The sequence below is a fragment of the Balaenoptera acutorostrata genome, chromosome 3 (genome assembly GCF_949987535.1).
Source record: "Balaenoptera acutorostrata chromosome 3, mBalAcu1.1, whole genome shotgun sequence".
Classification (NCBI taxonomy): Eukaryota; Metazoa; Chordata; class Mammalia; order Artiodactyla; family Balaenopteridae; genus Balaenoptera; species Balaenoptera acutorostrata.
The window spans coordinates 26078413-26211627 of NC_080066.1; the positions used below are offsets into that span (position 1 = coordinate 26078413).

The 133215-nt window shown below is 38.9% G+C and overlaps 2 protein-coding genes across 7 annotated transcripts; one reads left to right on the top strand and one right to left on the bottom strand.

Annotated features, from left to right (window-relative positions):
* Positions 1-2143: 2143 nt before the first annotated feature.
* Positions 2144-48186, top strand: GDI2 (GDP dissociation inhibitor 2). Its single transcript, XM_007167444.2, has 11 exons — positions 2144-2455; positions 13528-13635; positions 17354-17453; positions 22718-22852; positions 28463-28661; positions 28924-29055; positions 43533-43632; positions 45061-45232; positions 46760-46904; positions 47089-47143; positions 47232-48186. The coding sequence occupies exons 1-11, from the start codon at positions 2411-2413 to the stop codon at positions 47376-47378; spliced, it is 1338 nt and encodes a 445-aa protein (XP_007167506.1). The 5' UTR covers positions 2144-2410; the 3' UTR covers positions 47379-48186.
* A 1783-nt stretch (positions 48187-49969) lies between these two features.
* On the bottom strand, positions 49970-119326 carry TASOR2 (transcription activation suppressor family member 2). Of its 6 annotated transcripts, none has more exons than XM_057544125.1 (26): positions 119192-119326; positions 109760-109936; positions 100344-100477; positions 96251-96396; positions 95863-95958; positions 94702-94774; positions 91551-91642; positions 89289-89426; positions 89012-89142; positions 88911-88930; positions 88712-88811; positions 86764-86864; positions 82774-82877; positions 79585-79657; positions 79424-79486; positions 75122-75841; positions 71943-72185; positions 67784-68657; positions 65765-66194; positions 59144-62968; positions 55923-56048; positions 54964-55117; positions 53890-53995; positions 51658-51839; positions 51092-51206; positions 49970-50722 (listed from the first exon to the last, which is right to left on the bottom strand). In XM_057544125.1, exons 2-26 carry the CDS (start codon positions 109780-109782, stop codon positions 50719-50721), a joined length of 8073 nt encoding a protein of 2690 aa, XP_057400108.1. In that variant the 5' UTR covers positions 109783-109936; positions 119192-119326; the 3' UTR covers positions 49970-50718. The 6 variants fall into 6 exon arrangements, with proteins under 6 accessions (XP_057400108.1, XP_057400107.1, XP_007167507.2 ...); XM_057544124.1 differs by adding an exon at positions 117096-117223 and having other exon boundaries at positions 49970-51206; positions 119192-119302; XM_007167445.2 differs by having other exon boundaries at positions 49970-51206.
* Between the last annotated feature and the right edge of the window lie 13889 nt (positions 119327-133215).

A 133215-nucleotide genomic window follows, 5' to 3' on the forward strand; every position in this document is an offset into this window, starting at 1 on the left:
TGTCCTTCTGCAGGGCCATAGGACTTATCTGCCAGCAAAACTAAACTTGAGTGTAAGGGATCAGACTGAGGAGCCTTATTAACCTTAAATTCTGTTCTCTTATCTAATACCTTTAAGTTTTTCAGTAACTCCATGTGAGTATTGATGAACTATCCTTCACTTAAGACATGGCAACATAATTCAGCTGATATGCTTAAAAGCTTCTTCAACATTCAGAGGCTGATGGCAATATGTGAAAAAGGTTCTAGTGTAAAAAAAAAGAGTCAACATTTTCAGTCAGTTCAAAAACATAGGTGACATTATAAAAGCAGCCCCAGAGAGATCCCTTGTCCCTTCCGCCACGTAAGGACACAGTGAAAAGACAGGGTGAATCAGGCAACTGGTCCTCACCAGACACAACTTGACCCTGTACTTCCTAGACCCCAGAACTGTAAGAAATAAATTCCTGTTGTTTGTAAACATGTTAGATACACGTGACACCTGACTACGTAGAGAGCAACAGCAGGACTTTCTTAAGGCATCACCTGTTTAGCCAAAGAAAAGTCAGTTACACTGTTACACAATCTGTTCAGTAGTCTAGTAACTCTGCACTTGATTTTTGTCTACTTGTAAAAATTCATTTGGTCACTAATGTATACAAATCCAATTAAGATTGAATGTAGGGACTTCCCTGGTGGCCCAGTGGTTGGGACTTCACCTTCTAACTAGGTGGTGCAATCTCTGGTCAGGGAGCTAAGATCCCGCATGCCTCCTGGCTAAAAACCCAAAACATAAAACAGAAGCAATATTGTAACAAATTCAATAAAGACTTTAAAAATGGTCCACATCAAAAACATTAAAAAAAAAAAAAGATTGTAAACTTAAACAGCTTTCTTCTCCCTCCCCCCCCCCCCCCCCCCCCCGGCAAAAAAAGGTCCATCGTCCAATATAATATACCTTCTTAACCTCTAGTTAGGGGTGAAGAAACATTGTAAAAACTTGTTACATTCTTTCCTGAATCAGAGTGATTTAAACATGAAGGAAGGCAGATCCGTCTACCAAGATTCACTTTATGCTATTATGCTATTCATAATAGCACTTATCCAGCTATATTTGAGAGTATATCTTGAAGGAACTACCAACTCTTGTCTGCTGAGTATGCAGACCTATCACAGGCTGAAAACACAGGTTGTCAAGGCCTTTAGGAAAATCACTTTTCTAGAAGGTCTGTATAGGGTCTACTCTCTGGTTGAGAACACAAGCCACTGCTTACACCTCACCCAGAGCTGGAGATGCCAAATAGAATCCTAAAAAAAGGTGTGTGTGTTTGGAGGGCTGGGCGGTCAGGGGTAGGGGGAATGGAAGGCAAACAGGGACTCTTTTCTGCTACACTCATGGCGTAAACCAACGCACATCCTGGTCAGCTATTTTTACAGCTGGTTTAAGTTATAGCCCACAGTAGGCGCAGACCTGCTTCCAATCAAATCTGGCCTTCCCCTGCATGCGAAGGGTTACTTTTTAAAAGGATGGTTTTTGTTCGTTTTTCGTTTTTTAAAATTCGTCTACATTTCCTAAGGCTGCACAAGGGGCAATGCATCAAGCAAGGACGACATAGGGCGGGAAGTAAGAGAAAACAGTGATTTCTGAATTCCTTAAAATATGTTGGGTCCATTTTCCTTCAGGAAAGCGAGGCAGGATAGAAAGAAAAGCAAGAGAAGTTGCAAAAGACCAGCCTAGGCGCGCCGTAGGGTCGCAGGGGGCTGAGCCGCAGCCAGGGTCAGTCCACTTGGCGTCAGCTCCGGGTCTGCGGGGCCCGGGGCGGCCGCCCGCTGTCCTGGCCCAAAGTCCAAGGGCGGCGGCAAGGCTCGAGGCCCAGGGCGCGCCTCAGCTCCCGCTGGGCGGCGGGAGTAACTAACTGGACCGCTGCCCCCAGGCCGCAAGCACGCTCCCGTCCCTGCCCTCGGGGGCCAGCGCGCGACCGCCTCCGCCCCCAACCACGGTGGCAGCGCGCCGTGTGGAGAGCCGGAATCCACAAGGGCCACGGCCCGCCCTCTTCTCGCGAGAGGTAGGAAAGGAAGAAGGTTGGGCGGGCGACGGGGATCTAGCCAATGAGCGAGCGGGAAGGGCGTGATCGACGGCCTCCTCTAAGCCCCGCCCCGGCTGCAGAGGCCCTGGTCGCCGCCCGCCTCTCCTTTTCTCCCTCCTTGCCCTCCCTTCCCTCCCCGCCCCGCTCTTCTCTTTCCGTCTGAGGTGGCGGCCGGCTGCCTCCTCGCCAGCTCTGTTTTCCCTCTGCTCCCGCTTCCCTTTTCCCTTGTGCCCGGGCCCGGCCTGAGCGTTTCCTCCGCCTCCTCCGGGTGGCCGCCTAGCTCCCGACCCCTAGAGTCCTGCGCCTTTTCTTTTCTCTGGGCTTCCGTCCGCGCCCGGCCCCGCCATGAATGAGGAGTACGACGTGATCGTGCTGGGCACCGGCCTGACGGTGAGGCCCGGCGGGGAGGGGCGGGGGTCCCGGGTCGGGAGGGGGGCGGCCGCACGCCCTGCCCAGCCCCCTTTTCCCCATCCCCGCAGGCCGCGCCGCGCCTCGCCTCGCGTCTCCTCCGAGGGTCTCCGGGTGGGGCCGGTTTCCGCCGCCGTCTCGGGCCGCGCTCTGGAGCGGAGGCGGGCCGGGCCTGCGGCGGGGCCTGCGGGCCGGGCGGCGCGTCTGGACGGGGAGGAGACACCGGGGGATGGAAAGCCCGGTCCGGCAGGTGCTTGGGCGGGTCGTGACGGCCGAGTAAGAGTAGGTGGGAAACGAGAGTCCGCTCTGCTGTAGCAGAGGCCGGAAAAGCCCGGATTGGTGTATTGATGCGTCTCCCTTACAGGTTGACGGCCTCTCGCGATTGGAAACGGAAAAGCAGCCGGCGCAGTGGGGGAGGGTGGAGGCCAATCACAGTGGCATTTCCTACTTAGACTTCATCCTCTACTACTAGTCAGTGTCGGTGACGAGTCACTGGATAATCACTGTTTGTTAGGTAATTAAGTTCAATGAACTTACATTTTTGGAGAAAATTAGATTTCTTATCCTCCTCCCCCACTCCAGGTGAGAAGCATTATCCTTTCCTTTTAACTACCCTCCCATCCCACTTGAGCAACTGTAGAATTGGAAATGAGTTTTCTCAAAATTTGTCTAGTCCTTTCTCACCTGGCCTTTGCCATCTTTTCCTTCTGTGTGGTCTGTCCTTGCCTCCATTGTCTCTTCTGGAGGCTTTCCCCTGAGAAAGAGGTTGTTGATGGGGTGCTAGAGGCCAGGTTCTGTACTAGTGCATGGTGTGCGTAATACCATGGTAAATATATTTTCCTGGCTGTCTGCTTAGAGAACTTTAGATAATATTCTGCAAATAATGCAGGCAGATGTTTTACTTCTTTTTGTGCTTTTAAAAGAAAATGAGGACTATTCATCTTGCAAAAGAATTCCATTTGAAGAGAGGACCATTTCCGTTATCAAAAGTTTTTTGGAAATTTGAAATTCTGACATTGGGTTGCTTTGTTTTATAAGGTGAATACTGATTTTTTTTTTTTTTTTTTAATTTTTATAGCTACTTTATTTATTTATTTCTTTTATTTTTGGCTGTGTTGGGTCTTCAGTTCTTGCGAGGGCTTTCTCTAGTTACGGCAAGTGGGGGCCACTCTTCATCGCGGTGCATGGACCGCTCTTCATCGCGGTGCGCGGGCCTCTCACTATCGCGGCACCTCCCGTTGCGGGGCACAGGCTCCAGACGCGCAGGCTCAGTAGTTGTGGCTCACGGGCCCAGCCGCTCCGCGGCATGTGGGATCTTCCCAGACCAGGGCTCGAACCCGTGTCCCCTGCATTAGCAGGCAGATTCTCAACCACTGCGCCACCAGGGAAGCCCCGTGAATACTGATTTTGATCTTGTGTATCCCATATAAACTGATCGCAAAGTCCGGAGTCATTTAATGTAAACCACTACAAATTTGTTGAAATGCATTGTAATCTCTCAAGATCAAATTAACATTTTTTTCAGCTAACACTCCAAAGTAACTATTTTAGATTTCTCGGGACAAGAGAAAACTGTCAAACTTGCATTTGGCCAGTTTTTTGGGAAAAGATTGTTGGGAAGTAGAATGGCACTTTTCTGGCATGTCATTTTTCTATTTATGGTGATTTATGGTGATTGTTGGATAATACTCATTTCTGAATGCTTCATTATGTTTCAACAGTCCAGAGAAAGAAATGGGACTGGCTAGGAAATAGTACCGAATAGATGAGATTGCTTACCTAGAAAGCTATTTAGTCATTTTGAATGTGAGGTATTGGGTTGAATTTCTTTTTTTGATGGTGAGTTGGAAGACTGTTGGATGCCTTAAATGAATAGCCTACCCACTGCAGGGTGTTTTTTTTCATTTTCTAAGTGCTTAATTGGGATTCTGAGCTGAGCTTATTAGTTTGTGGTGGATTTTGCCCACTGGAATGGGCCCTGTTGCTGCCAGCATATTGTAAGAGCTAGTTAGTTCCACTGTTTTTCTACGGTTATTGCTGGTCTTTCAGATTTGCTCTTGATTAGGTCAGTTAAACACGGACAAATAAGTGCAGATCCTTTCTCATGCAGGTTTCTATATGCCTAGTTCAGAAGTATCACTTTTTATCAAAGAGGGCACAGTTTTATTGCATAACAACCAAGTTAAGATAATGCACCTTATTTAAATTTTCATTTGGATCAATTGTGACCTTTTTGGTGAATGATAGATGCATACTTAACTAGCAATCAGATAAATTTCTGCTGTCATTTATTATTTATTTATTTTTGGCTGCATTGGGTCTTCGTTGCTGCACGCCGGCTTTCTCTAGTTGTGGCGGGGCGGGGCTACTCTTCCTTGCGGTGTGAGGGCTTCTCATTGCGGTGGCTTCTCTTGTTGCGGAGCACGGGCTCTAGGCGTACGAGCTTCAGTAGTTGTGGCCCGCGGGCTCTAGAGCGCAGGCTCAGTAGTTGTGGCACACGGGCTTAGTTGCTCCGCGGCATGTGGGATCTTCCCGGACCAGGGCTCGAACCCGTGTCCCCTGCGTTGGCAGGCGGATTCTTAACCACTGCGCTACCAGGGAAGTCCCGGGATGATTTTGATACTGATAAAATCTTATACCCTCATTTTTAGTGATACAGGGACTTTGATTACTTAAATGAAGAGATCACCAAAGTTAAAAAGCCTCAAATTATAATTAATTTTGAGTATTTGGTGTGAACATACCATTTACTTAATTTTTGATTTATAAATATTTAGTGCCTGAGATTTAAGAACCTAAAAACAGGTGTGTGCTATCAGTTGTGGGTACCAAATACTGCATGATGCCTGTGTGTCAGTGCATTTTTTTAGTGCGATTGACTCGTTACTTTTAATATAAAGTGTAAGGAAGTGTTGGGGTTTCTCTGTGTTGCCTAATGTTGTCACTGTTTTGTATCGATTGTTACAGCTAAAATAAGGTCATAATAGTGCACAAATATTGATAGTAACTTTGATAAAGAAGGCATAAAACAATTTAGTATATACTAGAGCAAAATCTTCATTCTAAGAGAAATGGAATATTTCATATAATTGAGTTCTTTAAGGAATTGAGGGCTATCCCTTTAACAACCATAACTTTTAGATAAAAACCTTTCAAATGATATCACAACTTTTTTAACAAACTGAGGAGCATAGTTAATGTACTTGATAACAAAGATTTGACATCAGGAGGATTAATTACTGTTATGCTATAACATAATGAAGCCATTGAGACCTAGGGAGCTTTGTAGGAACTTTGGCCTCCTTACTAAGTCCTCGTAGACTGCTCAGCTTTGGGAGTTAGTTCTACCGTCTACTTTTCATTTTTTCCTCTTTGTTTACTTTGCTGGTTAGGCTGGTGACTGTCGACAGCCTTTGACCACTTAATTTGCTGTTTCTGATTGACTTTGGGCTTGGCAATGAATTCATGAGTCTTCTCAGAAATAGTAATAAATAATAAAATAAGGGTTACTAGCTCCACAGCTGCTTGTGCTTCCCAGCAGTATTTTGTTTTGTGCTACATGGTAATTTTCGTAAGGAGTTTTGAATCGAAAAGGACACTTCAGTGATATGTAACCAGATTATTCTCAGCAGTATTTGTTTAAAACATTGTTTTACATCCCAGCCATACTTTTCCTTCTTTTTCTTTATTAAAATTTTGTGACTTCAAAGAGGAGTTCTTGTACTTGATTTAAAAATCTTGAATTGCCTTTTATATTTACTCCTTGAAAATTTTTGCCATTGCTGTTAGAGTTCTGTGGACAAACAACTTTCTGTCCACTGCAGTAGTGATCATAGGACCAATGTGTGCAAATGTCTTATTTTTGGAAGGTATAAATACTATATGTAGGCAGTCTGTATTTTAAATCAGCCTTAAGCATACTGGTCCAGTAGAATAGAAGTAAAATCAGACATTTTTCAGCATTTCGAGGTAGTAGTGAGACATTTGGTTGGAAAGACCGCTAGGTAAACGTTTGGCTCGCATACATGATACCCTGCAGTTACCTTTATGTCCCCTCTCACAGTACCTGATTAAAGGCTTAATGGAGTAATGGCCTACTCAATTTCAGTTACCTGTGACTGTTGTGCTCGATTATGGGCAATAAAAAGGCAAACACACCTGTTTATGAGTACCTTCTTCTCGTGTGGGGCTAACTATAATATGAGTTAATATGAGAAAGTACTAAGTGCCATAAGGGAATTCACACATGTGGGAATTCAGACAGGGGAATCAGAAAAACCTGCATAAAGAAGGAGTTATTAAGGTGGCCTTTAAAAATAATTGATAAGCAGGGTAGGGGGAAGGGGTATTAGATGAAGGTAATCAAAAGGAACAAACTTAAGCTATAAGATAAATAAGTACTAGGGATGTAATGTACAACATGATAAAGATAATTAACACTGCTGTATGTTATGAATGAAAGTTAAGAGCGTAAATCACAAGGAAAAATTTTTTTTCCATTTCTTTAATGTTGTATCTATATGAGATGATGGATGTTCACTAAGCCTGTGGTCATCATTTCATGTTGTATGTAAATCAAATCATGCTGTACACCTTAAGTCTTTACAGTGCTGTATGTCAATTATATCTCAATAAAACTGAAAAAGCTTAAAAAATATTGGTAAGTTTTGAACATGAGGAGGAATGATTTTCTAGGCAGAGAGAGCAGTGTAAGTCAGTATTAAGAAAAGGATATATATTTAGGGGATAGGGAGTTTATTTTGTGTGAAACAGAAGGTATGAAGAGGTGTAATGGAAACAGTGTTGGAAAGAAGGTATATCACCAAGGATGCTGAAGATAGTAGGTTAAGAAGTTTGAATTTTATCTTCTTGGCCAACGAGAGAGGGTTTTGAGCAGGAATGATCTAATTAGAGCCAAATTTCAAGAAAAGTTATCTTTGACAGCTTTTAATGAGATGCATTAGAGGGACAGAGACATTTAAAGAAACACTTGTTCTGCTGAAAACTAACGTCCATTTTTATTGTGTTATTGCTGTAAGACGTATACCACTGAAATTAAATGATTTAAAAGTTTTCTAGTTAATACATTTTCTAGATAAGTAGAAAGGCACTTTTCTTTAAGATGAGTTATTAGGTACCTTGTTTTCCTGATCACATTTTTGTGTGCATTTACTTTCTGTTTCTTTCTTTCTTTTTTTTTTAATCACTCCAGAACTTTAAAATGCAGGAGGAGTTAGAGTGTTAACAGTGTTTAGTTTGGTCACTTGGAAGTTACATCAGAATTTTTTTTTTTTTTTTTTTTTTTTTACATCAGAATATTAACGTACTCTGGTTCTATTCTCTTCCAAGCCTGAGTTGCCCTCTAAGTAGGAAGGGGGGTGGGCATTAACTTTTCCAGGATACTGGGATACTATTTAGTACCAGTGGCCTTGGCAATTCTGTTTAGGTTCGTCACAATTCATATATGGGAACACCATACAGGCTGCTTCACTACGTAAGAGGTACTTCGCCTAGTGTGTTTAGGTGCTGTCCGTTTGAGTTAGTTACTCTGATTATTGCAAACCTAGTGCTATGTGTAGGTGCTGAAGGGAAGTGAGCCTCAATATCACTGATTTGATCCTTCCTGACCATCACCCCACCCACACATCTGCACAGACTAGAATTTTGCTGCAGCTGAACTTCAAACATTTAATCTGGTTACCTCTTTATGTAGGCCAACATGAAGAGCCAGTTGGGTGGCAGATGCCATTATCTTAAAGAACTTGGATTCTGGGCCTGAGCTCAGTTTGGATGAAAGACCCACCTGAGATTGCCAGGCATCCTGTGTGCATCATTAATGCATGTATGCATGCATTTGTTCACTTATTCATGCTGAGCACCTAATATGCTCTAAGCCCTAAAAATAAAAAATAAATAAGGCATAATAGCAAACAAAACACCAAAAAACCTTGGATTCTGAAGATGGTTTTACAGTTTTAGTTATTTTGGTTGTGAGTCTGTATATTCTTATCCTGTTCAGGTCAGTTGTGGGTGAGCTCGAAATTAAGTGTGGAGCACTCTCATCTGTTAGTTTTAAAACTAATGTGTTGGTTAATATTCATTCATATGTGTTTCCTGGTAAAAGTTATCAGTATTCTTGACATAGATGTTGGATGGTCCAGGTTTTCTAGTGTGAAAAAACGAAATTCACTTAGAGTATTTTCTCTGACTTTGATGTGCTTTGCTTTTTATTCTGTATTCACCAGATAATAGTAGATTTTAATTTTGAGTTGTTAATTTGGGAAGATACTAAAATTTGGGGATCATTAATATACACTCTATACTCAGATATGATTGGTTTTATCAGTGAATTAATGACTTCATCCCATGTTGTAAAGTAAAATTTAAAGTATTACATTTGTGCTTCTATGTATTCTCTTGGCATTGTAAAAGCAATCTTTTATAGATGGGTTTAGAAGAATCAGTGAACCTGCAGATTATTAATTAGCTTTTAATATATTTGCTCCAAGTGATGCCTTTAAAGGTAGTTAGTATCAGCTCTTTGGACTGCTGAATCTTTATATTACTGGGTCCTTTATTAGGCCTCAGCCTTCAGTGCTTGCTTTGGAGCCATGGTCCAGTGAGTGGGTCATGCTTATTTGCAGTGGAGTATGAAAAGTTATATATAGAAGCTGTGCAACACTCAAAGTTGCTTGCTGTGATTTTGCTTCCAAAAGTTGAACCGTGAAGTCTACTTTTGTCGACTGGAAATGTGACTATTTGGTTTTCCTCTGTTTATGTCATAATCTGTTTTTGAGATTGTAAATATTATTCTATTTTCATATAATATATTGAATCATATGTTAGTGCTTCTTTAGATTTTTTTTTTTAAGCAAGTGATTTGCTTTTGATAATATTGGAGTTAATTTTTACAGTTAAAATACTTTCAGTTCTGTTTATCAAGACCTCATTAAGAAAGTTAAAAGTCAAGCTGTGGAATGGATGAAGATATTTGCAATATATATATAACCAATAAAGCACTTTTAAATATCTAGAATATATAAGGAATTTTTATATAGCAGTAAAAAAAGAAAGCCCACTTTAAAAATGGGCAAATAATATGAATAGGCACTTATCAAAAGAAGATACTACAATTATCAGTAAACTATGAAAAAGTGCTCAGCCTCATTATTTGTCAGGAAATGTAAATTAAACCACATCCTAACTAGAATGACTAAAATTAAAAGGCCAGAACACAAATGTTGAGCAAGGATTTGAAACAACAGACTTTCATATACTGCTGACACAGCATATGAAATTGGTACAACCATTTTGGAAAGCTGTTTGGCAGTATCTGTACTCTCCTTGATATCTATCCCACAAGTGCATACATAAAAGACACATTGAGAATGTTTATAGAGCATTATTTGTAACAGCCCCAAACTGGAAATGATCCCAATGTCCACCTGTAATAGAATGGATAAATAAGTTGTGGAATATCTGTGCGGAGTATTCATTCAAAAGACTCCTATGGCTTTGTTACCCGCGGTGTGGTCCATGGATCAACTGCTTCTGCAACACCTGAGAACTTACTAGAGGTGCAGACGGTTACACCCCTCACCCCAGATACACTGAATCAAAATCTACAGTTTAACATGATCCCCAGGTGTTTAATAAAGTTTGAGCAGCACTGCTTTACTAGTGGTTCTTGAAACTGGTTCTGGACCAGCAGTATTCTCACCTGGGAACTGGTGAGAAATGCAGATTCTCAGGCTCCACCGCAGACCTGCTGACTCAGAAGCTTTGGGGGTGGGGCCCTGCGTTCTGTTTTAGCAAGCTGTCCCGGTGATGTGGATGCAAAGTAAAGTTTCAGAATCTGCTTAGAATTTACATTTCTAACAAGTTCACAGGTGATACCAAATCAGGAGCTCTCTTTGAGATCCACTGTTGTTGGTAGGGCTAGGCAAACCTGTAAAAGTCCACAGGTTTTTCAGGCCACGTGCTCTTTGTCACAGCTACAGTTCCACTGTGGTACAGTGAAAACAGCCAATATGTAAATGAATGGGCATGGGTGTTTACCGGTAAAACTTTATTTACAAATACAGCCTGCAGGCTGGATTTGGCTCCTGTATTTTAGAGACCCCTGCTGTATAGCAGTGAGAGTAAGAAAATTTCTATTGCAAACAAAACATGGATGAATCTTGTAAACGTATGTTGACTAAAAGGTGTATACAAGAAGTGTATACTACAGGATTCCATTTATTCAGAGTTCAAAAACAGGTAGAAAAATCTTTGCTCTTAAAAGTCATGAGCGTGGCTGAGGCTGAGGAGTGGTTATGGCTGGAGGTGGCCTGGAGTGCTCATTACGTTTCTTGATCTAAAGAAATGATGCACCCTCTTGGAGTAAACTTTGAACCTGACAGTAACTAATTTAAAATATTTTTAAAATATTAAAATGAATAGTACATTATGGAGGAGAATTTGAGATATGTATGAATTTTTGAAAATAAAGATTTCAGAGTCAGGCTTTAGGGGGATGAGCTTGTTCTCTGTTGTCTGGAGTCTTGGATAAATTTGAGAAGCACTAGGATTTATAAAGTTACAGAGAATTTCCTTTGTCATTTAAAAAAATAAAGCTCTTATCACCTAAACTCTGGTATAACGGTTCTGGGTGAATGAATATCCCATCTCTGTGTGTCTTCTCATTAATCCATTAATTGGATTGACTTTCTTGACTGCTCCCCCACCCCATCTTGATTTGGTATGTCTTAGTATATTCACGCTTTGTTTACCTTTTTACTGAGAGTGATGGTTTATAATCCTCTGTTGATTGTCAGTTGATTAATGGTTATCTTGGATGCTTCATTTAGGGCTCTAGTTCTCAAACTCTTGGTCTCAGGATCTATTTACACTCTTAAAAATTGAGGTCCCTGAAGAGCTTTTGCTTGTAAGAGTATCTATCAATATTTATCCTATTAGAAATCAATGCTGAGAAATTAAAAAATGGTTTTTATTAATTCACTTAAAGATAACGGTGATAAACTCATTACATGTTAACGTGAATAACAATTATTTGGAGTATAACTGTGTTTTCCAAAACAAAAAAATTTCTGAGGAGAGTATGGTTGTTTTACATTTTCTGCACATCTCTTTAATATCGAGTTTAAAAGATAGCCGATTCTTATCTGCTTTGGTGTTCAGTCTTTCATAATTTTTGTCATAGCTGAAGTATATGAAGAAAATCAGGCTTTAGACAGATGTGTAGTTGGAAAAAGGAGTATTTTAATAGCCTTTCAGATTGTTGTGGGTATCCTTTTATAATTTACACCTAAACACAAGTGGCAGGGTATTTTTAAAGATTAATTGCAATATGAAATTTGAAACCACATCAGTGAACATTGCTTATTCCGTTACATTAAAATCCGTTAATCTAGCTTGCACTTTGAATTTCTCGTTTAACCTCCTGTATGATTTTGTAACATCATTCATTGGTCACTTGGGAAAGTACTGTTTTACTTAGTAATGCAGGTCTTCTGAATTGTTGACACATTTCATTATGCCATATCAAAAGCTCATATTTGTTAATATCACTGATGTTGTCTGAAAAGTCCTTTAAGTATTGGGGATCTGATGTACCCATGGTGGTGGATATAAGCTTTCCAAAATTCAAATTTTCATTCAAAAATATTTTTTTAATACATTTTATTTATTTATTTTTAACATTTGGCTGTGTTGGGTCTTCGTTGCTGCACGCGGGCTTTCTCTAGTTGTGGCGAGCAGGGGCTACTCTTGGTTGCACCGGCTTCTCATTGCGGTGGCTTCTCTTGTAGAGCACGGGCTCTAGGTGTGTGGGCTTCAGTAGTAGTGGCACATGGGCTCAGTAGTTGTGGCTCGTGGGCTGTAGAGCACAGGCTCAGTAGTTGTGGCACATGGGCTTAGTTGCTCCGTGGCATGTGGGATCTTCCCGGACCAGGGATCGAACCTGTGTCCTCTGCATTGGCAGGCGATTCTTAACCACTGCGCCACCAGGGAAGTCCCTCATTCAGAATTTTGACTTATCATTTTTGGCAACAAATACTGTTGGTTATTTTCCTTGACATTCATTTTTGAGAAAATGTCTGCCGAAATCCTAAGTCTGAGTAATCATAGTTTGTCAGTTATTTTTCCAATTAAAAATGATGATCCATGGGGCTTCCCTGGTGGCACAGTGATTAAGAATCCGCCTGCCAATGCAGGGTACACGGGTTTGAGCCCTGGTCCGGGAAGATCCCACATGCCGCGGAGCAACTAAGCCCGTGAGCCACAACTACTGAGCCTGCATGCTACAAGTACTGAAGCCCACGCACCTAGAGCCAGTGCGCTGTAACAAGAGAAGCCACAGCAATGAGAAGCCCGCGCACTGCAACGAAGAGTAGCCCCTGCTCGCTGCAACTAGAGAAAGCCCGCATGCAGCAACAAAGACCCAATACAGCCAAAAATAAATAAATAAAAATAAATATATTAAAAAAAAAGATGGTCCATGAAAAAAGTAGCTAGTTCAGCTTACAAATCAGTCGCACAAAAGGCCTTCCTTGAGCCAGAATTGCTTTATGTGAACTTCCCGTTTTGCTACACAGGATATTTAAAAGATGGGTGTTCAGGGATGTTGTTAACAGAGGTGATTTTTAATGCTTCATCAAGGATAGTCTTAAGTGAAACTGGCCTTGTTTTTTTAAACCGTGAGTGCCTTGTGCTGAAGAATATAATGACTAGTGCAGTTGGAGCCACCGCCTTAATTTGTTTTATCCACCATTGATCTTGCGCTGTCAGTGCAAGTGTAACACAGTGGGAAAAAATGAATAATGTCTTAGTGTTATTATGAAAATAGTTTAAACCTTGGGACTCAGAGGGGCCACAGAACACACTTTGAACCCTGGTTGCTTTAGGGCTTTGTCCTTAAAAATTACATCATATATTGCATATACATAAGTATTAATTACTAAAAGAATGTTTAATGACAGGCTTGTAAAAATTATCTGTTTGAAACATGCAGTAGCATTTTCCTTCCTTTGAAGATACTTACGCTTTCCCTGTAGGAATGTATCCTGTCAGGTATAATGTCAGTGAATGGAAAGAAAGTTCTTCACATGGATAGAAACCCATATTATGGAGGAGAGAGTGCATCTATAACACCGCTGGAAGATGTAAGTATTAAAATAAATTAATGTCCCTTTTGTACTTTGAGTCTTTTACTTGTGAATCTCTACTTTTTTATAGATGGTTTTAATTTTGTTTTATTAAATAGATTATCTGTAACATCATAATTTTCAGGAGCTCCTAGTTTGGGGCTTGTAGAAATTTAAATTGTGATTTTTGTTGCCATCTGGAGCAGTTATCTGTTCTCTCTCGAAGTTAATAGAGTGTAGACTTGACAGGGTGCATGGAGGGTACCTTTTGATGAAGACCTAACATACGCCAGGCACAGTGCCAGTGCTTTCCGCATAGTCTTAGTTATCTTCCCAGTCACTCAAAGAGATTTTATCCCCATTTTTTAGATGGCAAAATAGTTTCTGTGGGCTTAAGATCACGGAGACGGGCTGATAACCCAGGTTATATGATTCCAAAGCTTAGTTCCTTTTTCTTTTAACTTATTTTATTGAAGTACAGTTGATTTACAATGTTATGTTAATTTCTGCTGTACAGCAAAGTGATTCAGTTATACATACATATATATATTCTTTTTAAAAATTTATTTATTTTATTTACATTTATTTTTGTCTGCATTGGGTCTTTGTTGCTGCATGCAGGCTTTCTCTAGTTGCGGCGAGCAGGGGCTACTCTTCGTTGTGGAGCACGGGTTTCTCATTGTGGTGGCTTCTCTTGTTGCTGAGCACGGGCTCTAGGTGCACGGGCTTCAGTAGTTGTGGCACGCAGGCTCTAGAGCACAGGCTCCGTAGTTGTGGCACGTGGGCTTAGTTGCTCCGCGGCATGTGGGATCTTCCCAGACCAGGGCTTGAACCCGTGTCCACTGCATTGGCAAGCGGATTCTTAACCACTGTGCCACCAGGGAAGCCCTGTATATATTCTTTTTCATATTCTTTTCCATTATGGTTTTTCACAGGATATTGAATATAGTTCCCTGTGCCATACAGTAGGACCTTATTGTTTGTCCGTTATATATATAATAGTTTGCATCTGCTAATCCCAAAGTCGCACTCCATCTCTCCCGCAGCTTCCCTCCCCGTTGGCAACCACAAGTCTGTTCTCTGTGTCTGTGAGTCTGTTTCTGTTTTGTAGATAGGTTCATTTGTGTCATATTTTTAGATTCCACATATAAGTGATATCATGTGGTATTTCTTTCTCTTTCTGATTTATTTCACTTAGTATGATAATCTCTAGGTCCATCATGTTGCTGCAAATGGCATTATTTCATTCTTTTTTTATGGCTGAGTAGTAGTCCATTGCATATATGTACCACATCTTTATCCATTCCTCTGTTGATGGATATTTAGGTGTTTCCATGTCAAAGCTTAGTTCCTTTTGCTATACTCCGTGCTTCCTACTACTTTAGAAAATGAGCACATGAAGCATTTCCAAAGTGTGTTTTACTAAGTATATTTATTTCTCTGTGTGGGGTTTGTTCACCATCCACATGTATAAATCTGAGCTGTACTGTGCTTTATAGGAGATATATAGATATTGTCAGTTACTTTTAAAATAGTGACTTTGATGAAATAAACTTAATGTTTATATCAAAAAGCTTTTTTCTCTATATTCAGGCATATAGGAAAGTTGAAAGAATAATACCAGTGGAATATTTTTTTGCTTCATGTCTGTTTGTGTTATTGGTTTTAAACCATTGAAAGTAATAGACATGATACTTGACCTAAATATTTCAGCATTCATCTGTGAAGAGCAACATTCTCCAACATAATCATAATACCATTATCACACTTAAGAAAATTAACCATAATATCCAGACTATATTCAGATTCCCCAGTGATCCCAAGAATGTTGTATATTGCTGTGTAGGCGTGGTTTGTTTTCTTTTTTTTTAAACTAGTTTAAGCATTGCCTTTTGTGTTGTTTCCCTTTATTCTCTTAATCTACAAAAGTCTCGCCACCTCTTTTCTTTTGGGAAGTCTAGGCCAGTTTATAAGAAGGTATTGTTGGGCGCTTCATACTGCATCCCATCAGGAGGCACAGTGCCTGCATCAGCATCACTGTTCATGATGCTCAATTTGACCTGGTTGAGGTGGTGACCACTGACCTCTCCATCGTAAATCATCTGTGGAGCGATGCACTGGCGTCATTCTTTCTTCACCTAGTGTATTGATTAGCCTAGTGTTAAGTAAGATGAGCAAGCTGTCCTCTTTTTTTTTTTTAATTTAATTTTTATTTTATATTGGAGTATAGTTGATTTATAATGTGTTAGTTTCAGGTGTATAGCTAAGTGATTTAGTTATTTTTCAGATTCCTTTCCCATATAGCTTATTATAGAATACTGAGTAGAGTTCCCTGTGCTATATAGTAGGTCCTTGTTGATTATCTATTTTATATATAATGGTGTGTGTATGTTAATCACAAACTCCTAGTTTATCCCTCCCCTGCATGTTTCTCCATTGTTAACCATAAGTTTGTTTTCGAAATCTGTGAGTCTGTTTCTGTGTTGTGAATAAGTTCATTTGTATCATTTTTTCTTTAGATTCCACATGTAAGTGATATCATATGGTATTTGTCTTCCTCTACTGACTTACTTCACTTAGTATGATAATCTCTAGGTCCACCCATGTTGCTGCAAATGGCATTACTTCATTCTGTTTTACGGCTGCGTAATATTCCATTGTATATATGTACCATATCTTCTTTATCCATTCCCCTGGTGATGGACATTTAGGTTGCTTCCATGTCTTGGTTATTGTAAATAGTGCTGCAGTGAACATTGGGGTGCATGTATCTTTTTGAATTATGGTTTTCTTCACATATATGCCCAGGAGTGGGATTGCTGGATTATATGGTAGCTCTCTTTTTAGATTTTTAAGGAAGCTCCATACTGTTCTCCATAGTGGCTACACCAGTTTACATTCCCACCAACAGTGTAGGAGGGTTCCCTTTTCTCCACACCCTCTCCAGCATTTATTGTTTGTAGACTTTTTGATGATGGCCATTCTTACTGGTGTGAGGTGATTTGCATTTCTCTAATAATTAGTGATGTTGAGCATTTTTTCATGTGTTTTTTGGCCATATATATGTCTTCTTTGTAGAAATGTCTGTTTAGACCTTTTGCCCATTTTTTGACTGGGTTGTGTACTCTGTCTTTTTTAATGTACTCAAGAACTTGGGGATTTTTATTGAGTGAATATATACCACCTTTGCTTGTTCTGTTCCACCTTAGCAATGGAACTCATGAGTTTGAATGAATATTAAATTTTAAGCTGCAAGCTGCTTTTAGAGCCTCAAACTCATGTAAATTATAAATTAACTGGAACTAATTTTAATTGTCTTTTCTGATTTGAATAATCCAAAATTTATTTTTAACTCCCTACGTAACCACAGAAGCAAAATTAAGCCTTTGTTAGCTTTTTATTCAATAGAGAATGAGTTTGAATGATTTCTACAAATAGTAAGGGATGTATCTGCAAAACTAGTACATAACAAATAGTTTGTTTTGTATTCCTGCTAGTTAAAAGCAAACACATACCACCTCTGCAATATTTATTTTGGCATTCATGAGTTGAGTAATATATTTAATTTACATATGTATTGGAATAGTGCTAAATGTTCTGATTAAAAATGAAATGCACTTGTACTTTACCTCATGTTGGTGGTATTTAGTTACACCAAAATCACTTCATCAAAAAATAGTTGTGCAATGAAAGTTAAATTTTGTTACATTATGGGTGTTTTTTGTTTTGGTTTTAGTTATACAAAAGATTTAAAATACCTGGAGCACCACCAGCATCAATGGGGAGAGGAAGAGACTGGAATGTTGACTTAATTCCCAAGTTCCTTATGGCGAATGGTAAAGAATTCCAACTTAAATTTATGATAGTACGTTGAATCCCATTTGAAAGTAGAAAGTAACTGTTGACAGAGAGTGTTATTCCAGGTATGTGGAAGTGGATTCCGTTGAATGGCAACGGTATGGTGAGTAATAGGGCCCATTAGAGGCATCTAGAGTCGGTAAGTTAAGAATGGAGGGAAGAGAGGGTGACTTCTTAGTAATTGGTTTTGGAGAAACAAAATTATGCTGTGGCATAATACATATCAGAATTGTAAGCATTTGTAACAGACTTTCCTCTTGATACTTTGGTGACAGTCTTAGGTAACTGGGCCTTCAGAAACAGCCATATTAATGTTTTTTTCTAGTTTGTAAGCTTTCACAGTTATTTTTTCATATTATTTTTTTCTCATTTTTTTCTTTTTTCCTCCCATTTTATTGAGATATAATTGACATACAGCACTTTATAAGTTTAAGGTATACAGCATAATTATTTGACGTACATATATTGTGAAGATTACCATAGTAAGTTTAGTGAAAATCCATCATCTCGTATAGATACAAAAAAGAAAAAGAAAAAAATGGTTTTTTTTCTTGTGATGAGATCTCTTAGGATCCACTCTCTTAACAACTTAGGTCCCCTTTAAATGCTGGAAGATAGGACTCACTGGCAGCTGCCTCCCTTAGATAAGGCCTCCTGAGCTCTCAAGTTCCCCTCAGCTTCCACCACTTCCTACCTTCCCTTAAGCCAGGTCCACCTTGCTCATTTCTATTACCTGCCTGGCCTCAGTAGGAAATGAGTTTGCAAACTGGCCTGTAACGTGCTAGGCTAGATAGAGAGAAAAGGACAGGCAGGTGGGTGGGCGGGGGATGGGGGGCGGTAAGCAAGTAAATGTGAGTGAGTGAACAGTGAGAGACATAAATGCTCATATTCCAGGTAGGTCCCTTAACTCAGTTAAGGAACCGATCCACACACTGTGCACACTTTCCTCACTGTACATGGAACTGGGTGGAAGAGACATTTCCCAGGACAGTGTCTTCTGTTCATCAGCTCCCATGAAACAACTGGGGCACCTGACAAAGAATAAAAGGGAACTGAAAACAAATGATTGCATGATGTGTTAATGGCATTGCAGTAGTATAAAAAGTGTGACTTTTTTCAAATAATTATCATAATCAAGTTATATTAAAAGAAAAATTCCTACAAAGGCAATAATTTTGGTGTGCGCAGAATTCCAATCTCAAATCTTAACTTTTGGTAAATAAATACTAATAACGTCTTTGTGGCTGCTCTCAAATGTATGCCAATCAGAAGATCTTCTTGAGGTTCATTCATCAGTAGAAACATGGACACATCTCACTGTAATGCGGCAGAAATGGCAGCTGTGAAGTCATAAATATGGCCTTAGGTGGCCCCAAGGAACACTGCAGTGGTAGAGTGGATCCACCCTCCTGGTCGGCGACCATGGCTTTCAGCAGGGCTCATATCACAGAACAGAGGGCTCAGGCACTGGGGGTACTTGGAGATCATCTGATGATTCACTTTGCCTCACGGAGCACAAAGAGTAAGAAGAAACTGGATTCAATATGCTCTAGTGGGCTTTTTCTTTTCTTTTTGCGGGGGAGGGGGTCTTTTGTGTGCTTTAAAAATAATGTGAAGTCCCTAGGTAACACCAAAGAGCTCAGTGAAGTCTGAATCATCTGACACTGTTCAATATACATGAAACTTTAAGACAGCTGAGTGGATTTATTTCTGTACATCCTTTTGAGAATCACTAATGTTACTGGTTCATACTTGTGGGTCATTTCTGTTAGGAAATTTTTTAAAGGTATATGAAGGCAGTGAGTAGAAAAGGAAATAAGGCCAAGGCAGAGAGAAGGAGGTGGAAGAGGAGGAAACGGAGGGAAGTAATGCCTTAAGACTTTGCAAAGTTCAGTCCATGGACTAAGGGACACTTGGGAGCTGGTTGGAAATGCAGAATCTCGGGCGCTACCTACACCTATGCAAGCAAAATTTGTATTTTAATAAGATCCCTGGGCAATTCCTAAGCAGAATGACGTTTGAGAAGCACTGCCTTAACAGTCCATTGCAGGCTCTTTAATGTCAGAAAAAGATGAGATACGGTGAGAAAACTTCACAAAATGTCTTTACCTGGGCGACCCCAGACCACCTACAAAACCTGTCTGAGCTTCATTTCCTTATCTGTAAAATGGAGATGATAATAATAGTAATATGATAGGGTGGTTCTGAGGACTGAGGGAGTTGTTAAATAACCCTTTCAAAGGTCTTGGCATAGAATAAGTAATGGATGTTCATTAGATTTTTGTTTTTAAAACGCATCACGGTATTTTCTTAGTTCCTGGTTTAATGGGTATATTATTTTAGAACATTATAATTTTAGCTGTTGAATTTTTTGAAACTTTTTTTTCCCTAGGCAAACTAATAAACTAATCCTTAACACAGACTAGAAATTTAAAATATACTCTTTTTCTCATATTTTTAATTAGAGGAGTATCTTTAAATTGCTGTGATTTTCAGCATCTTTTTCTGAGATGACGTTGAAAAACTAAATTGTAAGTATAAGTCTATTTATGTCCCATGAAATAAAGTATGTACCACCCTTTCCCCCTTTTTGAATTTATGTTCTATAATTTGGGAATATGTTCAATGGAAAGATCCTATTGGAATTTTCTCTGAAATTTGAAGTTAAATAACTGAATTATCTTGAGGTTAATTGTAAACACAAAATTTTTATTATATAAATAATAAAATTATTTAATTAAAATTAGAAAACACAGATAAGCAGAAAGGAAATAAAATTTTCATAACCAGAATCTTATTGTTTAGAATCATGGTTAATATTCTGGTGTATCACCTGCCAGTTTCCCCCCCACCTCTTCCCAGATAACATGTTTTTCAGTCAGTATACTGTGAACATTTAAAAGAGAGAGGGAGGGATGGAACCAGGGGCTGGATGGGATGATAAATCTCATTGTATACTCCTGGAAGTGTAGTATGGGGATAAAGGCAGTAATTTTCTTTCTTTCTTTTTTAAAAAAATATTTATTTATTTATTTGCTTGTGCCGGGTATTAGTTGTGGCAGGTGGGCTCCTTAGTTTCAGTTCATGGGCTCCTTAGTTGTGGCATGCGAACTCTTAGTTGCGGCATGCATGTGGGATCTAGTTCCCTGACCAGGGATCGAACCCGGGCCCCCTGCCTTGGGAGCGCAGAGTCTTATCCACTGCACCACCAGGGAAGTCCCTAAAGGCAGTAATTTTTTAAGGCTTTTTCCTTTATATTGCCAGATTTTACTTTCACCAGTAGACTGAGGCTGCCCCTTTCCCAGTACCTTTACCACTCCCAGATATTATTCATTTTAGTTTTTGTGATTTTGTCATACTAGAAGGCAAAATAGTGGATTTTTAAAATATGTCTACTTACTAGAGGGTGAAATGATCTCTAGTGTTACTGGCTTTCATGTTCCTTAATGAACTGGCCAGTCTTTTGCTTTGCACATTTTTCTGTGGACGTTTTTGTGTTTTTCCTTACTGATGTAAAAGAGCTTATTATAACAGCTGTTAAATGCCCTTATTTATTTATTTATTTATTTATGGCTGTGTTGGGTCTTCGTTTCTGTGCGAGGGCTTTCTCCAGTTGCGGCAAGTGGGGGCCACTCTTCATCACGGCGCGCGGGCCTCTCATTATCGCGGCCTCTCTTGTTGTGGAGCACAGGCTCCAGACATGCAGGCTCAGTAATTGTGGCTCACGGGCCTAGTTGCTCCGTGGCATGTGGGATCTTCCCAGACCAGGGCTCGAACTCGTGTTCCCTGCATTGGCAGGCAGATTCTCAACCACTGCGCCACCAGGGAAGCCCCTAAATGCCCTTTTGAAGTATGTTGAAAGTATCTTTTCCAGTTTGTGATTGGCATTATATATAACTCTTGTGGGGTTTTTTTTCTGTACAAAAGCTTTTATCTTTTCACACAGTCGTTGGTTGAGCTTTCTTTTATTGGTTTTGATTTGGAAGGCTATGTTTAAAATTTTTCTCTCTACCTCAAGTTTATAAAAATACTAATATCTGCTTTTAATGGTATTATGGTTTCATGTTTTCACTGTATAAATAAGTTCATCTATTTTGTTTTGTTTTTTTTTTGGTCAGAGCATCTATCTTATTCCTTCATAGAACTATGAAAATATGTAACAATTTTATTTTATTAAAAAAAATTTTTCTTTGAAGTATAGTTGATTTACAATGTTGTGTTAGTTTCAGGTGTACAGCAAAGTGAATTAGTTGTACATACACATATATCACTTTTTTAGATTCTTTTCCCATATAGGCCATTACAGAGTATTGAGTAGAGTTCCCTGTGCTATAGAGTAGGTCCTTATTAGTTATCTATTTTATATATAGTAATGTGTTTATGTCAATCCCAATCTCCCAAGGTTCATCTATCTTAACATGAATAAATTTATCTATTTTATTACCCTGTTGTTTGAGAAGTAGAGATAGAAATTTATTTTTTCAAAATGGCTAATCAGTTGTTCCTCAACATCATTTATCTTTTCCACTTTGATTAGAAAACTTTCATCATACATTAAATTCTTTTACATGGGTCTCTATTTTTCACTGATTTATGGACTAGTTAATATACAGTATACTGAAACATTTGGCTGCATACAGGTCTCCTCATTACTCTATTTCTTGTTCTCAAAAAGAATTATTTTTGATTGTCCTTGTATGTTTATCCTTTCGAATGAGCTTTAAAATAATTTTGTTTGGTTTCTCAAAGAAGTTTACTATTTCTAGTATACCAAAATTTCTTTGGTTTTCCTAGCTTTTTCTTGACCCCAAACTAGTATTCATTTTAATAAATATAAATTGAGTTAGGAACTGAAAAGCACAAATTCCTGGAGAATTTTGCCTATGAGTTGTCTCTCTTTAAAATACAGTAGGAACTTTAAAGAAACCCAAACCCATTTGCAGTAGTACTATAATTCTAAACCTCATACTTCTAATAATTATTGTATAACTTTTACAAAAGCATGTTGAAGTTATTAACCTTGAAGTTGTAACATTTAAAAAAAGTCTAAATATGCTAAGCAATAGGTCTGCATTCTGATTGTCCTATTTAAAATATGGCTTTGGAGACTTTTCTAGGAGTTACTGGATGGTGTTAAGAAAAAATTGGAAAGCCATTAGTATTAGTAAATGTACTTTTATTTCTGCTGATTTTTGAAAGTAGTAAGATTTAAGTAACAGTTTGAATTATGTGACTCTTACAGGTCAGCTGGTTAAGATGCTGCTTTTTACAGAGGTCACTCGCTATCTGGATTTCAAAGTGACTGAAGGGAGCTTTGTTTATAAGGGAGGAAAAATCTACAAGGTTCCTTCCACTGAAGCAGAAGCCCTGGCATCTAGTAAGTAATTCTATTTTATTTTCTCAGAATATTAGGATTTTATAACGTAAAGGGATCTTAGAGATAAAATTTAAGGTCCCCTGAATTAGTCATCCACCCACTCATCCAGTCAACAAAGATTTATTGGGAGTATGTTATGTGCTAGACACTGTTCTAGGCAGTTGAGAGTACTTCAGTAAACAAGATGTTCAGAAATTCCTGCCCTTCTGAAGCCTGGAGAGGTTTTATCTCATGGAGCCTGTTGCTGGTGAAGCTGAGCCTTCATAGGTGTAGTATACTCTTTTCAGATTAATAATTCGTGAGAGTCACTGTCTCTTGGATTGTTTCCTGTGTGCTAGGCTCTGTGGGAGACACTTCACATTTGCTTTCTTACTTGACTTGTGAAGCCCTTTGTGAGGTAGGGTTTCCATTTTATAGATGAGGAAACTCAGGCCCAAAATCACATAGGTAATGAGTAGCAGGATGGCATTGAAACCCTGGTGGGATTGCTGCACAGCCCGTGTACTTCATCACCCATCTACGCTGACCTCCTTTGCTACTCTATCCAACATGGTGTTCTGGTGGAACTCATCCTCTAAGTGGTGCTGGTGTCATTCTCCAGCATCTCTGTTTCTAGGAATTCCCAGTGAATAGGGAGTGATTTTATTTTCTGCCCCAAATTATTTCCTCTACTGGCTCATCAAAGATTTCTGCTTAACATTTTTTATCCTGAGCCTTTTAAATAGCAAACACCCCGAGAAAAGACCTTCCATCCTTTAAGGTGTTTTTGTTGCCATGCAGAGCAGTTTAAGGAAGGATAAATTTGTATAACTAAAGGGTAGATAAGTTTTGTAGGTGCTGTAGGAGTTCAGAGGAGGGAAAGGTTTGCATTGGGAGAACAGGAAGAGTGCCAGTAAATTCTCCAGTAATTATTTTGGCATTAAGATTGGAAAAGATTTCTCACCTAGGGGTCGTCCCTGGTGGCGCAGCGGTTAAGAATCCGCCTGCCAATGCAGGGGACACGGGTTCGAGCCCTGGTCCTGGAAGATCCCACATGCTGCGGAACAACTAAGCCCATGCACCACAGCTACTGAGCCTGAGCTCTAGAGCCCATGAGCCTCAACTACTGAAGCCCGCATGCCTAGAGCCCATGCTCCACAACAAGAGAAGCCACCGCAAGGAGAAGCCTGCTCACCGCAACAAAGAGTAGCCCCCGCTCGCTGAAACTAGAGAAAGCCCGTGCGCAGCAGTGAAGACCCAACGCAGACCAAAAAAAAAAAAAAATTTCTCACCTAAAAACCTAGTTTAAGTTATTTTGGCAGTTTTTCTAACTCCATTTATTTACTTCTTGCTATTAGGGGAGAAAATATTGGGCATAAAACGTTGAAAGACACTAAAGCTAGAAAGTAAAAAATAGCACTAAGAATTGCGGCCAGGTTGGGAGTGACAGTTGGGTAAGGGAAGGAATGGCTTCTGATTGAATGGAGGGGAGTTCTTGGTGTGATCATGGGTTAGAAATCATTTAAAGTCTTTTCAGTGACACTGCATCTAATTTAAATAAAGTGTTTTCATAGAAATACGAGTTCAACAGTTTGAGTAGAACTCTTTTAAACAAAGTTTGGGTTTTTTAGTTTAAAAGTTTTATCCTCTCTTTGAGCTCTTATCTACATTAATAGCTTCAACCACTTCCTTCATTTAATAAAAATTGAAGGACTTACCTTAACAGTTATATGTTTCTGTTTTTGATTTAATATTTTCAAATATGTAAAACATTTATATGACTTGAAAGTCAAAATTATATTAAAAGATATATTTAGAGTCTTATCTTTGCCACTCCATTCTTTCCACTCTGATAGGTGGTCATTTTTACTGATTTCTGATTTACCCTCCTTATGTTTCTTTTTGCAAAAATAAGCAAATATATTAATGTATGTATTTTTAAGGTTAGATTTATTGAGGTTTAATTTACATACACTAGGATTTACCTATTTTAGTGTACAGTTTCATGAAGTTTTACCAATCGCTACCTTATCAGCAACTGTTTTTATATTAATGGATAGGATTTTGAAGTTGGAGTGGCAGGGAAGACATTTCTAGGCAGAATGAATGAATGGGGTAGGAAAAGTGTAGAGGGTGGGAAGTTCAAGAGAAAGATAAATAAAAACAAATTATTTTATGCTTTTAATAATAGCTAACATTTTTGAACATTATGTGCAGGCATTTATGTACTAATTATTTTATGTGTATAGTCTAAGTTTATTTTATATAGTCCTTCACTACAACACTCTGAGACGTGGTGCTATTATCTATATTGACAGATGGGAACACCGAGGTATACAGGTGTGAAAGAGCCCAAAGTAGCATAGTTCATGACTAGTAAAACTAGTTTGAAGCCAGATTTGTCAGACTCAAGAACCCCACACTCTTAACCGCTGAACTATCTAGTATATAAATGTAGCTTCTCAGATATTTTAACAACTGTCACGTACACTGGAATTCCTTTTTTCTCTGTGCTACATATTTACAGTTTCTGTGGTGGTTTCTCATATAATATGCCGCCTAGGTCTCTTGGCCACTTTTCTTTGGAAATTCTCTGATTTGCCAAGATTATCTTATATATAATAGAATTAGAGCCAGACCAGACCTGATACTCCAAGTGTTGTCTGCCCACTCAGTGTCCTTGGGACTTTTACTTTCCTAGGACAATATATTTCTACTAATGTAGCCTAAGTTTACATTGGCTTTTTTAGGAGCTGTATATACTGTTGGTTCTTGTGGTAGGTCATGATGCCAGCTAAAACCTCAAGGTTCCAATAAATATTTGTTCATTGGTCAAATGTTATTTTAGTCAAATAAATGAGAAATATATTTGGCTTCTAGAGTAATGTTGAACACAGATACTATGTTCAGAAAAGTTTGAGACATTTTCATGAATAGCTTTGAAACGTGCCCAGCAAAATCTTGTATCCTCTGTTGAATCTTTAGCTTGCTTGTTTGTTCTCACTCTTACCGCTGTGAGGCATCTGTTTGTCAGGAGCACCTTTGACATCTCAGGGCTTGTGGCCGTCAGGAGTTGGTGTGCCTGCTGCAAAGCCCAGCTGTGAACTGGGGTGGGGCTGTTTAGGTCCACTGTCGGAATGACATGTCGTGTGCCATGTTTTAGTGCTTTTCTTGTGACGTTAATTCTACTCTGATTTTTCTATTTTTTATTTTTTTATTCACTTGTCAAATCTTATACTTGTTAGTTAATTGGAACGCTTTTTTCTGTTCTCTTATTGAAACTGCTCTGGATATTGTAGCTTTATTCTGTTTTAAAAGTCTTGACATAAGTGTCTTTTTTGGTAAATAAACCTCAGTGTGCAAGTGAATGAAGGAAAAGTAAAACCATTTGAAATGAGTGAAGGTACAACTCAGTGGACTAACTGTGAAAAAGATTTTTTCTAGTCCTTTTATCATATAATTTGAGTATTTTCTTTATATATTGTATGTCCAGTATATGAACAAGTCAACTTCTTTTATATTCAGTCCCATCAGATGTTAATTATATGGATTGAATATTTATTGAACACTTGCTATATGCCAGGTACCCTTCTAGGTTTGGGGGTAGGGAGGGTGCAACAGAAGGAAAAAAGTAAACAAAAATGCTGTCCCTATTGGAGCTTCCATTAGTGGGAGACTGACTATAGATAAATAAGGAGAAGCATTTCAGATGGTGATATAATCTGATATAAAAGCATATCAGATGGATATGGAGATGAAAGGAGGGAGTGAGGGTGGGGCTACTGTTTTAAATAGGGTGACCAGGGAAGGCATCGTCATATAGAAGTAGCTGTTATAAGAATTACATGGTAGGAAATAATATTTGAATTCGTTAAATTAGGACTTTTTCAGAATGAGCACCGGGTCTCTCACATGTTGGTAATTGCACTGGTATCTGGTTCCGACATAAAGGGATGGAGGAGCAGCTTAGAGCATCTCCTCTGTGCTGGGAGACAGGAGTCCACTGTGCTGGGAGAGTGTCCCTGTCAGGCTCAAGGCTTGGAGGAGGGAGGGAGATGAAAAGAGGGAAAGAGTGGGGAATTTAAGAATACACAGTAGATTTTCATTTTTATTTTAAGAGAAGTTATGCGATAACTCAACAATAAACTGTTGGTAAGAGCTTTAGGTTCCAACAGGCAGTGTCCACCAGAGTGACCCCCAAGTTGTAAGTGCTTTGCAGTGGTGACTCGTGTTTCCTTTGGCTGTTTTACACCTTCCCCTGCAACTACACTTGTGTCTTAAGTAGGGGGCTGTGTGGTAATAGAATATTTCTTTTTAGCCTTATGCTTTTACTGTGTGCAGTCTGTCCATTGTTTTAAAGCTAGGTTGTAAATATTAATTTAAAAAGTTAAATGTAGTCAGCTGTCATGAATAGCCTCATGATCATTTTAATTTTCAGTTTTGTTGATTTCAGCTATAGTCTTGGGGGAAATAATGTTTAAAATATCAAAATATTCAACTGTCAACAGATATAAAAGAAATGGTTAAGCGTTTATTTTTAAAGCTACAGTTGTTTTTAAAGTAGCTGTATGGTTTAAGAAAGGGGAAGAAGGAGATGGAACCAGAAAATTTTCTTTTCCTTTGACTTTGTCTTTCTACCAGCTATCTACAGTAGCAGGGATCCTGACTCGTAGGAAGAACTGAGGGTTTCTTAGGTGGTAGTTCATAGCTTTCTCCTGATCTACTTTTTAGTGTAAAAAGCAGTGAACTGCTCATCTAGGACTTCATGAAAGTGACTGGCAGCATAACCAGCATCTAAATTACTTTGAGGTCAAATTGTTCTTGATATCTAAGCTGCTTTTCCATTAAATGCCAGAGTGTATCTTAGCATACAGAAAAAAAAAATGAAGTGCATTGAGAATTTTAGGCAGTTGCTGGAGTATAGATCAGAGTTGTCAAAAAAACAGATAGATGCCTTCATGAATAATAGTTTTTCAAAGTCTTATTTATCTTGTACCTAATAAGAGGTATAATTATACATGTTACATTTAATTAATTACTGGTTATAATTACTTGTAATTGTAGTGTAAAATTGAAGGCTTAATAGCTGATCTATTGTAATTATGACAGTTTATTTTAAAGTGTTATGAAACTGTCAGTTTATTTTAAAGTTTTTTTTTTTTTTTTAAAGATTTATTTTTTTTATTGATTAATTGATTGATTGATTGATTGCTATGTTGGGTCTTCGTTTCTGTGCTAGGGCCTTCTCTAGTTGTGGCAAGCGGGGGCCACTCCTCATCACGGTGCGCGGGCCTCTCACCATCGCGGCCCCTCCTGTTGCGGAGCACAGCTCCAGACGCGCAGGCTCAGTAATTGTGGCTCACGGGCCCAGCCGCTCTGCGGCATGTGGGATCTTCCCACACCAGGGCTCGAACCCGCGTCCCCTGCATTAGCAGGCAGACTCCCAACCACTGCGCCACCAGGGAAGCCCTGTCAGTTTATTTTAAAGCAATGTCCAAACTCCCATATTTTAAATTGCACATTGCCTTAGAAGAGCCTCAGATAACATAAGATATTTAAACTTTATTTTCACATTTTCTTTTCCTCAGTGTCCTATTGTGAGTGTGTGCTTTTTGAAAAATTCTTTTTTAGGCCTAATGGGGCTGTTTGAAAAACGTCGATTCAGAAAATTCCTGGTGTATGTTGCCAACTTTGATGAGAATGATCCTAGAACTTTTGAGGGCATTGATCCTAAGAAGACGGCAATGCGAGAGGTGTATAAGAAATTTGACCTGGGCCAAGATGTTATAGATTTTACTGGTCATGCCCTGGCACTTTACAGAACTGATGAGTAAGTTTTTTGGTTTTTAGATTTATATTTTTCTTGGAATTCTTCACTGAATTTCCCAATTCTGCAGAGTGGAAATTCTAACAAAACAAATATATAGCTCTATTATACTACCAAAGAAGAAGTTCTAACTGCAAATTAGAGTTAGAACCTTTTAAGTAAAATATGGAGATGTTGAATTAAAATCCATTCAGAAAAAGATTTTAAATTGAATATAAGAATGCAAACCAAAGCCCTTTTCTAATGGTCATTTCCTTTTGTCTAGCTATTTAGATCAACCATGTTGTGAAACCATTAATAGGATTAAACTTTACAGTGAATCTTTGGCAAGATATGGCAAAAGCCCATACCTTTATCCACTCTACGGCCTTGGAGAACTGCCACAAGGATTTGCACGGTGAGAGCCCATGTTTAATCTTTGTGCTAAATAAAACCTCACTGATCCTGAACCTTGTCTTGAACGGTAGTTTATGATATGGTTGTGGTTGTGAATAATGAGACAAGATTTGTCTGTGAGTGGTGAGGTGCTTTTTGTTTTTATTGAAGTAAAATTTATATACAGTGAAACCACAGATCTGTGGTTAAAAAAAAGAGTTGGACGTATATATAGACCTGTGTAACCAAAACTCCAATCTAGATGTAGAACATTTTCCTTACTCCAGAAGTTCCCTTGTATCCCCTCATAATCACCACCACCCCTGCACTGTAACAACTACATTTGTGATTCCTATCACCATAGAACACTTTTGCCTGTTTTTGAAGTTTTATTATTTATATATGTACTCACTTTTAAAAAAAATTATTTATTTTTTTATTTATTTATGGCTGCATTGGGTCTTTGTTGCTGCGCACGGGCTTTCTCTAGTTGCAGTGAGCAGGAGCTACTCTTTGTTGTGGTACGCGGGCTTCTCATTGTGGTGGCTTCTCTTGTTGCGGAGCATGGGCTCTAGGCGTGTGGGCTTCAGTAGTTGTGGCACGTGGGCTCAGTAGTTGTGGTTCGCGGGCTCTAGAACGCAGGCTCAGTAGCTGTGGCGCACAGGCTTAGTTGCTCTGCGGCATGTGGGATCTTCCTGGACCAGGGATTGAACCCGTGTCCCCTGCATTGGCAGGTGGATTCTTAACTACTGCGCCACCAGGGAAGTCCCTATGTACTCATTTTTTTTTTTTTTTTTTTTTTTTTTTTTAAAGCTTTTTTTTTTTTTTTTTTTAATTTTATTTATTTATTTATTTATTTATTTATGGCTGTGTTGGGTCTTCGTTTCTGCGCGAGGGCCCCCTCCAGTTGCGGCAAGCGGGGGCCACTCTTCATCGCGGTGCGCGGGCCTCTCACCGTCGCGGCCTCTCTTGTTGCGGAGCACAGGCTCCAGACGCGCAGGCTCAGCAATTGTGGCTCACGGGCTCAGTCGCTCCGCGGCATGTGGGATCCTCCCAGACCAGGGCTGGAACCCGTGTCCCCTGCATTGGCAGGCAGACTCCCAACCACTGCGCCACCAGGGAAGCCCCCTATGTACTCATTTTTATCTGGGTTTTGCTTAACAATATTTTTGAGATTCAGCCATGTTGATGTACGTGCTGTTAATTCATTTAAAAAATACTGAGTAATGTTTCATTATGTGAATTATGTGAATATACCACATTGTCCTGTTGATAGACATCTGGGTAGTTTTCAAAACGTTTTGGGGTATTATGAATGAAGCTACTATGAACTTTTGTGTAAAATTGTGTATGGACATCAGTTGTCATTCTTTTGGGTACGTATCCAGGAGTGGAATTGCTGGCTGATATGGCAAGTATATGTTTAACTTGATAAGACTGCCCAACAACTTTCCAGAGTGGTTGTACCATTTTACATTCACTTAGCAGCATGTGAGAGTTCTGGTTGCTCCACATACCTGCCAACGTTTAGTATTGTCAGTCTTCTTAATTTTAACGACTCAAGTAGGTGTGAAATGCTATCTCATTATGGTTTTAATTTACATTTCCTGAGGACTAACGTTGATCACCTTTTCATGAGCTTGTTTTGTATAATTTTGTGGCGTGAGTGTTCATTTCTTTTGCACATTTTTAGAGATTGGGCTGTCTTTTTGTTTTTGATTTGTAGGCAATCTTGATGTATCCTGACTGCAAGTCTTCTGTCAGTATACGTATTATAAATGTTTCTCTTAGTCTGTGGCTTGTCTTCTGATAAGCAGAAGTTTTAAATTTTGCTAATTTACCAAAGTGGTTTTTTTTTTAATGTTTAGTGTTTTTTGGTTCCTAAGAAGCTTTGCCTACCTCAGGAGCACAAAGATACTCTCCTATGTCTTTTTCTAGAAGCTTTATAGTTTTAGCTTTGTGTTTAAATCTGTGATTCATCCTGAAATCATGTTGGTGTGTGAGGTGAGGCTTGAGGTTCACTTTTTTCTGTACTGATATTTAGTTGTTCTAGCACCATTTGTTGTAAAGTTGTCTTGGTGCCTTTGTGAAAAATCAGTTGGCCATATACACATGTCTATTTTGTTCCAATGATCTATTTATTTTTCCTATTCCATTACTACACCATCCTGATTATTACAGTTTTTTATAGTAAGTCTTGAAATCAGGTAATATATAAATCCTTCAACTTTGTTCTTTTTCAAAATTGGTTTGTCTATTCCAGGTCCTTTGCATTTCTACATAGATTTTAGAACAAGGTATCAATTTCTTGAAAAAATTATTTGGTGTGATTTTAGTTGGGATTGAGTTAAACCTATAGATCAATTTGGGAGAGAATTATCTTAATAACATTGAGTTTTCCAGTCCGTGAACGCTGTCTCTCACCATGTATTTAGGTTTTCTTTGGTTCAGCAGTATTTTGTAGCTTTCATTATAGAGATCCAGCACTTTCTTGGTTCAAACTTATTCATAAGTATTATATGTTATTTTGATGCTGCTGTTAATGAAAGTTTCAATTTTATTTAAAGTTGTTTGCTGCTTATATACAGAAGTACAGTTGATTTTTATACTTCCTGTGACCTTGCACTTAGTCTATTTTATAGATTTCTTAGAATTTTCCTTGTACACAGTTACATCATCAGTGAATAGAGAGATTAGCTTCTTCCTATACAACCTTTGTGTTTTTACCCTCTTGACTTTATGAACTGGCTAGTACTTCCAGAAGAATGAGGAATAGAAGTGGTGAAGATGGACATTCTTGCTTTGTTTCCAGCCTTAAGGGGAATGTTTTCAGTATTTTATTATTAAATATGTTTTCTGTAGGTTTTTTTTAATAGGCAGTTTTGTCAGATTAAATTCCGTTTTATTCATAGCTTGCTGAGAATTTTTATTATGAATGGGTGTTGACATTGAGTTAATAATGCAGACTTTATGCTATTGTGAATTTTATAGATTGATTTTTGGATATTAAATTAACCTTGCATTCTTAGAGCAAACACTACTTATTCATGATGTATTTTCCTTTTAATTTATTGTTGGATTTAATTTGCATATATGTGTGTGTATGTATGCGTTTGTGTGTGCCTGTTTGTATGTGTACATTCACACGTGAGTTCTTGTGCCTATATTCATGAAAGGTAGTGGTTTATAATTCCTGTAATATTCTTGTCTGTTTTTTTGTATCAGGGTTTAATAGACTCATAACATGAGTTGGAAGAGTTTCCTCCTACTCTGTCTTCTGAAAGAGGTTGTGAAAAATGGTATTGTGCTTAAAGGTTTGATAGAATTGACCAATGAAGCCATCAGGGCCTGTGGAACTTTTCTTATGGGAAGGCTTTTGAGTGTTAGTTCATTTTCTTTTAATAGAAATAAGGCTATTCAAATGTACTATTTCTTATTTTCAGTTGTGTTTTTCAAGGAATTTGACTATTTCAAACAAGTTCTTGAACTTTTTGACAAAAAGTTGTTCAAAATATTTCTTTATTATGTTTTTGATGTCTATAGGATCTTTAGTGAGGTTCCCATCTTCATTCTTGTGATGGATAATTTATAATTTCTCTTTTCTTGATGGGATTTCATCAATTTTATTAATCTTTTCAAAGTGCTAAATTTTTAGCTTTGTTAATTTCCTTTGTAGTTATTTTTTATTTTACTGATTTCTGTTCTTAATTTTTTCCTTTTACTTATTTGGGTTTTTGTTTTCAAGGTTGAAACAGAATTGATTTTATACTTTTCTTCTCCGACATAAACATTTGAAGGTCTAAATTTCCCTCTAAATATGTACCATCAAATATGGTACCCTATCTTTCCTATGATTTTTTTTTTTCTTTGACCCTTGGGTTATTTGAAAGTATAGTATTTAATTCCTAAACATTTGAGGATTTCCCTAAATATCGTACTGACATCTAATTTAATTCCATTATGGTCAGAGAACAAACTTGTAAATTTTCAGTCTTTGAAATTAATTAAGGCATAATTTATGGCAAAATATATGATCTGTTTTAGTGAATATGCCCTTGAAAGAATTCTGCATGCATGTTCTAGAAAGGTAGCTCATAGAGTTGTTCAAATGTATATTCTTACTGATTCTTTTTCTAGTTTTGTTGCTGAGAGAGGGTCTTCTACCACAATTGTGGATTTATCTGTTTCCTACTTTAGTTCTGTCAGTTTCTACTTCAGACATTTAAAGCTCTTTTACTAGGTGATACTAATTTCTGATTACATCAAGTCTTCCTTGTCTCATACTAATATAACCATACCAACTTGTTTACTGTTCGAACAATTTTGTTTTTTTCCTTTTGCTTTTAAACCCTCTGTGTCTTTATATTTAAAGTGAGTCTCTCACAGACAGCATATAGTTGAATATTGCTTTTTTATCCAATGTGACAACCTTGGCCTTTTAATGAAATTTTTTAGTCATTTATTTTTAATATAATTATTGATATGGTTGGGATTAGATCTGTTGTTTTGCTGTTCCCTCCCCCCCCCCCAGGTTCCTCTACTTTTTTGGAATTAATCAAATATTTTCATCTTAATTGCTTAATTTTTAGCTGTGCCTTTTCATTTCTAATTTTTTAGTGCTCACTCCATAAATTATAATATCATCCTTCATTTATCACAGTTATTTGGAGTTAATACTGTCCTTCTTTACATAAACTGTAAGAACTTTGCAACAATTTCATCCCATTTACTATTCTCCTTTGTGCTGTTGTTGCCTATATTTTATGTCTACATACTTTATTAAACCCCACAGTACAACATTAGAATTTCTGCATTAAACAGTCAGTTTAAAGAAATGAAGGGAAGGAAAAATGTAATGATTTGTCCACATTTTTACCATTTTTGATGCTATTCATTTTTTCTTATAAATCCTTGTTTCCATCTGTTGTCATTTCTCTTCAGCTTTTCATTGGCATTCTTGTAGTTATTGTTGATGATCTCTCAGCTTTTGTTTATCTGAAAGTGTTACGTCACCCTCATTTTTGAAGGACTTTTGTTGGCTTAAGATTTTTTTTATTCACTTTATAGCTGTTGTTACCTTCACTTGTGGCCTGCTTTGTTTATGAGAAGTTAGCTGTCAACTGTAATAAATAGTTGTTTCTCTGTTTTTGTTTTTTGTTTGTTTTTTGTTCTTCTGGTTGCTTTCAAGATTTTCTTTGTGTTTTTGGGAGTATAACTAGGATTTGCCTAGGTGTGGTTTTGCTTGGGATTTGCTGAACTGCTTGGATGTGTAAGTCAATTTTTTAGCTCAAGCTGGGAATTTTAAAGTCATTATCCTCTTCAGATATTATGTCCCATTTTCTCTCTTGTCCTCTGGGACACCGATTGCTTGTATGTTAGATACTTGGTATTATTCCATAGTATAGGGGTCTCCAACCCCTGATAAAGGTCCTCAGCCTGTTAGGAACCAGGCCGCACAGCAGGAGGTGAGTGGCGGGTGAGCGAGCGAAGCTTCATCTGCTGCTCCCCATTGCTCGCGTTACCGCCTGAACCATCCCCCCCATCACTCGCATTACCACCTGAACAAACTCTGCCCCCGCCCCCCCTGCCCCTGGTCTGTGGAAACACTGTCTTCCATGAAACCGGTCCCTGGTGCCAAAAAGGTTGGGGACCGCTGCCATAGGTCACTGAGGCTCTGCTCATTTTTTTGTTCATTTTGTTTATCTGTTTATGTTTCATATTGGGTAATGCGTGTTCATTTAAGTTCACTAGTTCCTTTTTCTGTTACTTCCAATAAGCTGTTAATCACATTCAGTGAGTTTTAATTTTTTAAAAAATATTTTTTCAATTGATCTAGAATTTCCATTTTTTAAATATAGTTTTCATTTTTTTGGTGAGATTTTCTGTTTATTCATTTTGACTTTCACGAATGTATAACGTTCTTTTTTTTTTAATAGATCTTTATTGGAGTATAATTGCTTCACAATACTGTGTTAGTTTCTTTTGAACAACAAAGCGAATCAGCCATATGCATACACATGTCCCCGTATCCCCTCCCTCTTGAGTCTCCCTCCCATCCTCCCTATCCCACCCCTCTAGGTCATAGCAAAGCACCGAGCCGATCTCCCTGTGTTATGCTGTTGCTTCCCACCAGCTAACTATTTTACATTCGGTAGTGTATATATGTCGATGCTACTCTCACTTAGCCCCAGCTTCACCCTCCGACCCCATGTCATCAAGTCCATTCTCCATGTCTGCCTCTTTATTCCTGCCCTGCAACTAGGTTCATCAGTACCTTTTTTTTTTTTGATTCCATATATATGCGTTAGCATACAGTATTTGTTTTTCTCTTTCTGACTTACTTCACTCTGTATGACAGACTCTGGGTCCATCCACCTCACTACAAATAACTCAATTTCTTTTTTTTTTTTAAATTAATTAATTAATTTATTTTTGGCTGTGTTGGGTCTTTGTTTCTGTGCGAGGGCTTTCTCTAGTTGTGGCAAGTGGGGGCCACTCTTCATCGCGGTGCACGGGCCTCTCACTATCGCGGCCTCTCTTGTTGCGGAGCACAGGCTCCAGATGCACAGGCTCAGTAGTTGTGGCTCATGGGCCTAGTTGCTCCGCGGCATGTGGGATCCTCCCCGACCAGGGCTTGAACCCGTGTCCCCTGCATTAGCAGGCAAATTCTCAACCACTGTGCCACCAGGGAAGCCCAATTTCGTTTCTTTTTGTGGCTGAGTAATATTCCATTGTATATATGTGCCACATCTTCTTTATCCATTTATTTGTTGATGGACATTTAAGTTGGTTCCATGCCCTGGCTATTGTAAATAGTGCTGCAGTGAACATTGTGGTGCATGTCTCTTTCTGAATTATGGTTTTCTCACGGTATATGCCCATTAGTGGGATTGCTGGGTCATATGGTAGTTCTATTTTTAGTTTTTTAAGGAACCTCCATACTCTTTCCCATAGAGGTTGTATCAATTTACATTCCCACCAACAGTGTAGGAGGGTTCCCTTTTCACCACACCCTTTCCAGCATTTATTGTTTCTAGCTTTTTTGATAATGGCCATTATGTCTGGTGTGAGGTGATACCTCATTTTAGTTTTGATTTGCATTTCTCTAATAATTAGTGATGTTGAGCATCTTTTCATGTGCCTCTTGGCCATCTGTATGTCTTCCTTGGTGAAATGTCTATTTAGGTCTTTTGCCCATTTTTTAACTGGATTGTTTGTTTTTTCGATATTGAGCTCCATGAGCTGTTTGTATATTTTGAAGATTAATCCTTTGCCGTTTGTTTCATTTGCAAATATTTTCTCCTATTCTGAGAGTTGTCTTTTTGTCTTGTTTACGGTTTCCTTTGCTGTTCAAAAGCTTTTAAGTTTAATTAAGTCCCATTTGTTTATTTATTTCTTTTCTTTTTTTTTTAAACACCACATTTGTTTGTTTATTTATTTTTGGCTGTGTTGGGTCTTCGTTTCTGTACGAGGGCTTTCTCTAGTTGTGGCAAGCGGGGGCCACTCTTCATCGCAGTGCGTGGGCCTCTCACTATCGCGGCCTCTCTTGTTGTGGAGCACAGGCTCCAGACGCGCAGGCTCAGTAGTTGTGGCTCACGGGCCTAGTTGCTCCGCGGCATGTGGGATCTTCCCAGACCAGGGCTCGAACCTGTGTCCTCTGCATTGGCAGGCGGATTCTCAACCAGTGAAGCCCCCCATTTGTTTATTTTTGTTTTTATTTCTGTTACTCTAGGAGGTGGGTCAAAAACATAGATGTTGCTGTGGTTTATGTCAGAGTGTTTTTCCTATGTTTTCCTCTAAAAGTTTTATAGTGTCTGGTCTTACATTTAAGTCTTTAATCCATTTGGAGTTTATTTTTCTGTATGGTGTCAGGTAGTGTTCTAATTTCATTCTTTTACATGTAGCTGTCCAGTTTTCCCAACACCACTTATTGAAGAGGCTGTCTTTTCTCCATTGTATGTTCTTGCCTCCCTTGTCGTAAATTAGGTGCCGATATGTGCGTGGGTTTATCTCTGGGCATTCTATCCTGTACGATTGATCTATATTTCTGTTTCTGTGCCAGTACCATACTGTCTAGATTATTGTAGCTTTGTGGTATAGTTTGAGGTCGGGGACCCTGATTCCTCCAACTCCATTTTCTTTCTCAAGATTGCTTTGGCTATTTGGGGTCTTTTGTGTTTCCATATGATTTGTAAGATTTTTTGTTCTAATTCTGTGAAGAATGCCATTGGTAGTTTGATAGGGATTGCATTGAAACTGTAGATTGCTTTGGGTAGTATAGTCATTTTCACAGTATTGATTGTTCCAATCCAAGAACATGGTATGTTTCTCCATCTGTTTGTGTCATCTTTGATTTCTTTCATCAGTGTTTTATAGTTTTCTGAGTACAAGTCTTTCGCCTCCTTAGGCAGGTTTATTCCTAGGTATTTTATTCTTTTTGTTGCAGTGGTAAATGGGAATGTTTCCTTAATTTCTCTTTATGATTTTTCGTTGTTGGTGTATAGGAATGCCAGAGATTTCTGTGCATTAATTTTGTATCCTGCAGCCTTACCAAATTCATTGATTAGTTCTAATAGTTTTCTGGTGGCATCTTTAGGATTTTCTATGTATAGTATCATGTCATTGGCAAATAGTGATAGTTTTACTTCTTCTTTTCCTATTTGTATTCCTTTTGTTTCTTTTTCTTCTCTGATTGCTGTGGCTTGGACTTCCAAAACTATGTTGAATAAGAGTGGCAAGAGTGGACATCCTTGTCGTGTTCCTGATCCTAGTGGAAATGCTTTCAGTTTTTCACCATTGAGTATGATGCTTGCTGAGGGTTTGTCATATATGGCCTTTATTATGTTGAAGTAGGTTCCCTCTATGCCCATTTTCTGGAGAGTTTTGATCATAAATGGGTGTTGAATTTTGTCAAAGGCTTTTTCTGCATCTTTTGAGATGATCATATGGTTTTTATTCCTTAATTTGTTAATGTCGTGTATCACCTTGATTGATTTGTGTATATTGAAGAATCCTTGCATCCCTGGGATAAAACCCACTTGATCATGGTGTATGATCCTTTTAATGTGCTGTTGGATTCTGTTTGCTAGTATTTTGTTGAGGATTTTTGCATCTATGTTCATCAGTGATATTGGCCTGTAGTTTTCTTTTGTGATATCTTTTTCTGGTTTTGGTATCAGGGTGATGGTGGCTTCGTAGAATGAATTTGGGAGTGTTTCTCCATCTGCAGTTTTTTGGAAGAGTTTGAGAAGGATTGGTGTTAGCTCTTCTCTAAATGATTGATAGTATCCACCTGTGAATCCATCTGGTCCTGGACTTTTGTTTGTTGGAAGATTTTTAATTACGGTTTCAATTTCATTACTTGTGATAGGTCTGTTTATATTTTCTTATTCTTCCTGGTTCAGTCTTGGAAAACTGTACCTCTCCAAGAATTTGTCCATTTCTTCGTGGTTGTCCATTTTATTTACATATAGTTGTTTGTAGTAGTCTCTTATAATCCTGTGTATTTCTGCCGTGTCAGTTGTGTGATTTCTCCTTTTTCATTTCTAATTTTATTGATTTGCGTCTTCTCCCTTTTTTTCTTGATGAGTCTGGCTAAGGGTTTATCAATTTTGTTTATCCTCTCAAAGAACCAGCTTTTAGTTTTATTGATATTTGCTATTGTTTTTTCGTTTCTATTTCATTTATTTCTGCTCCGATCTTTATGATTTCTTTCCTTCTACTGACTTTGGGTTTTCTTTGTTCTTCTTTCCCTAGTTGTTTTAAGTGTAGGGTTAGATTGTTTATTTGAGATTTTTCTTGTTTCTTGAGGTGAGATTGAATTGCTATAAACTTCCCTCTTAGAACTCCTTTTGCTGTGTCCCATAGGTTTTGGGTGATCGTGTTTTCGTTGTCATTTGTTTCTATGTGTCTTTTTATTTCTTCTTTGATTTCTTCAGTGATCTCTTGGTTATGTAGTAGTGTACTGTTTAGCCTCCATGTATTTGTGTTTTTTACAGTTTTTTTCCTATAATTGATTTCCAGTAGCATTGTGGTCAGAAAAGATGCTTGATACGATTTCAGTTTTCTTAAATTTTCTGTGGCTTGATTTGTGACCCAAGATGTGATCTATCTTGGAGAATGTTGCATGTGCACTTGAGAAGAAAGTGTATTCTGCCACTTTTGGATGGAATGTTCTATAAATATCAATTAAGTCTATCTGGTCTGTTGTGTCATTTAAAGCTTGTGTTTCCTTATTTATTTTCATTTTGGATGATCTGTCCATTTGTAAGTGGGTTGTTAAAGTCCCCTACTGTTGTTGTGTTACTGTCGATTTCTCCTTTCATGGTTGTTAGTATTTGCCTTATGTATTGAGGTGCTCCTATGTTGGGTGCATAAATATTTATAATTGTTATATCTTCTTCTTGGATTGATCCTTTGATCATTATGTAGTGTCCCTCCTTATCTCTTGTAACAGTCTTTATTTTAAAGTCTATTTTATCTGATACCGAGTATTGCTACTACAGTTTTCTTTTGATTTCCATTTGCGTGGAATATCTTTTTCCATCCCTTCGCTTTCAGTCTGTATGTGTCCCTAGGTCTGAAGTGGGTCTCTTATAGACAGCATATATATGGGTCTTGTTTTTGTATCCATTGAGCCAATCTGTGTCTTTTGGTTGGGGCATTTAATCCATTTACATTCAAGGTTATTATCGATATGTATGTTCCTATTACCATTTTCTTAATTGTTTTGGGTTTGTTTTTGTGGGTCTTTTCTTCTCTTGTGTTTCCCGCTTTGAGAAGTTCCTTTAGCATTTGTTGTAAAGCTGGTTTGGTGGTGCTGAATTCTCTTAGCTTTTGCTAGTCTGAAAAGCTTTTGACTTCTCCATCAAATCTAAATGAGATCCTTGCTGGGTAGAGTAATCTTGGTTGTAAGTTTTTCTCTTTCATCACTCTAAGTATATCCTGCCACTCCCTTCTGGCCTGCAGAGTTTCTGCTGAAAAATCAGCTGATAACCTTATGGGAATTCCTTTGTATGTTATTTTTTGTTTTTCCATTGCTGCTTTTAATATTTTTTCTTTGAATTTAATTTTTGTTCGTTTGATTAATATGTGTCTTGGTGTGTTTTTCTGAGGGTTTATCCTGTATGGGACTCTGTGCTTCCTGGACTTGACTGTTTCCTTTCCCATGTTAGGGAAGTTTTCCACTATAATCTCTTCAAATATATTCTCAGACCCTTTGTTTTTCTCTTCTTTTTCTGGGACCCCTATAATTCGAATGTTGGTGCATTTAGTGTTGTCCCAGAGGTCTCTGAGATTGTCCTCAATTCTTTTCATTCTTTTTTCCTTATTCTGCTCCTTGGCATTTATTTCCACCATTGTCTTCCAGGTCACTTATTCATTCTTCTGCCTCAGTTATTCTGTTATTGATTCCTTCTAGTGTATTTTTCATTTCAGTTATTGTGTTGTTCATCTCTGTTAGTTTGTTCTTTAGTTCTTCTAGATCTTTTTTTTTTTTTTTTTTTTTTTAAAGATGTTACTTTTTTTTTTTAATTTTTATTTATTTATTTATGGCTGTGTTGGGTCTTCGTTTCTGTGTGAGGGCTTTCTCTAGTTGTGGCAAGCGGGGGCCACTCTTCATCGCGGTGCGCGGGCCTCTCACTATCGCGGCCTCTCTTGTTGCGGAGCACAGGCTCCAAACGCGCAGGCTCAGTAATTGTGACTCACGGGCCCAGTTGCTCCGCGGCATGTGGGATCTTCCCAGACCAGGGCTCGAACCCGTGTCCCCTGCATTGGCAGGCAGATTCTCAACCACTGCGCCACCAGGGAAGCCCTAGTTCTTCTAGATCTTTGTTAAACATTTCTTGTATTTTCTCAATCTGTGCTTCCATTTTATTTCTGAGATTCTGGATCATCTTTACTATCGTTACTCTGAATTATTTTCAGGTAGATTGCTTATTTCCTCTTTATTTATTTGGTCTTGTAGGTTTTTACCTTGCTTCTTCATCTGTGACATATTTTTTTGCCATCTCCCTTTCTTTAAAATTTTTTGTTAGTGGGATTATGTTCCTGTTTTACTAGTTGTTTGGCCGGAAGCTTCCAACACTGGAGTTTGTAGGCTGTTGGGTAGAGCTGGGTCTTGGTGCTGAGATGAGGAACTCTGTGAGACCTCACTCCGATGAATATTCCCTGGGGCCTGAGGGTCTCTGTTAGTCCAGTGGTTCGGACTCAGAGCTCCCACCACAGGAGCTTCCACCCGACCCCTGGCTCACGAATCAAGGAATCAAGATCCTGCAAGCCGCGTGGGGTGGCAAAAAAAAAAAAGAATAACAAAGTAAAAAGTAAAATTAGACTAGGAAACTAACAGATGTATTAGAAAGAATGTAAAAATAAAAATATAGATGAATCAACAACCAGAAGGTACATCAGTACCACAATAGTAAAAAAGAGGAGGGGAAAAAAAAAAAAAGCCAGAGGTGGAAGGGCCTTGGCTGTGGAGAGCAGGGGCCTAAACAAGGGCAAGGTTTGGGTGGTAGGCGGGGCCAATGCTCAGGACCCACAGGGCTGGAAAAGGCACTGGAGGCTGTGAGGGGTGGGGCTTAGGCTCAAGGAACAGAAGGGGCCCAGGCGTGCCCCCCACCCCTGGTCTCAGAAGGCAGGGGACCTCACCTGGGAGCCCAGCAGGCTCCCTGTGCCTGAGTGGGCGGGGCATTGGCCCTCTGCTCCTCCTGGAGGGCCCCTCCTGTGTGCCTCTCCCCTTCTCCCCTCGGCTTCCTTCCTATGCCCCCAAGGACCCATGTGACCTGGAGGGGGCTTTGGAGGGCGGGTAGTCGGCCTGGGAGCTCAGCAGGCTCCCCGTGCCTGAGTGCGCGGGGTGACAGTAACCCTCTGCTCCTCACCCACTCCTCCGGAGGGCCCCTCCCGCTTGCCTCTCATGTACTCCCCTCGGCCTCCTTTCTGTGCCCCCCAGGACACATGTGGCCTGGATGGTGCTTTGGAGGTGGGGGAACCGGCTTGGGAGCTCAGCAGGCTCCCCGTGCCCGAGTGGGTGGGGCAATCGCCCTCCGCTGCTCTCCCGCTCTTCCTGGAGACTCCCTCCCACCTGCGTCTCCTGATCTCCCCAGCCTCAGGGGCGCCCATCTTGTCTGGCCTCCACTTCTCCTCCCTCCCTCTGTCCCCTTATGTCCTACTGGTTCATTATGGGGTTCCTCCTGTCTCCTGTGGGTCAGAGTCCCCCACCAGAGGCTGGCAGCCGCCCTAGTTGTGGGGAGATGCTAACTCCGTGTCTTCCCACATCGCCCTCTTGACTTCTCCCCTATAACATTCTTGAACATAAATCTTTGAACAAGGATGTTTGTCCTTGTATATATTCGTAGTAGCTGCATTTAACTCCCTGCGTATTTTAGCATCAGTAATCTGGGCATGTTTGTTTTGATTGCTCTTCCTCTTTACTTTTTTCCATTTTCTTTTTTTCCATGTGTCCAGTAATTTTTTTTTTTTTTTTTCCAGTAATTTTTGATTGTATATTGGACATACTGATTGGTATATTGTAGAGATGCTGGATTCTTTCTGTGATGAGTGTTGATATTAGTTTTGAGTTGGCAGTTAAATTATTGGCCGTTCACCTTGAACTTTTGGAGACTTGATTTTATACTTTGTAGGTGGGGGGTCTTTTGTCTTTGGCTGAATCCTTAGTGAAGTGTGGTCTTCTGGGGTTTCACTGGAAAGCCCAAGGTATGTACCAAGTTCCTCTAATATGGCAGTTTCAAACTTCAAACTTACTTGTCCTTAAGGCCTGTAGCTGTAGTTTCTCCTCAGGTCATTTTGCCTTTTAGCTTTTGCTTTTTGCTGGGTTCCTTGGAGTCTCTCTCCTGTGTACAAGCATTTCTGGAGTTAGTTAAGGATTTGAAGACATTTTATAATTTGGTTGCTCCCCATTTTGGAAGATTTTCTCCCACAATTTTTATCTCCTCATACAGCCCCAAACTCTACCTTATGGCACCTTAAATCAGTAAGACTGTGGGTTTTTTGCTTCTGTTCTAGCTGTCCCATGTTACAAGGACTGGGTAGGTCATTCTGTCAGGGGAAGAGCCATACAAACCGCATGAAGATCTCATCCAGTTGCTTCCTTCAAGTCTCTTGTCTAGTTTCTGCCTGCTTTTACTCACTGTCCAGTGTGCTTCCGGATAGATTTTTGGTTGTTCAGAGTCTTAATTTTTAATATGCAGGAGGATTAGACTTACAAGCTGTTCTTCCATTATTGGTCAGTGTGGTTTGTTTGTTTGCACTTGATATTCATAACTACGAATGTGAGACATCATTATATGGTTTTGACTGTTTTAAAATTGATGCTTTTATGACTTAAACTAATGCCTTCTGGAAGGAAATTGAACAAATACATGTTTCCTGTAACTCATTAAAATCTAAGAGAGAAGAATTTAGTAGTTGAAATAATTATAAATTACTGATTGATTATAATTACAATTATAATCACTAATTGTACTTTAAATACTTTTCTAGGCTAAGTGCTATTTATGGAGGTACCTACATGCTGAATAAACCAATTGAAGAAATCATTATGCAAAATGGAAAAGTGATTGGTGTAAAATCTGAAGGAGAGGTAAGTAGCTTTTACAATTTAAGAAATATTATATTCTTGTAAAGAAAATTTTATTGTTTAATAAGTACTGAATTTGGTATGAACATCGATCCTAGATTTCACACCATGTATGTTTTCTTTATGGTAACTTGGTATTCATAATGACTGAAAACTAATTATAGGTAATGTTTAATATTTTCTGTTGTGTTGATTGTTGCTTAAGACTAAAATAGAAATTATGAATGAGCTCTAAATGGTAAGTATTATATATATAGTGTGGGTTGGTGCCTGTCCCCCAAATTTTCATTTAAATTTAGCTTTATATGTACCACTTATAACTTATTGGTTGAATTGGGGCTTGGCCAATACTATTTTATTATTTAATTTATTATTACTTAATAAATTATTAAGTATTAATAATGTTAATAATCATTACTATTAACATTATTTTATTTGGGGTTTAGCCAAGGAACTGGCCAGGTGGAGTTTTGAGCAGTGTTTCTCAAATTTGAATTGAATGTAAATTGTTAATTTTGTCAAAGTACATGTTTCTTATTCAGGAGGTCTGTGGTGGGTCTGCATTTTCTTGCAGGCTCTCAGATGGTGCCAGTGCTGTTGGTCTGCAAGCCAGACCGTATTTCAGGAGCCATCAGCTGTTACAAATGGAACTGTTCAAAAAAGAAACTGAAAAACTATGTTTAAAAAAATATTTTGGGATTCCTGATGGTATTCTATGTGTTCAGACCATATAATCTATACTCACTAGCTGGCCATCTGACCCTTTATTGTTGGAGGTCTTTTGTAACTATCTTGTGCTTCCAGCATACACATAATAGATGTTTAGGAATAGGGATAAACGTCTTAATCTGATATCTCAAAGTTCTTTTTATTCATTCCATTTTTCTTTGCTTCAGACAACTGCTTCCTCTTAGGACATTTCAGGGCTTTGATATAAAGAGGAAGACTATAATATAATAATACATAATTTATCTTGCAACTTAAGTTTTACTTAGTAAGTATAGTCTTAAAAGGAGAGATCATGGTCTGTTTCTAATATTAGAACTATTTATAGACCATTTACTTTTCACTGGGTCCATTCACATATAATGACATTCCTTAAACACACTGTTTCATTTAATCCTAACAACCTCTTTGAGGTTGGGTAGAGCCAGGATTTGAACCCTCTTCTGCCCAGTTTTAAAACTTATGTGTTTTAAAACGATGAAACACACTGAAAACCATGCAACACACTTTTCCTAATATTTGAATAAGATTTAGAATTAATAGATTTGCTCCAGGAGAATTTATAGGGATTGTTGGCAAAGCTAGTTTTAATAGTTATCTATAATTCACTAATTATCTACAGTTAACTTGATGAAGATAACAGGCGATGTTCAAGGACGATGGCATCATTATACCCATTAGAAAGTCTTTAATGTTTTGTTACAGATTGCTCGCTGTAAGCAGCTCATCTGTGATCCCAGCTACGTGAAAGATCGAGTCGAAAAAGTGGGCCAGGTGATCAGGGTCATCTGTATCCTCAGCCACCCCATCAAGAACACCAACGATGCCAACTCCTGCCAGATCATTATTCCACAGAACCAAGTCAATCGGAAATCAGGTCAGTTTTGAAGATAAGCAGATGTTTGTAGAAATTCCAAATTTTATCTGCTCTGTTATAGTGAAGAGACTTTAGTTTACATATGGAAAATAAAATGTGATGTATCCCTTTTAGCTCATAGAGATCCTAAGTCATCACTTTGAAATGGAAACGTTTGCCTAGGAGCCCCGCCTTGGACTTGTACCTCCCTCTTTGGGCCTCCATTTCTTCCTCTGTAGAACTGAGAGGCTGGACTGGATGAGCAGGCAGTCTTGCCTGGTTTGAACACTGTGTGCTTGTGGAGGTTTATGCTTATTAGTTGACCTAATTTCACTGTTACTTTGAGCTGATGACAGCACTGCTTTTATGTCATGATTTGTCAACTTAATACTTGTATTTGATTTTAGCAGTGTGCTAGAAAACAACTTTGAGTTCTCTGATTGAGATCAGGACTTAGCAGGACTTCCCTGGTGGCGCACTGGTTAAGAATCCGCCTGCCAATGCAGGGGACACGGGTTTGATCCCTGGTCTGGGAAGATCCCACATGCCATGGAGCAACTAAGCCCGTGCGCCACAATTACTGAGTCTGCACTCTAGAGCCCGTGAGCCGCAACTGCTGAGCCTACGCTCTGCAACTACTGCAGCCCACGCACCTAGAGCCCGTGCTCTGCAACAAGAGAAGCCACCACAATGAGAAGCCTGTGAACTGCAGCGAAGAGTAGCCCCTGCTCGCCACAGATAGAGAAAGCCCGCGTGCAACAATGAAGACCCAACGCAGACAAAAATAAATAATAAATTAAAAAAAAAAAAGATAAGGACTTAGCTCTGAAATTGTAATTCCTAATCTGTTTGCTTTAACCAGTTTTCATCCACTAGCTTTTCCCATCTTCCTTTCAGTTAGAAGCCCTAAAGCTTTTAATTTTTTTTTCCATGTAAGAAACGAAATCACAGAAGAATCTTACGAGAACTAAGAGACACAGACTAAAGTAATCTTTCAAGTGTTCCCAAGTAGATCTCAGGGTCTGGGAGAGTCTAAAAAGAGTAAATGGAGCCCAGTAATTATCTTCTATATTGGAAATTATGTAGTTACTTAGTGGTATACAGACAAGTAGAATCTATGGAATTATTATGAGCTTATGCCAACTCAAGAATAGCTTATTGTGTTTGCAATTTTATATTGCTTAAAAAATGAGAAATCAGTAGTTAAATAAATCCTATCTTAGCTATTCAAAACCTTTCTAAATGCAGGCTTCAGAGAGGAAGACAGGTTTCCACAGTGAGCTGTGACATCTGGGTAGAGAATGTCATCACCCCATCCACCGTTCACTGCCACATAAATCCTTCATCTCCAGTAGGCTATGAGTTGCTGAATATTTGTATATTTTATGTATGACCTTGTTTGTCTCCATATAGAACTTAAGCTTAGAAGATCCAGTCTGTTCCAAGTAATTTTAACTCACACCTCAATGAAGTATGGGTGAAACTGAGTGCACACACAGGCCCAAGGTTTAAAGACCCTGGCAGTGAGGTGGCTTTGCTTGCTTGCAGATATCTATGTCTGCATGATCTCCTTCGCACACAACGTGGCCGCACAGGGCAAGTACATTGCCATCGCCAGCACAACCGTGGAGACCAAGGAGCCCGAGAAAGAAATCAGACCAGCTCTGGAACTCTTGGAACCAATTGAGCAGAAGTAAGTGATGCGTTCATTTATAGCAGCTCAAACCCAGGATTGCCTTTGGCTCCACGGTGAGCAGAACCCCATGAGAACAATGAGAGTAGCCGTCATCTCTTACCAGCCTGCGTTTTGAATTTCAGGCAAAGCAGTGAGTGGGCATGTCAACTTCCCTGCTTACTTAATTCTTTTTCCCCTCCAGATTCGTAAGCATCAGTGACCTCCTTGTACCAAAAGATTTGGGAACAGAAAGCCAGGTGAGTGGCAATCTGAAAAGGGTAATTACCAGGCTTTATTGGGAGACATCACTAAATAGTCTTAAGTCTTTGTGACTTTCATTTCCAGATCTTTATATCCCGTACATATGATGCGACAACTCACTTTGAGACAACCTGTGATGACATTAAGGACATCTATAAGAGGATGATGGGATCCGAGTTTGACTTTGAGGAAATGAAGCGCAAGAAAAATGACATCTATGGGGAAGACTAACAGCAGTACATGTTATCATCTAATTAGGACAAACTTAAAATTTGGCAAATGATGCATATTGTATGAAATCAATATTGTAAGGCCTGCTTTTGTAATCAAAGCTGAGAGATTGCAGAGCACTGTACCAGTAAATATTCCTCCCCTTTCTAATATCATGTATTAACTTGTTTTCATGGAGTGGTTCTTCAGAATTGGCAGGTTCCCACATTCTGTTCAATTTAACCAATACTGGCTTGTTTTTTCTAGTGAAGGATCAGTTTTAAAACATTGTGATACTGATACAGAGAACTTGATACAGTATTTGTATCTTTTAATCAGTGTAGCCTTTGCAGTTATGAGCTTCTGGCTGCTCAAGAGCCGGGTCAGTACAGTTTGCGTGCCATCTGTCCTCTTGATGTTAAGGAGATACGGAATCGAATGTTCCATCGTTGGGGACAGCATCCCTCACTCCTCCCCACCCCTTTACATTTACATCAAGTGTTACAACAGTGCCCAGGAAGCATAGCCACAAGCTTGGTTTATGTGGGCCTCCAATTCTAACCAAACTCCAGACTTTGAGAGTCATTTTGGAGGAAGCCTGTGTGCGGTGTTTTAATCTAATAAATTTGATGAGAGCAGAGGGGAAGGAAACCATCATAAAGCAGGTAAATGTAGAAGCTTCTTTTGTATCCCAGGTGTGGCTTCTTCAATGGACCAAGCTGCTGCAACGCAGTATTGATTTGACAGAGCCTCTGCTTCAGTGATGTCTGTCTCACAATGGCTCCAAATGATTTCTGTACTGCAAAATAAAGCCAAACTCTGGAAACCAGCTCCCTCTTGTTGGTCTTTTGTGTCCTGACAATTTAGAGCTAGTAAGTATTGTACTGGCCTTGACACAGCTGCTCATTTCCTTCACTAGAGCAGAAAACGGATGCTGGGGAAGAGTGCTGAAGACCTTAGTGGATGGTGGAGCGCCATCATCTGGCTTTACTGTGAGTAGACCCCGAATTACTTCTTGATACAATATAATTATTAGACTCTCTTAGATATCCTTAGTAGTGGTTTAGAACAAGGATTCATTCCCATCAGTAAGTGACGTCAGGTGGAATGGGTGCTTTAATATATTTATTTATTTAATAATTTAATTTTATTTTTGGCTGTGTTGGGTCTTCCTTGCTGTTCACGGCCTTTCTCTAGTTGTGGTGAGCGGGGGCTGCTCTTCATTGTGGTGTGTGGGCTTCTTGTTGCAGAGCACGGGCTCTAGGCATATGGGCTCAGTATTTGTGGCACACGGGCTTAGTTGCTCTGTGGCATGTGGGATCTTCCCGGACCAGGGATTGAACCCGTGTCCCCTGCATTGGCAGGTGGATTCTTAACCACTGCGCCACGAGGGAAGTCCCAGTATTTTCATTTAGTTCAGATTGTAGTTAGACATAGTTTTTAGTGGTACCTCCTTTCCCCTTGATTGTTACAAGCCTCACTGTATGTGCTGTCATTTACATTGAGGACATTGTATTCTCTTTTATAGTTGAGTTTGAAGAACATAGACTAAGGTAGGTGCTCTGTTAAAGGATTTAGGGTAATAACTTCGATTATCCAAGTGATTACTTTAGCTCATTTTCTCAATCTCACACTATCCATTTTTGGCCAGAGAATTTTTTGTTGAAGGGGGGCTGTCCTGCACGTTGTATGCACCTCCCTGGCGTGACAACCCCAGATCACCCCGGTTGAAAACAACTGCTTCCTCTGCATAAGATTATCTAAAATTCCAGCAGGCCTTTCCCCTCTTTTCCTGCAGTATTTCACATTGTGAACCGTTAACGCAGGTGGAGGCACAAGCTGGGTTAGTAATATGAAGAAAGCACCAGAATGTCTTCATATTCTGCATTCGGCATATTTATTGGAACAACTAACATTTCTGTGCCAGGCCAATGGGGCACAAAGGTGATGAGGGCAGAGTCTCTGCAGAAGCTCAGTCTGGAGGCGCCTGCTCCTCTGTGGCCTGGCTAAGCCTTCAGTTACAGAATGGGTGGCCTCATGGGTGCTGGAAGGCTCTTCAGGGGAGGAGCACAGCTGGCAGGTGCGCTGTAAATGTTACTTTCCTTCTCCGTAGTAGTTTCAAATTAATTCAGTGTACCAAATACAGTTATGGTCCTATTAGATTCTTATTCCTGGGGTAAAAATCAGCTCTTACCAGCAAGAGCTAGGGTAAGAATAATTAAAACTCAGTCAGTCTTCCTCCTCCTGAGAACATAACGAGGGGAAAGTTCTGTTTCGGTTCTGTAGGGGGAGTATAAAAGCAGATAAATGGCTTCTGAGGGACGTTCCTGTGCAGGCTGACATGACCCCCTGGAAGGGCCAAGCGGAGAGGCGTGAAGTGTCCTCTTGCTGGAGCCTGCTGCCCGGCACCGCACGAGGGAGGGGAAAGCACCGGGCAGGCCTGCGGGGATGAGGCTTGACAGATGGAGGCCAAAGTGAGGTAAGTAAGTGGTAGGATTCTTTTCTTTTGGAAGTTACTTAGTCTGCTAAATGGCCTAAAAAATTTAAACTGCTGTAAAACATTCTCTTACAAATTTAATATTTGCTATAAAATCATTGCAGAAGCAGTTGAATGATTTTTAGTTGTCTTTATTAAAAAAAAATGAAACCAATTAGTTGTTACAAAAACCTTTGTTCCAAATAGATACTATATGTATCTTACAAATGTTTTTTGCTTGGTTTTGAGTTTTAAAGATTGTTGTAGAAATTATTTCTAATATAAATAAATGATTATTTCTTCCTCAGAGGGTTGATTTTTGTAGTGCGCTATTTACAAAAACTGAGTAAGTGAAAATGACAGTTGATAAATTTGTACCATCTAGGAAAAAAATGTTTTATGTAGTGTAGCATGAATAACAGCAGATAAAACCATTGAAGATTTTAGTTTTTACACAGGTGGTAAAACCTTTAAAACAGACTATAACATGCATTACATGTGCATTTCTGACCTTAACGTGCAAAAACAAAGCTACTGGTTAAAATAGACTTATTTTTGCTACAATTGAGTACATTTGTAAAATTCTTATTTTTATCATTAATTTCAATTAATAGCTTTGAAGGTATTCTGCTTAAAATGAAAATAATTTAAAAAAATAATATTGAACACTGTAACCCAAAACTGATAGAAAACTACAGTGCTGCTGTGAACAAAGTCAGACATTCTGGTAACGTGTAAAACATGAAGAAAAATGATCCCCCAAGTTGTAGAACGGAGATACACAGAACAGTCTTCTCATATTTAAAAAATCCAAGGTTTTCAAAGAAACGGGAAAATACTAATTTGTTGTTGGCATCACCGATGTCTAGGTAAGCTGCAGTTAAATCACCTGGATAAATACAAAATTGATAATTCCATCTTTAAAATAAAATAACCAAGAACTATTCCATAAATAGGATGCTATCTACTGGGGAAAACGTCTACGCATGTAGGGTACATTGTCTTCCGTCCTGGCAGCAGATGGACTGCAGGTGAAAACACTCATCATTTAGAAAGTAGGTTAGTTATTTCATTAGTGATACTTGAGAAAGTCCCATTTATGCCAAACCAGCAGCACCCCTAAATAAACAAAACTTTAAATTTACAGCATGACGTATAACGTACAAAAGTTTTTGAGCAACTGGTTTCCCGCAGACACAGATGTCAGCATCTGCTGTCAGTTCCAGCTCACGTGGGAGAGAGTCACAAGTGTTCTTACCAATAGCTACTCCTGAACGGAGCTGCTACTTTCTGTATATTTTCAATAAAGTCATTTACATCTGTAACAAGGATGCCACTGTTTTCAAAGACTTCTCTGGAGACAACAGGCTTTTCTGTAAAAAGAAAAATAACTTTTGGTGAAAAAATTCATTAATATTTTTTAAAAGTAGCAAAATCCCTTTTATTGAAAAAAAAAGACTCATACACGTGAAGGGAAAAGCAAGCCTGTTTCGAGTGAGGAATGAGGTTGGAGCTCTGGGACCAGCCCCCTCCATGGGTGGTGGTGGGAGGGAGGGAGTTGAAACCAGGAGCTGAAACCACTGATGGGCATTCATTCATTCCTGGAGTACTTTTTTAAAAGCTTAGATGGTTACACTTAACAGATCTAGTACACGTTTTTTTTTTTTTTTCTATTAACAGGACAAAACCCACAATACCTGCTGCCCCAGCCTCGTGTGCGTTTATTCCTGGCCGCCAATGACTCCACTTGGAAGGACGTTTCTAGAGTGGACCCACTGGGCGTTAACTGGTTGATGAAAATTAGAACTAAGGCTATGAATTTACCTGTAAGGAAGACGGCAAACCTGGCGTGGACATGCTGAATTTGCAGGTTTAGCAGACATTTCAGGTGCTCAGCTTTTGTTGATGATCGGGAGTCACACTGGTGATAATGAAGCAGCTCAATGATATTTGCACTCTGATACGATTTCAATATTAAGTTCTTTTTATGTGCAATTGAATCCACTCTGAAAAATACACAAAAATGTTAAATTTAGGTAAGTCTAAGTTTGTGAAAGATTTTCTGTGTGTTAATTTTCAGTTGCTTTATTCCTAGACTTTTTCTGGCCTTCACTATACTTAGTCAAACTCCTTTTCCCTTCTTTATTCTTCTGTACGACAAACTTGGCTTCCCAGACGTCACCGTCCTGTCGAGTTCCCTCAAAACATTCCGAGTGTACTTACTCCTCATTCGTCAGGAGGGACAGCACATGGCCATCGAACACTGCTTCCAGCCATGTGGCTGGCAAGCCTGCCACTCATTCCCAGCGGGCCCCTCCCTGCATCCTGTCTCATACAGCAGTGCTTCCCGGGCTTTGTCTCTCCAAAACCACTCTACTTCTTTTTGGTTAGATAGTCACCAACTTCATTAAGATCATCTAACAGCTAGAATTTTCTCACCTCACTTTAAATCTTGTTTCTACCTTTTATTCTTCCTTCTAGAGGAAAATGTTCCATCCTGCAGCCCCTCCAGCACTCACACCCTCGCTCCTGCTTGCTGGAGAAAACCCAAAGCCTGCGTATTCCCATAGCTCTAGTCACACCATGAACTGCGTCACGATGATGAATTTCTTTCCAGGCTTTATCCTTCATACATGTAAATTTATATGCCTGGCATCATACTGTACATAGTTTATCACTGTGAACAGAAATTTTTTATATGCTTCTAGTTACTATTTTACACTATGTGTGGCATTATTTTGCATATTTAAAAAATTATGTATCTATTTAGTCCTGTATTTGCCTAGAGATGAATTAGAGGATGGTTTTGTAGCTACTGATAACCACGCATGGTTTTTGTTCTGTTTTGTTTTAGTTTTGGACAATTTCTCCCCGCCTCCAAGGGCAAAAGGATATGATAAGTTTTCTGAAAAGTTCTCACTGTTCGAGACTGGCCTGATTTGAAGAGATTCCAGTGACATAAGTGTCTCTGTTTACGCCAAGTCCCACGCATGCTGAATTAATTTACACCGACCGACCTTAACAGGTGTACTGTGCCACCTCAGCTTTCACCTGCTTCTGTACTTACTCCTGACGTTGAACCTTCCCTCTGAAGTGCTGTTAACTAAGCCCTGTGAGGGCCCCTTGGAGCCCCTTCCTCCCTGACAGTCTCAGCTCTCGGTTCCGCTCCCTCTTTTCCTCCTGTACGAGTTCCTCTCCTAAGTGCAAGCCTTTCCCCAACTGCTATTCTCGGCCATCTTTCGAGATCCTGTGCACATCCACGATTTCAGTTGTCTTCCTCTGGAGAAAGCAGTGCGGTCAAACAGAAGGTAACTGTCAGGTCGGAGACGAACATTCCGGGTCAAAGCCCAGCTTCCTGACTTCCTCCTTGTCTGCCTGGGTCAGGTCTGGCATCCTCTGTGCCTCAACTTCCACATCATTAAAGTGGGTTTGTACTGTCTACTTCTTATGGTGTGAACTTATTAGGACAGTCCTGTGACAGATGACCTGTCCCATCTACAGACTCCCCCAGTCCACCTCTGCGTTCCCACGCTCCCTTTCCGTCTCATTACAACCTGCAGGCCCATCTTTGATATGGAAGGGCCTCCCGCAGGCCCCAAGTCTCTTCATTTAAGGAGGTCTGCCTGTTTCTAGTCTATTAAGAGTTAAATTAAGGCTACATGCTGGTCTCAATTTTTCTGTCCTTATAACTGGAGCAACCTAATTTATGAATAAATGTCCAAAAACCCATAGGTGAATTTATTTTTTTTTACATTTTAGGATTCCTGTGTGTGTCTGACTTGGTCACTGTTGGTCTGGAGAAGGCAACTCAGACTCTGGATTATGGTCACAACACAGCTTCCTGCACTGAAAGCCTTGCTATAAAAACAAAACCAGAAAAACAGTTCACAGACCTAAACACTGCCTTCAGTGATATAGATGATTTATGTTCTTGCAAACTGACCTTGTGGCAACACTTGGATGACACTGGTCCAGAGCTCAGGGAGCCTTTCTGGGTGAACCTGGGTGTTTCCACCCTCCCCCATACCCAGGCCTTACATTCCATAAAGGTCTCACCTCACATCTTCTTTTAGCTTTTTATTTTCCCTGTAGTGAAGCAACCACTTCCATCTTCCATTTCCATTTAGTTTCTCCAGGATTTTGACAATTTCCTTCAGTTGTACTACAGAACAGAACAAGTTTGACAAGAGAAGATGTATTTTAGGATTTTTGGCTTGTCTAGTCAAAGCCCAGGGATGATTATTTGTGAGAATAAGGCCCCATGTTTGAGTGTTGACCATCACTGCCACTCCTGTAGCTGGGCAGGAAGGATGCTGTACCGCACTTTAACCCGTGGTCCCTCAACCCAGCCCCACCTTCTCACACTAGCAGGAGAGAGGAGCACTGCAGTCATTAGCAGTTAAAAGCTCTGAGTGTATATAAATCTATGGATGGAACAAAAGTGGGGTCCTGTTGCAATAGAGATAAGATAGTTCTAGGCTTCTAAATACAGAATCTACAAATATTTTCAATTCCACTTTCCATGCAACAACATTCATGCTTGTTAAGTTACGTCCTCCTCTTCGTCCTTCAATGGAGAAGTGGTATCCATATTTACTTCTAATGTGCTATCAGAGCTGGGCAGGTTTTGATTATACATGAAGTATCTGCCCTGTGCTCTAACATTCTTTGATGTCAAATTCAGTGCCCCGAGAGAAATTATTTATATATGGAGTGTTTAAGCAGATAACTGAGAAGACTTCCAGTAGCCATCTTTTAGATATCCATGATACTGACAAAATGGTAGGGGTGATGGCAACAGAAATGGAGGAAAGAGGGCTGATTCTAAACAAATATGTAGCTGACTTGATTTGGCAAAGGGAGGAATTGAATATAACAAACTCTCAAATGTGTATGAGTAGTTTAGCCACATTACTGAGAGGTTTGGTGGTGAAGGTAATCGGTTAATACAAAAGAGGTCACGAGCAAAGTGCTTATTTAGGCACAGCATATGACAGAAATTAAGCCCTCAACAGATGGTGACATATTATTTTGAGTTGATGCTAATTTCTTTTTGATGAAATAATATTTGAATCACTGGGCAAGGAGAAATTGATTTGACTAGATGAGAAAGGAAAATGAGAGACAAACCTAATGTTAAAGTTTCTAGTATTTTGTCATCTGACACCACAAAGCCTCCTGTCCGGAACAGCTCTTGGTAGGTGTAATCAAGGACGTCTTCAGGGCTGTCGACTCCGGCAAAGATGACACTGGGAAAGTGCTTCAGCTTCAGCAGAGAAGGAATCTGAAACATAAAAAGGTCCCCCGGTGAAGACGGGTTCATTGGGTCACTTTTGTCACTTCCATCCAAGGGTGTCCAAACTCAGGAACAGCTGGGAAATACCTTTAACCTTGATGACTGACTGGTAATTCTGTCTGTTAATAAGGAATTTTAACTCCATCAGCAATGCTGCAAACTCATTAAGATTAGTTAATTACAAAGTGGTCTCTCAACTCCAAAGGTGGGAGATGGAGTGAGGAGAGAACACCTGAGGTTTGGGACCTGTAATCAGGCAGGTGGCAAGCTCACCACCACCCTAGTCTCCCGCTTCACGTGGCGTCCGTGCTGTGGGTTCAGTTCCTGCCTCCTGACGCAGGACCGTATGCCCAGGCCGAGCCTCGATGTCAGAGCTTTTTGGGACAAGCAATTACTTTTATTTAACTGATAGGTAAATATGGTAACAAAGAGTTAAGAAAATTTTCACAAGTCCTTTTAAAGCAAGATTTATTACTGTTAGACATCAACAGATGCAGATTTATATTTCAGGTGAGAAAATTTTACCAGTCTCTTTTCATCGAAGTTCTCCCTTAGTTACTATGAAAATATTCTTAACTCTGAGACATAATTTGCCTTATAAATACCTTGGTAAATTACAACATTAGTATCAGTAGTACAGTATCTCAACCCCATTATCTTCCCACTTAGATTCGGTGGTATTGTGTTTTAACTTCTTCCCTAAATAAAAAGGCAGTGATGAGCCTGATAATTATAGAATGACATAAAATGCCCAGAATACATTTCTCTGTAAGAAAGTTACTTCCAAACCTACCTGATGCAAATGTGATGATATATCTTCATTTCTGATGATGACTATGAGCGTATCTTTCTCTCTGTGAAACGCTTGACAGAAATGCTGAGGTTCAATTTCTGTGTGGCCTCCTTTCCTTAGAATATGCTGAAAGATTTACAAATAGACATTTAAAAAAGGATACTTGCACAGAACTACTTTTACAGTTTACTAAAAATACAAAGACCACATCCTGTTTACTAAATTATGTTCTAATAAGGCAACATAAATGGCAGTTTACCTTATTACTAGATGAGCTTTCACATATAAAATGACTCCTGGGTATCACTGACAACTGGATTTAGAAGTTCATTTCAAAGGCAAAGCACTTTGTAATGAATCTTTCATGTTCATAAAGTATCAAAGGTGGATTCTTCTGAAACATCAGACTAATATACATACATGAATCTCACCCTCTTCAAGGGAGTTACCTTGGGGAGGTAGATATTTACTTTAAAAATGCCATCTCCAGTCAAAATGTTTCTACGACTTTTGACAATACCCATGATGCCTATGCATTACTTTGAGTATTGTTAACAAGGATGGATTCTGGAAGCTGGCAGTGGCTTGGACCCAGGCTTTGAAGAGTGGCGGGAGCCGGGTGTTACACTGTGCCTGGTTATGGGGCGCGGCTGTGTTCCACAGAGCAGTTCTGCAATAAGCCTCATTGGGAGAATAAGTTCGTGCAGTTAAAGAAATTCCTTAACCTTGTCCTCTGTGATTTTGACATTGTTTCTGTCTGAAGGATTCTGGAGGTTTATCAAAAACACTGACCATCACTTGTTATTTCCTTTCTAAAATAAGGTGTTACTTTGGTCAGTCTCCCCCCACCCCAGATCTCAGGACAACTCAAATTTTGACTTCAAGTTTTCACTCAAAATGTATGGCAATGCTAACACAACACAGTGAATCAACTATACTCCAATAAAAATTTAAAAATGAGAAAAAAAGTATGGTGATGTATTTTCAAAGACATTCCTACAGACAAGATATCTTTTACCAAAGAGCTCCTTAAAATATCTAAATATAAATCCTTATAAATCCTCACCTATTTTACTAATAAACCATTTGAATTAATACATTTTCTGATAGGTTCAACATTTTCATCAGCTCCTGTGGAATTCTGGGCCATCTTGTCACACCCTGAATCACCTTACGAGTAAACGGCCTGATAACCCATCACTGGTGAATGCTCCAGGACAGACGGATTCTCCACCATAGCTTTCTGAGCTTTTTAAAAACACTTTGCTCTTGATCACACTTTATTCTCAAATGTACTTTATACTATGTCCACTTTCTCACTTGAAGTTTAGTTTTAAAGGTGCACACAATTTGTTATTTTCTGTTGTAAATAGTGGTCACATGATAAAATATTACCATGAAATGATACATTCACTACTGAAACAAGCATGTTATCTAGAAGTGTTCCTACGATAAATAAACTATCATCGCTGTGACTGCTCCCGTATGAAAACCAGCATCACCTGTGCTCTGTAAAAGACATGAGAACTAAGATAGTGCATTGTTGCTTTTGAGATGGAAGCAAAAAGAAATCAAGTATTTTGCTCAATGTGGCGAAACAAGGACATGGCCATGGTGCTAACTCAGTCGATCCCTGACTTATTTCAGTGCAGGTCAGGGTGTGGCGTGTCAGCCAGAGAAAATCAACTTTAATTCAAGGTTAAAATAAATAATTCCCAGGTTACTTTTGGAGACTAAGCACCTTCCAAAGACTGAAGGCCACTTAATGCTTTATTTTTTCAACTAAAATCTTACCAAAATGGCACAGAAATTGCAACAAAGACAATGGGGAGGGGGGCGGGCGGAGGGCAGACCAGATATGGCAGTCATTTGTGAAGAACCTTGGACAACAAAAGGATCCTTAATTCTACAAATTTGGAAAGTAAGTATTTAAAAATCATATTAAATGATACAAAGCAGGAGCCATCAGCCGCCTCACAGGAGAACGTACTGCTGACTCCGGCGACACTGGGAAGCCTTGCGTTGAGGCCGGTTGCCTTGCTTTTCTAATCCACACTCTGTGCTGTGGTGGAGGGACCACTCTGTCAAGTGCAAACGTGCTGCTCCTCATCGTTCAGAAACACTTCTCGGTGCCCTGCAGGGACCTCAGGAGAGTCCAAGTGTCCCCGCGTGACGTCCACGTGGCCCTTTTACCCCTGATGGTGATGGCTGTGCCCCCGGGCGCCCCCCACCCTTCAGGAAGCCTCCTCAGGCCCCATGCTTTCCCCCGGGCGGCGCTGATCCTCGACCCGCAGGTGCCTGCTGACTGCGACGTCCACACTGACCGATGCAGGGCAGGGCCCGCCAGGAGGCCAGCGCGCGGTCTGGGGCCTCGCGCTCCTCTGCAGCGGCCCCGGCATCTACACACCGCGCACCCGTCATGGCGACCGTCACGCTCGTCACTCAGCCCAGACGTTGCAAACATCTGCAGGCGCTCTGTGCTCCTCAGCAGCTTGGCGCTGGCAGGGGTCTCCTGGGACACGACATCCCGGGGCAGCCACCCCGACTTAACCAAGGACTTAGCACGAGGGCTGACACGCGTGGACCTGAAACAAATCTCGTCGGGCATCGGGACCCGAACTCTTACTGGTCTACCGTCCACACCTGGTGAGAGGCCGGCATCCCCTCCTGAAGGAGAACGTCCCTGGGCCCCCGACCAGGTCTGCCACCCTCAGAACGACATCTTCGCACCTGCTCCGCCACACCTGCCACAGCTGCACAGGCATCTTTACCATGTTTCTCACGTCCCGTTAGACCGTGAGGATCAGGAGAGGCAACGTTCCCCTCACCTGTGCACGCGGGGCTCCAACACGCACACCTGAGAAGGACCCTGGATCCCCCTCACTCTCCACACTAGTGGAGGAACACAGGTAAGTTTTTTTTAAAGCTGAATTTTACCTTTGGCCTGTGTGTGTGTGTACAATTGAATATGCCTCCACTGGTACTGTTTTATGAAAAGAACTCACTGCACTAACTCTGGAAAATCATACAAATCTTCAAATATAGTACAAACGGCAGATCCCTGTGGCCAAACCTTTAGTCTGCAGGGAAAGACTGAGCTGAGAAACTGAAACACCACTTCATATCATGGCTTCTTTCTGAAGCTGAGAATCCTGTATTACTTACAAAAAACTTAGACGGCAATCAAAATAATATAAACTAAGAAACATGTGGCACTTTACCTTTGTTCTTGCAAAGAAGGACTTGTCCTCTGTCTCCACGAGGTGGAAGAGGAAGGTCCTGGTACAAGCCTCCTTCACGACCCTCTCCAGTTTGACGTGCAGACTGGTGCACAGGTCTGCGACCATGTCCTCGTAGGAGGCTGGCCGAGGGACAGAGGGGCACAGCTCTCGGGGTTCGGCTTCTCCAGGAGCAGCGTGGGGCTCTTTCTCCTGGAAGATGGCCTGGTGGCTGTTCTTCATCACCTTGTTGAATTCGGCGTATTCGTTGAGAATGAGGGAAATGTCATTCCGGGACTCTTTCAATGTACTGTTATATTTCAGTTTGTTGAGGTGGAATGAAACAGTCGAATTTCGTTCAGAGTTTGTGAGATCATTTCTATCGTGGCCACACCTCTTCTTCCAGAAGAAGGAGGAACGGTCCACACAGCTGGATGTCTGCCCTCTCACCTGCTGACCGTGGTGTCTGGGGTCTGAGTGCACAACTGTCACCATGAGGGGACTCCTGCTGCGGGAGGCAGGAGGCAGCCCCGGGGACTCGGGCACTTTTGTCGCAGGGAAAGCCCCCATGGTGCCCTGGAGAGGGGGCTCCTTAGGAAAGACGGCGGTGGAAGGGGCGGAACACGGAGCATCTCCCGTCTTCACAATTTGTTTTAGTTTATGTGCAAAACGCAGGTACTCCAGATCTAAAGTGTTCTGGGTGAGGTCGTCTGCCACCTGCCAAGTGTCCGTCCAGGAGCTGCGCAAGCCGCCCTTGGCCGTGACGCCAGGGTGCCTCCACAGGCTATGCAGGGTTCTCGTGGTGTCTCTCAGCTCTTTAGTGACAGTGAAGTTAGCGTAGGTCCTGGGGATCCCACGGAGATCTCGGATTTGGACGTAACAGGGCACACACTTATCTTCCTTCTTTAATCCCACGGGCCAGCTTCTGGGAGGAATGCCCGTCTCCAGCCCTGGAACCTGGCTCGAGTAGCCCCAGTCATCATGATCGCTATTGTTTAGGTTCAGGAAAGAGTCAAAACCATCTTTGGAAGTACGTTCTTTTTTCTCGGTGTGACTACATCGCAAAGTACAGGACTCTTCCGTATCTAATCTGGGGTTTCCACACTCACCAAAAGAGTCTTGATCCGAGTCTCCAGAAAGTGGTTCATAATGGATGTCAGAGTTCACACTGATATCCACACCTCCACCTTGGGTCACAGCGCTCCCCTCAGCCCTCAGCCCCTCATCAGCACTCTTATCTTCCACCTGCTCTTCAAAGACCCCACAAACAAGAGGGGCACAAGATTTGGGACCAAAGGAAGCAGAAGGCTCTGTATCAATAGTCTCACCGGTTGCTGCTGTGTTCTGGTAAGAATCAGCATGTAAATACACGGGGAAAAGCCCACCATTCAGCAGACCTCTTGCTGCACACGGTGACCCATCTTGCAGCATGTGAGCCGGTTTGTGTCTGCCTTCTGAAGAGGTGATGTGCAGCTGAGAGCCGACACCTCCTAGATCTATAGCTCTTTCACATAACTCAGCTCCAGTTTCATTATTCTTGAGCAGACTGGCCATTCTGACGACCGAGATATCCTGTGTTTGAAACTCCATCCCTGCATTGCTGGGTCCTGCCCTGTGGGTTAGGGTGGCCCCTCCCGAGGAGAGGGTGGGCTTGGGGAGCTCCAGGTACCCGCGGGCCTGCACAGCCTCAGCTCCGTCAACTGGGTCAAAGCGCAAGGACTTAACCAGGATGTAACAGTGTTCATCTGTTTTCAAATCACTGCTCGAGACATTTTCCTTAAGGCTCTTAGGGCTGGTCTGCTGTTTTAATGACACATTCACACCACTTGGTGTGGTTGTAGAAACAAACGTGTCGGCAAAAGACTTATTTTCAAGGATCTTCTGAGGACTAAACGGAGGCTCACTGGTCTCCACGACAAGATGACTTAGGTGGGGATTTCTGTTCTCTACATTCATTGGCTGCAGTGGATTTCTTGATGTTACCAGGTTTTCTAGAGAATCTCTGCATGTGGCAGCTGAGGCAGGCTGGTTTAACTCTGCATCATGGCGTGGCACCTTTTCTGAGAAAGAGAAACCCTCACCACACTCACTTGGGACAATTTCCTCAGTGACTTCACCAGGAAGGGTTAAAAATCTATCTTTTCTTCCTGGGTGATTTTTTAGTATTAGAGGCATTTCAGCAGAAAGCTGCATCTGTTGTATCTGAGTTAAGTTATCTTGTCCCACTGGATGGGTGGGACCAACAAAAGAATTTTCTTTTTCTGTTATGGCCAAATCTATTGACTCAACCTGGGAGGTTCTGTCACTTTTCTCACAGTGTGCATCACAGAGTTTAAAACTACTTGGAGATACAGCCCGAGCTGGCTGTACTTCTTCACCCGGTACCTGGCAGTCAGGGCTAGAAGCTGGTGACACTTCTTCAATTAAAGAACCGAAGGGGAAGTCTGAAGCAACATGAACTTCCTCCGCAACCTCAAGGGCACAGGTTTCTTTAGAAAGTATGAAAGCCACTGTCTGTAACTTATCACCTTTTCTCTCACTTTCTAGTGGTTTCATTGACGTGTGAAGAGCAGAGTTCACGTCAGGCACTTCTTCAGGCTCAATTATTTCTTCCGCTGTCTCCTGAAGCTCTAAGCAGGGTAACGGGGCCTCCTGCTGCTGCTCCATTTCACCAGCGGGTGCTTCGTCCCTGGGACTCGTGGGCGGTGATATGGTGAGAGTGAGGTCAAGGTCAGAATCCTCCTCTGATAACTCGAGGCTGACTTCCTCTCTATTCACAGATAGGCTGGTTTGTTTGGTAAATGCAGAATTAAATGATTCAAAACTCATATTTTCACTGTTTAGACCACTCTTGTCATTCTTTAGTTCTGAAGAGCCATCCGAAGCATTCCTCATTGATGGGATGCAGTCAAGTGAATCCTTTTCTTCCAAGGGGGCAGAGGCTGACGATGAGACTACTTCTTCAAGCTGGGACGGCTCTACAATCTCTTCTGAAGAGATGCTAAAGAGACTCTGAGTCGACAGAAGACATTCTTGAGAGACCTTCATTTCTTCTCTGGGTAACAAATAATTAGAACTTTTAACCAGTGATAATGCCTCTGTTACCAGGGAATTATCAGATGGTGATGGTGAGCCTGCAACAGCCTGTCCTTTCTGTAATGAACACATTTCTTTAGCAAGTGTCTCTCTACTCACTGAGGAGGCACAAAGGTACTTAGCGCCTTGTTGTCCTGACATTGCCAGAGAGGGAATGTCCCTAAGACCCTGTGTCTGTGCCTTTTCAAATGCGGACACAGGATGTCTAAGGCTTGTAGCAGGTGATACTTGTTTAATCAACTCCACATTAAAGGTTGTAGGTTTATCGGCTCTATTTACAACTTCTGTCTGTATTGGTGCATAGGCATTTTTTTCAAAAGTGAGTGTAACCGGTTCCAGATTAATCATTACATACCCCACATCATCCTTCCCTTCCAACGATGGCTGACATTCTTTGTTTATGGGGCTGCTATGCTGGATAAGGCCCTGCAAAGCACCTGTTTTTGTTTGCATTTTTGCATGAAAAACATCAACTTTGCTTTCAAGGGTGCTGTACACAGACTTTTGACAAATCATTGACGGACTGCTGATCCCATCGTAAGTCCTGGCGAACGTGGACTGTGTGACAGTATCATTATAAGAAGTCACCTGTGTGCTGTCAAGTGGCTCAAAGGTTTTATCTTCAGCAGGAATAGAAGATCCATTAGTTTGGGTGCTTCCAATGCTAGAAAGCACCAGATTAGAGGTCTCTAGTTTATCTGATGACTCTTGTTTGGCTTTCCCCCCAATTATCTGAAACGATAAAAGCAAAAGAAATAAATTAATTAAAAAAATCAAGAGCCAAATAGATCTTTTTTTCAAGCATTTACATATGTGAAGAACAGAATAGACAAAGATCAATTTTAGTTTGCTCTGTTCTTTTGAATCTTCATAGGGTAGAGATCAAGCAAATCCCTCTCTTCTTAGATAGGCTTAAAATACCCCCCAAATAGGAATTTGTTTTATCTAAATACACACACACGAGAACTCCAAAACTTTCTTAGTTGCACAGCCTTTTTTTTTTAATGGACTTTTGGGAAGAAAAGTGGCTAGACCACTGGCAATTTAAAGACTTGAAAATGCAGCCTGTTTGCTAAATAGCATCACTTAATTCAGAAATGCAGCAGTAGAGGAAAAAGTACTCAATTAATTTAAATTATTTTTTAGGAAGATTGATAATCTTTAAAGCAAAGAATAACTTATTTTAAACACCAGCTTTCAATTAGACTATAAATACACTGTCATCTGGAATGTTCCCATGAGGAAACACTAAATTATTATCTCTTGTACTCAGAATACACTGATAAGCAGCTTTCCCAAGGTATCAATCTCTATCCTGTTAAATAAAGGTCCCTTACCCCTTAGCTATCTTCTTAGCTTATAACTGGACATAATCTCTCTCTCATTATAATACCTTCCTATTCAACAAAGCAGTAGAAAACACAGTGCAGCTTGCATTAATAAACTAAACTAAAAGGACTGATTTAAACAGTACCAGAAAGGATTTAGGATAAACAGTAACAGAAATACCTCTGGACAATTTTGATAACCTCATAAAAAGGTTGTTTCTTTTATTTTTTTTTTAAAGGCTGAAGAATGGTCTTGTTCAGAATATGGTAAAGTGGATTGATAATACAGTTGACCTACACCTGTAGTTCTGGAACATTACGGTCACAGATTTCCTGCCATGTTTTGAAGCAATTGTGTTGTAAGTCAGGACCTGTGTTTCAAATCTCTTGTTAAAAACATTTCTGCCTTAGTCAAAGAAAGACACTGACCTGAGTAATTGGCAGGGTGGAGCTGAGACTTGGTTTTAAGAGGACACGACTGGCCAGATACAAAGCATAGAAAATTCTGGATGGTACACTCATTCTGAGAACAGTTCTATGACCCTCCCAATCATACTGTCGCTGATAATGTTGGGCCATAGTCGTGAATCTCACCATGCCTGTGCTCTTAGTGAAATGCAAACTTTGATAATCCTAGTTTGCCCTAGAATAGGGAGTGGTACAGGACGTGTGTGCACCTTTAAAGTACAGGTACAGTATTCAAGAAGATGACGGAAACATATTTGTAAGTATATGCTATAGAAAGTGTTAGGAATCATTAATTTTAACATTCTACTTTCTACTTAATACTCTTTCATGTTTGCAACAAAATCATTCCTAATTGGATATTACTAAAGTAACAGTTACTATATATTACCACAACCAAAAATACTTTATAAGAAACTAGTGTGTTTATAAATATATATGTAATAAGTGAATATATATGTAATAATTAAAATCTGCCTGACTAAACTATAAATACTTTCTTATTCTAAGGTAGTGATTTTACGTATCTCTTTGAGAATAAGATGAAATTTATGAACCCCATCCTCAGAAAAAAAACGCATACACACGTAACATATATTTTATGTATACACATATGAACACACACATGTGTGCATATATATACATAAATACATCCACAGATTTCGACATTGAGAAACATCTAGAGTGTCCAGATCTGAGTCTTGGCCGGACAATTTACTATGTGCCTCCAGGCCATTCTGTACTTCTCATCCTCAGTCTTCTCACCTATAAGATGGGTAGCATGGTCCTTACCTCACCCGGCTGTGTGAGAATTAACTGAGTTAATGCGAGTGAAGGACTTAGACCAGTCTCTGGCCCACAGCGTTCCACCAGTCTTCATTCTGATGAAGATGAGCATCTGCAGACACTCACAGACCCTCTAAGGCTCACCCCTGGACCTGCAAATCCCCACGGAAGCCCAGGTACAGAAACTCAATGTTAACACAGGCACTGAAGGTGCCCAAACCCATGTAAAATTATTCTGGAATAAATCTGTTCTGAAAGCTTAAAAAGGCAGGTATCTTGTCAATCCATTTACTTAGAATCTTGATACAACTTTTTAATTTGCTCCAATTAAAATTCGATTATCTGTCCTGACTATCAGTTGAGAACAGTGAAATGAGACCAAGTGTATTTTCCATATTTCCAAACAGTTATCTGCAGATCTATGAGAGGTCTGGCATTTTATTTACTGTCTCAGGATTTGTTTTTAAAAATAATTTTAATATATTCAATTTTAGTTTACTTTAAGTTTTATCAAAGATTTTTTATATTTATTATTACTGCATTTGATCCATAAACACTATTCTAGGTAAACAGAGTAAGTATTATTCACCTCTTTTAAAAGATAATAAGCTCAAAAAAAAAAAAAAAAAGATAATAAGCTCAGAGAGAACAAGTAATTTGCCCCAAATCATACAACTAAAAAGTTACATAATTATGGTTGGCTCCCAGATCATCTGAGGCCTATGATTTTTTTTTCCTACTTTCGTTTCTTCAATCAGGACGGTAGATAAGCTCCACCTGCAGACAATCCAGACTTTGACAACTAAGTTTCTGGCATTCTAATCCTTTACATAGCTAGAGAATCCACTTTCCTAAAAGAAACTGATGCCTTGTTATGAATGTGATTTTATGTACAAAAAAAATTTCTTCAAAAATAATACCAGCATTTATATTATTCAGCTTTACCTACCTCATTATTACAAGAATAGATGAAATTCTGGCTTTCTGGGGTCTCTGGATGACCTGCTGTTGCAAACATTTCTTTCTGTTCATTCTGCACCCAAAGCTCCAAGCCTCTCACAGGCGGTGGTTTCATGAAAGGAAGCAGGGGGTCAGTGTCCGGGAAGGACACTTCGGCAGTAGGACCTCTGGGAGCCTCATTAGTCTCCAACAGAGGGTCTACGGAGCACCTTTCCACACCGGAGGACTCCTCAATTTCACTGAATTCAAACGATTCTAACGTGCTATTTATGGACACGTATTTTGCTGGGTTGCTGTGTTCTACTACTTTTCGTGATGATCGTATGACTTTGTTTTGATTGCTGTAAAACAGAGCTACCCACATATGAAGTAAAAGCTTCACTTCTTCCACATTATCTGGTAAATCAGTATTCCAGGGCCTGAGATTTTAAAGAAAGAAGAAACAAAAACCATTGAAAATGACTATTTTCGTTGATTATCTTATCATAAGTAAGTGCCTTAATTATTAACCTTAGTTTTTGTGTTCATTTTTATTTTAAAAATTACATGAGCATGAAACAATGAGTAAAATAAAAATGAAGCTGATTTAACAAATAATTACAGTGAATCTAATTCACTCTTTTTACAGAGACAGAGAAGGGAACTGAAAATCAGAGCTTTAAGTGGCTTCTTTCAAATCACAAAATCTGTGAGTGGTAGGACCATGATCAGAATATAGGCCTTCACACTCCTAGCCTAGGATTTTTCTCTTATTCAGTGCTAGCTCTCCTGGGACGCGATAGACACATTATGTGAATAATGGTTTCAGCAACTTCCCAAATCCTCATCTCCTTGCTTCTGTTAAGTCTGGCCAACTCATTTCTTTTCTATTTTTATGTGTCTCTTCTAATAGTTGGGAAGTTTGAAGATTAAAGGAGTTGGGCAATTCAGCAGAACTATACTATTTTCAGAGTACAGCTCTGGAGACTCTCCTGAAACCGGAAGGGGAGGCACAAAACATTTCTGGCCATCTGCCAGGCCAAAGGACAGCAGAGCTGAGTGGAATGAGTCAAAGGGGCTACAGAACTAGGCTTCAGTGAAACAGGGTTAAGGCTAAGGAAGTGACCCTCATGAGCAGGTGGGGACGAAAGCACGAGCTCGTGCCTGGAGCAAGGAAAGAAGTCTCACGGAATTCAGTCCCTCACACGTGCAGTATCCCCCTACCAGGAGGTCAGTGTTGTTTCACAGGCTAACGCTTCCTGCTAATAGCGATAGTCACCATTTATTAGTATGTGCCCGTCACCATGCAAACCCTAATGTACATAACTCCCTCATAACTCTCTAACTTTAGTGGCTATTATTAAACCCATGCTTAAAAGTGTTGCTTGCATACTGTCACCCTTCCTTGGCATCACCTGGACACTGGTTAGAAATGTAGACTCTCAGGCCCCATCCCAAATGGACTGAGTCAGAAGCTGCAGTTCAATGAGACCCCAGATGAGTCTCAGTGAAGAGTGAGCAGCGCTGTCCCGAGGCACACACGCTGGCACGCAGGAGAGCCCAGGCTCAACACCGACGTCAGTCTACCCTCCAAAGCCTGTGCTTTCAGCTCTCTGTTATTCTGCGTTGACCCCTTAAGGAAGATTTATAGAACGACCCCGTGAAAACTGCTCACTCGTAGCAATCTGACCAATTTGACAAGCTAGAAGTAATTCTTTAAATGTTTCTTCTGGAATTCAGTCTGTAAAGCATTATTTCTTTACCTCACTATTTTACACTAACATCTCATTTACATATTATAATTCAAAGACCAGAAAGACTTATGAAGGAGCATCTCAAGATGGAAAGCCGTGCAGAAGACTAAGGTTTTCTTAATTGTCAACGATTAACTGCTTGGTATTATTCCCAAGTTACTGGATTTTACACACTTCCTTCTCCCTCCCCAGAGTTTAGCACAAGTATCCCTTCTCGCTACATTTATCTCAACAGAAAAGTTCATCCATTTTCATCCAGTGTCACTCCTACTCACCCATGTAATGCTCTGATTACAGTCTTCTCCAGGGGGTTGTTGGTATACTTGCTGTCTAAGCTGAACACGTAATCTGCTTCACATTTGAAAGTGACCTTAAAGGAGCCGTCACAGCTGAATACGGTATGAGAGCGGCAGAAGTCCTGCAGGCTGGAGGGCAGCAACCTGCTCCTGCGCCTGAGCGCTGGGGCCTCGGAGAGCTTCTGCAGTGGGGAGGTGATCTGCTGATGCCGAAATGGCATCACTTTCCCCACTGGGGTTCCCGCTTCGGGGCCTTTTGTGCCATTCTTGGCAAAGGCAGGGCCTGGGGCCCCTCTCTGCTGTAGATGCTTCTTTGAATGTTCTGCAAGGAGCAGGGCATAGGAATGCTCCACAGCAACAAAAGAGCTTTGGCTTGCGTCGGAACTTTCTAGGGTTTCCTCGGGAAGTGCCGATTGGACTTCCGCAGGGGCCTGAATGCCAGGAACCAAGCTCTCTTCCTCCTGGCTGACTGTGGGGTCTGACGTCAGATTACTCTTATCAGAGGAGGGCTTGGATAACGGTCCACCTTTTTGACTTTTAACTACTCTATGATATTCATGGTCCGATGTACTGTGCAAAGAATGTTCTTTAGAAAGCAAAACATCGTTTTGTGGCAATTCAGAGGAGCAGGGAAAGTTTCTGGGCTCAGAGGATGGTGTGGTAGAGGTAGCAGCGCTTAATGCAAGATCAGCCAACATATTTAGGGCCTGGGAGTCACAGTTGACAATGGAGTTTTCAGGTGGGTCTTTTGGAGCCACTGTGATATTTTCTGGTTGAGCTGTACTTATGCTAATAACATCTTCTTGACCATCTGAAATTTCTGATTGAAGCTGTGAAGAAGTTTCTCCTTTGGCTTCAGCATAAAAGAAAAAAAGACACGTAACACTTGATTTCCATAGAATTAATTCTTTGTCATATTACTATGGTTCAGTGAAAATCAACAGTTAAGGCAACATATTCAAGAAAAACCTCTTGATATGTTGCATAAATTGTATGTTAAATTTTTATTACCAGAGTGAGGTCTTGTCCAACTTCCTGATGTATTATAATGTATTTACCAGAGGAACACGCCTTAAGGAATATGCATATTAATTTAAAAAGAAACCACGCTTCAAAACTGCATGTACTGATCTACACACAAGGCATACTCCTTAGCTCAAGAAATATACAAAGAGAAAAAAACAAAAACAAGAAAACAAGACTCCTGCCCTCAGAGAGCTTACAATCTAGTGAGAATCTAAGAATTTCTAAGTTTAAAGTGTATATTATAGAATGTTAATGTACTTTCCTAGAAATCATTTCCCTTAGCAAGTTATTAGAGAAATCATCTAAGTTCAAAACAGAGATGATTTTTAACCATACTGATGTTTAATTATAATACGTTATGATATGAATAAAAAATTAGAAAAGTAAGAATATTCAGAATAGCCAATTAATTTCAAGTTTTAAAACTTCAGTTTCTGCATTAAAAACATTTCCTCTCTATTCTATCTGCAAAAAAGCAAATCTCCTCATCTACTGATAATTCTCCTTACAGCAGGTAGTCAAATCTACCCATTGGCATTCGGTCAGAAAACTGACATTCTCAGGTGGGTTTACTTGCCTTCTCAGGACTTTGATTCAGCCTTTTAAAATGCAGTTATCATGATGGACAAAGTTCTCAACAATACTGGGCAGTGAGTCCCTGTAGCAGGTGGCTGGATGGACAGAAAAGCCAACTGTGCTCCTCTTTATAATTAGTAGTAGCAGGTCTGAAATAAATTACTGACCTGTCTGCAAAGCCCAATGACAATACATTTACAGAGAAAACTCTGGCCTATGAGGTCATCAAACAGAATGACAAGAGTGTGTGTATGGTGAGGAGGGTAAAATTAATCAACCACTGCCCAGTTTTTATTTAAAATATCAAAGCCCAATGGGGTGAGGTACGAGAAAGTGGCCCAAAGAGAGTTGTCTCGTGAACCCCCCGGGTGAACTAGAAACACTTTCATTTTAGGATCTGATGTATTTACTGACACTAAGTTCATTCTATCCTTAAATACTATGGTTCTTACACTGAGTATCACTATGAGGAAGGTCTGATATAGAGAACACTGTATTGAATCAAGAAAAAGGGTTCATTTTAATAAATGTGTGTCATTTCAGGTAAATCATTTAATTACTGACTTGTTAGAGGTTTTCAGTTAATTAAAAATACAATACTGATAATCTATCTCTTTTAAGAAATATAGATAAAATGATGCCAAATAAATTATAAAAAATATAAATAGTTCAGTAAATAAAAACTATATTGAAAACCATTAGTTTCAGTAACAAAATGACTGAGCCTTCTTAAACTCTGATATTTCAAGTAAAAGAAATGAAGCGGATTAGCATGGGTGATTTAAGAAATAAAAGAAAAATTAACACATTATTTAAAAGGTGGTAATCTTAAAATTTTAACTTAGAATGTGGCTGCACAATATATACAGACATTTGCAATACAAATCGGCCTATTTCTGAATACCCATTCTGAAAACTTTTCATTTTCTGGGCTCACTTTTTTGCCAATGCCCAGTTGCATACCTCCTCCCAGTAATCGATTAGCCTACAACTATACAGAAGCCAATTCAGCACAAAGAATTCTAATGACAAGGCTGGGAATACAATGCATTATGTATGTATCTATACTCATCCTGTTTACAAACTACTTGGAAAGACAGGACCAAGACACACCAGATGATTGGAAAATAGTATGAATTAACTCTTTAATGTTCTCAAAAACCCAAAAAGAAATGAAAAAAAAGGAGAAATGAGTGCAGATCAGAGCATCAGGAAATGGCTCCGTGTGCACTTAGCTGAGCAGAGGGGACTGCACAGGTGTGACAACAGGCATGGTTCGCGTGGGTGGCACCACGTGCCTGGCAGGGAAGGCACGCATTGGGAAATGGCAGGAGAGAAATGTGGGCCCGTGGGTAAGACCACCTCGTAACTGCCTGGGGAGACAAGCAGAGAGTCCGCATTGGGTATGACTCTCTACAGGCTGTACGGTGATATGACTGAGGAGCTTTCAGAAAAATCTTCAGTCATAAGCAACATGAACGAAACTGAGGAAAGGGACTTCCCTGGTGGTCCAGTGGTTAAGACTCTGCGCTTCCAATGCAGGCAGTGTGGGTTCGATCCCTGGTCAGGGAACTGAGATCCCACATGCTGCGAGGTGCGGCCGAAAAAATTTTTTTTAAAAAATGAGGAAAGAAAAAACCAAGCTCATCCATAATACCATCACCCCAACAAGAGTTTCTTTCCCTGAATTCCACTAAATTTGAAGCTTTTAAAAAAATCTATAGATAAGAGAGAAAGTAGAATCATGAGATTAGACAGAAAACTGATGGAAATACAGAGGTATGAGGAAATGAAGGTTTTTCTAAACAAAACCCACCACCACACATACAACACAGTAGGACTCAATACCGAAGATACTGTAAAATGTATAGATTTTGCAGCTTGATGGAGCTGCGCTCTACTCCGAGAGATGGGTGTGAAGTGGGACATGGAGCTGGGAGAAAAGTGAGGTCCGCAGTGATGAGGGAACACGCCAGCAACGACGAGGTTCCAGCAGGTGGAACACAGAACTAGCGGTCAGCTGCTGGCTCACATAAGGAGACTTGGTTATTCACTTCAGCAAAAGTAGAAGTAGAAAAGTAAAACTGCTTTTAAAATTAATTTAATGCCTTTTAAAACCAAATACAGGATTCAGGATTACTGACTGCTTTGAACCATGTCTTTATAGTTCCCTCTGGACAAACTTATAATCTCCTTTTTATAACTGATTATGGTCCAGAAAAATACTGCCAGATGCTACTTGCTTGTGAATTTAGTCATAAAAAAGGCCATTTATACTTTAACTCTGCTAAACAGTTCATGTTCAGGCTTTCTGCAAAATGAAAAGTAGGGTCTATTTAGTGAAGGTATGAATCTTTGCACTTTCTAATTTATTCACACTGGGAAACCAAGTTACTTGTCCTGTCAGTGTCTGAACTAAAGAAGACCATAAGAACGTGACAGATTTCAACTGATCTTATACTGTTTCAATATGCTATCTTATAATCTCGATTAGTCTGTATTATGGTGTTGAAATTACAGGAAGAGGATTTCTTACCAGGTTGTGGCTGCTTTCTGATTCTGGGATTCTGATTGCCTTTTACTATATTTACCCTCTGTTTTTGTGGAGATTTCTTCACAGGTGGCTTAGCCCTTGGAACAGTTTTGACTGGAGATGTCTCTCGTTTCCTTGCCCTTTTAGCATTCGTTGACACTGGAACATCTTTAGAAATAGGAGCTTCTTGGTTTTTCCTATCCAATTTGGTTGTCTGTACAAACTGTGCAGTCAGCACTTCAGCACCTTATGCAGAAAAGACACCGTTTTTTAAGGGGTAGGGGGCTCACATATTTATCAGCATAGCTTTCCTTTGATTTGTTTTGGGGGGTTAACTTTAATAATGGGGAATAAAATATAAAATTTGGGGTATTTCATTAAAAGATTTTTGAACTTGCTAAGTGTTGGTCTATATCTCTAATTAGGATTAGAAGAAAAATATCAGAGTAATAACTTTATAAAAACAAGGCATGACTTAATTTTTTTAAAAAATTCCATAATCTTTGCTGACTGATGTGGCAGGTAAGGCTGAACATGCTAGTTCACAGCACAGGGTGACGGATAATTCAATTTACACAAAAGCGACACGGCTTCCATAAAGCCATGTGGTTAAAACCACGATCACACTGTAGAGAAGAGACTGTAGGTTCACAAAGAGCCATCTTACATATTTTCCTTCACTACACCTAAATATCAAAGCTTTAACACTGCCTGAAAAATCATCTCTTAAGAGAAGACAGAGGAAGGTACATTGAAGAAAGTCCTCTTCTGATTTAACTTCCTATAAATCTATTATAATTGCTCATTTCTCTTACAAAATGCTCAGCTTTACTTCTCATAGGGAAGGAAAGAAAGAACTAAAGGTGGAGGCACATGAGGAGAAAAAACTATTAACAACCTGCTTGTATCACACGCCGAAAGTGTTTCAATCCTTTAAGAGTTAAAAAAAAAATGTTAATAAATGTTCCCTGTGAAAACGTTTTCCCCACTGACTATATAAAATAATCACATATGTGAATGTTTGCAAATATTTTAAAATCACATTATATGGAAAATACTAGTTCTAATTGAGAACAGAAAACATTAAACAGTTTCAGAATGTGATGGTTATTAGTGAAATGTAGAAAAGAGACCAATTTCATTTTATTCTTTTGAAGGTTAGAAAAATAAATGGTTTTTTTAAAAAGCTTTTAGACTCTCTTAATGTTGTACATTTCCCTGGGTCTAATTATTTTCTTCCCTACTAAACTATTAAAGGCAATAAAGCAGCAGTTTTGTTTTTAGAGTAAGACTTCTGATTTTATACCGGTTACAATTTCTAAAATTTTTAGCATAAAAAAAGGCAAAATATAAGTCAAGCAGGAAAACTGTTAAGACTAAATTAAGAAGAGAAAGAAAATAAGATGAGATGATCAAGACTAGGGGAAGCATAACGTCTGCACGGGCAGGAGGGGAACATCTCTCACAACCTAGGTCCTGCGAGGAAAAGGAGAAACACGAAACAGGTGATCCTGCAGGGACTGCCCTGCTTATTCGCATCACTCAATGACATGTTTCTCAAACTGCATGCAATAATCCATGGGTGTATTATAAAATAAACTTAATGGGCTGCAACCAGAATTCTTTATTAAATGAAACAGAATAGAAGATATCAGACTGTATTACACATAGTTAGGGTAAATGTTTTCTGAAATTTCTGTTTCAGTATGTATGAATTAGTGTGTACTGGACTACAATATACAACATATTTCTTTTCTTTTTTTTTTTTTTTTTTTGAGTTTTTGTGGTATTATATTTAGTCATCTTGGCTGGTTTAATCACATCGTTGTTGTTGTTCATTTTTTGGCCACACTGTGTGGCATGTGGGGTCTTAGTTCCCTGACCAGGGATCAAACCTATGCCCTGTGCGTTGGAAGTGTGGAGTTGTAACCACTGTACTGCCAGGGAAGTCCCTAAAACATATTTCTTATAGTAGATGAAATTAAAACACTTGAGAAACAGTGACAACATATATGTTGAATTATAGGTAATTTATTTAATACCTTTAAAATGGTTCATATAGAGAAGAAACCCAATATGGTTGGCCTGGAATTTGTGAGGAAATGTAGAGTGTGAGTCGCTGCTTCATATTGCCGTTCTTTCTACCACCCTCCTAAACACACACACACACACAATTTCTCAAACTATAATTGGCCAGAAATAACTACTTGTTAAACCACAGGGTAAAATCTTAATTATCTAGGATCCTGGGGATCCACACACCTCCAATGTTTCTTCTTTAGGCATCAAAATTTTTAAATTCAAAATACTACAGATAGGGTTGGCAAATATTTTCTGTGAAGGGCCAGACCTCAGTCACAGCCGCCCACCTGTGCCAGTGCAGTGAAGTACAGAGACAACAGGTAATGCCTGAGGGGCCCTTTGGCCCCAGTCTGCTCACCTCTTCTCTAAGGGGTCATAGAGCATAAGTTCCCTAGTTTTAAACAAAATACACCGCACGTAATCTGAGATGACTCTAAGCCAAAATTGTGTTATTTGTTGTGCTCTGTTCACTGAAGTGCATTTGACTAACATTAAATGGCTCTGGACGCTGATTCTCCCTCAGTTTTCAGGGGGCAACAAAACCACTTGTGGAACTGTTTCAATATATATATGTCTCAAGGCCACTGGACCTTGTTTCAATAGGTCTATAGTAGGATCCAGGTGACCACTTTTAAAACACATAAAGCATTAGAAATTCTGCCCCAGGATGCTCTAGTTTTGGAGAGTCCAGGCACTTTTCCCCCTCTTTAAACATGTTCGGGCTACCACTTATCAGTTTTTGCCATTTGTTCTTAGTGTGCCTGATTTTAGGAGACCCTCTTCTTCCACTCGAATTTGTCTGAGGACAGTTCAGAAACGGAATGACCTTATTTCTTAGACAGGTAAGTAAATAACTGAGTGATGATTTGAGCAGTTTTACAAGTGAAATACAAGCTTTTGGTGGGTGGGCTTTTGTCCTATTTCTTGATTTTCATGTTATCTAGATTACTGCTTCTCCAACTTTAGCATGCACACAAATCACCTGGAGAGAGCTAACGGACACTGTCAAGCTACAGTCCAGGATGGTCACACAGGGACAGGGTTAACACACAACAGTTATTACTAATTGCTCATCTGAAAATCCATACAGACATGCTTACCTCTTTTTCTTTTCTGAGGAAACTGTCCTTTGACTAACTTGAGAGTTGTGGGAGAGTCTGGACCCTTGTTTGCTCCAGCAGAAGTTCTTTTGGGAAAGGGACGGCACAAGTTCACCCTTTTACTCTGTACCACGGGCAGCGTGCTTGCTTTTCTCTTAGGCTGAACTCTCAGATTTGATGCTGGACTTAATGGGACCAGAGCTCCCTGCCTTGCTTTAAACATCTCTTCAGAATTCTTTTGTGTTTCTGTTTCTTTTCTTACTTCTGCCTCTGAGTCGTGAAATTCAGGATCTGGAGTCATAACTAAAGAAAATCCAACATCACAAATTCCATCTGAAATACAAGGAGACTGAGGACACTCTGCCAATAAGTCTAGTACAGTAGATACTTCCAAAATGTACCCGTTAGGATCTGAAATATAAGACCTCAACTGAGTTAAAGACTGTAAAGGGCACTTTTCAGCTGGAGGAGTCAAGTCAAAACCACTGGACACTTTGCCAAAGAGTGCAGTCTCTTTAATTCCATCCTGAGAAGCAGCAGTCAATGAAGGACTTTTGTCCACCTTGTACAGTTCTTGGAAATTATGCTTTACTAATGTGTTTAGACAGATTCCTTTTTCAGAGAATGATTTCTTTGCTTCCAGCAGGGCACAATTAAGGGCAGGTAAAATAGGTACCACCTTCAATGAGATGTCATCTTCAACTTTCAAGTCTTCCAGCCCTAAAATATATACACATGTATTAAAAACCCAAAGTTCTTTTTTTTTTTTTTCAAAAACATGCAGGAAAAATCGCTTTAGATTACAAAATTATAGGATGGTTAAATATGATACAGTGTTTCAAATGGTAATCTAAATAGCAATTAATAGAAGACTTATGGATGCACTTAATGAATATATATTATCTCCATATATATGAAAACATGCACACACAGAACCAAAAAAGAGTCACTCAGATGGGATCACCAGGTGAGAATGAAGAAGGCAGGCCCGCCTGCAGCTCCGTCTCATCTGACCAGGAGCCCAGCGTGAACTCAATGCACCAGCATTTAGAGTTGGCAGAATTACTTTTCTATTCTCATTTTCTGCTTTTAAAATATATCTAATCTGTACCTTATATGACCTACTTCAAATTCTCTTAAGAAGGTAGTCACAGGTGCAAACTTTCAGTTATAAGATAAATTTAAGTACTAAAGATGTAATGTACAACATAATAAAAATAATTAACACTGCTGACGTTACATATGAAAGTTAAGAAAGTAAATACTGGGACTTCCCTGGTGGCACAGTGGTTGAGAATCAGCCTGCCTTTGCAGGGTACATGGGTTCGAGCCCTGGTCTGGGAAGATCCCACATGCCACGGAGCAACTAAGCCCGTGCGCCACAACTACCGAGCCTGTGCTCTAGAGCCTGCGAGCCACAACTACTGAAGCCCGTGCGCCTAGAGCCAGTGCTCTGCAACAAGAGAAGCCACCACAATGAGAAGCACGTGCACTGCAATGAAGAGTGGCCCCCGCTCGCTGCAACTAGAGAAAGCCCATGCTGCAACGAGGACCCAACGCAGCCAAAGAAGAAAAAAAAAGTAAATACTAATAGTTCTCATCACAAGGAAAAAAGAAATTTTTTTTCTATTTTCTTTAATTTTGTATCTACATGATATGATGGATGTTCACTAGAATTACTGTGGTAATTGTTTCATGATGTATGTAAGTCAAATCATTATGCTGGTAAACCCTAAACTTATACAGTGCCATAAGTCAATTATATAATATCTCAATAAAACTGGAAGAAACTAGAGTTACAACACAAACCAGTTGAACTAAAAGAAAGTAAACCCTAAGTAACCCCCAAGTCTCATGGTAACTACTGGTATATATTTCATCACCTTCTCTATCAAATGAAATTTTTTAATATTATGTAACTAGACTGACTAGTCTGTATTTTACTTCCTCTCCCTGGTTCACTCTCTGACAAAAATGCTAATTTTTCAGCAAATCAATAACCTAAAGGAAAACAGTACAGGAAAAGAAGAGAAAAGGTCAGGTCACTGAGAAATAGGTAATAAAATCCTAGAAAATGTAATTTATCAGTAATAAAAAACCCACAGATAATAAAGACCTTTGGTGCCTACTAAACTGAAGTATGAATTATACCATTCTTTTTAACGAAAAAGTAACTGCAAAATTAAGAAACACCTAGCTGAATACATTTATACTAGAGCAGGTATCAGGAAAAGAATGGCAAATAAAAATAAATAGGAAAGGGCTTCCCTGGTGGTGCAGTGGTTGAGAATCTGCCTGCTAATGCAGGGGACACGGGTTCGAGCCCTGGTCTGGGAAGATCCCACATGCCGCGGAGCAACTAGGCCCATGAGCCACTACTACTGAGCCTGCGCGTCTGGAGCCTGTGCTCCGCAACAAGAGAGGCCACGATAGTGAGAGGCCCACGCACCGCGATGAAGAGTGGCCCCCGCTTGCCGCAGCTAGAGGAAGCCCTCGCACAGAAACGAAGACCCAACACAGCCAAATAAATAAATAAATTAATTAATTAATTTAAAAATAAATAAATAAATAAATAAATAAATAGGAAAATGTGGCTAGCCATTAAAATAAAAATTCCTTTCTCTGCAGTTCATTTAGAAAGTAACAAGGAAAAATAAAACATGACAAAGTTCTTAGGTCCTACTAACAGTTCACAATAAAGCAGTGGTTTTCTAGACAACTTCATTATTTCAAGAATTTGGAAAGGCAGAAGTCAGAACGATTTGTAACAGCTATTATGAAATCTAAGAAAAAGAACTTTTTAAGTCTGCTAAGTGAAGAGTCACTCAACTTAAAACAAATAACCACAGCACTGAACATTTCTGAGTGACCAGAAATAGAAAAGTGTCTTAATGAGCTAGAGGAGGCTGTGAACATTGAACACAACACTCCAATGTTTACTCAAAAAGAAATCCTGTGCTGTTCAACACCAAATGGTACAGGAACTAATGTTTCTTATTCAAGTGGTAGTGTACACCTAAAAATAAGAATAAAGGCAGAGCTCCTGCATACGGAGGGAGGCAGTGTGGGAACAGAGCTGGAAGCCAGCTCAGAGTCAGCTGTTTGACCTTGGGCAAGTTTAAGTTTCAGTTGCCTCATCTCTGAAATGGTCATAATAAAAATACCTATTAAGGGCTGTGAAATCAATTGTGCCGAGCAGAATACCAATGTAGTAAATGCTTGAAAAATGCAAGCAGCTATTGCCATTATGTTATTATAATTGGTAATATTTTGCTTATTCCAAAGAGGTGATGCCAGTAGTTCTCTGCTTTGAGTAGCTGAATACAATTTAAAAACATCAATTAAAAAAATTTTTTTGGATTGGTTGTAGCTTTATAAATACTATATACTATATACAAATTATGTTTAAACATACACAGTGTGATTATAAAACAATGAGGAAATTTTCCTCATATGACAAAAAGAAATGACTCATTTACTTTCATTTATTTATTTGCTCAGCAAGCATTTATTATTTTTTAGGTGCCTGACATTGCTAAGCAGTAGGGATGCAGTAGAATACAAGAAAGGCAGGCATTAAATAATTATAAAAATAAATATTTAAATTATATTGGTGAAAAGCCTAGGGGTCCTCATTGAAGGAAGAGTGGTGATGGGAATAAATAAAGTGATATTTAAACTGACACCTGACAGCTATGGGTAATTGGCTAGACCAGCGCTTCTCCTCCAATTTTATTCATTATCTCCCCCCTACCAGAGAGAGCCTTTCTAGACTTTGTTTCCTAACTGCCCTCTGAAATTCTAATACCACAGATATACTGTATATCTATTTACATACTGCAGGAGCAATATTTTTTGCCCCTAACAGGCAATTCCTGGTCCTGGCTGGGGGGGTGGTCAACATCATCCGATCACGGGGAAGGAGACAAGTAGTCCAGACAGAGAGAAGTGCTTCTGTGAGGACCTTAAGTCCTACTGACTGGAAGACTATGATAAAACCATCTCCTAGCTCTTGTTGTTCAATAACAAATGAATCCAGTTTTGGACATGCTGAATGTGAGGACCATCTGAGACATTGAAGTAGAAAGAAATGTCAATAGGCAGGTGGATATCTGAGCATGGAGCAGACAGGAAAGGACAAGCCTACAAAGAACGGAGATGAAGGATTAACCAGGGAGAGTAAAGGAAGAAAGTTATTTAAGAGAAGAAAAGAGTTACCAGGGTCATATGCTGCTGAGAGTTTAAGATGAGGACTGAAAAATGGCCCACAGGTGCAGTGAACTGCCAGTCCTGTGTCCTTACCTGCTGACAGGGATGAATGGAATAAATGCAACCCGTGAAGACCCATCTGCTCCTCTCCAAAACCTACACAGAATGAGAATCAGAAGAAAAGTCAGGTTGCTGACCTTATACAATAAAAGTAAACATACTGAAAAACATTTTTTCAAAAAAGTTGTTCTTACTTGCTTCTGACAGTAAGGCTGACGACGTAAGTAAAATGAAAAATTCTCGATCTTCTAAGCATTTGATGATTGCCTTAAACATAAAATAGCAAGAAAGAAGATTCAATTCCTCTCTCCTTCTCCCTCTACCACATTCTTCAGTGATTTTTAAGCTCATAAAAAGTTAAAGAAAAAAATTCTTGAAATGTCAGTATTTACGGGAATCAGGACAATTTTGTCCCCAGTATCAGAAACTGCAAGCTCCTTAGCATTCAAGTAATCTTGGCCTCGTTAGGGCTACATATAATAAATAACTAGAACATCATGGGTTAGTTTTAGGATAGTGTTCAACTACATAACAAATCAATCAGAAACAACGTCTTTCATTTTTTTCATTGACATGTTGGACATTTCATACTGCTAAGTAGCCGCTCTGTTCCCATTCAGCCACTACAAATTCAAGGTCAATCACACCTATGATTAACATGTTAAGCTCATTTTAATACAAAACATATCACAGAATCCTGGAACTAGAAAAACTGGAAGATACCATCCATTAAAAGAATCCTTTCTACAGCTTCCTAAGAGATGGGTAATAATTGGAAATAAAATCATTAGGTCCCCCGGTTATAAGAAATGCAGACGAAAATAAATACTTCTTTTATCCCTCTACCACACTCTTCAGTGGCATCTTCTGTCATTCTACATCACAGAGATAACAGCTCTTCTTCCCCATTAGTCACCATTTCAAAAGCCTATATACCCTTAACAAAGATAAAATTCAATGTCATACAATAATTTGTCAGTTAAAAAAACTGAATAAAATATACCACTTTATAAAGTGATAAAACATACTTCAAAAATTGACAGGTCATAAGCCTACAAATATGATAAATCAATAAATTATTCAACAACAACTCAAGTATGAAAAAAAGACTTCTTTTCTAATTATTTATTGGAACTAATTATGAGACTGAAACTTCACCCACAGGAACAATCACTATTGCGAGTCTCCATACATTTCTATCACAGCCCCTATGCATTGGTTGGTTTACATTTTTGTCTCCTACAGTCTTAAAAGTTCCTTGATGGCAGGGACTATTTGTCTTTTTGCTTCTGGCACACAGTAAGCACTCAAGAAAGAATTACGGAATAAATGTATCAACAGTTATATATACCCATATCTTTGGTATTTATCAGCAAACAGATGTAATTCTTGTTTTACATTTTTATCGGTGTAAAGAGTGAAAGTGACAATAATTAGCTACATTATTCTGAATTTTAGTTTCGTAATATAGATGAAAGTAAAATCCTATATCTGCTTAAAACTGTACATTTCTTTATTCCAAAATATGTGCAAATAAAACAAATATGTAGTGTATCTTATTAGTCTCTCAAATTATGTGCTGAAAGGGCTATATAAAGTTCCTATTTTAACCTTTGTGGGGAAAAAAATCATAGAATCTTTGAAATATCTACTTCTAGCCTTTTCCATTTACACACAGAAAAATCCAGCCATACATGTCTTTACCACCTTTTTAAGAAGAGACCTTCCTCAGTACTGTTCTTAAAGTCCAGTGTTGTAGGTACAAGGGACATTTACTGCTCGTCCACTATACACCAGGCACCAAGATGTCAAAGATGCTTAAGACATGATACCTACCCTCAAGGAGCTCAATGTCTAGGTAGGGAGACCGATATTCATTATAAAATGAGGCAGGAAAAGCAGTCTGGAGCACTGAGAGGGAAGGACCTTATGTGATAAGTAATTTCTGTAAGTAATTAACACACAAACTGTGAAGTAAGGCTGGGCACCGAGTCTCCTGAGTTCAATACCAGAAGCACTCACCAGAAGTAGGCCCTTCACTAATGCATTTTCTGAAAATATCTTTGAACTTTCTTCCTTTTAATTTCCAACTATAAAATGAACTACACTACTTCAAAAACACATAGCCTATAATCCCAGTCGATATTCAGTGGTTATCTGCTCAGCATCCTGTGTCATCCACTGCATCTCCTTACTGCAGAATGGGGGGCACTGACCTCGCACCCAGTTCTGGAAGGTGGGCTCTGAGTGGCCTGAGCTAATCAGTGTGGGCCATTCCCTTTCCAGTTACTGTTGAGAGACATGCAGATGATGGAACTGGTCTAAGGACACAAGCCATGGTTTGGAGGACGGGTTCTCTCTGGATGCAAAAAGGAAGCACGCAGCCCTGACTGGCAGCATAGGACAGAACTATTGCACACAGGAGGGAGAAGCTGAAAGAAAAAGAGTCCTGAGCAAACAGCACTTGAACTTGCTTTACCATCTAAAACTGAAAAGTAAGCCTATCAAAACTCTTTATTGTTTAAGCCAGTTTGAATTTCTGTTACATGCAACTCAAGCATCTTACCTGACACTACTCCCAACGCAGCTCACATACCTATTCTGTTAATTTACTGGTTTCATGCTGTCTACTATGGGGATAAGTCTGTTGTGCCACTAAAGGGCTGAGCAGACTTGTTTGGTCACTTCCATCACTCACACCGTTTCCTTTGGGATGTTTGGGAATCACTCACTATAAGGTCAGCATCTACTCCTATCCTCAGACCGAGGAGCCCTGGTTAACATAGTGGAGAGGTCTTTGGATGTTACATGTTTCTCAGCAGAATCGTGCTTTTTCTACACTATGAAAACAATAGAAGCAGCAACTTTTCTTTCTTTATACACCTATGTGTTGACAAGGTTCACTTTTAAAGAAATATCTCACAAATCAATCTCCTTTGATTAATGCAGAAATACTAGGGATCTACTCAATTCTTCCATCATAAAACAAAAACAACAAAAAAGGATTTGAGAAAAACTGTCCTCCTATACTTAAAACCAGGAGTATGAACTGACTAGTGAGACACAAAAAAAGTAAACTAAGATACAAAGAGGATGAATATGTTAGCCAATAAATATCATATCAATAAATATTAAATGATAAATATCCTCTTAAGGGAATTTCCTGGCGGTCCAGTGGTTAGGACTCGGCACTTTCATTGCTGTGGGCCCGGGTTTGACCCCTGGTCAGGGAGCTAAGATCCTACAAACTGTGGGGCACGACAAAAAAAAAAAAATCCTTTTAAGCAAGCTAAAACAATTCAATCTAGGCAGAGCCAACTAATAAATAGATATCAATTTCTCAATTTAAGGAAAACATAATATTTTAAATTGATGATTCTTACCAATTGCTCCCTTTTAATGTACTCTGTTAGTTTATCTACTTTTTCCCCTTGCTTGTTGGACAGTTCCACCTCATACATATTGAAGCACATATCTTGGCAACAGACTGTGGAGAAAATCAGAAACACAGAACATTTCTTATTTTAAAATGCTATCGTGAAAAATTCTGTTTCTCCCTAGACCCACCGTGTGGCTGACAGGGTCGGTCTTGGTGCTCCGGCCTGGTGTCAGGCCTGAGCATCTGAGGTGGGAGAGCCAAGTTCAGGACACTGGACCACCAGAGACCACCTGGCCCCATGTAATATCAACTGGCAAGAGCTCTCCCAGAGATCTCCGTCACAACGCTAAGACCCTGCTCAACCCAATGGCCAGCAAACTCCAGGGCTGGACGCCCCATGCCAGACAACTAGCAAGACAGGAACACAACCCCACCCATTAGCAGAGAGGCTACCTAAAATCATACTAAGTTCAGAGACACCCCAAAACACACCACTGGACGCCGCCCTGCCCACCAGAAAGACAAGATCCAGCCCCACCCACCAGAACACAGGCACCAGTCCCCTCCACCAGGAAGGCTACACAAGTCACTGAAGCAACCTTATCCACTGGGGGCAGACACCAAAAACAATGGGAACTATGAACCTGAAGCCTGTGAAAAGGAGATCCCAAACACAGTAAGTTAAGCACAATGGGAAAACAGAGAAATATGTAGCAGATGAAGGAGCAAGGTAAAAAACCATCAAACCAAACAAATGAAGAGGAAATAGGCAGTCTACCTGAAAAAGAATTCAGAGTAATGATAGGAAAGATGATCCAAAATCTTGGAAATAGAATGGAGAAGATACAAGAAACGTTTAACAAGGACCTAGAAGAACTAAAGAGCAAACAAACAATGATGAACAACACAATAAATGCAATTAAAAATTCTCAGGAAGGAAGCAATAGCAGAATAACTGAGGCAGAAGAATGGATAAGTGACCTGGAAGATAAAATAGTGGAAATAACTACCGCAGAGCAAAATAGAGAAAAAAGAATGAAAAGAACTGAGGACAGTCTCAGAGACCTCTGGGACAACATTAAACGCACCAACATTTCAATTATAGGGATCCCAGAAGAAGAAGAGAAAAAGAAAGGGTCTGAGAAAATATTTGAAGAGATTATAGTTGAAAACTTCCCTAACATGGGAAAAGAAATAGTCAGTCAAGTCCAGGAAGTGCAGAGAGTCCCATACAGGATAAATCCAAGGAGAAACACGCCAAGACACATATTAATCAAACTATCAAAAATTAAATACAGGGGCTTCCCTGGTGGCGCAGTGGTTGAGAATCTGCCTGCCAATGCAGGGGACATGGGTTCGAGCCCTGGTCTGGGAGGATCCCACATGCCACGGAGCAACTGGGCCCGTGAGCCACAACTACTGAGCCTGCGCATCTGGAGCCTGTGCTCCGCAACAAGAGAGGCCGCGATAGTGAGGCCCATGCACCGCGATGAAGAGTGGCCTCCGCTCGCCACAACTAGAGAAAGCCCTCACACAGAAACGAAGACCCAGCACAGCCAAAAATAAATAAATAAATTAAAAAAAAATTTAAATACAAAGAAAAAATCTTAAAAGCAGCAAGGGAAAAGCAACAAATAACATACAAGGGAATTCCCATAAGGTTAACAGCTGATCTTTCAGCAGAAACTCTGCAAGCCAGAAGGGAGTGGCAGGACATATTTAAAGTGATGAAAGGGGAAAACCTACAACCAAGATTACTCTACCAGCAAGGATCTCATTCAGGTTCGACGGAGAAATTAAAACATTTACAGACAAGCAAAAGCTAAGAGAATTCAGCACCACCAAACCAGCTTTACAACAAATGCTAAAGGAACTTCTCTAGGCAGGAAACACAAGAGAAGGAAAAGACCTACAATAACAAACCCAAAACAGTTAAGAAAATGGTACTAGGAACATACATATTGATAATTACCTTAAATGTAAATGGATTAAATGCTCCAACAAAAAGACATAGACTGGCTGAAGGGATACAAAAACAAGACCCGTATGTATGCTGTCTACAAGAGACCCACTTCAGACCTAGGGACACATACAGACTGAAAGTGAGGGGATGGAAAAAGATATTCCATGTAAATGGAAATCAAAAGAAAGCTGGAGTAGCAATTCTCATATCAGACAAAATAAACTTTAAAATAAAGACTATTACAAGAGACAAAGAAGGACACTACATAATGATCAAGGGATCAATCCAAGAAGAAGATATAACTGTAAATATTATGCATCTGACACAGGAGCACCTCAATACACAAGGCAAATGCTAACAGCCATAAAAGGGGAAATCGACAGTAACACAATCATAGTAGGGGACTTTAACACTCCACTTTCACCAATGGACAAATCATCCAAAATGAAAATAAATAAGGAAACACAAGCTTTAAATGACACATTAAACAAGATGGACTTCACTGATATTTATAGGACACTCCATCCAAAAACAACAGAACACACTTTCTTCTCAAGTGCTCATGGAACATTCCCCAGGATACATCAGATCTTGGGTCACAAATCAAGCCTTGGTAAATTTAAGAAAATTGAAATCATATCCAGTATCTTTTTCGACCACAACTTTATGAGACTAGATATCAATTACAGGAAAAAAACTGTAAAAAACACAAACACATGGAGGCTAAACAACATGCTACTAAATAACCAAGAGATCACTGAAGAAATCAAAGAGGACATAAAAAAATACCTAGAGACAAATGATAATGAAAACACGACCCAAAACCTATGGGATGCAGCAAAAGTTCTAAGAGGGAAGTTTACAGCAATACAATCCTACCTCAAGAAACAAGAAAAATCTCAAATAAACAACCTAACCTTACACCTAAAGCAATTAGAGAAAGAAGAACAAAAAAAACCCCAAAGTTAGCAGATGGAAAGAAATCATAAAGATCAGATCAGAAATAAATGAAAAAGAAATGAAGGAAACAACAGCAAAGATCAATAAAACTAAAAGCTGGTTCTTTGAGAAGATAAACAAAATTGATAAACCATTAGCCAGGCTCATCAAGAAAAAAAGGGAGAAGACTCAAATCAACAGAATTAGAAATGAAAAAGGAGAACAACTGACACTGCAGAAATACAAAGTATCATAAGAGACTACTGGAAGCAACTATATGCCAATAAAATGGACAACCTGGAAGAAATGGACAAGTTCTTAGAAAAGCACAACCTTCTGAGAATGAACCAGGAAGAAACAGAAAATATAAACAGACCAATCACAAGTACTGAAATTGAAACTGTGATTAAAATTCTTCCAACAAACAAAAGGCCAGGACCAGATGGCTTCACAGGCAAATTCTATCAAACATTTAGAGAAGAGCTAACACCTATCCTTCTCAAAGTCTTCCAAAATATAGCAGAGGGAGGAACACTCCCAAACTCATTCTACGAGCCCACCATCATCCTGATACCAAAACCAGACAAAGATGTCACAAAGAAAACTACAGGCCAATATCACTAATGAACATAGATGCAAAACCCTCAACAAAATACTAGCAAACAGAATCCAAGAACACATTAAAAGGATCATACACCATGATCAAGTGGGGTTTATCCCAGGAATGCAAGGATTCTTCAATATACACAAAAAAATCAATGTGATACACCATATTAACAAATTGGAGGATAAAAACCATATGATAATCTCAATGGATGCAGAAAAAGCTTTTGAGAAAATTCAACACTCATTTATGACATAAACTCTCCACAAAGTAGGTAGAGAGGGAACCTCCCAGGAACTGAATCTCAGAACTACTCTACACCTTTCACAAAAGACCTTTTAAGAATCACTTAAGGGAAAACAGAAGTAAGAGGGCAAGAGAGAGACAGAGAGTGCACATGTGCGCATGCATGTGTGTATGAAAGAGAGGGTGGAAAATAACTGAAACAAAGCTCAGGACATGCAGTGTACCATGACATCTGAACAGACCTTTGTGCTCCATGTAATTCTGTTTTCTAAAAGCAGCTTCTGGTAGTCTTTTTTTTAAAGACGACACTTTCATTACATACTTAAAATCTAGTTCATGTGGTCTAAAAAACAAAATAACAATATCATGTAATGTAATAAACACTAAAACTACACCTTCATAAGTTTTGGTTTTCTAATATAAAGCAAACAAAAATACTGTAACCACAAAAAATTCTTAAATCTATAAACTCCAGGTCAAATAATGTACATATTCGTAAATATTATAGATTTTTGAGTATGTGACCTCATAAACCATGGTCTGCAAATGTGTTCACATTTTCTGAATGCATGCATTTCCGTTATAACCAAAATATCCAGACATGTGGAAGAATTATGCATATTGGAATGAGAATCTTCTAGAAATTACACTACGTAAGAGTTGAAAACTTTTGATAATATGGGACTGCCGACCATTCAGTGCCACAGGATGAACCGCAGCCAGACTTGCATCATTTCCCCTGACTACCTTTTCCTTCTTTAAAACTCATTTTGAAATACTTGTAGACTTACAGATGTCTCCTTTTCCCCCAAATACTTCTTAATGTGTACCCTTAAGAAAAACATTTCCTTATATAACCACAAAACAATTAGCAAAAATCAAGAAATTAACAATGACACAGGACAGTTTTTTAACCTACAGACCTTATTCAAATGTTGCCAACTGTCTCACTAAGGTCCCTTGTAACAAAAGAAGGTACTTTTTTCTGGCTCAGGATCCAATCCAGGATGCCACATTGCATTTATGTATGTCTCTTTAGTCTCCTTCAGTCTGCAACAGTCTCTTAGTCTTTATCTTCAGTGACCTTGATATTTTTGAATAATGTAGACCATTTATTTTGCAGAATGTCTCTCAATCTGGGCATGTCTAACATTTCTTCCTGATTAGATTGGCAGGAGCACCACAGACTGATATCATGTTATTCTCTGTGCATCATATCAGGAAGCACATGATGTTTATTCCTCTCCTGGTGACATTAACTTAACCACTTAGCTAAGATGGTATCTGCAGCTTCTTCCATTGTAAAGTCTTTATTTTTTCCTTTGTGAGATATGTAAATACCATCAAACTTTCACCTACTATATCAAGCCTCCATTGATTATTATGATGTTGCCAAAATGTGACTTCCGAATTCCATCACTCTTTCTATATCTATTAGTTGCACTCTATAGTGAGGAAGAACTTCCCTTCTCTCCCATTTATTTATTCACAGAATTCGTAATTTATTCTATGGGCTATAAATTCCCTCTCTCTTCTTAAAAAAGGCCAGTAGAAAGAAAATGATTTCTAATAGCACACCAGTTTTCATTTTATTTTTCAATTAAAGCATGTCTAACTTTCAACAGTTTTGGGTGCAAACTAAGAATAGATTAAACAAAAAGATATCACAAGATGCCCTTCACAGTTCTCTCTGCAGAAGCAAAAACTTTAATTCATCATAATGTAAATACATGTAAAAGCTACTCTAATACTAGTCTAGGAAAATCATGTGAAAATTAAAAAACTAGATACTGCAAATCTTATAAAGACTCTAATAGAATTCAGTGGCTAGAATCTGTTGCATCTGTTATCTAGGCAAGTCCAATTTGTTTCTTGGGGAAAGTCAAACTTCTAGCATCAAGTAAATTAATTTAGCCTGAGAGATCATTTTCCCATAAATGGATTAAGATACTAAAATATAAAAAGTGATTTGTCAAAGATTATAAAACTAACTTATTTCAAGGCAACAGTCAGATTTAGATCTGAATTTAGGTCTCCTGTGTCATGGCCCTGTGCTCTATACATCTCCCCAAGAGTAATCTAAAACCAAGTACAGTTGCTGTATTTCACACCAGTGCCAACAAGCAAGACCTCAAAATGAGAATCAAAAAATTATACAAGCATCAGTAAAGGCACTCATTCAATACTTACAGTTGTTTTGGAACCACTGTACCGTAAGAGGACCAAAGAGTTATATCACACAGCAGACAGCCTTGAATAATTAATTTCCCTTTCCATGGAGAGATGAGAACTTAAGAAATGAGGGTAAGAAAGAAACTGATTATTTTATTTATGAACAAAACATTTACTTAAAGAAACAGCTAAAAGAACCAATTAAATAATTTCTTACCATTTTCTTTGAGTTCAAGTCTAGGGGGAAAAAAAGAGGCATTTTTTATAAGAGCAAATGAAAGAAATCCAGTAAAACAAAGTATGCACATAATTACTTACATGCTTTTATGATTATGAGCTGGTGCTGCCATCTTTTTAGGTTCCCTGTACTGAAAAGCTACAATCATATAAGGACAGATCTGTCTGGGTCGCTCAATAACAGTGCTGCCTGAAAGTTCGTAGAGGTAATACTGAAAGAAGCAAAATAAGTATTATCAGGGTAATACTACAGAATTCCACGTGCATCAAGTTTATTTCAACCCTACCCAACCCCAAAATTTAACTCATTAGATTTAGAAATGTACCTTAGAAATGATTTATTCCCAGGTGACTATACCTGACTCAGTTCAAAGGTGCGAAAATGACTTGTCTTGTGAGAAACCTTGTTAGTATTTGCAGCCACGTGGCAATCATAGCCAGAAGATGGGCTGGTATAGTTAGTTGTATAATTCTCAGACACAAACTTGACTTTTCCCTAGAATGAAAATATTAAGACTAATCAAATGTTTTCACATAGCAATAATCTTACTCTAGGATTTATTTAAAAGTAGCCTAATAAAGATGTAGATGTGTTTTAACTAACAGTTAACTGTGTTAAGAACTATGGTTCTTAGAAAATTATCTTAAGGCCAAGAATAGTTTTAATTATCCATGAACCCCATTAAATTTGTACTTAACCCTTAAAATTAAAAAAATAAAATCTGATATGTTTGGGCATCTTTCTCAGGCAAGTGTCCACAGCTTTTATCACAGTATCAAAGGAGTACATGCATTACCCCAAATACAGGAGAACCATTTCTTTAATAGAGAAATTATATAGCCCACCAAACAGATTAGCTATTCAATGACTATTATCATAAAAGATGACAAGTGAAATCTAAAATTTCAAAAGATGAGTTTCTAAACTGAAGTATTAAATTATAAAATTGTAAGCTACAGACCAAGATACTTCCATTACACCAGGACCTGGTAAACCAGCAAGGAGCAAATACACAGTAAAGCAGTTCACAGGCCAATGGCCCTGATTACTGAACAGTTGATAGTATTTTCCATTATGGATTTCTCTTTATCAAGGGCTACGTATCTCCCAGAAAAAGGAAAAAAAGAACTTTTAAGCTTATCATGCAATGAAAGATCACACAATGATTTTAAAAGCTGTCTTGAATAATATAATGACATATATGAAAAAAATGAAAATACACAAAATATATACCAAAATGAGGTGTGAAATAATAGGCAATTTTTATTTTATCTTTACAAGATGCATTACTTAAAATATATATATACACATATATTTGCAGCCACATGGCAATCATAGCCAGAATATGGGCTAGTATAGTTAGTTGTATAATTCTCAAACAAAAACTTGACTTCTCCCTAGAATGAAAATATTAAGACTAATAAAATGTCTTCAAATAGCAATAATCTTACTCTAGGATTTAAAAGTAGCCTAATAAAGAACATATATACATGTTTGCTGTTAATGTCCCGCCTCTTCATCAATATGACCACCAAAGGCAATACTAAGAAGACAAATAATATAAATGGTACTTCAGTGAGCAATCAAAACCTGTATCCTCTCCCCATCAAACAGCTTATGATGTTGGGCAGGGCTGACTTTTAAGCAGTAAAGTAAGCAAGACTGAGAGCATATAGGCAAAAACTAAACAGCAGTATCCACCAGACAGGGTGGGATACGGGGGCATGAAACCAATGGCGAGGCACAATCTGACATAAATAAAAAATGTTTGCTATCTGAGCTGACAGGCACGTCATCTGTGGCAGAACTACAGCACTTATCACAGAGCAGGAGAGGGAAGAGTAAGGGAGGGAAGCAGTGACTATGAGCCAGTGCAATGCTACTTTCCCTCCAGTTCTTGGGGACAAATTTTGGAAAATGAAGAGTTCACACTCTTAAAAAAATCAGTAGTGTTAGGTTTATAACCAAAGAACTTAAGATAGTAGGAAAGCTAAAACAAAAGCAAAAACAAAATAAGACCACAGAATATGTCCTCAAAAAGCCCCCAACCTCTAAAATCAGAGTTTTCCTACTATTTGAGTGAAAATTCTAATTGCGTGATTCATTTATACTGGACTATTTAAGGGCATTTAAAAATTTCTGAGATCATCAGTTGCAGGTGCCCCATGAAACTGTGAACAAGGTCTCAATGTTTTAGGGATTAAAAAAATAAATAAAGGTTTCTCATTTTGACAATTTAAATCAGACAATGAATGTTGCTTTCTAAATTCATCTCTTATAACTGAAATCACATTATTTTATAAGCAGCTACTTGTTTTCTGTTATTTATTATTTAAAAAGTGGCATTGTGGGACAGGGTGAGAGGAAAGCTTTTCACTGAATACCTGTTGTATTATTTTGAAGCTTTTTAAAAAAACATATTCATAGATCATCTATTAAATGAATTTTTAAAAAGCTTTGTCCTTAAAGGAAAGCAAAAAGCAGTTATTTTTTATGACTTTAGATAGCTGTCTTTGGCAAGGACTATGTGTAGCAAATGATCTGCCAAGAACATTGTCACAGACTGATAATCTTTCGTTTTTAAAAGAAAAATTACACAGAAGCACATTTAGGCTTTACCTTAATTAGATTAAAAATTACAACATAACCAGACTTCCCATGATACCAAGGTCTTGCATGAAGATAGTCTGAGTATTTGGAAATGTATACACCTATAAAAGTATAAAAATAGATTAATTTACACTTTAAAAAGAATGTTTACACATGGGTTACCTTTAACTGAACAAGACAACACAAAAGACAAATAAATGCTAACATTAAAAAACTATTTTGAAACTGCTTACCTTTTAAAAACTATTTGAGATATTCTAAAGGTATGGCAACATTAGAGCTAAGATACAATATATCTGTTTGACAACTAATTTTCTATTTGGGTACGGTAACTGAAAAGGGATAAGAGTATCACATTTTTGGATAAGTCTTCGTGAGTCTGTTTTTTCTCCATGCAATCATTCAGTGAAAAGGTCTATGGTAATCTGATTCTCAAGTCATTTTTTGCAAAAAATCTCAGTAAGTACTCATATTTAAGAATGTGTGCTGAGGTCTACTACACGGCAGCTGTGTGCCAGGCAGCAGTGACACAAAGGGAAATACAACGAGGTCCTGCCTTCAAGCAGCTTATTCTGCTGGGCTGTGAATTCCAGGGAGGCAGGGGTTATATTTGTTTTGTTCACCACTATAGCTGCATCACAGCCCACTGCAGCTTAATAGAGAAGTGAGTCTCAAGAGGGGAGAGACTCCTGTAAGTTACGACAGGAGAGGAGGATCCCCACACGGCAGCAGCACTGAGAATAAGGAGGAAAGGACACATTTCAGAGATATTCCTGAAGTATCTCTTTTGAAATATAAAAGACAATGGTGAGGACATGGATACAGCAGACAGAGCAGTAAACCTGTGGCCAGAAGACTGGGTTCCAGTTCCAGGTTTTTCACTTACTGCTAATAATAACCATGTGACTGAGGAGTAGGTCACTTAAGTGGACAGGGTGGGCAAGAGTCATAGATACATAAATCACAGGGTTCTCAGGAAGATTTAAAAGGATCCATAAACTTTTAAAACTATAATACACTACAGTAATACAAAGGATTACTTTCATACACAGAACTATCCATTTCTATTTGAGCCAAAACTATAGAACACACACAGGCAGTAGTGCTATTTTATTATTACCCCCAGTACATGTGATGAAGAAGATTGTGTATTTATAGGAGCAATCCAGCCTCTATCTACTCCACCACACTACTGAAGCCAGCCTCTCAAACATCAACAATAAACTCATGCGATTGCAGTAAAGCAGAAAAATGGCCTTAATTTTTAGAGATGTAAGCTGAGGTGTTTGCTTGTAATTCACTTTCACAATTTTCAGAAAAAAAACTTTTTTTTAAAACAAATGAAGAGAATAATGGAAAACATTATCTGTTAAACGTAGGTGATAGGAATATTATACTATGCTCTCTATTTTTTCTATGTTAGCATTTTTCATAATGAAAAGAAGGGGGAGTTAAAAAGAGTAGGGGAGAAGAAAAAAAGGTTTTAGGTAAACTGTTATTGGGGTTATGAACTTATCCCCTTTCATGTCCTTTAGAAGAGCTGAATATAAGTTTAAAAAAACATTTGTTTTACACAGAGTTACCATATGAGCCAGCAATTCCACTCCTAGGTATAAACCCAACAGAAATGAGAAAACATGTCCACATAAAGACTTGTACAAGAATGTACATAGTAGCATTTTTTATAATAGCCAAAAAGTAGAAACAACCAAATGTCCATCAACTGCTGAATGGATAAAGAAAATGTGGTACAATGGAATATTATTCAGTCAAAAAAGGAATGAAGTATATGCTACAACATGGATGAATCTCAAAAACACTAAGCTAAATAAAAAAGTTAGTCACAAAAGGTCATACACGATTCCATCTACATGGAATGTCTGGAATAGGCCAATCCATAGGGGCAAAAAGTAGAGTACTGGTTGCTTAGGCTGGTGGGAGTGGGGAGTGACTGATGAAAATGGTCTAAAATTGATTGTGCTGATGGCTGCATATTCATTTTAGTGAATATGCTAAAAAAACTGTATACTTTAAACAGGTGAAATGAATGGTATGTGAATGTTATCTCAATAAAGCTGTTATTTAAAAGAAATGGTCAGCAGGAATGTAGCCATGAAGCCCAGGAATGTAGCCATAAAGCCCAGTAATCCTTCTCAGTGCTGATCTCCAACTTCTGTAGCATTTGACACTGCTAACACCCCTCCTTACAGCCTTCTCTTCTCTGTGAAACTCCACCTCCTGATTCTTCATCCTCTGGACTGCTCTCAACTCCCTCTTCCTAGCCTTGCCCCATGGCCCCATCCCTTGCTCCCATAACCACCTGAAAGTTCTGTTCTTTGCCATCTTTGCTGCCCCATGTAACAATGTTTTTGGCTTCAACTAACACCCACCCGCTGCCACCTTGAACCCCAATCTCGAGTTCTAATCCCTTTTCCAACTATTTTTACCACCAGCAGGACAGCTTCCAGAAACACTTATGACCACCTCATTATTTCTCAAATTTAGCTCACTAAAGTAGTAGTGTTCATTTACTGAGCGTTTACTAGGTGTAAGCTCCAAGCTAAGCACTTGACACAGTCTCATGTAATCCTCACAGCAAATCTAGATGATAGTTTTATCTATTTTACAGATGAGTAAAGTGAAGCTTAAAGAAATTAGTGCTAATCCACATTCTTGACAATAAGATTACCTTTCTCTTTTAACTCATCAGCTTCCCTACAATTTCCTCTCCTTCCGTGTCTCTTTTCTATTGACAATATCACTGCAGTGTAAGTTTAAAACCTTACATTTGATTATTTCCTTTCTCTTACTCCTCACATTCCACAGTTGCTAAGTTTCATCAGTTCCATCTATTCTCTGTTCCTACTGCCATTATGACAGTTCAGAAGAAATCCTCATTAGCCCCAGATGACTGCACTAAACTCTTGGCACTGAAAGATATCTTCAGTACCTTTTCTAGTCCAACCATCCTTTTAAAAAACGTAACTCCTATTAGAAAACCTTAGGTCTTAGACTCAAAGCTCATTTATATGTTTAAAGGTCTGATTCTAAAGATTACTATTTATCATCAACCAAACTAGCATTTAACATAGGTATCTTATGTAACTAACTAAACCCCACTTCACCTTGTAAAAGAGATTCCTTTTCCTTACAGACGTACCTTTCCCTGGGTCACCCAGAGTGGTGATAGCACTGCTGCCAACACAGAGTCCACGCTGACATACCAACTTTGCCTTAAACAAAAGATCGTACTTTGCTTACCATATCATTCTTGGGAGGGTCAATGAAATAACTCTATAATCTATATAAAAACTTTCAATACAGAATCTGTACATTGTATGCATTCATGGCACAAAGTAAGCTTATGTAAGGCAATTGTGTTTTAGTTAATATTATCAGTTCAAACTTTTTCCCGAAATTTTATTATTTCTGTTAACAAAAATGTCACCAGCAAAACCAAATTAAACAAGCTCACAGATAAGTCCTCTCTTGAAGATTTCTTTTTCAATTACACTTGGGAATCACTATATTTGAAAATGTCTTATCCCCAAATGCCTTTTTTTTTTAAGTATGCATCCATAACACATCTTATTTGGAAGTCAACGATTAAGTAAATAAACTCTCTAGTATTACTATATAATCCATAAGTTATATGCTAATGTTAATTACTCTTTAGCAAATCTATCCCTGTTCTTTAAAAATCATGACCCCAACCAAAATACTACCTTTGAATTACTTTAAGTTGGATTATAGATCTCTAGCATTGCTGAACTGTATCTAGAAGCCACACACATCTCTGGAGACATACCTGCACACAGTAGTTTCCTTCTCCACAATTTAGGTACAGCCAACAATATGGATGTTCAATTTTCAAAATAAGGCATGAAACAATTCCAAGTAACTAGAATGCTGAATGTGTTCATCTTGCCCCCAAAACCATGTAATTTAAACTTGAAAAACCTCCACAAGAAATAGAAAATATCTATCTAAACAATGATCGAGAATAGAAAATATCCATTCACTCCATTAAAAGTCATTATTAATACTTAAGAAATCTGTATTAATCAAAATCTCACCACGAGCTTACAAATGTATTCAAGATAAAACTAAAGAAAACCTATGAGAAGTTGTAGAAATCAAATCTCTTTCATGACAAGCTTTCACTGTCATTTACATTGCCACCAAACTAACAAAAAAGACTGATGAACTGGTAATCTTACAAACTTTACAGACCTAAAATACCAATATTTAACTTTAATGATATAATTAATTTTGTACATTAACATCACAAAATTACTTTTCTACGACCGAATTCCCTTACCTGATTTTCAGTTTCAAACAGAAGAAACCCATAAGTTTCCTGAAGTTCTTCGTGAGTATAGTTACTTGCTTTTTTTTCTTGGTAAAAAGTTTTGTACTGTATAAGGAGAGAATAATCAAATGTTATAAACATGTTATTTTGCCTTGCAAATTAATTTTTAAAAATGCATCATCTGAATTCCTCCTGCTAAAAGACTAATGAAATTTATTATTTTTCTATTCCCTAGAATATATTATAATTACCTTTCAAGTGACTAATTCCAAGGATCTTTTATCTCAGCTGAAATGTGATAGCTAAAAAGGACTAGGCTTATATATCAAAAATAATGGGTCTATTTCTTTAAAACTAAAATAAAACGAACACACACAGTGTGTACCAAGCACCTCACCTCATTCAAGAAAATGTCATTTTTCACCAAAGTCACTTGACTGTACTGAAAACCATGCTCAGATGCAGAGTCCAAGTAAGAAGTATGGAGAATTGAAACTGCGCTCTGGAAGAGAGAGTCTGAACTCAAGGACACTGTCTCAAAAACTGTAAAACACAAACAAAAATAATGCAACTGTTTAAGATAACCAAAGGATGGGGAAAAGTGGCACACTAAATATCACTGAAGAGTGATATAGGAAATATATCATCTATGATAATAGGAAATAATCATCTATTTCCTTCCTGTATAACTAAGACATTTACAATGTGTTTTGGCTACCATATCTGGACTATCTTAAAAGATCTCACATGTGAAAATAACCAAAATGGATTATAACTGAGGGTGAATTGCTTTTAATGCAAGAATAAATCCCTTTTGATTTAAAGCTGGGTGCTGTAACCACACTGGGTAAAAGCAGATGCAACTGTAGTGTCAAGTTGGTGGTCAGCAACTGCTTAGACCAATGCTTCTCATTCTTAAGTTTTTTTAAACCTAAGCCACATTTTGATAAACTTACCCTTCCTGTCTTCTCACCAAATCCCCAAGGAAGTCTGTTAGGTTCCTTGGAAGGGGCCTACTACTGCACACTCAGCAAACACATTAGAAATCATGTTTCTTTGGGGCTCCCTCACCAGCCTGTACATGTCTATTAAAATTTACTTCTTATGGGCTGTATTATAAAATCATCATTTTACAAAAATAAAACTTTATTACTTTTTTTGAAAGTGCTTTTTTCAAACCATACCCATGTGCCATCCCAGAAATGCTGGTATACCCCTCCCATGAGAGGCATGTTTCCTAATTGAGAACTACTGACTCAATCCAGTAATTCTCTTGATTGAGCCCTTGTGTCTTTTGATTTTACGAGTCCTCACTTAGCAAGAACTGAGCCTAATGAGTTCTCATAACATTTAACTATTTGATTTGTTTACTCCTTTCTATTTACATCCTCTCTATTCTCTTTAACGAGGTTGGGGGGAAGATACACACTGATTATTTGTAAATAATAGAGAGAATAATTTATGTAACACTGGAAGTTTTGGCCTTACAGTATAAATAAGTACATTAATATGGCTTCCTACTTATACCAGGACTCTGCCAATTACATTAAAGTTCAAAAGTTAAAGAAAACATAAGCGTTTTAATTAAAATTAATTTATGAACAACAGATTAAAAAACCCTAGACTACTACAGAAATCAAAACAAACATTTCAGTAAAATTAATTTGGACTGAACTGTCCTAACACTTCAATTCCCAAGGTAATTTAAAAATGATTTTGATAACAAAACTTCCTAGTATCAAAAATAAAAGATTATAAATAGCAAGGAAAGAAAAGAGGATGAAACACTTAAGAATATTCTGAAGTTGGCACATAGGATCTATATCGATTCTATCTTACTTTTATTTTTCCTCAGTTTCACCTTCTCTCTTTCAATATCAGTATACCAGTGCTGTAAAAAATATGGATATTCTAAAGAGATTCAAATAGCAAAACACCAGTGATAACAATTAAAAAATTATGGCTTTCTTTAGCTACTTACTCAAAACAAACTGGGAAGCCTATGCACTTGCAAATTTCTTTTACAAATAATCTGCACTGCTAGCTCAAATGCAAATCAGGATTCCTTTAAAAATTATAATTTTGGAAACCTAGTATTTAATATTTTTTAAAAGGCAATATAATATTTTAAAAATCTAATTATACTATGAGGCTCAATATTTGTGAAATATGTTGCTTACAAGTAAAAGAAATAAAAGTTGTCATAGCTTTGGAAATGACCAATCTATGATTATCAACTTCCCTAAATTCTGCAAGATGTTAATAGATTTTAAGTTTCAGAAGTACTGAATACTACATATATCTCCAATTTTGAGCATCAACGCACAATAATAAACTGAAAACTGTGAGAAATAATGCAATTTAAAAAACCCTATCTAATACAATGTGGGGAGTACTGCTCCCAATAAAGCTAAGACTAATGGTAATGATTTAAAATAAACAAGGAGGAACAAGTAAGAAATGACTTATTTTGTACTTTTATACTATAATTTCTAAAACTATTTATTTATGGTTAAAAATGCTTCCTTTTTATGTCAGCACTCTCCAAATAGCCGTATGTTAGAAAAGTAATAATTTTACAGTTGGCAGAAGGAAAAGCATATCAAAAGAGAAGTTAATGGAAAACCACAGTAAATTCTGAATCTTTCATGACTTCATAATAAATGACCTCAATTATACTCTCAAGAAAGCACAAGTTTCCTGCTCTATAATTAAGGAGCTAATGAGAATTTTATTGAGAAAACATTTGACATTGTCTCTTCCAACACAATGCACTTTCATTTAACCGCCTAAAACAAGGTACAAAATGAGGAGCACTAAATAAATGGATAGCTTCATTTTTTGCTGAGCAATGCACATGCTCTAGTTAAACATTCAAGATTATCAGATTAAGAGAAAGAAGAGGGGGCTATTCCACAAAGAAATCTAAAGCAACATCTAAGAAGGTAACTTGAAAAGTACCTGTCTGTAAAGCATAAAGAGTGTCCCTTATGGTTTAAGTGACCAACAGAGAGCACATGGAAAAAACTGAAGTTCAATCAAAATGGCTCTGAAAACTGAGTTAATACTCTTTCCTGTAGCACCTGGCTTTGGGCACGTTTCTCTGCCATTTGTGGATTTGATCTTAAAAGTTAGGTCAAGCTTGACACAACAAGTTGGATTCTGCTCAAAGTGCCCTGCATCAATCTCCTCCATCTCAAAATCCATCACAGGGATACTGAGTATCTGATTTTAGGACACTTCTTTCTCTCTTTTTAACTTCTAATAAGAGAGATAAGAAAATTATAAACCAGTTTCTGATGTTATACCACAGGTATCTATTTTCCATTCTATAAGCATCTGGTCTGAAAGCAAATAATGAGATGAACAAACGTCAACAACTTAGGTGTCACAGTAACCTAACAGAATCTAGCCACTTCTACATCTCCCCCAGACTTACATGACCACATCTCCTGTTTGTGAATTAAGCAATAGCACTTATCAAAGACAGTAACACTCAGAATCCAACAATATGTGCCATTAAAGGCTCTTATTAGTAGAATGCAACCTACACCTTTTAATACTCTCCATGCCTATATACTTTATCTCCTCTAAGTATGTCATTTGATAGTTGTTGAAGGAACAGCCCATTCTTTAATCACCTAATCCTAAAATGTATTACCTTTACCTTTAAAACATCAAAGGACTGCCAGTTTAAGACATATACAACTTTTTTAGAACACAATTTGGCAGAAAGTAACAAAAACTTAAACGGGCATACCAAATAACCATTCCATTTCTGGGAATCTATTCCTCAGAAATATTAGCATAAGTGCAGGGGTTTTATGTACAAGGGTGTTCCATGCACCAACACCTATAACAGCAAAAACACTGGAGACAACCTAAATTGCCATCAACAGGGAAACACCTTGCAATTACTAAATAAAAACAAAGTAAATCTGTATATACTGACGTACAAAGATATCTATTGTATACTACTGAGTGAATAATATGTATTATATGTCATTTTGGTAAAAAAAAAAACCATAAAAAATTATGTGTTTGAAAGTATACAGAAAAAGATGTAGAAAGATGGGAAATCCAACTGTTAACAGTATTTACACCAATGGTGATTGGAGAGTGGACAAAAAAGAGAACTTATACTTTTGCCTTATATATATTACTACAATTTAGATTTTTCTTACATAAGCATGTATTACTTCTACTATTTAAAATATCTCAATTTAAAATCAAGTAAAATAAATCATAATTTCAAAGAAATACAAATAGAGGAGTGTGACAATCTCTCTTGAACACACACCTTTTCTGATGCAATTTGAAAACTTAATCACCTATCAATTTTGGACTAATAAGAAATTTGTAGCTACTGGAAATTATAATTTTTTAAAAAGTCCTTTCATTTTACATGGTCTAAATTAAAATCTAAAAAACTGTATTGTTCAATTTTGGAGTCATTAGTAATAGCTTATAGCATTTAGTTTAATACCCACTCTTTTCTGATATGAACCCTGTCTCAGTCTTCTCTAACAGGGAATGTAGCTGGGAGGGTGGTCTTAATTCATTTTCACCAAGTATACCCCCAGAATTTTTGACATAGTCCTGTTCTCTGCTAATGTCATAAATGCTAAAACGAAAAAAGAAAAAATTAAATCATAAAGTGAATAGTTCTATTTCGGGCATATCTACTATATAAATAAATGTTTACTGAGCATCTAGTTTGCATTAGGTACAATTTTGTAATGTTTCCCTTCTTTGTCAAGTCTCCAGAGCTAAAGGCTAAATTTGCTCTATAAGAATAACACACATAAATTGAAGTGTTTTTCCCCCAATTCTTTAATTTCTAAAGAAAATTTTCTTCACAGAGATAAATAGGAATCACTTTTGCCTCATTGAAAAAAAACTTTCAAAATGAACAGATTATAGAACCACACCCATGTTCTACTGGTTGGAAATAATAAAATCAAATAGAACACAAATAAAACCTCTCCCCACCCCTAAATAAGTAGTATTTGATTCACCCTTCATTAAACAAAACTATTAGTGATGACTATTATGTATCTAGTACTATGCTATACCCTGGATTTTATCAAGACAAACGAGAAAAAGTCTCTATGATGAAAGTGTCTGGGCGGCCTGGAGATCTTAGAATGTGCTCACAAAATACTCCTAGAGTGAGTGTGTGCCTTTGGAAAGCAAGGGTTGTGTCTCCTGGTGACAGTGGTCTCAAAGAGGAAAGCAGAGCTGGAAGTAAAGACCCTCCCAAACCAGATTACACTTGCAGCTTAGAAAAGGAGTAGCAACAAAGGCACCATATTTTTAAAAACAATCCTCGGCTTCAGGAGCAGAGGAGGGAACCCTTAAGCCTGAAAACTGCTCTGTTGCATCCCTACACTGGGCCCAAACACATCTTCAGAGCTAGAATAAGATGAAGGCAGGGAGAGTGCATCTTTTCCTTTGTCCTTGGTGAGAAAGCTTTGGCAGAATTCTCTCTGCAGGCACCCATTCTCACCTCACTGGCCAGAACTGAGTCACACGTTTATTCCTAAAACAATCACTAACCAAAGAGAATGGAATTACCATAATGAGCTTAGAGTAACTAATAGTCACACAAACACCCACTCTCACCTGCCCAAACTGCTCCTGAAGTATGGGATTACCCCAAAACCTAGACAAAATTGTGGTTTGGGGGAAGGGAAGAAAAAGGGAGGTGATTACTGGGAAGGCAGTCAACAACATTATCACACTAAGGTCTCAACAAGTTAGTGGTAGGACTGCACTAGAATCCTGGTCTCCTGACTCCCAATTTAATGCTCCCCTCTTGACATAATGAATGATATAATCAATATTGCTACTTTTTCTAAAGAACCTTAAATACATCCACACAGTTCTACCTCAAATCCTTTTTGAAAAAAGGTGTACTATTATAAAACTATACATGCTATTTTTTGTAGAGTATACTGAATTTCTCAAATAACGAACTGCTTGCAGTTCCTCATGTGCATCGTGTTTCTACCTCTGCATTTGCTATTTCTATTGCCCTGAAAATGCATACACTAGTGCCCTTTTTTGGCTTCCTTATCATTTGAATACTTACTCAGATTTCAAGTATCAGTGCCTCTCTGAAACCTTTCATGACATATCCCATCTCAATGACACTGGCTGTTGGTATCATTGGGTACCCACTGTATCATGTTCCAGATTCTCCCACATATTTATAGTACTGATTTCGTTGAAGATTTTTCTTCCTACCACTGGATTAGATGAAAAACTTTCTTGACTGGACCTTTATTTTCTAAATACCTTCTCACTCTTTTTGTCTAATTGTTGTGGCTATTCTATTTTTTAGGAGAGTTCTTCAGCTTTATTATCTAATCCTTTCCTGCTTCCTGAATAATTTCTCTCCCTTTTTGAAAAACAGAATCACTTCTTTCACGTAAGTCATATTTTCTCTTTTCTCTTTAAAGATACTACAGTTTCATTTTGTTGAAGTTTATTCTGTTGCCAGCAGTAAATCTATTTCTACCAAGTTCCTTTATTTTCCTACTTGCTTATTCCTGCGTGGTCTCTTCTATGTTAGAGACTTCCAGCAAATGGCTGGTGATCCTTAGCTGTCTGTTTATGTTTATGTGTGAGGCACTTAAAGCTAACTGGAAGTCTGGTGCATGGGCACTGCTTCCTGACCAGCAGCCCTCACTCTTGCAGGTGATCTGATCGTGATGCAGCCGTTTAATCAAGTGAACTTGCAAAGTCCATATCTGTTAAATATTTTGTCATGGGTTGGTAAGTTTCCCCAGAAAAGAATCCTTTAATATCTTGTTTAGGGGAAGCATAAGCTTAACTATTAGTTCTGGGAACCACACAGAAAAAGACAGCTCTGGTTTCACTGTTTAGTATGTTGACTTTCACTTAATCCTTATTTTTACTTAGGTGCTTCACCCCTGCCTCAGCTGTCTAGAGCCTGCCTAGTTCATGTCTGCTGAGTGTAAACCTTCAATCTTCTGTCAGGGTACAAGAAAGGTAGTTGTCTGGGTGCATGCAGTGAAGAGGATAGAGGGCATCAAAATTATAAAATCATCAATCACCCCTTCTATTTCTATTCCACCCATATTCCTGCCCTGAGAAGTACTTGATACCTCCAAATCCTGAGCCTTTTCCAGATTCTATGGAGGGAATCAGCTTGCTTCTCTTGTTGGCTTACCTCTCTTCAGCCTTCAGCATTTTCTAATCCACTGAATCGTTTAGTAATTGACCACCTTCTTTTGTAGTTTCCCCAATACTGATTTCATTTACCTTCTCCTTTCTCACTCTCTTGATCTTTGTGGATTTATATCTTTATTCTTTTACTATAATCTTAGTGGAATTTCCAGAGGAGTGTACAACTGGATGTGTCAGACATAACTGAAGTGTCTACTTAATGTAAGTCTTAATTTCTTCAATCAAAAAATGTGCAATAGGGGTTTCCCTGGTGGCGCAGTGGTTGAGAGTCTGTCTGCCAGTGCAGGGGACACGGGTTCGAGCCCTGGTCTGGGAGGATCCCACATGCCGCGGAGCGACTGGGCCCGTGAGCCACAACTACTGAGCCTGCGCATCTGGAGCCTGTGCTCCGCAACAAGAGAGGCCGCGATAGTGAGAGGCCCGCGCACCGCGATGAAGAGTGGCCCCCACTTGCTGCAACTGGGGAGGGCCCTCGCGCAGAAACGAAGACCCAACACAGCCAAAAATAAATAAATTAATTAATTAAAAAAAGTTTTTTTTAAATGTGCAATATACCACCTACCATGGTAGCTACTATCACCATTATTTTTATTTTAACTTTTATAATTATGAAGACCTCATTTTATTTACTTATGTATTTACCACAGAACTAATTACATATCACATCTTCAACAAATATTAGATTAATTTTAAAAGAATTAATATTTAGTGTGTATGAACTCAATAACCATTTACTCAAATACATGAAAAGAACAGTCAAAGTAGATCTTCAATGATTTCTTTCAGAGTATTTATCATGGTTTATAATTACATAATCATAATTATTTCACTAATGTCTATTTACCTAATAAACCAAGCCTTCTGAGGACAGGAATCATGTCTGTTTTGTCTACCTGTGATTACCCAGCATCAGCCCAATGCCTGGCACACAGTGAATGTTCAGTAAATATGTATTTGATAATTAAATGAAAGAATAATACTTATGCAATTTAATCTGTTCCAAAACTCAGAAAAAGGAAGAGCTTCCCCACTTTTTAAAATAAAGCAGTCAAATGCTAACACCAAAATCTGACAAAGAAAATACATAAGAAAGGAAACTATAGATCTATCTCATGAATATTGATACTAAAATCCTAAAATATATGTATTGGCAAAGGACACTAAAATAATAACAGAAGTCAATTAAGGTACATTCTAGGAATGTATGAATTGGTTCAATAAATAGGAAATCCATAAATTTAACTAACCACATTAACAGGTCAAAGTTATCATGAGGGGCTGCTGGAACGTGGGATGAGGTAGGAGAGCCACATGTCAAACTGTCCAAAGGAAGTTACTATATACTTCTTTCCAAACAGATGACTTAGATAAGTTTTTGTTGCTGCACAGTATTTTTTTCATTTATGTAGTATTATTTTGGCCATACTTAATCTAAAAAACAAATTGATGCTCCCAAATAAAAGAAAGCTGTTCATTTAATGTAACACAGAAAAAATCCTACCATAAGTTGTTTAGGGGAAAGAAAATCTGATTACAAAGAAGAAGTACGTATATATATACATAAAGTCTTAAGAACATATACTATGATTTAAACAATGGTCATCATCTATATAATGCTTATCAATATCTGATGTTTTTCTTGTTTATTTGATTATGCTCCCACCACTAGATTATTAGCTTCATGAATACAGGAATTTATCCTTTTCCATGCTGTACCCGAGTGCCCAGAACAGTGCCTGGTACACAGTAAGGTTTCAATAAACATTCATGTATTGAATGAATCAATCCATATTCCAAATCACTTCACTTCTCTACTTAAACCCTTAGCGGCTTCTCGTTGCCCCCCAGAATACAAAGCACACTCCCTGCCATGGCCCTGTGAAATCTGACCCCTGCTTGCTTCCTCCACCTCACCTGATCCGCCTTCCTCTGGCTTACTACTACGGTCCAGCTACCCTGGTCTTTCCATTCAAGCTCTTTGCTCTTTTCAGGCCTTTGCACTTGCTGTTATTTCTGACTGAAATGCATGCTCTCCTGTTTTGCCCTTGGCTTAGCTCCCTCTCTTCTTTTAGTGAAATCTCAAGTTATTCCCTCAGACAAACCTCCTCTGATCACCCTACCTAAAGTAGGTATTTTCTTTAAATCACTCATTACAGGGCTTCCCTGGTGGCGCAGCGGTTGAGAGTCTGCCTGCCAATGCGGGGGACACGGGTTCGGGCCCTGGTCTGGGAGGATCCCACATGCCGCGGAGCGGCTGGGCCCGTGAGCCACAACTGCTGAGCCTGCGCGTCTGGAGCCTGTGCTCCGCAACGGGGGAGGCCGCGATGGTGAGGGGCCCCGCGCACCGCGATGAAGGGTGGCCCCCGCTTGCCGCAACTGGAGAGGGCCCTCGCACAGAAACGAAGACCCAACACAGCCAAAAATAAATTAATTAAAAAAAAAATGTTCTAAATCACTCATTACAACATACAGCTATTTTGTCAATTTACTTTTGGGTGTGTGTGTGTCCATCTTCCCCAGCAGAATGTAAGGTCCACAGAGGCAGATACTCTTTGTCTTGCTCACAAAGCCGTTCAGTACCCAGCAGAGCTCCTAGCACTACAGTACTCAATGCTCTACCAAGTTATCTTTGGGTAGGTCAAGTACAGGTAATTTCTGTTTCATTTTTTTACAGCTTTATGTATTATCTGAAATTTTACGTAAGCATAAATATAATCTGGGGAAGTAAAGCTATTTTCATTTTGGAAAAAAAGATCTCCCATGGCCCTAAGTAGTAGCAATTTAGTTTTTTAAAATGAACACAAAGTAAATGAATGAAAATAGCATTTCCCATAAGCCAAAACAGTAAGAGACCCATAAGATAAAGCTTCTCTATTAAAAAATAGAAAATACTACAGAATGAGAAATGTATGATTTTTATAACAATTTTTTTTTTTTTAAAGGATTTTCTTATTTATTTATTTATTTATTTATTTATTTTTGGCTGTGTTGGGTCTTCGGTTCGTGAGAGGGCTTTCTCCAGTTGCGGCAAGCGGGGGCCACTCTTCATCGCGGTGCGGGGACCGCTCTTCATCGCGGTGTGCGGGCCTTTCTCTATCGCGGCCCCTCCCGTCGCGGGGCACAGGCTCCAGACGCGCAGGCTCAGCAATTGTGGCTCACGGGCCCAGCTGCTCCGTGGCATGTGGGATCTTCCCAGACCAGGGCTCGAACCCGTGTCCCCTGCATTAGCAGGCAGATTCTCAACCACTGCGCCACCAGGGAAGCCTATAACAATTTTTAAGTTGTTAAAAATTAAAAATTTTAATTTTAAATTAAAAAAGTCTTTTAAATTAAAAAAGTCTACCATGTACAAAAGTTTAAATGTTTTCTAATGTCAAGATAATCACCCACAGAAAGAATAAAGACCAAGATACCCTTGCTATTATTTGAAGTGCAAAAGTCCATTTGGAATCACTGCTTTACAATTCAAAAGATTTCCTAAAATACTGTAAGTCTACACACACAGAAGAGTTGTAAAGAGTGATGCCATCTCTCTGGCAGTTCGGCAACGGTTTCCCCACTCCACGCTCGCAGAATCCCATGAGTCAGGAGGCAAAGGCGCTCCGTAAACCCTTAAGTACATAGAACCATTTGTTCACCACCTACCTCGGCGGCCCCACCAAAGCTTTACTCCCTAAAGCCCCCTGAAGGTGGGACACCCAGTCCGTCCCTTCTCCCAGTCTCCTCGTCACCCAGTTCTCTGGCAGGCAGCTCACCGGCCAGGCGGGAAACCCCGGACGCAGGTGTCTCCAGGAGCCCCTGGCTGGGGGTGAGGGCCAGCCCCTCCTCCTCACCTCATGGTGCGTGGGGGAGGAGGCTGTCCCTCTGCCCAGCTGGCCCCTCCGGCCCCCTCCCGCCAGAGAAAGCCAGTGTGGCAGGGGCGGCGCGGGCTGTGCCTTTAAAAGTCAACGAGGGCGGGTGGCGAACCTCGAGCCCCGCACACGCGCGCAGCCGGGTAGCCGGGTCCAGGAGCCGCGGTCTGGTCCGAGGGCTGGACAAGCAGAGTGTCCTCAGTTCCCTGTTTCTGACGTCTCTCAGTACTCCTATGTGGACAGTTTTATTGTTATTTTACAACGATCGCTCCAAGCTTCAATTTCCTCGAAGGTCTTGCCTGCAGGTTATTCAGTAACCATTCTGGATTGCAAATCCCAGACCTAACCCGAAATCCATGTCTTTTCACTACAGTGACCCCAAGTTATTCTAACTCACCGCCGCTATAAAGCTTTCCCATTATTGTCTAGTAAACTCGCTGATTATGGTTTCATGGGGTTTTGCTGTGTAATTTACAAAAATAAAAGGTCTACTGAATATGGTTTTGGATACTCCATATATGCCCAGGAGATGTTGATACCAGCACCCGGGGTTGGGATGGGGGTGCTTGTCCCTCCCACTAAGCCACACAGCCCTAACAAAACTCATGAAAAATAAAGTTGAATGGAGTGTGTGTGTGTGTGTGTGTGTGTGTGTGGTGTCTGGCCTGATCTAAGGACGTCCTTCCTTTTGACTCATGTTTTAACCAAGTAATCTAAGACATCCATATGCATTTCCTGGACCATATCTGCACTAGCTAGAGGAAAACTAATCAGGAGTTCCTAGAGAATCATTGCCGCTATGGTACTGAACAAATAGAAAACATATAGGAAAACCTTAACTCACAAAGGAAATTACTTAAATTCATAAAGAATCATGTAGATTAATTACTATTTAAAAAAGCAAAATCACTTTGCATATTTACTATATGCAATGGGAGAGCAACTGCCTTCTTTTTAAAAAACTTTAAAAAATTATTTCCATGCTAGGGGGAAAACTGGCTGGGGGTGGGGATGGTGTGATGAATTGGGAGATTGGGATTGACATATATACACTAATATGTATAAAATGGATAACTAATAAGAACCTGCTGTATAAAAAAATAAAGAAAATTCAAAAGTAAAAAAAAAAATTATTTCCATTGCTAAAAATGAGTTATCCCTTTGTACTATGATTTTTTCATTTAACTGCGGCTTACTTTTAGACCTAACATTCAATTTTTGAAGATTGTTTTAACATTTTCTAAATCTATTTCTACTATAAAAAAGATTTCTGTATATCAGACAGATGCTTATAATCTTATATCATATTTTGTTTTCTTTCTTGCTATGCTGTATAAAAAGTCAACAGATTCTTTGGAGAACATACTTTCCATATTCAAGATTATGCACTTTTTATTAGAATCACTTCAGAGTTTACATGGTGCCATTTTCAGACATCTGTATAAAGGAACCGGCCTCTGTTCTGGCTCATCAAACCACGTTTACTAATCTGTGCTTCAGCATTAAACTATCAGCCTGCAATGAAATGGCTGCATTAAACTCATTACTGTATTTATACACTACAAAGATATTGTTAAGTAGTTTTGTCCTTCTTACAAGAAAATCCAAAGACTAAATTTCTCTCAGGGTCAATTACATTTTTTTAAAAAAAAATTTATTTATTTATTTATTTTTGGCTGTGTTGGATCTTCACTTCTGTGTGAGGGCTTTCTCTAGTTGTGGCGAGTGGGGGCCCCTCTTCATCGCGGTGCGCGGGCCTCTCACTGTCGCGGCCTCTCTTGTTGCGGAACACAGGCTCCAGATGCGCAGGCTCAGTAGTTGTGGCTCAAGGGCCTAGCTGCTCCACGGCATGTGGGGTCCTCCCAGACCAGGGCTCGAACTCATGTCCTCTGCATTAGCAGGCAGATTCTCAACCACTGTGCCACCAGGGAAGCTGTCAATTACATTTTAAGACCTGCTTTCGATTATTTTGATTATCACATATAACAAGGGAAAGTGACATCTAATCCATGCTGTAACAATGATTTTTTTTTAATCGCCATCACCCCTAGATATATCCCATCACAAATGCCCTGGGCAGAGATCAGGCCTATTTACTAAAGATGGCTCATAGAGAAGTGGAGGATAACCACAGGGTGAAGCAGGTGCTTCAACTGGTCAAAACAGGCCTCAGAAGTTGGGGTCTTGAATATTTAATGAGGGAGCAGGTGTACCCAAAGGTTCTGAACGGGGTCTATTTCACCATACCAAGGAGGGCAGAGTCTTTAACACAGAATATTACCAAGGGATTTAGTTATCCAATTAAGTGTTACTAAATTCTTAAGAGAAAACAGAAAGTATGACCCAGACACTTCTTAGAAAATTCATAAATAAAAAAAGAGAGGCCAAATTTAAAAACAAAAACAAAAGGCCAATTGAGTTAAACAATAAAAACCAAAAGCTGGTTCTTTTTTTTTTTTTAAAAGATTTTTCTTTTTTATGTGGACCATTTCTTTAAAAAATCTTTACTGAATTTGTTACAATATTGCTTCTGTTTTATGTTTTTGGTGTTTTATTTCCCCCCCAGCCATGAGGCATGTGGGATCTTAGCTCCCCCACCAGGGATCGAACCCACACCCTCTGCATTGGAACGTGAAGGCCTAACCACTGGACCACCAGGGAAGTCCCCAAACTGGTTCTTTTGGAATAAGTAACCTTTAGCAAATATAATCAATGAAGAGAAGAAATTAAATATCAACAAAAGAAGGCTAACCACAAATACAGGGGAAAATTTCTAAAATTATAAATTATCACACACTATACCAATAAATTCGAAAATTATAAAAATATAATTTACTAACATTGGTCTAAATGGAAGAAACATCTGAATAAACCAATTACGATGAAATAACTGAAAGAGTAGTCGCAGTCCTACTCCTCTCAAAAGACCAGTTCCAGAGTTTTATTGTCAAGGTTCACTTTTCACTTATCAGATTATCAAAAATCCACGAGTTTGGCAATGCAGTCTGTTGGGGAAACTGTGGGAAACAAAGGAAAAGAAAAGCAAAAGACCAGGAGAAAATATTTACTATGAAGGTTATAAAAGATTTATTTATACATTAAGATAAATAGATCAATAGAACATAAAAATGGAAATTCACAGTTTAGGAATTATGAATAGTCAGTAAACACATTTCAAAACACCTCCAATTTACAGACTTAAGAAAGCCAAATAAACCCAAGCAAGATAAATACAGATACAGTGAAACAGCAGAAAGCTAAAAACAAAGGGAAAAATATTAAAGCAGCCAGAGACAAGGAACTGAAAGACTGACAGCTGACTTTTCAATAGCAATAATGGAAACCAGAAGACAGAGGAATGAGATCTTCAAAATGCTACAAGAAAATAACTGCCAACCTAAACTGCTATATTCAGCAAAAACATCTTCCTTATTAAGTGATGGTGAAACAAAGACATTTTCAGGTAAACACAAACTAAGAGAGTTCATCTATTCCAAAGGATAGACTTTAAGCAGAAGGAGAATGGGCCTAGATGGATGGTCTAAAAGATAAAACAATCAATGAATAATAGAGAAAGTAGCAAAAATGTGCGAAATATAAAAAAGGACTGACTGCAAAATGCAATAATAATTCTAAACAGGTCTCCTTCTGTCTGGTAAGAATATTAAAAAAAAAATTAAACTACATAATAATAACATGTTAAGTCATGAGGAGCTGAATAAAATTAAACTACTAAGGTTCTTGTATTATCTAAGAGGAAGATAAAGATACTGGTTATTTTTAGATTTTGAGAAGTCAAGGTTGCATGATATTCCTAGAATAACTATAAAAAGAAAAAAAGTATAAAACTTCTGAATTAATATATGGGGAAAATGAAATAAGATATTAAATATCTATTTTAAAACATAACAAAAACGGAGAAAAAAGAAATATAAAACAGCCAGGACAAATAGAAAGCAAAAATAAGAGCAACTGTAGCAAATGTAAATAGGCTATATATCCCAGCTAAAAATGTTTGAAAATTGCATTAAAATTCCAACAGATGCTCTTTACAATAAGCACATCTAAAACATACACATGAATACAAATCTACAGCTATCTCAAAAATAGTTTAATAAATGAAAAAACAAAAAATAAACACAAAAAGAAATATATGATAAGACTTCCCTGGTAGCTCAGTGGTTAAGAATCTGCCTGCCAATGCAGGGGACACAGGTTCAAGCCTTGGTCCGGGAAGATCCCACATGCTGCAGAGCAACTAAGCCCATGTGCCACAACTACTGAGTCTGCAAGCCAAACTACTGAGCCCACGTGCCACAACTACTGAAGCCTGCGAGCCTAGAGCCTGTGGTCTGCAACAAGAGAAGCCACCGCAATGAGAAGCCCGCACACCACAACGAAGAGTAGTCCCCGCTCGCTGCAACTAGAGACAGCCCACACACAGCAACAAAGACCCAACGCAGCTGAAAATAAAATATAAACAAATAAATTAATAAAAAAAGAATTAAAAAAATAAAAAAGAGAAGAAAAACAAATACATGATAGAGATAATCACAAAGCCAAAAAAGGATTCACTGAAAAACTAATATAGCTGATAAACTACAGGCAAGATGAATTAATAGAAAAGGAGGAGGGGAGTTGGGAACAGAAATATGCAGTATCAGAAATGAAAAAGGGAGACATAATTACACATTCTTCAGACATTAAAAATAGGAAGAGGGCACTTTTAACAACTCTGTACCAATAAATATTACAAATTTAGACAAAATGGAGAGAGTCCTAGAAAAAATCTAATTTACCAAAACTGACATAATATTCTTTAAGAATCTAAGTAATCCTGCAACCATTAAAAAAATTAAATCACTAGTCAAGAATCTGCCACCGCCAAAACTTCATACCCAAGTGGATTCAGTGGTAATTTCTACCACAACTGGTTATCCATATGTGAATAAAGTTAAAATTACAGCTATACTCCAAACTACCCACAAGTAACAATTCTAAATATACAGACATGAAATAAAAATGTTTAAAATTAAGAATTACTAACACCATAAAGAGAAAAGGAATTTGCAACCTACTTAACTATCAAAAGATTAGTACCTAGAGTATGTAAAGAAGTCCCAAATTTCAACAACCCAATAAAAAACAGAAAAATGGACAAAGGATATGAACAGTTAGTACAAAAGAAAAGGAGGGGGGAAGACCTTTAAGCATATATACAGATGCTCAAACTCACTCACAAGAAAATGTAAATTCAAATAAACTGATACCACTTTTCACTGATCACACTATCAAAACCTATAAGTTTATTAGCATATTCCGCGAGGGGAGATTTTAGAAAAAATAGTCACTTAGGTATACTGTAGGTAAGAGTGCAAAATCCAAGGAAAAGCAGTTTGGCAATATTCATCAAAATTTCAAAAGCATTTATATTTTGACCCAACAATCACAGTTTTGGAAATTAATTGTATAGAAATCTCACATACAAAATGACAACTCTACAAAGTTACTCCATGCACCACTGTTTTTTTTTTTAACAGCAAAAGATTAGAAAAATATCAAATACTCTATCTACTACAGATTAGGTAAAACTGGTACAGCCACACAATAGAAAACTGCTTTTCCTACACTATAGAATGAGTACGCTTCCTCTATACTGATTTGTGAAGACTTCCAGAATATACTGAAAAGTGGAGGAAAATAATGGAGCATAGCAGAAATTAGAGTAAGAAGGAGGAATATAAAAAAATACACTGGGGGAATGAGCTGGACAGGTACAGGGAAAGACTTTCTTCAATGTACACCTTTACATGTTTTTAAATTGTTTAAATAAATGATCCTAGTAACTTTTTTAGCAACAGGAAGTGTTCATCAACTTGTATATATAACATATTTCATTTTAACTTGTAGATATTAGTAAGAAAAAACAAGCAGCCTGTAGAAAACAGACCCTGAGTTTCTTTTAAGTAATCAGAGAAATGCAGTTTAAAACCACAGTAATATATCATTTCACTTCTACCAGACCAGCAAAAATTTTAAAAAGTTGGACAATGCCATATGTAGAGAGAATGGAGAGCAAAGGGAGGTTTCATTCACAACTGGTGTAGTATAAATCAGAATCACCATCTGGGAAAAGTTAGATATTATCTAATGAAATTGAACATGCAAATATCCTCCCAATGGATCTAGCACTTCCACTACAAATATGCCCGAGCAACAGTATTGTGTATATGCACTTGGAGATGACGGAGAACATTCATGGCTCCACTAATAATAATAGCCCAATGTTGGAAATAACCAATATGTTCATAAAGAATAAAATGGATAAACGTATAATATATTCTTAGAGTAGATTATTATACTTCAACAAAAACGAACGAATCACAGGAGTGGTTCCCAAAGTGGTGATGATAATGTAAGTGATTTTTTGGTATTATATATTGAAATGTGTCATCATTTGGGAAATCTACATAATTCAGTGAACTAGTATCTTCCTCATGACCAATGCATGGGTGAAAGATCCCTTTAAAGTGCAAGCTACCAGACAAAGATGTCACAAAGAAAGAAAACTACAGGCCAATATCACTGATGAACATAGATGCAAAAATCCTCAACAAAATACTAGCAAACAAAATCCAACAGCACATTAAAAGGATCATACACCATGATCAAGTGGGGTTTATCCCAGGAATGCAAGGATTCTTCAATATACAAAAATCAATCAATGTGATACACCATATTAACAAACTGAAGGAGAAAAACCATATGATCATCTCAATAGATGCAGAAAAAGCTTCTGACAAAATTCAACACCCATTTACGATAAAAAACCCTTCAGAAAGTAGGCACAGAGAGAACTTACCTCAACATAATAAAGGCCATATATGACAAACCCACAGACAGCATCATTCTCAATGGTGAAAAACTGAAACCATTTCCTCTAAGATCAGGAACAAGACAAGGCTGTCCACTCTCACCACTATTATTCAGCACAGTTTTGGGAGTTTTAGCCACAGCAATCAGAGAAGAAAAAGAAATAAAAGGAATCCAAATCGGAAAAGTAGAAGTAAAGCTGTCACTGTCTGCTGATGACATGATATTATACAAAGAAAATCCTAAATACTCTACCAGAAAACTACTAGAGCTAATCAATGAATTTGGTAAAGTAGCAGGATACAAAATTTATGCACAGAAATCTCTTGCATTCCTATACACTAATGATAAAAAATGTGAAAGAGCAATTAAGGAAACACTCCCATTTACCACTGCAACAAAAAGAAAAATACCTAGGAATAAACCTACCTAAGGAGAAAAAAGATCTGTATGCAGAAAACTATAAGACACTGATGAAAGAAATTAAAGATGATACCAACAGATGGAGAGATATACCATATTCTTGGATTGGAAGAATCAACATTGTGAAAATGACTATACTACCCAAAGCAATGTACAGATTCAATGCAATCCTTATCAAACTACCAATGGCATTCTTCACAGAACTAGAACAAAAAATTTCACAATCTGTATGGAAACACAAAATACCCTGAATAGCCAAAGCAATCTTGAGAAAGAAAAACGGAGCTGGAGGAATCAGGCTCCCTGACTTCAGACTATACTACAAAGCTACAGTAATCAAGACAGTATGGTACTGGCACTAAAACAGAAATATAGATGAATGGAACAGGATAGAAAGCCCAGAGATAAACCCACGCACCTATGGTCACCTTATTTTTGATAAAGGAGGCAAGAATATACAATGGAGAAAAGACAGCCTCTCCAATAAGTGGTGCTGGGAAAACTGGACAGCTACATGTAAAAGACAGAAATTTGAACACTCCCTAACACCAAACACAAAAATAAACTCAAAATGATTAAAGACCTAAATGTAAGGTCATACACTATAAAACTCTTAGAGGAAAACATAGGCAGAACACTCTATGAGATAAATCTCAGCAAGATCCTTTTTGACCCACCTCCTAGAGTAATGGAAATAAAAACAAAAATAAACAAATGGGACCTGATGAAACTTAAAAGCTTTTACACAGCAAAGGAAAACATAAACAAGATGAAAAGACAACCCTCAGAATGGGAGAAAATATTTGCAAATGAAGCAACTGACAAAGGATTAATCTCCAAAATTTACAAGCAGCTCATGCAGCTCAATATCAAAAAAACAAACAACCCAATCCAAAAGTGGGCAGAAGACCTACATAGACATTTCTCCAAAGAAGATATACAGATTGCCAACAAACACATGAAAGGATGCTCAACATCACTAATCATTACAGAAATACAAATCAAAACTACAATGAAGTATCACCTCACACCAGTCAGAATGGCCATCATCAAAGAATCTACAAAAAATAAATGCTGGAGAGGGTGTGGAGAAAAGGGAACCCTCTTGCACTGTTGGTGGGAATGTAAATTGATACAGTCACTATGGAGAACATTACGGAGGTTCCTTAAAAAACTAAAAATAGAACTACCATACGACCCAGCAATCCCACTACTGGGAATATACCCTGAGAAAACCATAATTCAAAAAGAGTCATGTACCACAATGTTCACTGCAGCTCTGTTTACAATAGCCAGGACATGGAAGCAACCTAAGTGTCCATGGACAGATGAATGGATAAAGAAGACGTGGCACAGATATACAATGGAATATTACTCAGCCATAAAAAGAAACGAAATTGAGTTATTTGTAGTGAGGTGGATGGACCTAGAGTCTGTCATACAGAGTGAAGTCAGAAAGAGAAAAACAAATACTGTACGCTAACACATATATATATGGAGTCTTAAAAAAAAATGTTCTGAAGAACCTAGGGGCAAGACAGGAATAAAGACGCAGACATAGAGAATGGACTTGAGGACACGGGGAGCGGGAAGGGTAAGCTGGGATGAAGTGAGAGAGTGGCATGGACTTATATATACTACCGAATGTAACACAGATAGGTAGTGGGAAGCAGCCGCATAGCACAGGGAGATCAGCTCGGTGCTTTGTGACCACCTAGAGGGGTGGGGTAGGGAGGGTGGGAGGGAGGGAGATGCAAGAGGGAGGAGATATGGGGATATACATATAGAGGAGATATGGGGATATACATATACATATACACGAGATATGGGGATATACATATACATATATGTATAGCTGGTTCACTTTGTTATAAAGCAGAAACTAACACACAATTGTAAAGCAATTATACTCCAATAAAGATGTAAAAAAAAAATGCAAGCTAGACCAATAGGTTTTAATGTCGCATAGGTTGAGAAGTTCATTGATTTCAAACTCTACATTGCAGCTAACCTTTAAGAAACTATTAGGTTTTGATGAGTATTAAAGAAAAATATAACTATTTGAAAGAATACTAAAATATTCCTCCCGCTTCTAAACATACAGCTCAGTGAGGCCGGATTTTTTCATATACGTCAACCAAAACAGTATATTGCAACTAACTGAATGCAGAAGCAAACATGAGACTCTAGTCATTAAAGATATTTGCAAAAACGTAAAACAATGCCACTCTTGCCACTAACTTATTTTGGGTTTTGGAACATAGTTATTTTTCATTAAAAATGTTGTTTAAGACGTAGTAGGTTTACTATTATTAGTAGTAGTATTTTTTAGAGGTATACACCTCTATAAGCTTAATAGTATATGTAAATATACCAATATCTACGTTTAAAATTGGTTGGTTTTAATATCTAATATGATATAATCCACATAAGCAAAGGATCTTTGTGGTCCTCAATACTTCCTAGAACTGTGAAGGAGTCCTGAAGTTTCTGAATTGAGCTATAGGTACATGCTTCAACAGGGATGGATCTCAGAAACATAACGTTTAACGAAAGTAATTCACAGAATACGCAATATGATTCTACTTAAAGTTCAAAAACAGGTGAAAGCAAACAATATGTTGGTTAAGGATACATATATGGTTGATAAAACTGTGAAGAAAACCAAAGGAATAATTAACACAAAATTCAGGACGACCATGGTGATGGGGGCAGAGAATCCTTTGTTTCTGGAGAAAGGCACACACCAAAGGCTTCTAAGGTACTTGTGATGGTCTATTAAGCAGAGTACACAGATACTGTTTTTTTTTTTTTAAATCAGTACATACAAATGGCATATTTCACAACGAAAATTTTAACAGAAGAAACAAGGAGACATACCTATCCTCCTAGAAGGAAAAACTCAAAAGAATGTCTCTTCTCAAATTAATCTATAAATTCAATGCAATCACAAACAATATTCCAACAAGATTTTCTATAGAACTTGAAAAGATGATTTTAAATTTCATCTGGAAGACAAATGCAAAAGAAGAGCCCAAAGCTTTTTTCAAAAGAAAGTACCAAACTATATCATAAAGCTACAATAATTAAAACAGTGTGGTAATAGATAAAGAAAAGAAGAAAATTCAGAACTCAATTAAAAAAAAAAATCAGCAAAGTATATGACCTGGCCAAAAATGCTTAATTTTCTTACTACTCAAGGAAGATAAACATTTAAATGAGATGTTATTTCAACTATTAGAAAATTAGTAAAATATTACCATCCGGTGCTGGCTAGTGGGGAGATAAAACACATCTTTTGAGAAAGTGAATATAAAAGGCTACAATCATTTGAGGGTAATTTAATAGCATTATTATCCATCATTCTCAGAAGCAATCAAGTCTATGATTCATAGAAATACTATGATGAGCACATGAAACACTGCTTATAATGGCAAAAAAATCGCTGCAGCATTTTAGTTATAAGGGAAAACTTGAAAATAACTTAAACGTCCATCAGTAGAGGAATGAAAGACTCATTTGACAAATAGATGCCATATCTATTTAATTGTATTAAATAGATATATCACACTGCATTTATTTAACAAACACTACGTCTCAGTTAAGTTTTTAGACACTTTGCAGATTTTAATTCATTTAAGCAACTATGTCTGGATTACAGGAGATGCTCCTGATACAGCTCTTTTTAAAAAAGAACTGGTTACACTTGGACAAATGTCCTGAAAACACAAAATTTCAAACACTGTTCTTTGTCTTCCTTAAAATAGTTGTGAACACTGTGTCACTTTTAATTTTTCTCCAGTCTGAGTTATTCACTGATGTACTGAGCATACTGTATAGAGCTATCCGGTTCTAGAAGGCAGTTTTTCAACAGAAAAGTATTTTTACACTATTAAGGAATAGCAGCTTTGTTATAAACCTCCCGAGTAGGCTTACTACCAATCTCAGAGCCTATAATATTAAATATACCCAAACCCCTTTCCCCTTCTAATGCTTTTGCAGGGGAACACCGTGGGCCCTTGGATCACCAACGTTACTGCAATAACACCGTATGCTTGCACAGCACTTAACGTCCGGAATATATTTTCAAAAACCTTACTGTTCTAATTTTACCTTACAGGGAGAATAAAGAGTAAAAGAGGTGTATTTAAATATATGGATTTCAAATAGACAAGTGGTGATTAAGAGAAACCTGAGGATTTTCAAAGGATCTTCCCCCCAATTTTGAGGTTAATGTGCCACGTTCTCCCACAAATGCTGCTTGGTGCCACCTTCAGACAAACTGCTGGGTTGCATGGACCAACCTACGATGACGCGCTACTTCAGTTTTCAGCTAAATGACCCTCCCTGCGGAAAGACCTCTTCCTTCTATGCCTACGTTAAAAAAGAAAAGGTCACACACGGCCAATGAAGTCTCTGCAGAAGGAAAGCGGAGGTGCGGACTTCACCAAGAATCCTTAGAAAAGTACTTCACTGCCAGTCCCAATCCAAGGAGCAAAGCTTCAGCTGGCTACTTCTTACAACGTCCACGAGGATGCAGCGGTCCTCTCACAGGCAACTCAAAGGAAGTGCTGAGCTACCCTACACTTTCTGCCTCCGACAGGGGAAACAGGAATTCTGACGCCTTACACACCTGGAAGACTCTGACTGACTAGAAACAGGTGAAGATCGGTGTGTTAGCAGCTGAGAGCGGCCACAGGTGGAGTCAGAGCCGAAGCAGCAAAGCAAAAGCGATTCTGAAAACCACCCCCCCCGCCCCTCCCACCCAGAGCAGCGCTAACAAGCAAGAACGCGTGAGTCAACTCAGCATCCATGAGAAGCATGCAAAGTCGACTGGAACTGAATTTTTCATTAAAACAACAACAACAACAACAAAGAACCCCGCACAGCCCGAGCGGCCATGCCGAGCACTCGGCCCCGGAGGACGGGTTCCTCTCGCGTACCCCCGGGGGGGCGTCCACGAGGGGCAGTCTCACCTGTCCTCTGCGCCGCCACCGCCGCCGCGGACCGAAGATGAGCGTTCAGTTTCCTCCCCATGCTAAGATGCTGTCCGCGCCTCCACACGCGCTTCCTCCCCTCAGGCCCTCGAGGCCGAGCGTGACAGATCCCGTCGGACGCCGCGAACCAGCCGCGCCCGGGCCAACTCCCCGGGCCGGGGAGCCGTCGGGCCGCCCCTTGCAGGGACTCCCCTCCTCCTGGTTCCACAGGGCCCGCGTTCGCACAGGCTCGTCAGCGGCGCGCGGGACCCTCCACGTCGCAAACAGTCCTTCCTCTCCGCCCTTGTGCCAAGAACGCCGCCCGGGCGTCGCGGGGCGGCTCCGAGGCGCCGGCGGGAGTGACGCGGGCCCGGCGTCCAGGCTCGGAACCTGCAGGCCTCGCCGCGCTCGTCAGCCAAACGCCGTCCCTGCCCCAGAGGGTCATAGGAAGGCACGGACCCTGAGACACCCGGCCACCTGAGGTAACAAGTCGACGTTCTCACTGACTGACGCTGGAACCCGGAAGTAAAACCCCACGCCCACAGGAAGCGAAGATGGGGGGGAGAGAAAGTGAAAACTGAACTGTGGCGTCCCTAGGAGGCAGGAGCCAATCGCTGGGGAGAAGCCGACGCGCAGGCGCGAGCTGCGGCCGTCGTCCACGCGGCGCTCGCCTCTCTCCTCTGCGCAGGCGCGAGGCCGCAGCGCGGCCCGGAATTGGACGAAGGATTCTGGCGGGCGCAGTTGCCCGGCGGGCGGAGCGGGGCGTCTCGCGGGGCTGACGCGTCACAGGAAGCGGAAGGCGCGCAAGGGGCGCGGCCATGACGGCCTTGAATGTGCTGTGGGGCTTCGTTCACTTCACTGTTGGGAGTATTTACCTCCTTGAGTCTCCTGCTATAGCTGCCGCAGCGACGCTTGTCTTGTCTTGCCCAAAAGCGACGTTTACGAAATCACGCCTTTGTAGTAATTTAATAAACGTTGATCCATGTAACATTTGTTTATATGGTGGCTCCCTAGGAAAACACCGCTAGAAGTTTATATTCCATGCAGAGTTAAGGGAATAGCATTACTATAGCAATGCTGTTACCACAAATAGCATTACTTCTACCAATCAGAGATACTAGGTGATGCACTTAACCATGAGCCAGACACTGGGCCACACTATGGGAATAGAATAATTTACTCACTCAGTAGCATCTTTTATTGTTTACTGTGGCCAGGTGCTGAATTAGGCACTAAGATTACAGTCATGAATAAGCCAGATAAGGACCCTGCACAGAGTGGAGCTTATTCTAGAGATGGATGACAAACAGTAACAAGTAACACCACCACCACCACCAGAACAGAACTTAATAATACTGCAGTGAAAACAAGCCAGAAATGCTGAGGATGGGGTTGGAGGCTGGACGCCGGAGCAGAAGAGGCAGAGCTACAACGTCTCACTGAATAAGGGACATTTGAGGTCAAACCTCAGTGATAAAAACAGACCAAATTAGTTCTTGGAAGATGAGGAGGAAGAACTTTCCAAGCAGAAGACAAAGCAAGTACAAAAGCCCTAGACATGAAATTGTGTTCAAGAACTGAGGAAGGTTGGCTGTAGAAGCAGAGACTGAAGTACAGCCGATGTTTTCAAAGTACATAAAACCAGTATGTACAACTCCCTGGTTTATCACAAAGCAAATATTCATGAAACCACCACCCTGGTCAAGAAATAAAACATTGCCAAAAACCTGGAAGTTCCTTCTTGCGCCACCTATGGATCAATACCCACTCCCCTTACCTACCATCAAACCTAACAACGAATCTAACTTGCATGGTAATCTCTTCCTTTCCTTTCTTAGTAGGTTTGCTGCCTAAATATGCATCCCTAAACTTTATCATTTAGTTTTGCTTGTGGTTTGAACTTTATATAAACTGAATGGGTTTGTGCCTGGTTTCTTTGGAGTAACATTGTTTGTGAGACTCATGTTTTTGTGTATGCAATTCTTTCATTTTCATTGCTATATATATAGGGGTGGGTGTAGCACATTTTCTTTATACATTTTACTGTTGATAGACATTTGCATTGTTTCCAGTTCTTGGCTATTATGAATAATACTGCTTGAACTTTCTTATTCACGTCTCTGTACACTTGGGCATCGTTTATGTTGGGTGTATTACATGCTGGACGTGCTGGACATGATGATTTGGATTTTTGCTTCAGCAAATATTTATTCCCTTCCCTCTTCTACTGTTGGTCAGGTTTGCTTTTCTACCCCATTGATATTGTCCTTGGTCATATGAATTCTTTTAGTTGATAGAATATTCGCAGACATGATATATGCAGGAGTCTTGTGTGCTTGCATAGTTTGATTTGGCTCCTGAGTGCAGGTGATGCACACGAGGAGACCACAGTCTCATGTAGCTGTTGCCCCTTCATTCTGGGCCCTCAGAATAAGCACATGTGGAGCAGATGTGAATCCAACCTGCAGGCCAAACCAATCTTAGGTTAGCATAAACTTAGACATCCCAAAGATTGGTGAGTATGAGAACTAATGCTGTTGTCCTAAGTCACTGAGCTTGGGGTGGTCTATTATACAGCATTATTGTGGCAATAAAGAAGGCATATGTTCAGCTTTAATAGATAAAGTCAAACTTCTTGCAAATTGGTTTTACAAAGTTATATTTCCACAAGAAATGTATGAGAATTCTAGTTTCTCTACATCTTGGTCAATATTTTTTAACTTTAGCTACTCTGAAGGGTGTCATATGGTTTGAATTTTCATTGACTCCAACTTTGTTCTTTTTCCAGTATTTGAATAGTTTTGGCTATTCTAAGTCATTTGAATTTCTGTATAAATTTTAGAATCAGCTTATTTTCTACCTCAAAACACACACACACACACAAACAAACAAATCAAAAACAAACAAACAACCCACAGCTGCTAGGATATTGCCTGGGATTGTGTTTAATACATAGATCAATTTGGAGAGAATTAACGTCTTAATATTCTACCTTTGAATTCATGAACATGATATCTCTATTTATTTAGGTCTCTCATATTTTCTCTAAGCAACATCTATATTTTTCAGTGTACAGGTCTTGTGCACATTTTGTTATATTTATCTCTTCATATTTTTATGGTATTTTGAAATTTTAATTTATAATGGCTTGTTGCTAGTATATAGAAATACAAATGATTTTCCCATGGCAACCTTATATCGTGCAACTTGCTAAACTCACTAATTAGATCTAATAGCTATTTGTGTGTGTGTATGTGTGTGTGTATGTATTCCTTAAGATTTTCTAAGACAAACATGTTGACTGCAAATAAAAATACTTTTCTTTGTTTCCAATCTGTATTTTTTTCCTATTGCATTGTTTAAGTCCTCAAATGCAATATTGAATATAAGAGGTGAGAGCAAGCATCTTATTATTGATCTATGGGGAAAGCATTCAGTATTTCACCAGTAAGTATAATGTTACCTTTGGTGTTTTCTGTCCTTTTTTAGGTTGAGGATTTGCCCTTTTATTCCTAGTTTTTGAGAGCTTTTATCATAAATGAATGTTGAATTTTGTCTGCATCTACTGAGAGGATTATATAGTTGTTTTCTTTTTTAAAAATCTACTAGTATGATGAATTACATTATTTTCAAATGTTAACCCAACCTTGAATTCCTGGGATGAACCAAATTTACTTAGGATGCATTATCCTTTCTCTATATTACTGGACATGAATTGCTATATTTTGTTAAGGATTTTGGCATGTATGTCCATGAGAGATATTGGTCCACAGTTTACTTTTCTTGTAGTATCTTAGTTTTGGTATCAGGGTAACTCTAGCCTCACAGAATGAGTTGGTAAGTATTCCCTCATCTTTTAATTTCCAAAATACTCTGATTAAAATTTGTATTATTTCTTCCAAAAATGTTTAATAGAATTAATCAGTGAAGTCGTTAGGGACCTGTATTTTCTTTATAGGGAGTTTTTTTAAGTACAAATTTTATTTCATTAATAGATATAGAGTTATTAAGAATATCTATTTTAGAGGAATAGAGCTCTACCAATACCACTGTCACAGCAGGGTGACTGTAGGCTTTCTCCAAAAGCCCCAAGGAGAAACAGCAGAAACTTAACACTGTGTGTTTGAGGAAATAGATACCACCAAAATAATCCAGTGAGTCACTGAGCAAATAAATAAGCAAATAACAGTAACAAGGCCCCAAGGGGTGAGGGGAGACCAGCACACAGAGTTGTGGCAATTTATTACATAAATATTCTGCTTCCAACCAAAAATTATGAGTCATGAAAAGAAAACAGAAAAGTATGACCATGCACTGAAAAAAGCAAGCAACAGAAACTCTTGTGAGAGTGACTAATATTGTATTTAAGAGAGAAAGACTTCAAAGTAGCCATTATAAACATGTTCAACAGACTAAAGGAAAGTGTGGTAAAAGAAGTAAGGAAAGATATGTTGACAATATCACATCAAATGAAGAATATCAATAAAGCGAAATTATAAAACCAATCCTAAATAAAAAAAAGAGCGAAATTACAAAAAAGAGCCAAATGGAAAATGTGGAGTTGAAAAGTAGAATAATTGAAACAAAAACACCTAGAGGGACTCAACAGTGATTAGAACTGAAAGAAGAAAGAATTAGCAAGCTTGAATATAGATCAATAGAGATTATTGATCAAGCTGAAAAACAGAGAGCATAAACAGTAAAGAAAAAGGAACAAGGAGCTTCGAGATGGCGGAAGAGTAAGACGTGGAGATCACCTTCCTCTCCACAAATACATCAGAAATACATCTACATGTGGAACTCCTACAGAACACCTACTGAACGCTGGCAGAAGACCTCAGACCTCCCAAAAGGCAAGAAAATCCCCACATATCTGGGTAGGGCAAAAGAAAAAAGAAAAAACAGAGACAAAAGAGTAGGGACTGGACCTGCACCAGTGGGAGGGAGCTGTGAAGGAGGAAAGGTTTCCACACAAGAGGAAGCCCCTTCGCGGGCGGAGACTGCGGGTGACGGAGGGGGGAAGCTTTGGAGCCACGGAGCAGAGCGCAGCAACAGAGGTGCAGAGGGCAAAGCGGAGAGATTCCCGCACAGAGGATCGGTGCCAACCAGGACTCACCAGCCCGATAGGCTTGTCTGCTCACCCGCTGGGGCAGGCGGGGGCTGGGAGCTGAGGCTCGGGCTTCAGAGGTCGGATCCCAGGGAGAGGACTGGGGTTGACTGCGAGAACACAGCCTGAAGAGGGCTAGAGCGCCACAGCTAGCCGGGAGGGAGTCCAGGAAAAAGTCTGGAGCTGCTGAAGAGGCAAGAGACTTTTTCTTGCCCCTTTGTTTCGTGGTGCGCGAGGAGAGGGGATTCAGAGCGCCGCTTAAAGGAGCTCCAGAGATAGGCGCAAGCCACGGCTATCAGCGCGGACTCCAGAGACGGACATGAGACGCTAAGGCTGCTACTGCAGCCACCAAGAAACCTGTGTGCAAGCACAGGTCACTGTCCACACCTCCCCTCCTGGGAGGCTGTGCAGCCCGCCACTGGCAGGGTCCCGTGATCAAGGACAGCTTCCCCGGGAGAACAAATGGAGCCTCAGGTTGGTGCAACGTCATGCCGGCCTCTGCCGCCGCAGGCCCGCCCCACAACCGTACCCCTCCCTGACCCCCCCCCCCCCCGCCTGAGTGAGCCAGAGCCCCTGAATCAGGTGCTCCTTTAACCCCGTCCTATCTGGGCAAAGAACAGATGCCCTCAGGCAACCTACACGCAGAGGCGGGGACAAATCCAAAGCTGAACCCCGGGAGCCGTGCGAACAAAGAAGAGAAAGGGAAATCTCTCCCAGCAGCCTCAGAAGCAGCGGATTAAAGCTCCACAAACAACTTGATGTACCCTGCCTCTGTGGAATACCTGAATAGACAACAAATCATCCCAATTTGAGGAGGTGGATGTTGGGAGCAACGATATATATATATTTTTCCCTTTTTGTCTTTTTGTGAGTGTCTATGTGTATGCTTCTGTGTGTGATTTTGTCTGTATAGCTTTGCTTTTACCATTTGACCTAGGCTTCTGTCTGTCCGTATTTTTTTTCTTTTCTTTTATTTAGTATAGTTTTTAGTGCTTGTTATCATTGGTGGATTTGTTTTTTGGTTTGGTTGCTATCTTCTTTCTTTCTTTTTTTTTATTACTTAAAAAATTTTATTTAATAATTATTTTTTATTTTAAATAACTTTATTTTATTTTATTTTATTGTATCTTTTTCTTTCTTTCTTTTTTTCTCCCTTTTATTCTGAGCCGTGTGGATGACAGGCTCTTGGTGCTCTGGCCAGGCGTCAGGGCAGTGCCTCTGAGGTGGGAGAGCCAAGTTCAGGACATTGGTCCACCAGAGACCTCCCAGCTCCACGTAATATCAAATGGCAAAAATCTCCCAGAGATCTCCATCTCAATACCAAGACCCAGCTCCAGTCAATGACCAGCAAGCTACAGTGCTGGACATCCTATGTCAAACAACTAGCAGGACAGGAACACAACCCCACCGATTAGCAGAGAGGCTGCCTACAAGCATAATAAGGCCACAGACACCCCAAAACACACCACCAGACGTGGACCTGCCTACCAGAAAGACAAGATCCAGCCTCATCCACCAGAACACAGGCACTAATCCCCTCCATCAGGAAGCCTACACAACACACTGACCCAGCCTTAGCCACGGGGGGCAGACACCAAAAACAACGGGAATTACGAACCTGCAGTCTGCGAAAAGGAGACCCCTAACACAGTAAGTTAAGCAAAATGAGAAGACAGAGAAACACACAGCAGATGAAGGAGCAAGGCAGAAACCCACCAGACCTAACAAATGAAGAGGAAATAGGCAGTCTACCTGAAAAATAATTCCGAATGATAGTAAAGATGATCCAAAATCTTGGAAATAGAATGGAGAAGATACAAGAAACGTTTAACAAGGACCTAGAAGAACTAAAGAGCAAACAAACAGTGATGAACAACACAATAAATGAAATTAAAAATTCTCTAGAAGGGATCAATAGCAGAATAACTGAGGCAGAAGAACGGATAAGTGACCTGGAAGATAAATAGTGGAAATAACTACTGCAGAGCAGAATAAAGAAAAAAGAATGAAAAGAATTGAGGACAGTCTCAGAGACCTCTGAGACAACATTAAACACACCAACATTCAAATTATAGGGGTCCCAGAAGAGGAAGAGAAAAAGAAAGGGACTGAGAAAATATTTGAAGAGGGTATAGTTGAAAACTTCCCTAACATGGGAAAGGAAATAGTCAATCAAGTCCAGGAAGCACAGAGAGTCCCATACAGGATAAATCCAAGGAGAAACACGCCAAGACACATATTAATCAAACTATCAAAAATTAAATACAAAGAAAAAATATTAAAAGCAGCAAAGGAAAACAACAAATAACATACAAGGGAATCCCCATAAGGTTAACAACTGATCTTTCAGCAGAAACTCTGCAAGCCAGAAAGGAGTGGCAGGACATATTTAAAGTGATGAAAGGGAAAAACCTACAACCAAGATTACTCTGCCCAGCAAGGATCTCATTCAGATTTGATGGAGAAATTAAAACCTTTGCAGACAAGCAAAAGCTAAGAGAATTCAGCACCACCAAACCAGCTTTACAACAAATGCTAAAGGAACTTCTCTAGGCAGGAAACACAAGAGAAGGAAAAGACCTACAATAACAAACCCAAAACAATTTAAAAAATGGTTATAGGAACATACATATCGATAATTGCCTTAAATGTAAATGGATTAAATGATCCAACCAAGAGATATAGACTGGCTGAAGGGATACAAAAACAAGACCCGTATATATGCTATCTACAAGAGACCCACTTCAGACCTAGGGACACATGTAGACTGAAAGTGAGGGGATGGAAAAAGATATTCCATGCAAATGGAAATCAAAAGAAAGCTGGAGTAGCAATTCTCATATCAGACAAAATAGACTTTAAAACAAAGACTATTACAAGAGTCAAAGAAGGACACTACATAATGATCAAGGGATCAATCCAAGAAGAAATATAACAATTGTAAATATTTATGCAGCCAACATAGGAGCACCTCAATACATAAGGCAAAAACTAACAGCCATAAAAGGGGAAATTGACAGTAACACAATCATAGAAGGGGACTTTAACACCCCACTTTCACCAATGGACAGATCATCCAAAATGAAAATAAATAAGGAAACACAAGCTTTAAATGCTACATTAAACAAGATGGACGTAATTGATATTTATAGGACATTCCATCCAAACACAACAGAATACACTTTCTTCTCAAGTGTTCATGGAACATTCCCCAGGATACATCATATCCTGGGTCACAAATCAAGCCTTGGTAAATTTAAGAAAACTGAAATTGTATCATGTATCTTTTCTGACCACAGTGCTATGAGACTAGATATCAATTACAGGAAAAAACCTGTAAAAAATACAAACACATGGAGGCTAAACAATACACTACTTAATAACCAAGAGATCACTGAAGAAATCAAAAAGGAAATAAAAAAATACCTAGAAACAAATGACAATGGAGACACGACGACGCAAAACCTATGGGAAGCAGCAAAAGCAGTTCTAAGAGGGAAGTTTATAGCAATACAATCCTACCTTAACAAACAAGAAAAATCTCAAATAAACAACCTAACCTTACACTTAAGGCAATTAGAGAAAGAAGAACAAAAAACCCTCAAAGCTAGCAGAAGGAAAGAAATCATAAAGATCAGATCAGAAATAAATGAAAAAGAAATGAAGGAAATGATAGCAAAGATCAATAAAACTAAAAGCTGGTTCTCTGAGAAGATAAACACAACTGATAAACCATTAGCCAGACTCATCAAGAAAAAAAGGGAGAAGACTCAAATCAATAGAATTAGAAATGAAAAAGGAGAAGTAACAACTGACACTGCAGAAATAGAAACAGTCATGAGAGATTACTACAAGCAACTCTATGCCAATAAAATGGACAACCTGGAAGAAATGGACAATTTCGTAGAAATGCACAACCTTCCGAGACTGAACCAGGAAGAAATAGAAAATATGAACAGACCAATCACAAGCAGTGAGATTGAAACTGTGATTAAAAATCTTCCAACAAACAAAAGCCCAGGACCAGATGGCTTCAAAGGCGAATTCTATCAAACATTTAGAGAAGAGCTAACACCTATCCTTCTCAAACTCTTCCAAAATATTGCAGAGGGAGGAACACTCCCAAACTCATTCTATGATGCCACCATCATCCTGATACCAAAACCAGAAAACGAAGTCACAAAGAAAGAAAACTACAGGCCAATATCACTGATGAACATAGACGCAAAAATTCTCAACAAAATACTAGCAAACAGAATCCAACAGCACATTAAAAGGATCATACACCATGATCAAGTGGGCTTTATCCCAGGAATGCAAGGATTCTTCAATATACACAAATCAATCAATGTGATACACCATATTAATAAATTGAAAGAGAAAAACCATATGATCATCTCAATAGATGCAGAGAGGGCTTTTGACAAAATTCAACACCTAGTTATGATAAAAACCCTTCAGAAAGTAGGCAGAGAGAGAACTTACCTCAACATAATAAAGGCCATATATGACAAACCCAGAGCCAACATCGTTCTCAATGGTGAAAAACTGAAACCATTTCCACTAAGATCAGGAAGAAGACAAGGTTGCCCACTCTCACCACTATTATTCAACATAGTTTTGGAACTTTTAGCCACAGCAATCAGAGAAGAAAAAGAAATAAAAGGAATCCAAGTCGGAAAAGAAGAAGTAAAGCTGTCACTGTTTGCAGATGACATGAAACTATACATAGAGAATCCTAAAGATGCTACCAGAAAACTACTAGAGCTAATCAATGAATTTGGTAAAGTAGCAGGATACAAAATTTATGCACAGAAATCTCTTGCATTCCTATACACTAATGATAAAAAATCTGAAAGAGAAATTAGGAAACACTCTCATTTATCACTGCAACTAAAAGAAAAAATACCTAGGAATAAACCTACCTAAGGACACAAAAGACCTGTATGCAGAAATTTATAAGACACTGATGAAAGAAATCAAAGATGATACAAATAGATGGAGAGATATACCATGTTTTTGATTTCGAAGAATCAACATTGTGAAAATGACTATACTACCCAAAGCAATGTACAGATTCAATGCAATCCCTATCAAACTACCACTGGCATTTTTCACAGAACTAGAACAAAAAATTTCACAATTTGTATAGAAACACAAAAGACCCCGAATAGCAAAAGCAATCTTGAGAAAGAAAAACGGAGCTGGAGGAATCAGGCTCCCTGACTTCAGACTATACTACAAAGCTACAGTAATCAAGACAGTATGGTCTGACACAAAAACAGAAATATAGATCAATGGAACAGGATAGAATGACCAGAGATAAACCCACACACATATAGTCACTTTATCTTTGATAAAGGAGGCAAGAATATACAATGGAGAAAAGACAGCCTCTTCAATAAGTGGTGCTGGGAAAACTGGACAGCTACATGTAAAAGAATGAAATTAGAACACTCCCTAACACCATACACAAAAATAAACTCAAAATGGATTAAAGACCTAAATGTAAGGCCAGACACTATCAAACTCTTAGAGGAAAACATAGGCAGAACACTCTATGAGATAAATCACAGCAAGATCCTTTTTGACCCACCTCCTAGAGAAATGGAAATAAAAGCAAAAATAAACAAACGGGACCTAATGAAACTTAAAAGCTTTTGCACAGCAAAGGAAAACATAAACAAGATGAAAAGAGAACCCTCAGAATGGGAGAAAATATTTGCAAATGAAGCAACTGACAAAGGATTAATCTCCAGGATTTACAAGCAGCTCAGTATCAAAAAAACAAACAACCCAATCCAAAAATGGGCAGAAGACCTAAATAGACATTTCTCCAAAGAATATATACAGATTGCCAACAAACACATGAAAGGATGCTCAACATCATTAATCATTAGAGAAATGCAAATCAAAACTACATTGAGATATCATCTCACACTGGTCAGAATGGCCATCATCAAAAAATCTAGAAACAATAAATGCTGGAGAGGGTGTGGAGAAAAGGGAACCCTCTTGCACTGTTGGTGGGAATGTAAATTGGTGCAGCCACTATGGAGAACAGTATGGAGGTTCCTTAAAAAACTAAAAATAGAACTACCATACGACCCAGCAATCCCACTACTGGGCATATACCCTGAGAAAACCATAATTCAAAAAGAGTCATGTATCACAATGTTTATTGCAGCTCTATTTATAATAGCCAGGACATGGAAGCAACCTAAGTGTCCATCGACAGATGAATGGATAAAGAAGATGTGGTACATACAAACAATGGAATATTACTCAGCCATAAAAAGAAACGAAATTGAGTTATTTGTAGTGAGGTGGATGGAACTAGAGTCTGTCATACAGAGTGAAGTAAGTCAGAAAGAGAAAAACAAATACCGTATGCTAACACGTATATATGGAATCTATAAAAATAAAAAGGTCATGAAGAACCTAGAGGCAAGACGGGAATAAAGACGCAGACCTACTAGAGAATGGACTTGAGGATATGGGGAGGGGGAAGGGTAAGCTGGGACAAAGTGAAAGAGTGGCATGGACAGATATATACACTACCAAATATAAAATAGATAGCTAGTGGGAAGCAGCCGCATAGCACAGGGAGATCAGCTCGGTGCTTTGTGACCACCTAGAGGGGTGGGATAGAGAGGGTGGGAGGGAGGGAGATGTAAGAGGGAAGAGATATGGGGATATATGTGTATGTATAGCTGATTCACTTTGTTATAAAGCAGAAACTAACACACCATTGTAAAGCAATTATACTCCAATAAAGATGTTAAAAACAAAGCAAACGGAAAAACGAACAGAACCTCAGAGAAATGTGGTACAATATTGAGTACATCAACCTGTGTATAATGGGAGTAGCAGGAGAGGAGAGAGAGAATGGAGAAGAAAAAATATTTGGAGAAATAATAGCTAAAAACTCCCCAAATTGATTGAAAAATAGTAATATACACCTCCAGGAAGCTCAATGAACTCCAAGTGGTATAAATTCAGAGAGTTACAAACAAACACATCATAGGAAAAAAATGCTCAGAGTCAAAGACAAGGACAAAATCTTGAAAGCAGCAACAAAAAAATAACTTGTCGTTTATAATAGAACCCTAATAAGATTAAAAGCCGACTTCTCAGCAGAAACAATGGAATCTAGAAGACAGTGAGATGACATATTCAAAGTACTCAAAGAAAAAAAAACTGTCAACCAAGGATCCTATATCCAGCAACTTTATCTTTCAAAAGTGAAAGTGAATAAAAGACTGTCCCAAATAAACAAAAACTGAAAGAATTTTTTGCTAGCAGATCTGCATTACAAGAAATACTAAAGAAGTTCTTCAGGTTGAAAACAAGTGACCACAAATGGTAATCTGAATCTGCATGAAAAAGCAAAGAACACTGGTAAAATTTATTACATAAAGATAAAAAACAGTATAAATGCATATTTTTCTCCTTTATTCTCATAACTAATTTTAAAAGCCATGAAAGAATATGTACATAATGTAATATTAGGCTTATTGGGGCTTATAACATGTAGAAATGAAATATATGTACAGTACATTTGCCAATAGAAGCACAAAGGAGGTAAGTGGGGCAAAGCTGCATTTGGCTAAGGAAATGACAACAGATGGTAAGGTAATAATTATAAAAATGTATTGTTGGGTTTGTAACATTTGTAGATGTAATATGTATGACAATAATAATGCAAAAGGAAAAAAAAAGGATTAGAGCTAAATAGGTGTAGCATTTTTATATATCACTGAATTAAGCTAGTATAAATCTGAAGCTGATTCCGATAAGATGTATATAGGAAACCCTAGAGAAAAACTAAAATAAACAAACAAAATTAAAGAAATGAAAATGCTACAATAGAAAATATTCACTTAATGCAAATGAAAGCAGTAAAGGAGGAACAGAGAAACAAGACATGAGACATATAGAAAACAAAAAATAAAATGGCAAGACATAAATCCAACTATATAAATATAATTAAATGTGAATGGATTAAACAACAAATCAAAAGGGAGATTAGTAGAGAGATCAGCAGAATGGATTAAAAGATGATATAACTATAATCTGTTTGCTGGAGACACACTCTAGATCCAAAGATATAAATATATTGAAAGTAAAAGGATGGGAGTATATTCACCCATAAGAAAGCTGAAATGGCTATACTAATATAAGACAAAACATACTTTGAAACAAAAAAGACATTTCTAGAGATAAGGAGGGAAATTGATATAAGTATCAACTCATAAGGAAGAGATACCAGTTATAAATAGATATGCACCTAATAACAGAACTCCGAAACACATGAAGAAAAAATTGCAGAAATGAAGAGAGAAATATTCACTTTCAATAATGGATAGAATAATAAGATCAACAAGTAAACCTTCTTTTCCTAAGTTTCCCCTTGAGAGGGCCTTGGGAACCACGGAGGAACTGCTCCCCAGATGTGTGTGGAGAAATGGATCTGTTTGGTGCAAAGGATTGACTGTGATGGCACTGGAGGTGAACTCGTTCAAGAGGACCTGCTGTGGAAGCGTAGCTGAGTCATGGACTCCAGCAGCCAGCCCACTGGACCCACCATGGCATTCACATTTCCTTCAGGATGCTCCTAGACAGTAACCAGTGGCATAGAGAATTGGAAAATTTTAGGCAAAACAAGTTTAATCATGCACTAATAGTTGTTAAAACTAAAAACACCAAAACAGCATTTTGCTTTCTGGCCATGATGGAGTAACTGGTATCATTTTATCTTTTCACTATAAATTTCTGGAAAACTGGGAAAAACATTTACAACAACTATTTTCAGACTTTAAACAAGAGACAGCCCAGCACTTTGATCCCTGAACTGAAAGAAAGTGAACAAACAAGCTTTCTGACTGGATGCATTTATTGCACCATGGGTGGGAAG

Excerpts from the sequence above, each read along its gene's own strand:
- GDI2 (XM_007167444.2), top strand. The coding sequence starts at position 2,411 with ATGAATGAGGAGTACGACGTGATCGTGCTGGGCACCGGCCTGACG. Across the intron at positions 22,853-28,462 it reads AGCAGAAGCCCTGGCATCTA|GCCTAATGGGGCTGTTTGAA; the intron begins GTAAGTAATTCT and ends ATTCTTTTTTAG. Across the intron at positions 46,905-47,088 it reads TTGGAACCAATTGAGCAGAA|ATTCGTAAGCATCAGTGACC; the intron begins GTAAGTGATGCG and ends TTTCCCCTCCAG.
- TASOR2 (XM_057544125.1), bottom strand. The coding sequence starts at position 109,782 with ATGTTTCTTCCATTTAGACCAAT. Across the intron at positions 88,931-89,011 it reads GCTCATAATCATAAAAGCAT|ACTTGAACTCAAAGAAAATG; the intron begins GTAAGTAATTAT and ends TTTTCCCCCTAG. Across the intron at positions 72,186-75,121 it reads TCCTCAGAAAAGAAAAAGAG|GTGCTGAAGTGCTGACTGCA; the intron begins GTAAGCATGTCT and ends TTTCTGCATAAG.